General features: G+C 40.2%; 3 protein-coding genes across 6 annotated transcripts in view; all 3 read left to right on the forward strand.

Annotated features, from left to right (window-relative positions):
• The first annotated feature begins 13607 nt into the window (after window positions 1-13607).
• LOC116329418 (gamma-aminobutyric acid receptor subunit alpha-2) lies at window positions 13608-54930 on the forward strand. The gene is made up of 10 exons (XM_031751429.2): window positions 13608-13664; window positions 14131-14215; window positions 16206-16321; window positions 24028-24095; window positions 27112-27332; window positions 29042-29124; window positions 29868-30011; window positions 40003-40155; window positions 40705-40907; window positions 51713-54930. The coding sequence occupies exons 2-10, from the start codon at window positions 14145-14147 to the stop codon at window positions 52019-52021; spliced, it is 1368 nt and encodes a 455-aa protein (XP_031607289.2). The 5' UTR covers window positions 13608-13664; window positions 14131-14144; the 3' UTR covers window positions 52022-54930.
• A 4338-nt stretch (window positions 54931-59268) lies between these two features.
• guf1 (GTP binding elongation factor GUF1) lies at window positions 59269-73058 on the forward strand. 4 transcript variants are annotated; one of them, XM_031751445.2, is made up of 18 exons: window positions 59269-59403; window positions 59912-60117; window positions 60424-60535; window positions 61306-61454; window positions 62378-62458; window positions 62535-62612; window positions 62699-62782; window positions 62861-62925; window positions 63017-63220; window positions 65143-65282; window positions 65516-65639; window positions 67706-67838; window positions 68961-69104; window positions 69489-69622; window positions 69894-69995; window positions 72482-72601; window positions 72700-72736; window positions 72822-73058. In XM_031751445.2, the coding sequence occupies exons 2-18, from the start codon at window positions 59932-59934 to the stop codon at window positions 72954-72956; spliced, it is 2028 nt and encodes a 675-aa protein (XP_031607305.1). In that variant the 5' UTR covers window positions 59269-59403; window positions 59912-59931; the 3' UTR covers window positions 72957-73058. The 4 variants fall into 4 exon arrangements, with proteins under 4 accessions (XP_031607305.1, XP_031607306.1, XP_039471406.1 ...); XM_031751446.2 differs by having other exon boundaries at window positions 59269-59351; XM_039615472.1 differs by lacking the exon at window positions 59269-59403 and having other exon boundaries at window positions 59566-60117.
• A 4233-nt stretch (window positions 73059-77291) lies between these two features.
• pigg (phosphatidylinositol glycan anchor biosynthesis class G) overlaps window positions 77292-144179 on the forward strand; it is an 81908-nt gene continuing 15020 nt past the window's right edge. The window contains exons 1-10 of the mRNA XM_031751430.2: window positions 77292-77701; window positions 77802-78007; window positions 87745-87954; window positions 88420-88608; window positions 94790-94928; window positions 102936-103148; window positions 109701-109918; window positions 111630-111914; window positions 122643-123046; window positions 127007-127198. Of these exons, the coding sequence (XP_031607290.1) occupies window positions 77548-77701; window positions 77802-78007; window positions 87745-87954; window positions 88420-88608; window positions 94790-94928; window positions 102936-103148; window positions 109701-109918; window positions 111630-111914; window positions 122643-123046; window positions 127007-127198 (2210 nt within the window). The 5' untranslated portion in view covers window positions 77292-77547. The remainder of the gene's footprint in view (window positions 77702-77801; window positions 78008-87744; window positions 87955-88419; window positions 88609-94789; window positions 94929-102935; window positions 103149-109700; window positions 109919-111629; window positions 111915-122642; window positions 123047-127006; window positions 127199-144179) is intronic.

Below are 144179 nucleotides of genomic sequence, written 5' to 3' on the forward strand. Positions count from 1 at the left end.
GATTCTAATGGGAGAGATGTACTGATAGCATTTCACTGTGCTCAGCAGAAGCCACACTCTGAGAGTGGTTTGATTCCACCAGCCTAATCATTTATTTCATTTCATGAGCCACTCTGTAGAGATTTGCATAATAACAATGAAGGTCTGCCCTCCATGTTATTATTCTTATCACTCATCTGTCGTTGTAGATGAGAATCCTTCAAATCCTGTAGTCAAGGGGAGGCGGTGATTCAGGGTGGGCATCTCGGGTTGTTTGATGTAAATAGAAGACCTTTGCAACCGGAAAACAACTGACTGACTTCTTAAGTCCTGGATTTGGGTATATATCACAGGTTATTGGGTCAACCCTAAACTAATGCCACAAGTATGTCACCACATCAGTATCTCCATTCGTTGGATAGATTTCAACTACAGATTGTGCACTGACAGAAATGTGCGCTGTTTTGTTGGGTGCTGTGTTCATCACATGTGAAATCAGTGATTTGTATTCATCACGATCTTTTCTCATATTCCTTTGAGCACGCTGCTCATGCAGCCTGTGTTTCATTCGTAATAAGGTCTCACTTAACCCAGTTTCTGGACTACCACAGGCCAAGATAATTAACATGTAGGCCCTTGGTAGTTAATAGGATAATACATTCTCATTTGTATTATACTTTCTAGCACCCGTGCGAGTAATTTGGGCGGTTATTAATCTTCCCGGTGGAGAAGGACAGCATGATTCCAACTGTTTGGTGTGTCACAACACAGAAAATGAAAAAGCCTAAAAAGTCCACCTCTAATCTGCTGGTGCTGTATGCACTCATCGGTCTCAGTGATGTGGAACAAGGATTTCTAAATATTATTTATGGCAATACTCCATAACAGAAGTACCAATTACAGCAATATTTAGACCGTTATATAAGCCACAAACAAAAGCAATAATGCAAAAGCATAGAACAAGGCATATATTCTATACACTACCTTAACACGGCTTCCTGCTGCACCAAAGGACTCATAATTTTCTACAACGCCCTCCCATTGTGTAAGAATTTAGTCCTTTAATCAGTCAAGCTCATAATTAACGACTAACAGACCTTTATTGTGTTTATATTTGATCAAAATTTCAGTCGCACTGGATGAGATGAGTGAAACAGGCTTGTGAAACTGTGTATTGTGTAATAGTGAAGCCACCTTGAGTTTATCTAAATGGTGACAACGTACTGCGGTACTGTACATTACTGTACTCCAACTTGAAGTGTTTGTCATCCTGTCAGGTTGTTACAGTCAATATGCTGATAAAATATTTTTTGAACTAACGTTTCATTTACCAGTCCTTATGCAATGCACTGTTTTGGGCAAACACGATTAAACATGTTAGAGAAATACTCACTGCATGTTGCAGCTTTATTTGAGGAAGTGGCAGTGAAAGCGTGTCGCGTGTGTGATGCAGAAAGGAGACAAAGACCATAAAAAGTGTAAAAGTCACTTCTGTCCAAGGTTGATGCTTAGCCAAGGGAATGATTATACAGGTAGACTATTACAGGGTGCAACACATGCTAATAACCTGATTGCTGTCTTTTACCTCTGTCTGGTCTCCTCCAGCTCCCAGGGAAACATCTGGCTCTCAGGTCTATGTCTTCTCCAGTTTCTTAGTGATTCACAGGGAATAACAGACAGTGACTGAATTAAAACGAGAGAATAATTCAGTCAGGAAAAACCCTGTTATGTTTGTCAGGACTTAAAATAGAACCTAACCAATATACGATATTTAAGACTGATACCGAAATTTGTTGATTTAAACATTAGTTGATTTTTTTTCTTTCCAACACACAAAACATAAACAGGTTTCCATAACCCGCCCGACTCTCCTTGGAGCAGATAGTTGTTTTTTGTGGTGTTCCTAACTGACATGCTGACAACCAGGAAGTTGCTGTGCTCTCTGCTGGACAAACTACTTAGCATCAACCCTTGAAACACGGTTAAAGTGCATTTCTTCCTGTTATTCTTTGTTATTTTCCATTTATTGGCTGTTATATATCAGGAAACACCTAATACAGGCCGATAATATCGGCCCACCGATACATCCGTTGAGCTGTAGTGTGAAAACAGCCTTCTGCTTCACATGGAAAAACATTATGAGCAGGTACAAATTAAAATTTGCCTCCCAGGCACCTGAAATCTGAGAGGTTGCTTTTCCTCTCCTCGGCATGCTATGTATGTGGTCTATGGTAGCGTCTCTAACCCCATAAAATGTGATTAGGTTGAATGGCGATGTTTATCTTGGCCACTGTGTCCAAGACTGCAGGGCAACATGGAGGCTTCCACAAACTGCTTCTATGTATTTTTAATGGATCAATTTTAAGTTTATGAGAATGCATCACTTTGTTGGACTGTTGGTGGAAGGTGTAATGTACACACTAACCAGTGTATATTTATAAATACCATGTTCTTGTTCTCTGTTAAATAACAAAACAATGACTGACTGACTGACCGTACCTTTCAGAGTATTTTCTGAGCTAGACTACATTATAGATAAGATGCTAAGATGCTAGCTGCATTTAGCTAAAACATGCAGGCTAGATAGAGGGTAAAGTGATAAGCTTTAATGTAATTGTAGGTTTTAACTAAGGCTGGAAATGCATTCTTTTGATTAGCATTAGCATGAAAAACGCCACTAATTCTGCAGCCTTTCTCTGCTGTGCTAAGTAGCTGTTAACTTCATTTACAGACAACAGTTTCTTCTTCAGTCTGTTAATGGTGAATACTATGAGGTTTAATTTATTAAGCTCTGGCAGCATTGTCAACAAGTATTTTTTCCTTATTGAAAAAAGTAACAGCTCATAAAAAAGTGAATGCTGGTTACCTGTTACTGCTCACAGGCTTGTATTTGATAAAAGTCCAACATCAAAGATGCCTAAACTTACATGAGTTGCCACATATCCAGTAATCCACACATCTGTTGCCTTTGTGTCAGGTGGAAGCAACACACAAAATCCCTTAAAGATAAAGAACAAAACTGAAAATAGATTTGAAAAATGTCACCATAAGATGCAGAGAAAAAAAGACAAATCCTTCCATGTGTCCATGCTGGGAAAGCAGCAGCTGGTGAGTTGCTTTGCCAGGTTCATGTCACAGCCCTTGATATGCAAAGCTGATGACGACTGTTGACAAGACACCAAGAGAAACTGCATAATGAGAACACTTACTAACTTTATTATCATTCTCCTGTCAGATAACTAATGGCATTGTTAGATCCGAGGCATAAAAGAAACTGTAAATGTACTCTGAATGCTGAAACCCCCCCAAACAAAACAAAAAAACATTAAACCTATCTATAATTTTTTAATTACAGATAGTTAAATGTGATCTAACAGTCCAGGAAAGAGCTGGCACAGGATTTGAGAGATGCATCTGGCCCTCAGTTGACCCATCTCCTGTTTTCTGAAGCCCCATCAGAAATGGTCTGAGGTATGCCAAATTACACAAGAGCTGGAGTCAAAGCAGCTCTTATTGGGTGATAAATCCAAATTTGAAATTTTTGGCTCAAATTGCCAACAATATGTACAGAGGAGGCCAGGAGAGAGGTACAACAGTGAGTGTCTGCAGCCACCTGTAAGACACAGTCAATGTTGATGGAATTATGAATGCAGAAAAGAACTAAAACAGGAAACAAGCCTAAGAAATCCAGCAGCCAAACAGATCACGTGAAAATAAGCAGGAATACAAAAATTCAAACCCCAGCAGAGACTCAAACTCAGAAACTCTTACCAGAAACTAAATAGTACAAAATCCCAGCATCATGACTAAATGGGCTTGAAATGAATGAATGATGTTGCTCGGTATGTATTGGATATGTAAACCTGAAACAAAGTCAACTTTCTAAGATGAAAATCAGTGTTCTGTCTGCAGCTTGATCTGTTGCCTTAAGTAGCAAAAAACCCCTCTTGTTGACATGAAACAGCCTTTTTACAGCACGACTAAGCAAGTCCTAAAGAAACATTTTCATTTGTTTTAAGAAATGGCCAGAAAGGAAGTCTGAGGAGACACTTTGGTTTAGATTTTTCTCTTTAATTACTGACTTTGCAATTATGATGGGATGTGGATGGAATATTGGAGGTTTAACGAGTACAGCTGGACTGTAGCACCAAGCTGAGAGCCAATGCAGTACACCTCAGTACAGATGGAGTGGTACAGCAACAGAAACAGACATATACATGGGTCTCCAATGAAGGCATCTTTCTCTGTTTGTGGGGTCTCTTGATGGGGCTGCCATCATTTACTCCTAGATCCTTGGCTGCCACGATTAACCGCAGTCTTTTTATCCAGACCTGTTCTTCCACCCACTCGCTGTCAGATGCTCCAGCAGTAGCGGTGTTCTGGCTCTCATCTTCTTTCCTTTCTTGTGCCTTCCTGCACTCTGACCCAGATCTCTTGGTGCATGGGGCTTTTTATGTGTACAAGCCATCTGTTTTTAAGCTCATAGGATTCTAGTCTGTCTGCCTGGTTTCACTCAAGTGTCTTGAGTATAGCTTGGGTTGGGTTTATAAAGGTCCACCTCTGGGTGGGCTTGCTGACTTGCTGCTCATCAACAACCAGTATCTGCCAGACTGCCTGCCTCTCCAGATCGGTAAGCAGGCTCCTCTGTGGCTGTCCTGTGGTTTTGCACATTCTTTCTGCTAAACGTATTGTTTCCTGGCTTTAAGGCGCTTCAGATGCCTTCTCAGTGCAACTTAGCTGTTTCTGCTGAGCTGGTCGTATCCTTCCTGGCAATCCTCCCACAATTTTGGACGCTTGTCACTGACCTGCCAAGAAATAATGGATAATCTACACGGCACAGAAAACAACACGTACTGTCCACTTACCAGCACTCGTATCTCATGCAGCCACCTTCAGGTAGTCACACCAAATATACTCCTTCATTTCTTTTAGCTTCATACTATTTTAATACCTCAATATAAATCTATCCACCTACAGGTCCCACATGTAAAAACGTTCCTTTTTGTGTCTGTTTCTCCACTGTACTGTGAGGCTGGGATGTTCTTCGGCATGTGACAGTAGAAAGCAGGTGTGAGAGCCCACGCTTTATCTCTTTGCTGTTTGTACACCAGCTCAGCGGTTAAATTTAGCCGCGGTTAAAAAAAGACAATTACAGCAACTCCGGAGCTGAAGATGCAATATGACCAGCAAAACACAGAGGACCGCTGAATTGCACTCAGTTTAGTTTCCCTGGTAACCTCAGGGAAATTAGCAGCAGTGTGAGCAGAAAACTTGTGCCACGTAAATAACACTGTCAGGGTCATGAAGCTGGCCTTTTAATTTTTATAAGTTAAGCGTGGCTGTGATTCAGCTGCTGAATTATATAATAGAGAAGGGGAAAAAATCAGACCCACTGATACAGCATGAACTCATGCTGAACTTTTATTTGTCTCCATCTCTGGTTGTCTGGAGTTTGTTGCTGAGTTGTTTCTGCACCGCACATGTCAGTCAAACACCAAAGTGTGTTGAGGCCATCACATCCCCGCTCCTGCGTGTGATGCTTGTTTTTAAGGCTGCTCCTCTGTCCACTCATTCTGACTTTCCTTTCAGTGTTGTGGACTCTGCAAGTGCAATTATTATTATTTTTGACTAATCATAACCATTCATAAACCTGGTGATTTGTTCTCCTTTAGACTTCTTTTAATATGCCATTCCAACAGTAAAGATACTGACTCCTCACATGCACTTGTAATGAATAAAATCACCAGTGCCTGCATCCCATTTTGTTGTATTGTTGCAATGACCCTGTTGGCAGCAGAGAGGACTGAAATGCAACAGATGAAACAACACAATGTGAGCGTTTATGCTGTCTGATAAAGAATCGAAAAATATGCTAACCCCTAAAAGCAAACAAAAAGGTAGGCAGTGACAATCTGACAAAGAGAAAGGCTGTGGACATGGAGGGCAGGAAGTAGAACGAGACACAGGTGGAGACAATAAAGGCCGAGCAGACAATCACAAAGAAAGGAACCCAGACAGGCCAAAAAATAACAGACTGGATAGGAGGTAAGACAAAGACAGAAAATGAAGGCACAGGATTTTTTCAATTCAATTCAATTCAATTTTATTTATATATTTATATAATAACAGCTATGATTCGATGCAGAGAGGTCTATTAACACATAGTGAGTGAGAAAGGTGACTGGAAAGGAAAAACTCAGTGCATCATGGGAATCCCCGGCAGCCTACGTCTATTGCAGCATAACTAAGGGAGGATTCAGGGTCACCTGGTCCAGCCCTAACTATATGCTTTAGCAAAAAGGAAAGTTTGAAGCCTAATCTTAAAAGTAGAGATAGTGTCTGTCTCCTGAATCCAAACTGGAAGGTTGTTCCACTGAACCAGGAGCAGGATTTTGAATTCTGGTTTTGAATTCTGGATTTAACAGGAAGCCAATGAAGGGAAGCCAAAACAGGAGAAATCTGCTCTCTCTTTCTAGTCCCTGTCAGGACTCTTGCTGCAGCATTTTGGATTAACTGAAGGCTTTTCAGGGAATTTTTAGGACATCCTGATAATAAAGAATTACAGTAGTCCAGCCTGGAAGTAATAAATGCATGAACTAGTTTTTCAGCGTCACTCTGAGACAGGATATTTCTAATTTTAGAGATGTTGCGCAAATGGAAGAAAGCAGTCTTACATATTTGTTTAATATGTGCGTTGAAGGACATGTCCTGGTCAAAAATGACTCCAAGGTTCCTCACAGCATTACTGGAGGCCAAGGTAATGCCATCCAGAGTAAGAATCTGCTTAGATACCATATTTCTAAGATTTTCAGGGCCGAGTACAATAACCTCAGTTTTATCTGAATTAAGAAGCAGAAAGTTAGCGGTCATCCAGGTCTTTATGTCTTTAAGACATTCCTGCAGTTTAACTAATTGGTGTGTGTTACCTGGCTTCATGGATAGATAGAGCTGGGTGTCATCTGCATAGCAGTGAAAATATATACTATGTCTTCTAATGATGCTGCCTAAGGGAAGCATGTATAATGTAAACAGAATTGGTCCTAGCACTGAACCCTGTGGAACTCCATAATTGACCTCAGTGTGTGAAGAGGACTCTCCATTTACATGTACAAATTGGAGTCTATTAGATAGATATGATACAAACCACTGCAGTGCAGTACCTGTAATACCTACAGCATGTTCTAATCGCTCTAATAGGATATTATGGTCAACAGTATCAAACGCTGCACTGAGGTCTAGCAGGACAAGCACAGAGATGAGTCCACTGTCAGAGGCCATAAGAAGATCATTTGTAACCTTCACTAAAGCTGTTTCTGTGCTGTGATGAGCTCTGAAACCTGACTGAAACGCTTCAAATACAGGAGACTTAGAAGGAAAAATAAAGAACTAAATAAACAGGAAGTGGAAACAAGAAAGAACAATTACATACAGGGAAAGTCAAACAATCACTGGGAACACTAGGAAAAGTATGAAATCAACCCAGTAACCAAACACACTATACTGGAACCCAGGAAAAAGATTTTCACAACACATATTTGTGGAAGCCATGAATGAACAAAGTAGATTTCAGAGGATCTTAAGAAAGTTGTTGATGGTCACCAAAATGGAAAATGCTGCAAAACTCCATCAGTCCACAGATGGACAGATTATGCTACCTTACATCACTGTTACCCTCCTCAGGAGCGGCTAATCGCCCAAAATAGGCCTAATGGCTCTGACTGTGGTTGGTGCTGTTGGGTTTAAGACACAAGTGTATATATAATATATTTTTAGTTTTTACCACCAGTTTAATGATGTATTAGTAAAGACGCTCAGAGAATCATAGATCATACAAGGTGATGTGTTAACACAGTTTGAAAAGAAGAAAGCTCCACGATCTCCATGCTTTAAGTTTTGACTTCTTGTCCTCCTATACCAGTGCTGATGTATCAGGCGCATACTGCAGTGAGTACTTGTGCCTCAGCTTTAGTAGAGTGTTGCAGTGACATCACTGTGTGCGCACAACATGACCATTGTAGCGGGCAATTAAGCGAGAGGTGTGCGTCTGAGTTGTAACAGAGGAAACCAGAGTTAAAGGCCTGTCTCAGAGTGGCTGTTATTACTGTTCATGAGCCCCAGTCAGGACAATACTGTGAAACATTGGTTACAAAGATGAAGCCAGTGCAGCTTGTCAAGGATCAGGTCAGAAATGGTTTTAGTTGATGAGGCCAACGTAAAGTGTTTTGGTGTAAATGTCCAGTGTTCTGTTTGGCTAAAAACTAAAACCCTGCTTCAAGTGCAACAACCTTATCCCATCTGTGAAACATGGTGGTGGTAGAATCATGGTTTGGGTCTTATCTGCTGATTCTGTACAATGACAACTTGCTATCATTAATGGAATTTCTAATTGATATGAGGAATTTTGATATGAAAACATCTGGACATTTGTCCTTGATCTGAATCCCAAGGGACAGTGGGTATGAGGGCAACACCTCAACCCACACAAGCTCCTCTACCAAGGAATGGTGATAGGAGAATAAAGGTAAAGGTTTGGCCTTAAAGTGGTGGAATGGCCCGAAGAACACAATTCATGCAAAAACGTGAGTACTGAGGAAGTTACCTAGAAATGTTTAGCTGCAGTTATTGCTGCACAGTGACATCACATCAGACATTCAAAGGAAAGGTTCAGATACTTTTGCCCTTAACAGGTAAAATGATGAAAGTTGGTTGATGTTTAAGATCATTTGTCACCATTAATTTAAAAGGGTTCAAAAACTCCCAAGCACCTCTGTAATTATAGGATAATACCTGTTATTGGTGTTGCAGTATCGTGCGCTTTAAAAAGCTTTAAAAAGGCTTTTATCCACACCCAATACATCTCTTTGCATCTGTTTATTTTAATCACATCTGAAAACCCTCTAAGAGTCAGCTAATAAAAATAAATTTATGCTATTTGTGTGCGTGTGGGGAGCACAAGGAAAACAGAGGAGGTCTGGAATAATTTCAGGCAGCTTGGCAGCTCCATGAACCCAAAACCGAAAAAGGCCTGTGAACCTTTTTTCAGCCAGTGAGCAATTTGAATGAAAGAGCTGTCATCTTGGAATGGGCGATCCGTTTTGTTTTAGTGCATCCATCATTTGCACATGAATGAATAACAAAGCCACTGTTATTAGTTCCACCTATACTTCCCCCTCGGTTTGTTGTTTGCCCCTCTCTTAGCATTTTATAAGCAGATACAATAACATTACACCATAAATATTACAGTTTTAGTTGACACGTTGAATCTAGGTCACCAGCAGCAAGTCATGGATTGTAATTTAAGTCGACTGAGCCTTAAATTACACACAATGAACGACAATGAACATGAGAGCTGTGTGTCAGCCGGTTTGGTATTTTCATGAGTGTGTGTGTGTTTGGGGGGGGGGGGGGTTGACAAAGGATTTCCAAGGGTGACCTATCACTTTAAGAGTGTCAGAGCTCCTCCATGGACTCCTCATCTTTTTTCTCTCACAACATCTTTCTTCTGCCATGCATGGCTTGTTGCCGAGGTAACAGGCCCGAGAATGGTTTAGTATTTCCAGCATTGCCTAGTGAATCGACTCGTGCTGATATGCAACTGACAACAGCACAGTCGACGACAGGCTCAGGTATTTTCTTCCCAAAATGTCACTGGAGTCAACAGCCACCTGCTGTGCTGTGGTTCGCTCTCATGTGGGAATCATATGAAAAGCTGTGCGGTCTGATATCACGTTCAGCTGCCGTGTGTGTGATCACAAACGCAAGCAACACCGAGCTGCGTGCGGTGCTCTGACGGAGTAAAGCGTAAAATTCGATCCAGGTGATGGAGACATGTTTGCATGCTGCTCCAGTCACTTTCTCAGGCGTGAGTTCCTGGATCTCTCCAGCAGAGGACACTGTGTTTGTGTGTGTGTGTGTGTGGGGGGGGTTATATCTATACATGTGAGTCATATCTCCTCATATAGCTTTTGCAATTTATTCTAATGCATTTTACTTTTGGTTCTGCAGAAAGCAAATATCAAAGACTTGAAATTCTGATGGGAGATGCATCTGTAAGCATCTCATAGCTGCTCTGACCGAGGGGAGGGGGGCCCTCTTGTTAAAATGCTAAGCAGCAGAAGCATTTTTTTGTCACGTGTGTGTGTGTGTGTGTGTGTGTGTGTATGTTTGTGTGTGTGTGTGTGTGTGTGTGTGTGTGTGTGTGTGTGTGTGTGTGTGTGTGTGTGTGTGTGAGTGTGTGTGTGTTTTCTTATTGACCAGATCATCATTGAGCTATTTCCCCGCTGACTGAAACCACATGAGTCAATTCCTTTGCTTGTGTCAGACTGCATTTGCATTGCTCCGTTGGCATTCGTGCTGTTTACATGTAATCAGCGTACTGGAAGCAAGTAGCTTCTAACACAAAGGGTTAATAGGCAAGTCTGTGGTGCCAACGAAAGAACAGATTGGAGTTACTCACCCCTCCATTAATCATGCTAATGATGAAATACTTTGCATATCTAGTCTTTCCCCCATCACAGTATTACCAGCACAAAACTGGCTTCTAACATCATTATATAACACGCTGACTGAGGCGAATTTCAATGTTCACACGCGAGTGCCAACAAGACCCCATGCAACAGGTTAAATAATTGTTTTAATTAAACCTTTGCTGCTACTTTTAACCTGCGATTATTACCTTCCTCCACGTGGGCTTGATCAATATGCATTGTCACACCGAGTCCAATTGGGACACGCTCAGGACCGGCAGTGGGCTGGGTGATGCAACATCTTGCAATAAACATTGTGCTGTAAGAGTATGTAACCCAGCGGCTAGCAGCACAAGCAAAACCCAAGTTCAGATAAAAAAAAAAGAAGCATACGCACAGGCATGCACACAGATTTGATTAGAATAAAAAACAAGAATTTGTTTATTTTGTCCTTGACGCCCTCGATGGTCCTCGCTTCCTGTTTCCTTCCCTCTCACTTAAGTTGGACTTGACTAAGGGCCCAGGGGTCACCGTTACTGAGATGACCCACTTCATCGATCACATGACAAGAATTGATTAAAGGGGAGATCAATGGGACATCCTTCGAGTTTGAAGTATAGCAGAGGGAGTCTGCTTGATAATGGTCAGACCCCTGAGGACTCAGTGTGTGTGTGTGTGTGTGTGTGTGTGTGTGTGTGCTGCTTCTTAAATGAGAGTATGTGCTGGGTTATCACTCACCAGCTCTTGTTAATGGCCCTTTTTTTCCAACCTGTCTAAGCATCTGTCACTAATACCTAGTTCACACATACTGTTTATGCTGCAAAAACACAAACTTTGAGCTTCTGTGCCTGTGAAAATGCTTCTTATTAGGAATTTACAGACAATCTGAGTGCAAAGGATTCATAGCAGGATTAACCTTTTAGTTTATCACTTACACAGATAATACAGTAAAGCCTTTAATTACCTTCTCAGTTGTTCCCCTCTTTTCTTTACTGGTTTGCTTCTTGCGTTGGTCACGTTAAATTATTGTATTTTCAGGTAATTTTTTGTGTGATTTCTTTTTCTACAAAGGCTTCTTGCATTTAGAGGTAGTTATGCAAAAGAAAAAGAGTGTAGTGAGAAAATGCCTGCTACTTTCGCTGCAGCATGTGTGGTACTGAAAGAACAGCTCCCAAAGGCTGACGGTTGTAAAGGATGTTGTAAAAGTGTGAGATTCAGTGGTGGTTTTTATCTTCGTATGCTCGGTTAGTGAGCGTCTCACTTCAAGTGTGCTTGAGAAAAATTGAATGATTGATGAAAATTCTGGCAATTTTTGGGGGGTCACAAAACACAGTCACAGTCACAGACACACTCCTGCGTTAGCTTTATTTTTCCAATCCACAATTTGCCTCTTAAGCCAACTTTGTTCTCATTGGTTGCCCCTCCTAAACAGAAGGTTTGAACAGCAGGTGGGTGGGGCCTCTCACAGCCAGAGCTCACCAAGGATAACTGCTCTGAGTGACATAAAAGAGAGCTAGGAGTAGGAAAAAAAAATGGGAAACTGGGTGTTTAAAGCAGTCGGAAGTCTGAGATTTTGGCTCTCAAGGATGACACTGGCCAGGTTAAAATGAGCACCCACTGTATCAGGATACAATGATTGAGCTCCACAATAGGTAGAGTAAAGATACAGGCAGATATAGCTTTGATACCATATGCTATCACTCTCTATAATATAATACATCTGCCTGGCAGAAAGTCATCTGCCTGACAATAAGAATATATGTAATAATTTTTACTTATTTATTTATTTATTACAACATCTGCTGTAATAAAAGAATTACCCAGATGTAACATAAATAAAGTAGGTCTTATCTTTCTACATATGTCTTAAAATAAGGGATATTTTTTTTCTTTTTCTAGTCCTTTTTATATGCTTTGCTCCATTTCTCATCACTATGTCTTGTTTCCTCAACACCTGACGTGGGCCGATACTACCCAGTTGCTATATTACATCAAGCAGGTGTCCACCTGAGATGCGCTGCTCCATAATGCCTGAGGCAGACGGTGTCTGTCTTCAACAGGTTGTAAGTACCAGATCTATAAAGACAGGAGTCTACAGCTGATTGGACCAAAGCTGCAAACCGTACAAAGGTGCCCCCAAGACTATCCAACACATAGTAGCAGGCTGTAAGATTTAAGCTGGAACTGCTGGAACTGAGAGACACAACCAAGTGGCTGAGACAGTACACAGGAACATCTGTGCCATATGTGGACTAGAAGTCCCCAAGTCCCGATGGGAGACACCATCAAAGGTGGATGAGAACAACAGGGCAAAGGTCCCGTGGGACTTCAAGTTCCAGACAGACAAGCAGCTGCTCGCCAACCAACCAGACATAGTGGTAGCTGAAAAAGAGCAGTTGTGCTAGATGTAGCATTACCAATGGATAGTAACATCAGGAAGATAAAACAGACAAGTACCAGAGTACCAGGGGCTGAAAGAACTACTGGAGCACATGTGGAAAGTCCAGACTGGTCCCAGGAACACACACACACTACTATAGCACGTTCACCAAAAATATGCACCTCAGATAAAATGATCAACTAGATAAAGATTTTTTTTAAAAGCAAAAATGCATTTTCAATAACAAGAATTCCACGAAGCTGCACTCATAATCACCGCCGTGTATTTGACTGTGAGTGGAGACAGCATCCTCACATTCCAAGGTCTAGGCTGCAGGAAGGAGGCTCAGTGCATACCAAACCGCCTTTAGGACCCAGCGTGTCTCCTTCACAGCCTTTGTAGTTTTTGTGTGGAGATGAGGGAGACTGAGATGTGCTTCTTGCTTATCACGATTCACATCGAGGCTCTACCAGCTGAGGAGGATGCTGAACAAGGCAATTTGAAGCCCGGATCAGCTCTCACTGCTGCTGGTTTACATTTCACTTCATTTCATTAATTTTTATTTATTTATTTATTTATCAGAGCCCTTTCCTCTCACTGGCAGTATTTTCTATTTAGCCATTTTATTCTTTGGTATTAAATCCTGGGACACTGAAAGTATTTCGGGCGCATTCCTGCTGCTGGCTGGGACTATGATTTATCGGCGCTTGCAGCTTGGCTCTCATGACAGACTCGCGCTCACTGGGTCTCGTTCAGACGGAAGAGAGCGGTGAATTGTCTTTAACTTTCTTGAGCATCTTCGACGAATTCAGCTGCAGCGGGTACTTTTTGCACTTGAGGTGAGTCGCCTTGCATTCGCCCTCACGCACAAAACAAACGCTTATTTTCATACTGTCATTCAGGCTCGGAGAAGAACGCGTGGGAGAGAAGATGCATCCCTCTAACCCTCTTCCACGTTTCATCTAATCACATTTTGATTATTTCCGCATTTTTTTAATCGACTGCATTATCAAGAAATGCTTCAAATCGGTGTATCATATTTTTGGTAACAGTAATGTTCAGTGAGTGAAGGAGTGGGACGCGTCAGTGAATACTAATTACTGTCAGTTGCCCCTCCACCCTCCCTCTCCACTTGTGTTTATTATTTATTTATTTTTAATTGATTTACGGCGCTCTGAAGGGAATCCCCGGAAATCAGTGTCATAAAATCCGACTGTATGGACCACATACAGGCTGTAAATCCACTGGAATGTCAAGCCTGTTAATGCGAGGCTCCATTCATTGCAGCGGCTGTCCTGTGTGTAGGTGTGGACGCAGCCATGTGGAGCAGAGAGAGCGCTCCTTTACTCCTCATCTGCCTGCTGGCCCTCACAGCCCTCTGGAAAACCAGGTGAGTGTTTTCAATGGGAGACCCCTTGAAGCGAAGATATGCTATAAGCCAAGAATCACACACTTTGTCTCAGGGGGACAGCTCTGCTTATCTCATGGGTTTTTGTTTGTTTTTGGTTTTTTATAAGTAAAAGGCTGATATGATTTGGATTGTATTTGCGTAATCCTTTGTTATTTCTTATGATTGGGCTAAACAATGCACAGTTTGTGTGGTTACTAACTTCCATTTACAAATTCCCATAGACATCAATGTTTTGAGCTTTCAGCAGAATCCAACAAATAAATGCATAAATAAATAAATGGCTTTAAATCTCTCCTGTATGCTCTGCGCCCTGCAGCTGTGTGAGGACGCCTCACATTAGACGCTCAGGTGTGAAGGTGTGTTTTTGATATTGGCCAGAGTGACAGATCAGGTCAGTCAGGCGCTTACAAAGAGGCAGCCAGCGTCAGGAGCAGGAGGGGCGATTCAAATAAGGCCACGGATTTCCCCTCCAGGCTTCAGGATGCCACAGATACACTGATACTGAAAACTGGACTTCATCATCTATCTCATCAGCGCCTTTATGCTTTGCAAACATTTTTCCACATCGAGACTGCAGATAGTAGGACTAACAGGGGTGAACAACAAATCGTTTGGATACATCAGCTGTTACATTTTAGCTAATTATTGTTATTGTGTTGTTTTGTGCCAAGACAACTTGGACATCTCTCATTGTGAAACACTCTTTAAAATTCATTTATCTCTATTTTTAAATTCTGATTTTAACCAGCCAAAATGAGTGTGACACGAGTAAATGTAAACATCTTTAGCACTCTGTGAGGCCAGTATGGATGTTTGAGCAATTTAATCTGTCATTTTACTTTGATTTCTCGTTGCAGGGTCCTGATTTTATTGATATGCTGTGGTTTGATTGTCACACCACGGTGGCTTATTGGAAAGACTAAAACTGAGTCATTTGCTTCAGGATGTGCTTCAGTCTCCCCCCCCCCTACCTCGTTTCATTAAGTGGGAGATGCTGCTGCATTGTAGAACTGTACTGTTAGCTGTTGTCCCCAGTTTACATATCAAATATATATCAGTATACATCAATATAAACATGTATCAAATATCAAACACTGCACTGTATGTAAGGCCCAGTAGTGATTGTGTATCTAGTGAGGTACGCTAGCAGGATGTTGTTAGCACAACATCTCTACAATCACCTATGTTTCAGGCTAAATTTGATAGTTTTATTTAGTTAAGCTAAACTAGCAAGCTAATCAGACTGCTAGCAAGATAATGTTAGCACGTGTACAATCATCTGTGTTTATTGCTCGCTTTAATAATTTTATTTAAACTAATGGTTCAGTTAGTTGGTGTAGGTCCACCCCCCCCCCAAAAAAAAACAAAAAAGAAAAACAGCATTTTGGTATACTCATATGATTGTGTTTCTTATGGCTTTAATACACAACCTAGTACCATACTTGAAAATAACAAATCAAATATTTATATCCTATTTTGGCCTGTAACATAAATATGAAGGCTACATTAATCTAATGCTTTCAGTGAAGCTAATTAAAGGATTGTGGTTCAAACAGGAAAAAGAGCTAGAGATGAAAAAAAAATGATTAATATTGTTTATACTTTCCCAGCAAGTGCCTAAAGTAAAATATGGCCATAACCTGAGGCTGTTATACCAGAGCTGTTGACAGTGGTGATTAAGTAGAGCTTTAATGTGGGACATTAACTGAATTTATTTACCATGAATCTCTGCTGTGATTTGCATAGTCAGTTGTGTTTTGACTCCCAGATCAGATGGCTGGAACTGGGTCATCCATGTGCATGAGAAACATGGTTACGTGTATATCTGTGTTGGTATGCAGTCTCTGCCAGCTACAATAAGCACTCCTGTGCTTTTCATAAATCAAGCTGCTGAGAAGAACTGAATCTAAAATGTAATCAGAGTACTGCTGAAGTGTCCACTTGTTGTTTTCATGTCTCTGCTTACTAGATTGGTGAATGCAGATGCCACATCTGATTCCTTTAAAAACAACATCACTCTGTTCACACGCATCCTGGACAGCCTGCTGGATGGGTATGACAACCGTCTACGGCCTGGTCTTGGGGGTAAGCAGAAGATGTGCAGACGTACAGTTTATACAATCTAAATGAACAAACGCTGTTACGAAACCGCACGTGTGTCTTTTTTGTTAACGGCTGACGGCTCATTTGAAGTGAGAACATTTCATTTAACATCAGCTTTTCTAGTACTGATAACCTTTGGCAGCAATCCCCTCAAGAATAAACTGACAAACACACTCTGTGCACAAAACATTTAGATTATATAATACTTCCCTCCACTTCCTGGAAAGTAACAGCAGCCAAAGTGGCCACATTTAACCCCACAGAGAGTTTTACTCTTGCTTGACTTTTTATGGAAAAACCAAAGTGAGAATATTTGTGTAAAACATAAGAAAAGACATTGTGTGTGTGGATAATGACACTGTGCAGCTGGTTTGTGCTGTCTTAGTGTTTTGTAGCTGCACTACACAGTAGGAAGGTGGCTTGAATTACATGGTATGGTTACATGTATAAACGGCTGATGTTCTCAGATGAGTAAATTAAAAAGTGTTAAAAATAAAATATTTAGATCAGAATATGTACACTTTTGGTGTATGCTCTGATGCTGGGCCATTAAAAAGAGCTTCCTGAGAGCTCCCTTAAATGTTTGATAAATTTAAATTTTTAAAAGCATAACAGGCTTTTGGTATTTTTTGCTTCACACTTTCTGCAGAAGGCAGCGTTTGGATTTTGTTGTTTGAAGAATCACATCGCCTCACGCACGCAGCAGCGCTCCGCTCGTCATCCTCACATCTCCCGTTATCCTCCATGTTTGGGCATTTCCAGCTGGCCCCTCACCCCAAAGCTGAGCTCCTCCCTCAGGATTTGGTGCCATTTGAAATTCAAATTCCTGGGGCCATCAGCCCAGCCCAGGAGCCACCATATGTGGAACAGACCTCCTTTAGCTTGGCAGCACTCAGCCTATTCAACTGGCCCTACAGTAATAGTCCTGCCAGCTTATTTACTGTGCAGAAAAAGCCCCAATGTATGAAGAAAGCTCAGGTATCTAGAAAATGCAGAAATATTGAATGTATCTTTGTGTTTTTGATATTTCACAAAGGCTCGATACACCAAAACAGACTGATAGGATCCCGCCAGTAAAACGCAAGTCACCTTAGCTGATGCTTTTGGACCAACAGCTAGCACCGAACAAGTGTCTGTGTAACACACAGACTCAGCGATCTGACGTAAAACATTTAAATAAAACATTAGAGCATAAATCAGAAACTTTTGAAGTGTGTTCCTCTACAGGAGCACAAGCCTCGCAACACTCACAGTGTAGTAGCACACTGTACCCATTAATGTACGGAGGAAACAAACCTTGCTACAGAAATGACATCAGATGTTTTCCACACGGCAGACACATTAGATCTGTATGTCTCATCTGTGTGTGTGCGTTGGGGAAACACGCCATGTTAACGCTCCACTGGACTTTGGCTTATGACATATTTATAACAACTGAAAAAGAGCCTCCTCACAGCTGCACGAGCATGCTCACTCATACATACAGTAAACTCAGGGTCAAAGGGTGAGTGTCTTTGACGGTTCTCATGGTCTAAGTATCAGCATTCACAAAGAAAGAGAGAAAAAGAGAAAAGCAGCGTGAATGCCAGTGGAGTCATTTATGTAGAGGCTAATTACACATGCAGAACATAGTATAAAATCTATTTTCTCCCTGTAGCGGTTTAAATGTTTCACTATCCTCCATCATTAAAGATGTTTGGAACAGTTGCAAGTGTGGACATAACAGGGACACAATGCAAATCAATGAATAACTACAGCCTAGGTATAGGCAGTCTCCCCTCAGGTATAGGTGAAGTACAGTTTGTAGCAATGATCATATGATAAAGATTGGGAAGATGAACCCACGTTTCCCTTTGTGGGGTTTCAGGGGAGAAGATAAAAGCAGCTACAATTTCTTTAACCATGAGTGAATGGCTGTGTGGGTTTAGGCTGCGAATATTTCCAGAATTTACTTAAAACAAGTTTACTTAAATCAGGCTTTCACGTGCATAACTGTGTATTTTCTCTGGTATAGATAATGTAACTAGACCGTGGACTAAATTGTAATCCTAGCTGCTTTAATCTGACATTTATTTTTCATACTTGTCATCTGTTTCAAGTGCTCTTTTGAAAATGCAGTATTTTTTTTCCTGACACTTTCACTGAAGTCGAGCCAGGCTGCAGAAAGTGAACAGAGAACGCACAGTTGCTCCTCATCGTCATTAGTGTGACTGTGAGGAAGCTCACTTCTGTTCATATTCACACTTCTGCCACTAATTTGCTTTTCACCCCCTCCGAAAATGTATCACCTATCTATGACTTCATGCTCAGAGCTATAGCTTATGCTATCAGAGACAGTCACATGTCAAAAGGTTTTTATTGTCTAAAATCGAACATTTCTCATTTACTGGGAAGTAACCATAGGCAACAACAAAAAGTCCTTTGATGTTTGGGACCAGTGTTTTTACTGGAGATGACAGAATTCCAGCGCCCTCAGTCCTGACTGGTGATTAGCCGCTCAGCCCCACACGTTTCATTATAAACCAGTCCATTTCATGTGTGTGTAACACGAGCACGACACATTAACATGTTGTAAGCGTGGAAGAGCTTTCACTATTAAATCTCAAAGGATCATCAAGAAAATGTTTGCAACGATAAACCTAATCATGGAAACTTTAAACGAGCTAAAAGTAGCTAAAGCTAAAGGTACCCAGAGCTCAGAGCCATCCACAGGCGAGCGGCCTTGGTTTGAGCAATCAAAGCAGTTAAAAGGGCAAAAAAAGTTAATGTCCTGTTATCAGGTGATATCCTTTTACAAATATATTTGCAAAAGATGTAAGTACCTGGGATTTGTCTGGTAATGTAAAATATTTCAGATAAGGGTGGGGTAAAGGTGCAGGAGCCAAGTTTTGGGTTGTTATCTTATGCGTGCTGCTACGGGTCAACTTTTGTGTTTTTCGGTAAGGTGTGTTTATGTGAATGTATTTAAGGTAGACACACGTCATTAGCAGCAGGTGTGTTGTTGTTCAGTTTGCGACTGCTGTGCTGTTATGATATGGTGTTGGATAAAGAGAACTGTTGACAAAAAATGTGACTGATGGAAGAGAAATACAGATAAAAAACAAACAAGATAAGCACGGCTGGAGTTATTGGACTGTAACAAGTTTAACAAGTTCATTCATACCAGTGACATCGCGTCACCCGCGCCAACAAACACCTCAGTGGCTTCAAGCGTAGGCTAAACCGCTACGATAGTATTTAAGCATTTGTACTCCAGAGCATTTAATTTTCAGTTTTTTCAGCGAGAGCGTGTAACTCACTGCAGTCGGTGATGTTTTTATTACGAAAATAATATTTTGCATTAAAGAAAAGCTGATTTTTGTTTGTACGTGGTGTCAGTTACAGTTCTTAGAAAGAAAAATGGAGTCAGTAAAATCAGTTTCTGCAGGACACAAAAAAAAATCAGAAATCGCAATTTCCAGGAAAACTGTGCATCTAAAGTTATCATTAATGAGAATGAAATGAAAATAGGGGCAAAAACTTGAATTGGAAATTAAACATTGTGTATTCACAAACTTACTAAAATGAAATAATATACAGGAAATGTTCTAGGTTTTAGTCCTTCTTTAAAATTTGACGTTATGACCTGAGATGTTTTGAGTTTGTCATACCTACTCTGAGCTTTTACATCTCACCCCTGAAGAATACTGCTACACAGTAAGACTAAAACTAATAAAAAACTAAACTGAAACCAAACATTTCCAAACAACAAAAGCCAGACAAGTAAACCCCGTCTGGAAACGAACTGAAAGTGAAAATGATCCGAAAGAAAAATCTGAATTGAATAAAAAATATCAAGCTATAAAAACTGAACTGATATAATCACGTCTTGCGTCTTCTAATTGGACTCTGATTTTTAAATGATGACAATGCCAAGGTTTCTGCTGCTTTGTGCTAAAATGTCAAAAACTGCACAGAGCAAATACTTCACCAGCATTATTCACATCAGCTGCTACAGGCGTCGACGTGTGAAGAGGGTTAACTGACCTTCCTTCCTCACCTGTGTGACGGAGTAATCTGAATGAGGAACATTGCAGTTTTTACACAATGCTAATTTATGAGCTGCTCCTAAAAATTTCAGCGCTTTGTTCATTCAAGTCAAATCTGTTCCCTCTAACAGTCTGTCATTTTGCTGCTTCTCTTCATCGCCATTGAAACTGGCAAGAGTTAAGTTGACATTTGGATGGTTGCACAGTGGAATGCACAGTCTCTAACACAGGCAGGTTGTGTCTTACTGATTAAACATGGTTCAGCAGGCCCATCTGTACCAAATGATTCAGATTATATGAAAGCACGTGTTTGTGACTGTTGCTGAATAAATGAACTTTAGGTATTGTCCTTGCTCCCTTAAATAAAATATCCTAATGTCCTCGGGCATTAAATGCACTCTTGATATTTTTAAATAGTAAGCACGTATTTCCCCTGAAGGCAGTGCTTTTCTAGGTTTGCTACTAAAATAAATAAATAAAAAAGCTAGTTTTGCTTTTGAATTTGTCCCACTGGTACAATGCAAATGGAGCGCAGCTACCATTTGGTGATGGATTTGGTTTTTTACAGACCTGTGTTAGTTTATTCTTGAGGGGCTTTTGATACTGGTTTGTGATTTCTTTGTGTGTGTGTGAGAGTGAGTGTGTGTAGTCGTAGCAAAAATCCTTTACTTTACTTGATTAAATAGTTTTCTAAATCAGACATGATAAATGACATTGGGCCTGCATTTGCATATAAAATGTGTTCAAGACAAGAGACAAGAGGGTGTTTTTTCTAATTTTCAAGCACCCTCTGCAAAGTACGGCCAATACAAAAACACAATTACAATGAATAATAATAAAACCCTCAAAAAACAAATCCTGATCACTAATGTTAAAGCTGTAGCCTCCCGAAATCCTCCCGAAAAACATAAAATAAATGGCATCTTTAGGCAAACTGGTTCTTTGCTAAGTTTTCTGTTATGTGCAGACACGACACAAGTTCATCCCTTACATTTTTATGAATAAATGACTGATAGGTCAATGTGAAGTGGCTTAACAAACAAAAACTATCATCTGACAGTGGTCAGCTACAAGGACTGGACTGAAAATAAGAAGAAAAAGCAGCCAGTATCAATGTCATTGGCTCAAGACTAATTAAAAAAAATTACACAAAAGTATCTTCAGAACCAAAATATGAAGAAAAAAGGGCACAAGAACTTTGCACAGTACTGTGTGCCAAAAGCATCAGCTTTAATAGTAAATGTCAGGTGGCAAAATCATCCCTCATGAAATTTCCCAGTCTTTCTGTTCATCTTGTGTCATGGTGGCTCCTGTTAGTAATTCTCAATTGTACAATACTTTTAATATTACGTAGCAGGCTCAGTAAATGGTATAGAGATGAAACATTCACTCATCACAACACATGACCAGCACACTAGGATTATACAGTATATATAGTGTCACAGCCATTGAGAGGCTCAGTATATTACAGTGCATTAAGCCCTTATGCTAAAATGCACCATTCTCTGTCACAAGAGGAAGTAATACAGAACATTTTTACTGAGGCACAAATGTATTTAAAATTATAAATCAAACGAATGAAGCTCTCTGTGGTAGAGTAAAAGAACAGATGAATCTCAGTCTGCCTTATTTACATTCCATAGCCTGGTTTACATGAATAAATGCACCCAGTGGCATGTCTAGCTAAATAGATTGAACCTATTACACCACAGCCTGCCGCTGCCTCTGATTTACGTTATCTTATAAGCAGGTGAACGCTGGTAATATTTTATATTAAGCCTGTGATTTATAGAGTAGTTTGGCTGCTTGAATGTTATCAAAACGCTGACTGGCTTCCACCGATACTCAAATGTAGGTGGAAGAAAACATGTTTATTAGGAGAAACATTTGACCATTTTTAATGCTTATTACTATGGGAGACACCACATACCTGCAGGGGAATGAAATGTGGGTGACACCCTGATTGGTAATGTGTAATTAAAGACAAAACAGTCAACAGTCAAACTGTAAACTTCTGACACTGTTATCAGCTATTTCTATGATATGTCTCAGAGGGATTGTGGATGGCAGCTCACCTTGCCATGCATGAGAGAGCTTTACTTAAAGTGAAGTATTTTTTAGGTGGTATGTAAGATGCTTTTCGCTGTGTAGAAGAGAGCGTAGTATGAAACATGGAAACTTTTTGAATTGACCAAGCACAGGAGTTTTATCTTCAGTAAATATTTCAAAGAGCCGGAGTGTAGAGAGAGCGAATGGAGCTGATGCAGCAGCGCTGATGCAGTTACACATTGTCACTGGAAGGGGAAACATGCGAGGCCTTGCTTTTCCATAGCTGTGAACATTTAGGTCAAATTTGAACTTACATGTTGCTTTGATTCAATACATGTAATCTAACAGAGGTTGGACGAGCTTTTCAAAGGTCACGTGTACAGTTGTGTGATGAAGAAAGCACACCTTCTTACAGTTAAAGGAGTTACATATCAGGACATAACAAAAAAAATCAGAATCAACAATAAAACCATGTTATTGTCTATGTAACATGAACGAGGCCAACATGCAGAAGCAATGTCTGAAAAACGAACAACACCTCGAGATTCAAGTCATCATTTTCCACGTGACTTTATCGGTCGCTCACATCATTGTGGAGGAATTTGGACCCGGATCTTTACAATGCTGCTTCACTTCAGCTTTGCAGGCGTTTGTTCATCCACAGCTTCTTTAAGCTTTTACCATTTCAAAGCATTGCAGCACCTGGATTATTTTCTTCTTCAGCCATTCTGCTATAGATTTGCTGTGTGCTGATTTGATTGTCATGTTGCATGACCCAGTTTGGCCCCATATTTGACTCTAGACTATTTTTCCTTATGCTCGACTCATAAGGCACAGTACATGGTGCTGTCCATTATGGCCAAACAGCTCCACTTTGGTCTAATCTGTTCAAAGGAGATTGTTCCAGAGGTCATGTGGTTTGTTCAGATCCATGCTGCCATGTTTGTTTTTGGAGAGAGGAGGCTTTCTACCAACGACTCTTCCAAACAAGCCACACTTGTTTAATATTTTCTGATCATGAATTTTAACATTTAATATGAACAAATAAACAGTTGCAAGGTTTAATATGTCATGATTGATGCTCATTAGAGTTTGCTGAATTTTAAGCTCTTATGTCCTGATAGATAAAACTTTGACAGTAGGTGAGGTGATCTTGCGCACATTATAGTTCCGTCTGTATGGTAATGATGACAAATAACTTCCTGAAACTACATCACACAAATAGAAATAATAACAATTGTAATAGTAATTGCTTTTAAAATGTGATAAGAGCAGCAGCAGTATTCCATGTAGCTCGGAGAAGGACTTACTTGATGAAGTTCTGATAAAGTATAAGATCTTTGTGCATGTGGCATTAGGACTCCAGCCCAGAAATGACTCCACTTATCCCAGCGAGGTAATTACTGATTATAGATACACTGATAAACTGAGTAGCTATTCCTGAAAATGAAAGAAAAAAAGATCAAAACTTTTGTTTAATACTCTGCAAATCACCTCGAGCTTCGAGGATACGTGGCAAACTTTTTGATCAGTACTAAAAATGAAAGAAAGTTCAGCGTAAATTCGCTTCTTTTGTGTCTTGATGTCTTTAACAGTTTTTCTCTGATCCAGACAGGGTAACTGAGGTGAAAACAAACATCTATGTTACCAGCTTTGGACCAGTTTCAGACACGGACATGGTGAGTGCAGCGTACGGACGTTTATTCACTCTGCTTACTGTCATTTCTCTCACAGCCTGCTCGTGCTTCAAGAAGAAACAGTTCTTCTTTTAATTTCACTTTCATTATGTCTTCCCCTCACATACAAACACACACAAACACACACAAACACATACAAACACATACAAACACACACAAACACACACAAACACATACAAACACATACAAACACACACAAACACACACAAACACATACAAACACACACAAACACACACAAACACATACAAACACATACAAACACACACAAACACATACAAACACATACAAACACATACAAACACTACAGTACTGAAGTAGGAAGAGTATTCCTCACTGTGTCACGATGTCTATTCATCTGACAATTTTCATCTCATAAATTATTGAAAGTCTTCTTGTTATTCAAGTCACTGCTTTGTTTATCCTGGGCTTTCCTGTTTCTCATTCTGAAACACGCGCCCACCTTCGCATCATATCATCAGCCTCCCTTCAATTGCTAAAGGCTCATTTTTCCAAGTGATTAATTCATCAATTCAGCAGTTAAGTTTAATGCAATGGTCTCTGAAAAACATGTGAACAAGACGGCTCTCGGCCAAACATAAACCAGCACTTATAGAGAGTGGGACAAAGGCACCGAATAATAAATCTTTGAGGCTAAAATTTATTTAAATTTATTTATTTATTTAAAATCATATGGCAAAAATCCCAGATCCAAATCACCGCCCACATCTCATCAGCTAATTGGCCCAGAGGGTGATCTGTCGGCCAAATTATTTCTGATGTCTCCTTTTAAAAACATCTTGAACATAAACAGATGGACAGACAGACAAACAGCTCAAAGGAAAATTTCCTTTCCTTCAGTTTCATTGGCTGAGGCCGTCACTGATGACCTCGCTTATAACCCAAGGAGGAAGTCACTGCTAAAATCATCCCTTATATTCAGGTTTGGAAACATATTACTTAGTTTAAAATATATTATTTATCCCAGGCTCTGCTGTGAGATATAGGCCTCATAAAAAATGAGAAACAGGATGAAATATTCTCATCTGATCTGTCTCCTTTATTCAGATACTCTAGAGCAATTCAGACGATTGCTGAGGTGGCCACATATACGATTTATATAAGGTCCACCGAAAGGAAGAAAAATAATAAGATGAAAAATTAAAAAAATGAAGAGTATTTACTTTAGGGGACTTAGTCACAAAAATGAGCAATCTATATTTACTATACAAATGAAATACAGATACAGTCAGATAGCATAAGGCTGCCAGCCCTGCATTTGAAGTGTACCTCTTATTCTCATTCACATAGTCAAAAAGCAGAAAAAATAGTAAACACAGAGACGTCACATTACAGTTATTTACTGGCTTTTCCTGACAAGTGATAAACCTGGAAATTCAGTTTGTTATTTGCTTAATAAATAACAGTTTCTAAAATATTTATATTTTATTGTGTCTGTCTAACAGTTGGACTCCAACTGTTTGGAGACAGGTTGTCTCTCCCCAGGAGACCTGTGCAATTTCTTTGCAATTAAAAGTGGTTGACAGTTCAAACATGTGTTGCACAAATAACCTCTCAGTGACCAGTCTGTTGCCTCAACCACTTGAAATCAGTCTTTGACACCAAAAAAATTCACCAGGCAACCACAAATGTTTCCTTGTTGCAAGATAGTTGTCCTACTTTTGCTCTAGTGTGATTGAGCCACCATCACTACGTAAGACAGCCTAGTTCACTTGCTTACTGTGACCATTAACGGCTTTTATCATGTCGAAATGTAGAAAGAAAATTGACATGAAGAAAAAAAATTATACTGGGTTCTATTGAGAAATCATCCAGAAATGGAAATTCAGCTGATGTCACTGAGAGCCAGAAAAAAAAATGTGTGAAAATGAGTATTTTTGATCAGTCTAAAGTCTGAGCTTTTTTCCTCACTGGCATTTCAAACAATGACCTCATCGTTTTTAAACTTCAGCCATGTTTGGTATGAGAATTCTCTTCATATCTTATGAACAAAAAAGTTTTTAAAAAGGAAAACAACCAAAAAAGCTCTTATTTTGTAAACCAGCTCCATTTTAGCTCCCAGCAAAAAGGAGTAACATTGTATTCTTGTCATGGATTAATGCATAGTGCTTACTTTGAGACATCACAGTGGTATATGTAGGAGTTACCCAAAATAAACCAGTGTGCACAAACATCAAAATGAAGGACCACGCTTCCCAGTCTGATGCTGAGGTGGATGAATGTGTTTTTAATAATTTAGAAGGATGCAGAAAGTTTTAGAAGGAAGCTCAAAGAAAACATTTACAGTTAGCCTAAACGTATGCGTCGTAAGAACAGCTTACTGACCTAATTTATGCTCCGTCTTTCAACAACCACACTTTTCACATTCAGACATCTTTTAATGACTTTTGCTGTAACTTTACTAAAATGAGACCTGAACTAAAATACTAAAGCAGGCCGTTTCAGAGACCGAGCTGCTATACCATAAAATCCACCGTTTCAATGTCCCGACATCTAAAGGTCACAGGCTTTGCAACTATGACGAGTAAAAAGGGAAAAAAAGTATCTCTTTCTGCTTCTCACCCTCACTTGCTGTGTGTGAATCACACAGACACGAACATTCACACGTATACACATTTCACGGTGGACTGATTTCTGCCCTAAATCCTTGCTTGTGTGTGGTGTCTTTTGACAACACAGTATTGCAGGTTAAGGGGGTCGTGTTGGCCTCAGAGTCAGCTTAGGAAAACAGCAACTGAGTAAGCTGTGAAGGAACAGGGCGAGTGTGGGCCTCACCTTCATGGAGACCCGCTATTTGGAAACAGGGAAAGCCCTACAGAGCTGGCAGGTGAAGTTAGTTGTGATGAACTGCCCATCAGTGCACAGTTTAGCATTTTTGGAGTGGGAATGAGCCTTGTTTTAATACATGGGGAACCTAAGTCATAAGAGAAGTAATAATATAGTGAGATTAATTCACGAACGTATCTCATCTTTTCTCAGGAGTACACCATAGATGTTTTCTTCCGGCAAAGCTGGAAGGACGAGAGGTTGAAATTCCATGGGCCAATGAATATTTTGCCCCTGAACAACCTGATGGCGAGTAAGATTTGGACCCCGGACACCTTCTTTCACAACGGGAAAAAGTCCGTGGCACATAACATGACCATGCCTAATAAACTGCTGAGGATCAAAGATGACGGGACACTGCTGTACACCATGAGGTAACTCAAGGCACAGAAGCAAAAAGACAGAAACAGTGAGAATCGCTTGGATAATATACGTTTGCTGTCTAACTGAGGGTTAGTTAGAAACACTGATTACATCTATAAGGCAAACATGAAGCTCTTGCTAGCAATGTGTTAGCTTATGTTTACACGTAATGTCACATCATCACTGGAACCTGAAAGACTAAACGAGGCATTTCTCTGCTGCCCAGCACTGGATTTAAATACACGTCTTTAACTCTGCCACAAGCTCAACAGCCACAGCTGCTTCCAGTCAATCCATCCTTCTGCAGAGTCAGTTCAGACTGGCTCAGGTTGGATTTGGAGAAGTAAGACAAAAAATGATGATGGAAATAGACTTAGATGTGAATTGTTTAATTTTTCACCACAGCCACAGAAACTCGACTCCAGTGACCCTGAAACTAAAAACCAGTGGGTCATTGTTAAATGGATAGGTAATGTTAGTGCCCCCCCCCTTCCCACACAAAAATACGGATAACTACATTTTCATCATGGTCCCAATATAAAGGGAAGCTTTTACACTTATACTACCTGTATGTTTATAAATCAAACATGTTATAAAGTGTTTATTACATCTAAAGAGCCCACAGTTAGCTGTTTTCCCTCTCATGTCACTTCCCCTTTCTCCAGGAAGCTGCATGACAACGTTAACTATAAGAAGGGCTTGTTTGAGACATGAACCCGGGAACTCTCAAAGCCAGGCTGCTGGATACAGCTTCATATTTGCCTAAGAGACACGAGAGTCCACAAACTTTCCTAAAATAGAGAGAAAGAAAAAGAGAAATGACTTGGATGGAACGCTTTTCTTGCTAAAGCAAGCGTGAATACAGCAGCAACACAGAATCCCATTTGTTCACATGTATTTTTCATGCCTCCTGTTTCTCGCATTCAATGCTATGCTTGAATGCTATTTCAAAAAAGTCAATGGAAACATAAAATTTTGTAATAATATTAATTATAATAACTTGCTTAACAAATTTAGACCACTTGTCAGAAAAACATTAAATCTGTTTTAGAAAAAACAAAAATTACTGAGTTCATTGCAGGAGATTCATGTTTTTTACCTAAATTTGTGCCGGCACACTCGACTCTGAGAAGTGACATTCAAACAGTAAAAGTAATTTTTCTGTTTAGAAACACAAACATCTGTAATTTGGCATCTCAGTAAAACTAATAATGTGCTTTATTATTTTTTCTGCTTTTTTGTAAAATAGCCAAGTTGAAGATTCGTGGATAACAATAAGAATTAGAGCACTGAAAACATTATTTTGTATAAACAGCCTGTCCTGGTAGATTAACCATTATACATTAAAAAATGATTTTTGGTAATTACCGGTATTGTTAATTTCGGCAGCTGTGGCATAAACCTTACATTGGTCTGATACATTTGTAAGCACTGTGTATTTTTGCAGTGGTTGGATATTGTCTTAAACAGCACACAGCTATGCGCATTCTTAGCACAGAGCTAACCTACAGTGTCACCATCTCTGCTGGTCTCTGCAGCACTTCGTTTGTTTTGCTCCGCTGATTACAGTTAAGATGAATTATTCTTGTTTCAAGGCATTACAGATGGGAAGTGTCTTGAATAGTGCATGAGGCTTGTGAGTCTATTTTTCTTTCTATCTGTGCTGTATACTTTTCATGCATTTGCAAAGTCTCCTCCATTTTCTGTGAATTGGATGCAGGTTAACTGTGCATGCAGAGTGCCCAATGCATCTGGAGGATTTCCCCATGGACTCTCATTCCTGTCCACTAAAATTTGGCAGCTGTGAGTAACTCTGATGATGATAGTGCCTGAGGGAACTCAAAAGTAAAATGCTGCTTTGTTTCTTTTTTTGTTTTTTCTTTCCTTCCTTCTTCTCACTGGTCCTTTGGCGAGAGAGGAGCCTCAGGAACAAGTGAAGCTAGAATGCATGGCTCAGTTTTTTGGCAGTGGCACAAACAACACTACGGATAGAGCACTAATTGGAAAAGTCACTGGGAAAAATGGGGAAACCAATGCTAAGCTCATCCAAATATTTTTGTTGGGTATTTAATTCTGCTAATGCTTCTTCACATTTGGATGGAATTTTTTGCTTTAAGCTGTTTCAAGATGTTGCTTTAAAAGCAATAATTATCCTAACTCAGTGGGTCATGTCTGAAATGCCTTGATGTCCTGTCTTCTTTATGTGGTGATCGACAGTATTTCACATGCTACTGTGCAACATGACTGACAGAATATTTCAATTCCTGAATGTACTGAAGTAAAAATGTTCCCCTGTTTCATTAGACATCCTCAGCTCAGCAGACACACTCTCATATCCCATATTCAGTAAATTCTGTAGCTGACTGAAAAGGGCAAATGTCACTGATATCTTGTTGGTGTTTCACAAGTGACATCGTCAAGCAGTGAGGGGCTTTGTTTCTCTCAGCAGTATCATTTAAACACAATGTAAAAGGTGGCTTTTCATGTGGATTTTTGAAAAATGTATCAGTTTACCTCCCATGGGTCTACCCTCTTCCTCTTTTCAGATGCCTACACAATCTCAGAGGTGACTTACGCTTGGACTCGCAATGCTTCCGAGTCTGTTGTAGTGGAAGGAGAAAGCTCTCGGCTGAACCAGTACGACCTGCTTGGGCAAACGGTCGGACAAGAAACTATCAAATCCAGTACAGGTAAGAGTCTGTCAAAGCCTGTTGGGAGTTAAATCCACCTCTTGATCCTTTTTTCTTCTCCTCACTGACTTCATCCACAGACATTTTCTGACATTTTCAAATACTAGAGAATAATGAACATTTGCCAGATTGGTTCCAGCTCGTATGCAGCAAAAAAAGTGAGTATTTCTATTACACCCTTTGGTGACTAAACACTAAACACTGAAGCCGTAAGAATCTGTTGTATGCCTTCCACTGCATCCACTTTGTGGAGTCAGCAACCTGAATATCTTTCTCACTTCCAAAGTGTTTTAGTGTGAAAATCAAACTGAACTGTGATTTTGTGCTTGTTTGGGAGGATGCGGAGATTGTCCACCTCCTACATGTTGCAGGAGGCGGCCGTAAGCCCGCTGTGACACGCTTTGCTAAGTTTTGTCTTTATATTACTCACTTTATTTGGCTTGGAAAATGCAGAGAGATCTTTGCTCTGGCTTTTGCATGGAAATCATTTGACATAACAGGGATTTGGTCTTTTCTACTGCACTGGTCTATATTTTGTTATTGTGTGTTTATCCTGGTTTGGAGACCCAAAAGCTGCATGGCAGGTGAGCTGATACAGTGACGAGCCTTTTTACTTGTTTGGAGAACAAAGACTGGCCATTTATTTGGGTGGATTTTTTTACATTTACCAGTAAAAAAATAAGACATGCTGATGCATTACTAGAAGCAACGAAATATAAGTAGCTTGCTTACTAGGTTTGATAAGGAGGCATTTGACTCTTCATGAGACATTGACTAGTGATTTAAATGCAGACAGAATAGTAATCTTTGCATCCTGGTCTATCTTGAGCAACAAATGAGTGAATGTCAGCATGAAAACGATCACTAAGCTGACTGAACAACAGTTAAAATGGATTTAGAGCAACAGATTGTCATATTTTACTAGACCCTCGGACAAATCCTTGAAACATCAGCACTGAGTAGCAAAAGCATGGCTGATCATCAACATCAGTATTTACTACGAGGGTGACTTGAACTGAAATCTCAGACTGAGCTGCTATTTGTGGCACCTCTGGAGAAATGTTATGCTTGCAGTTTGTTGTCTTTGCACAGCTGACACAGAGGAGCAGACACACTCTTATACATGACTTATCTTAACCTGCCATCATTCACTTAAGGAATCACAAGTTAGAACTTGTGATGCACTAGGCTGTAAAACATGTTATAGAAACAGTGAATCTGATGTTAATTTCACTGAATGGATCAGGATTTTCCTCCCATCTCCTATCTGGAGATCTGCAGAGATGGAACGCGCCACATATGGCGCCTCCACAGGAAATGGAAGAAGAAGGCTCAAGTTCATCATCAAAGTAGACTGTAGTGGACTACTTAATTTTTAATCTATTTAGTTGACAGCATGTTGTGTTGTTGCACTTTGAGATGATTTCAGATGAAATTTTTAAGTTGCCACGCCTGACTGAATGATTCTTTCTACAAAGGGGATTTAGATCCTTCATTAAAATAACAGTTAATGTTTTGCATTGTTAGGTTTGATTGCATCCGTTATGTCCACAACAGGAAAACTAAGACTAAAAATAAGCAAAATATAAAATATATTCTAAATGAGTTGTTCTGTGTTTTAGTTATGAACCTACTTGGATAAAGTTCTTGCTCATTTTATAAATACATTCACTAATGTATGCTTGTCTGCTCTAATGTTATTGGCTTTACCATGATGCTTGCATACTATATCATTTATACAGGGTATACGGCTAACTAGCTTAACATTACTACTGTATTTAAAAGACAGACCTGGATTTTTTGGAAAACAAGCCAGGGGTAACAGCTGTGCTTGTAAAAACTCTGTAGATGAGCCCACTCCCCAGCTGACCTCAGAAAACACTTTTCTGGTGAGTTTTTTGTCTCAATTGCTGATTTCAGGTCTTATTTTTAGAAGCATGTTGCTGATTTTGTGGTTATGGTCCCATTAACCACTAAATAGATGGTAAACTTCTGTTTAGCAAAACTTCCAAGGACAAGAAGTATTCCATGCTACATCATTCTGTATGGTTTTAGGTTGTAAAAAAAATAATTTTTAGTTGGTCTGAGAGGTGTGTGCTCAGGTGAGTTAGGATGGACACTGACCAATCAGAGATAAACCTCCCCCATCTGTACGAATCAATTGGCTAACCCTCAAAAAGCCCATCAAAACATAAATAGACAATAGAGAGCCCTTATATTCAAACTTTATGTCTGATACTGATATTGGTGATTTGAAAAACTGATATATTGGCCAATTTTTTCTTCTTTCAGACACGCAACTATGCATCATCTACACACGTAACATGCTTGAAGTGTTTTTGTAAATTCTGAAAACAGTTCTCTTGTTACACTCTTTTCCTCCTTGATTATATGTAGAATACAAGGACTAAATAGATGTTTTTCATTCTGGTCTTAAAGTTTGAGCTGGGTTTTTAAAGCACAGTGAAACATGTTGTCTTGAAGCTTTGCTGGCTATACACAGAAATAGAAATATGCACTATCCGAGGCAATCGGTTGTCAAGTTAAATTATTTTAAAAAATTGTTCTAACAAGCATATCGTTGACAAAGTTCAGAAAAAAAACAACCAAATCCATACCAAAAAACAGAGTAAGAGATAATGAGGATTAAAAATAGAAGCAATACACTTCTACATACGCCAACACAGATGCCAAGAAACAAGATCGGAACTTGTGTGTGTGTGAAGATGAAAGCAACACCATCACTGTCCAAGATGTAGGAAACACATAGATGTAACTTGAAAGATTAGATCAAAAAAGCTGGTTGTAAGATGTGGTGACTAAACATGCCGCGAGTCTGAATTTAAATACCGAGGCAGCATGAGGCTACCAGGCTTCTTCTAAAAGGATGAGAGGATGATGGCAGCTGTTTTCCTTCAAATGCTGGAAGCGACAGAAATCTGACTTTGCGATGGCAGATGATGTGATGCAATAAGCAAATCACTGATAAAGGGTATGTAATGCACTGTAAGTTAGTGAGACGAATGATATGTTCTTGTCTTGGTTTTGTGAGGATTGTGTTCACATAAAGACAAGAAAAATGTTACATTTACCTTTATTTACAAGATCTGCTTTATATTTCCTTTTTATATCCTTATTATATTATTGTAACATCACATTTGATTCTATCATAAACTATAATGCAAAATAAAAATGGAAATCTGAATTGTTTGGGGAAAATGGCCCCCTGTTGGTAAAGCTGCCTGCTGTAGCAATACCGTGTAGCAGAATGAAATTCACAGCATAGTGATAAGTAACATGCAGGAACCATTGCAAGTAATCCCCCAACAGTTATTAATTTAGAAATAAATACCCCCCAGGGTGCCTACAAACAGAGCAGAACCAAAGCAGGTGGAGGCTGGGTGGAGTGGAGCAGCAGTAACATCGACAAGCATAAATAGGCCACCTGATCGGTGCAGTGAGATGTGATGGGGTGGATGTGGTTGGTTAGCTGTTGTAGCAGAGTGGGAGCACTGTGGTATGGGGAGTTAACACAGTGCTGTTTATCACAGAACAAACAGCAGCAGTCATGTAATAATAATAACAACAATAATGATAAAAATAATGACGATGTCGGGGGTAAGAATGATTGAAGCAGAGCCTGGAGGATGACAAAACAGACCTGACAGATGAACCAACTTCAGTGGACACTCAATTTATTATGGTGCATGTTGTCATGGTGACAATGGATGTTGCCATGGTCGCATAAGCATAAACTAATCAAAAAGTACCTATATAGCACTATTCCAAACACAAGTCACAAAGGGCTTAACAAGCAACGTTTAAAGAAAAGTGAGAAAAGTATAATAAAAGTAAAAAATAGATGCTTAAGAAGTGATGGACTGGCTTTATTATAGCATCTTCTCATCTCACTAACTGATTTTTTTCACTGATTTATAAATTATACATAATTTTAAAGTTAGTCTCATCTGGTACTAATTTTATTTCTATAATAAATCTAGAGAAATACAAGTGCAATGTTGTCCCCCCAAAATACAGTGGCATAAATGTAAAAAGTGAAATTTGCCGTCAAATTTAATGTTGCATAGTTACAAAGACATGTCCTTTATGGCACTGGCAAGATAGAAAAGTCTTGATTAGCCTTAAAGGCTACTTTACACCTAAAACAATAAGTTTACCCAACCAATTAGAATTACTGAATGTACTTTCTGCAGCATTTCACAGAGCAGCATCTGTGGTGTAGGTCAAGTAAATTGCAGAGGATGAGAGATCTGAAAGCATCCAGTATACTCTGTGTCGCTGAGTGACAGCACTGATCTAATTTTAGTAATGCTACTTCTGAGGAAAACCTGACAGAAGAAACCTTTCTGGATATGCAGCTCTTGCAAGATGATGATAGAAGTCACGGTGATTATAGTGGTGAGAATGGGAAAGTAGGCTGTAATTGCTGGAAGACTGACGTTGTGCCCCCCACCCCACCATCTTTTAAATCTGTATTGTTTGTACATGGACTGATTGATTCTGGCTATTTAAAGATAAAGTATTGTCAGTTTGGATTAATCAGTTTAAAGAACGCTGAAACTTCCTTTGAAAATGTATCAGCCCTAGCAGGGGCTAAATTAGCTAAAAAGGGGGAAAAGCACTGTTTTGAACCTCTCAGGGAAGAAAGTGAGATCAGAGTGGAAATGTGAATAATGCCTGGGATGGATTATCACAAATGTAAAGAATGAGTTACATTTGATGATCAGGCAAGAGTTTGAGAAATTTGCTCCTGTGGAGGATACTGACCTGAGGGTTATTGCCTGCAGACTTTAAAGGTACACATAAGGCAAGAGTGGGTGGTTTACAAAGCTTTGCTGTGGAGTTGGATGTCTTTTGTATGTGCCTGAGCGTGGAGAGTGAGTCCCCCTTTTCTCACAAGATGTTCTACTTTTTTCATTTCTGGAACTTTTTTCATGCTGGAGCTTCGATGTATTTCAGGATAGAGTAGGTGAAAGTACTGAAGAAAAAAACCCACAAGATCTAAACCTGTGTTCTTGTATCAAAGTCTAAGACCATATTTACTGAAATATGTTTGATCATTCTGCTTTTAATAGAACTAAAAAAGGACTAGTTTTTTCTTTCTTTCTTTCTTTTTTAATTAGTCAGCTGTGAATTTAAATACAGGCTGAAATTATAGCTACAATGTTGGGTTTTAGTTTGAAGTTACACCGGAGAATGAATATGTGCATGCTACTGCATCCCTGAGTGTTCCACCAATGTTCCCTTTGGGTATCAATTACCAGTACACAGTATTTCCCCAGTGAAATCCCCTATCAAGGGAATCCCGTCTGCAGTTTTATTATGTAAGAATACCCTTTCATGGACTAAATTCTCCTATATAGGTTAAATGGTGTTTGATGCCTTGGTGGAAGGCAGAATGGCTGCCAGTGGCTGTTTCTCTTGTTTAGCTAGTCACTCCACATTATCTGATTGGCTGACTTTAAATTAATCATTCATTACTAGTGTGTCAGTGTGTGGTGTAGTGTACTTGCAAACTAGGTCATTTGGCACGAACTAATGCACTCTCTGGCTTTACAGGGACGGACATCTTGCATAAGCCTGTGAACATACCAAGACACTGTTAGAAGAATCTCACAATTCAAAATATATGTTTGTTGTCTCAGAAACATCTTTTTGTTGAATGCATTATTCATGAATATCCATGCCTGAACAGAGCTGAATGTAGTGATGCTTTACTTCACACACAGTGTGGATTGTACTACTAAAGGACAGCTTAGCTAAAGTGTTTTTTCTTGTTTGTTAAAATGCCTAAAATGCTTCCCCCTTCCCCCACACATGCAGCCTGTTAAAAATAGCATTCATTTAGAGTTGTTTCTGTACATTTAGCAAATCACATACTCTTAGCTCTTAAGGGTCTCCTGGGGGGTACTTCTGGCTCTTTAGCTGCTAAATACTCCACTATATTCATTAGCAAGTTGCTAACTTCATCATTTTGTTGGTTTGTTGCTGGGCAGCTTTTAGTTTATTTTGGCTTTTCTGCTGATACTAGCTGCAGGCGTACAGCTGTCAAAAACCCTCTACTAAATCAGTAGCATTGTGAGACGCCTTATAACTCACTAGTTAGAGCATGCATCCCACGTACAGAGGCTCATACATTAATGTGGCATGCTTAGGTTTTGATTTACTGTACTACCCCGTTCCCTCATCACGCCTCCCCGTGGTATCTGTAACTGCTGCTGTTGAATAAAGAAAAACAAAGAGTAAAACTATGGCTTTTAAAAAGTGTTAGTTTTGAGGCTCAGCATATTTTATTTTGGCATGTGACCATATTTGGAGAACAAAATAGAGCAGACATATTAGTAGCTAATGCTGGCTGTCTAGCTTAGCTAGGTAGTCAAAAGCTGTGTCCCAAAACGTAGGCCGCATCCTTCGGAGGACCCGGCCTTCGCGGTCTACGTGGGCCGGGTCCTTCGAAGACCGAGAAGGCCGGAAGTGCGAGGCTGTGAAATTGGACGGTCTAGCCTTCAGATTTGCGTCACCGCTGTGTCGGTGGAGTTTAATAAACTTGGCCGTCTGCTCCTTGCTATTTAAAATATAACAGGACACTGGCGTAAATTCTCGACCGTCTCACACTTCTGTTTAATCAGTTTTCTGTTTGACGTTTATTCAGCTGTGTGAAAATCCCGGAGGAACCCACCCGATGGATTAATAAAGGTTTATTTAATCTAATAATCTAATAACTTTGATCTCAGCCAACCCGATTTACTCACGAACAAATAAAACACAGAAAAAAGCCAAACAATAACATTTTTAAGTTATCTGAGTGACTTATATATCATGTTTAACCTGAGTAGCGAAAGACCGCGGGGGTCTGAAAACGATGAAGCCGGGAGTCCGCTGCTCTCGCCGGCTCGAGTGACCATTGAACCCCCCGGCTAGCTATCGAGCGGGTGGGTAAAGACGTCTCCGAAAATGTCGGCGCACTTTTGCAAATATGCGATGTCTTGATAAACCAAGCAGATATTTGAAGTTTACACAATTTCTCGCCTGAAAATGTGTTAAAGTTTATTTCGTGACCCAGAAAGATTGGTAAGAGTAATTTTAAAACTTAGTAGCGGCCGCCATTGTTGGAAACTGAAATTGGCTGGGCCGCACTATGAATTCTGGGATATGGTGGGCCACGAAGGACACACCCGACCCATCCTTCAAATTCGGGGAAATGAAGGACGCATTTGTCGGCCGCATTTGAAGGAGTCGACAAATTGGGACAGCCTTCGTCGCCTGGTTGTGACGTAATTGGCCTTCAAATGCGGCCTCCAGAGGATGCAGCCGACGTTTTGGGACACAGCTAATGGGACACTAATAATGCTAGGGATCCTCCTGAAGGCAAAAAATTCCCATCATTGTGTGACTCCTCTTGTTGTAAAAAGCTTCCAAGTTATATGAAAGTGTATGGCCTCGTTGCTGACCCCTTTAATGAATTTTCTGTTGACTTCATGAGTTCAGTCTCTGTATTCAGGTCATACTGACAGGAATTTGATTTTATGTGGTACACGGCGCTCAAAAATCTGTCAAAAAACATTTTAGTATGACTTTGGTAAGCTACGAAGCCGCACCGCTTGATGGATTGTCAGAGATATTAAGTAGTCAGGAGCCTCGTGGAGTAATCTGGGTCCAAAACTCTGTCAGCTTCAGGTCCCAAAGTCAAACGAACACTGCGGCATCACTGAGAGTTAAAAACTGTCTAAATTCTTTCATCTTTAATAAAATGATCAGTGTTGCTGCTTTACCAGGTGTAACAATTAAGTTTAACATCCAGGCATCCATGAAAACAGAATTTATTACATTTAACAAAGTTAGAAGTTAGCAGGAAGTTAGCTCGCTAGCTTCCACCTAAACATGATATAGCATGTTCTGACTGAGAGATTTCTGAAACATTCAAACGTACAGCTCTGCTATCACTTCTGACATAAATGAGGACAGAAAACTAAACAGCAGTGACGTTTGTAGGGTTACTGAAGTTGGGCTAGCTGGTATATAATGATGTGCAGAATTGGAGGAAGCAAGAGGAATGAGTTGAGTAAAGTTGTTTCGCTTAATTTTCGCTTAATGCGCCTTATAATCCGGTGCGCCTTATGGTTCGACAAATACAGTAGGCTAATTTTAAGGTTATTATTAGAGTCAGAAAAGGGAGAATATCCAGGATATGCTCACTGGGTAAAAATATGTCAGTCAGAAGTATTTAGCCAACAATGTACTGTTTCTGTACATTGTGTAATTTCATGGTAATTTTGCAGAAAAACAAACAATATTTCTCATTACTCATTTCTTACATGGATTTTTTTTTTAAATTTACGCTGCACCTACAGTTTAATTATTTCTTTATTTCCTGTAAAAACATCATTTGCTATCCCTTTATTCTAATGTACTTATCTAATTGTAGGTAACTATAATTACATCTTGTAACAAAAAAATACTGAAATTCCATTCAGTTACAGGGGAATTACAACCTTAGTCGTGGGCCGAATTATAAAATGTTATCAAAATATTATCCTTGCCTGGAAAACCATTCAGTCTGACCAACATGACAGGAACTAGGATGTGTACAAAAATAATCAATGTATAGCATCAGTTGTTCGAATAGTAATTCTATAGCATTTCCAAATAACACATATTCCTTCAGTTTCCTTTGTATTGCACGTTCCCAGAGACTGAGGTGTTCTCATCCATTTAGAAGGGAACCTTGTTTCCTACACTTGTTTCGTGCTTCAGTGGGCAACATGACAGGATTACTATCTTCATGCTATAATTGTCTTCCCTCTAAGTGAAGCGATCACAGTCTTTTCCAGAGAAGACTCATCAGCATCCATATCCTTGCTTGTATATCCCCTTCCCCCATTCCACAACACAAGCACCGGGACCGGCATGCAAATTAAATTACAGAAGATACAGTGCTCCATAGAGAGTACTGACAGTGCACTCGATTCCTCCAAATTCCTGTGCTAGTATGTATGACTGTGTCAGAGAAAGAATAAGTCTTCACGTAACTGCTAGGAACACAAGCAGTACAGCTACAGTGCAATTAAAGAAAGAGAGGGAATATTACAAAAAAACATCTTTTGGGATTATTCTGTGGAACTGACTTCCCTTCTACCCCCTCCTTCCCACTGCTGAAAAAGACTTTCCTCTTGCCAAGTGGCAGCGTATATCAAGGCCTTCATTTCAAAATCATAGCAAATGAGCTATGTTTCTCTGTTCTGTTGCCATTGGTAACACATCTTTTTCTTCCCATGTCTAATCTTGGCTTCTCTTTGAGATATCTTCTGTTTGGAAAGACTGCCTGATACTGCAGCACTGGCACGGCTTCACCGCCTTGTCAGCTATTAGGCTTTGCTCGGTGGCCGGGGACTCTTACTGCCTACTTTTGCATGTATTGATGGATTATTACTGTATATCCACTGTGCACTGCTGACAGTTGGAGCAGCCTAACCTATGTTTAATACTGCTTTGTTGTCTTAAAGCTTGAGATATAAATATAATATTTTAACAATGTGAATCACATAAATATACAGGCATAGGAAGGCTTGGGTTAGCACTTGCATAGCTAAATTGGAGTAAGAAGATATTGTTTCCAGTTGTGTGGGTTAAAACACTTGACACACTCAGTCATCATGGCCCTCACTCTCATTTTACTAGTTTTACACTGATAGATATATAGATTAAAGAATAGTGTTTTCATTATGAATAATAACCCAATTACCAAAGTAACAGATAAAAGTCGCTTTACTTACCTTTCTTCAACATTCTTATGATCAGCAAGTCATCTTGACTATGTCTAGATGCCTAAATGCACCAAGTTGAATGAGGAGTTGAACCGATGTGCTTAAAAAGTGGCCAGTAAGAGTATATGTTTAATGGCAAGAAACCAGAGTGAATCAAGAAGCTGAATTATTTGCATCATGTAATTAAACCTGATTCTGGTCTGCAGGTGAATATACAGTGATGACGGCTGAATTCCATCTGAAGAGGAAGATCGGCTACTTTGTTATCCAGACTTACCTCCCATGCATCATGACAGTCATCCTTTCCCAAGTGTCTTTCTGGCTGAATAGAGAATCAGTGCCAGCTAGGACTGTGTTTGGTAAGCATATATGACATATACGATGATTGTTAGTACCAGTGTAATTTGAGCTGACTGTTATAGATGCTGGATTTTATGCGTATGCTGCAATGGCAGTAAGACCTTCCCCTAGTTTTGTCAAAAAGTAACATTGTAAGCTTGAAGGATGAATATAGGGAATTGTTGGAAGTAGGTGGGAAATTGTGTGCAAAAGAAAATGGGATAAAGAGATGGGGGGGGGCAGTTCTTACAGGCCTCACTGCTTTTAAAGCCAGTTGGCTACGCTACTGCTTGACCTGACTGTAAGCCAAGTGAAAGTAATATTAGTGACTCAGCACTGGTTAGCTCACAGAAAGAAAGAAAAACATACCAAATCTCCTGAGCTCCAGAAGGAATATTAAAAGTTATACGAAACAAGAAAAAATAAAATCATATTCTTTTCATATGCCTCACTTAGTTCCCCTGCTTCATTACAGTATTGTGTAGCAGAATGTGTATGACAGACAAAAAAACCTTAATAAACATTGCCAGAGCTCATCTTATTGGCTATCTGCTTTTGTGCATTTCCAGGTGTAACTACAGTTCTCACAATGACAACTTTGAGTATCAGCGCAAGGAACTCCCTGCCTAAGGTCGCCTACGCCACTGCCATGGACTGGTTCATCGCCGTGTGCTACGCCTTCGTCTTCTCCGCTTTGATTGAATTTGCCACTGTCAATTACTTCACAAAGCGCGGCTGGGCTTGGGATGGAAAGAGCGTGGTGACTGACAAGGTAATGAAGAAGAAAGCGCATCCTCTGACAGGCTCCGCCTTCAAAGAGAATTCATTAGCATTGTACTGTATGCTGAAGAAGGCAGTGCTCAGAGAGCTCAGAGAGCTTTGAAGGCATATTTGGAAGCAAAGGGAAACAGCAGTAATGGCCTCTTTAACCTTCCAAGAGTGGAGCCAGAGTGCTGCAGCTACTGAGAACTAATTATAAAATCACTCATTCTGTGGCTCAGCATATCGATAAAGAATATGTGCAATCAGGTGTTCATCCCCCCTGGTGCTAATAGGTGCCAAACTCAGCCTAGGAAAGGTGAATCCCATCAATGGTCAGGTATTGTGTAATTCTTTTGACATGCTTTAATCACAAAGAGCCCTTTCACGTACACTTTGGTCCAACATGAAGCCCTCAGTCATTCCACAAAATCAGCTTTTTCCCCTTTATAGCATTTAGTCGAGCAAAGCCATACATTACAATCCCTATATCAACGGGGGGGCAGAAATGTTTTAAGAACATAAAGTGATAAGGGATTTAAATTTGTAAAAGTCTGGATGTGACAAATGTGGCTTACCTCCACAGAAATAATAGGAACAGGCAAAAATAGCTGGTTAGTATTCTGAGCAGTGTGTCTGATTCTTTAAAATTCAGTCTGTCGAGTACAGGCGCTATTAGTCATGAGACGATGGGTCTGTGTGTTTTCCTTTTCTTTCGGCTGCTTCCTTCAGGGGTCAACGGATCATCTGCCTCCATCTCACTCTGTCCCTCACATACTCTGTCCATCCACTGTCACACCAACCCTCTGCATGCTCTCCATGAACTTCTTCCTTGCAGCCTGAACTGTTATTTCTCATCGTGTCCTTGCTGGTCACTCCCAGGATCTTAACATCTTCAACTCTGTCACCTGCATTTTGGCCCCCCGTCTTTTTGTCAGTGCCACTGTCTTCAAACCATACATTAGGGCGGTCCTCACTACAGTTCCCCAGAGGTTGAATGTGCAACCCCTTTAACCTTTGGGCAACCATTTTTGATTGCATGGGTCACCTGGTGGGAGGCTATCTGTCTCCAGCCAATCATCATCTGATTCAGACTGACTGCAGTCGCTCTTAGACAGATTGGTGAAGGTTTGTAAGTAATTGCTGTCTAATTTATAATTGCAGACAGATTGACAAAATGTTGCAATCAATCTGAGTTTGTCTGCACCAATTAGTAAAACTCATCTGCAATGCCTTTCTTTGTATCTGTTGCCATCTACATACATAGAAATTCACATTAAACTGAAATTCACATCAACTACTTACATTTAGAGTCCAGGAAACTACTGAATGTAAGTAGTTAATATTAATTTTTTATCACAGATTGCATGTAACTACCAACTTGAACTCCTTTTTTTTTTTTTTTTTTTTTTTTTTTTTTGTCTGTCCCATTTGGTTCTTAAGCCGTCAGAATTGTTGTCTGAAGACCAACAAGGATACCAAATGGATTTATTTTGCCAAATGGATCATCATGGCATTGCCGTATTGGTCCATTTGATCAAACTTTGTTGTTATTATTTATTTTATTTTCAGTTGTTACAGATGGGACAGACATGACTGGGGGATAGGAAAGGGAGAAAGAAAGAGAGGAAGGAAAAGAAAAACAGAAGGAAAAAGGGACAGTGAGAAAGGGCACTTACAAAGACAAAGAGAAAGAAAAAAAAAAAAAAAAAAATCTCCTGGATCACCTGTTGAGAGAAAAAGAAGAGAAGACAAGCAAAAAAACCAAACAAAAACAAAGCAACATACTAAACACAACACCATCACGTTAATCTAGCTGAGTGTGAACAGCAGTAAATACTAAATATTGAAAGTTGTTGTGCAGCACGCAGGACAGACAGCGCACAATGTGCTTTGAAGTAGCAGCTAAGAAAGGTGTAGTTTATGTCTCACGAACAGTGAACACCCGTGTGCACACCTGTGTGGATCAACGCTTTGTATACAAAAGGTTTTCCCATGTAACGGTCTGCTAGAGGGTGTGGAGGCCCATAGCCCCGTCCCCAGGGCATGAAGCAGGCATGGAGGAGATCCAGGCTCCAGACATCCAGAGGACCCAGAGTGCGAGAGCCCAAGGAGTACCACCGGAGGGGCATCCGTGCCACCTTCCTGGGAAGGGCTGAGGAGATCCCCAGACGAGGGGGTCACCCAGTAGCCACAGAGCAGAAGCCAGAGGGGCTGCACCGGCGTGCCCGCCGGCTCTGCCGGCAGCCAGCTGTGCCAGAGTGAACCGAGTTGCAGGCCCGAGGCCGGAGGCCGAGGGCCCCTTTGCCCGGAAGAGGCCTGACCGAGCGACAGGCATCGGGCCCCGCCAAGTAGCCACCGGGAGTGAGCGGTGCATACCTGAGCGCAGAGCCCCGGACACCAAGAACCACCAATGCACCAACCCCTGAGGGCATCAGTTACCAGCAGGGAGTGTGGTGAGGGAGATAGGCCTCCACACTTGGAGGGCCTGGGAGTACCCAGGAGGTGGAGTCTAAGACCCGACCTGACATATAGACACAGACAAACAGGCACACACAGACATAAACATGCTTTCCCACCCTCATGCACACATATACAAACACTCAGCACTCACCCAACGTAGGGATAGACATACATAGACATGTACACACAATCATACTCCCCAAACATACTCTATGCCCTGGGTCCAGGTACCCTCGCCCCCAGAGGGGGAAACGGCACCCAGACCCAAGAGATGTGACCCTTTCCCCGGGGTGAAGGCAAGCAGACCGCCCCAGGCTCCGCAGCAGCAGGGATGCCAATCGGACAGCCAACACCTCCTCCCAGCCCCCGCCCGATGGCTAGTAGAGAACGGGGTGTGTGAAGACCCCATACCTCCCTCCTCCCGCTCATGTGTAGTGTTGCTGCGTGTTGTTCTAAAGTGCATTTAAAACAAGGGAGGGCATGGTGCTGCTGCCAGAGAGCAGCAGGTGTTAGCACGGCCCTCCCGAGAACCCTCAATGTCTACATGGATTTAAAATTGAGAGGTGGGCACCGGCGCCAGAGGTAGGGTTGAATACACAGACCGTCCTCTGGGCGCCGTTAACGTGATCACCCTCAAGGCCCTATATATATATATATATATATATATATGTGTGTGTGTGTGTGTGTGTGAGAGTGTGAATAATGTGGATGTCTAAGTTGTGAAATAAAATTGAGGCACAGGTGGCCAGAAGGGGACAGAGGGGGGGGAATGCCTCCCTGCACCCTGGTGACACACCCGCACCCCAAGGCCCTACCTGTGTGGGTGGGTGTGGTGGAGCGGGAAGAGGGAGGCAGCCGGGATGGGGAGGAAAAGAAGGAGGGCAAGATGCCCCTCCTTAGGGCCAGCTCCCCGGCTGACCCCAGTAGGCACCCCCGTCCCCTAGTACCCACCAAGGCAAGGGAGCCCAGGCCCATCCCGATCGGGGCCCACGGCAGCAGCACCGCTAAGCCCCACAGGACCTGGGGAAGCCCACCCCACCCCACCGCAGAGGAAACTATACCCACCCCAACATTCAATCATCTCCAGACTACACAAGACAACAGACACCCAGGTTAGGTTTATTCTCCACCTCTCCTGTGTCTCTCCCCCACCTGCAGAGTGGACTTCTGCAAGGATGGAACAACCTCCCTGCCAGTTGAAGAGTCCCCCAGTTAGGTCGATGCACCAGAGGCACCCTGCGCCAGGGCTGAGCCCCCGTGCACCCACCGGCCCACAACCTCGGCGACACACCGACGAGGACCGAAGCCCCCAAGGCCCAGCCAGAGCCCCATCACGGAGACGAAGCACCCCCGAACCCCAAGCCCCCGCCTGCCCCGGATCCACTCAGGGGCAGCCAGGCTACCAGGCCAGTAACCTCGTCCGCCAGTGCAGATCATCCCCAGCCCCGCTGCACGCAGCCACGAGGAGAACACCCTCTAAGAGCGACCAGAGCCACTCACCAGGTTATGACCACAACCCCGGGTTGTGCCCTCCAGGATAACGTCTCTAGGGGTTCTCCTGGCGCCCTAAGCCCATCCCAACCTCCACATCAACCACAATAGCGAAGGCAGGACCAAACCATGACCCCCAACCCCACTAGGTGATGAAGCCGATCAAAGGAGCCCAAAGGGATTGATCAAATGTGGTGGCAGAGGCTGTATCAAGACTAATGTGATCTATTAGATGGTTTTATATTGATTAGAATTAAGATTATTTTTATTTTCCAGTTAAGGAGGACCGTTTTCTTGGCAATGCATAGGGCTGTAAAAACAATGTGGGCTGTGTTTATTTCTGCAGTGACCTCATCCAAGTTGCTCAGCAAGCACACTAAAGGGAGGCTGGAATGTTACATTTCAGACACTTTGATAAGTCTTCACATATCTCACGCCAAAACTTCTGCACTGGTGGACAGAACCAAAGGGCGTGGATGTAATTGTCTGGTGTATTGCCTTGACAGTGTGAGCAGTTGTTGGAAGATGTAAAGCCCATCTTGAACATCCGATGACCTGTATAGTGCACTCTATGTAGTATTTTGTATTGTATTAATTGCAGACTGGGATTTTAATCAATTTAAAGGTTTTTAAGCATACCTGAGACCAGAAGTTTTGGTCTAAGCTTACTGATAAATCTGCTTCCCACTTTGCAATAGGAAGGGATATTGATTCATCTATTTTAGAAAGTGTTCTGTATATTTTAGATAATAATTTGGGGATTTAAGAGTAAGAAAGTGTACCGCACTTGGTGGTGTTTGTAATTCAGCTTGACTGAGGTTAAATCTCTTTTTTACTATGGATTTAATTTGTTGATATTCTAAAATCTTTTCTTGTTGATCCCATATTGTGTAACTAGTCTGTCAAATGGAATAAATTCTGTTCCTCTAATATATGTTCTAAGTATTTAATTCCTTTACAACTCCATTCTGGAAAATTAATCATATTATTGTTTTGTAATATATCAGGGTTATTCCAGATAGGTGTACGTTTGCATGGGATTAATGAAGACTCAGTCAGCTTCAGAAACTCCCACCATGCTGTCAGAGAAGAGCTGATGTTGATGCTTTTAAAGCATTCATGTCTTTTGATGTTTGAGCTGATAAATAGTAGGTCTGAAATTTCTAGATTATTACATAGTGCCTGTTCTACATCTAGCCAGGGCTCATCTAAGAAGCTGTGTTTAAACCATCTAGAGATGAACTGAAGCCTGTTGGCTAAAAATAGTGATTAAAGTTAGGCAGATCTAATCCTCCTTTATCCTTGGTCCTTTGTAATGTTTTTAAGCTGATACGTGGGGTTTGTCTTTCCAAAGGAATTTAGAAATACATGAGTCTAGAGATCTGAACCAATCTTGTGATGGCTTATTTGGGATCATTGAAAACAAATAGTTTATTTTTGGCAAGACCATCATTTTTATAGCGGCAACCCTTCCCATGAGTGATATGGGTAAAGATTTCCATCTAGCCAGATCGCTTTCTACTGTCTTTAAAAGCGGGATGTGGTTTAATTTAGTTAATTCTGAAAGCTTAGGAGAGACATTAATACCTAAATATTTTATATTTCCAGATTGCAGTGGTGTAGGAGAAGAATTATGGAAGGAGCAATTAATCGGAAGAACTGTAGATTTTGACCAGTTGATTGAATAATCTGAGACTCTTGAAAAAGAATTTATCAATGCAATCACCCCAGAGATATTGGTTTGTGAGTTTTGGAGAAAAAGTAACACATCATCTGCATAAAGGCTGATTTTATGTTCTACATTCTTGCATTTTATGCCCTTAATTACTGAATTCTGTCTAATTGCTGCTGCTAGTGGCTCAATAAAAATTGCAAACAGTGAAGGGAGAGTGGGCATCCCTGCCTGGTGCCCCTCAGGAGACAGAAGCTGGAGGATGTTTGATCATTTGTTCTGACACAAGCTGTTGGGGAATTATATAATATTTTTAACCAGTTTATGAAAGAGGTTCCAAAACCAAATTTGTGTAAAGTTGCAAATAGAAATTTCCAGTTAACTCTGTCAAACGCTTTTTCTGCATCAAGAGACAATATTATGGTTTCAATGTTTTTGCTGCATGAGTAGTCTGTTAAATTAAGTAATCTACGTGTATTTGTTGATGAGTGCCTACCTTTTATGAAGCCAGTTTGGTCAGGATGAATTAAGAGGGGGTTATTTTCTCTAATCTCTTTGAGAGAGCTTTGCAGATTATTTTAAGGTCTACATTTATAAGGGATATTGGACGATAGCTTGAGGGATATACAGGGTCTTTGCCTGGTTTTAGTAAGAGACTGATATTTGCAGAGTTCATATTTGGTGGTAGTCTGCCATTTTCTTTGATTTCCTACAACATTCTGTGAAAAACTGGTGCTAGAATCGTCCAGAATTCTTTGTAGAATTCTGCAGGAAAGCCGCCTGGACCTGGAGCCTTATTATTGGGCATACTTATCAGGGCTTCCTGGAGTTCACCTGGCATCAGTGGTGAATCCAGTGCCATTGCTTGGGTGTCTAATAATTTTGGAAGAGTTATGTTGTCCAGAAACTGATCAATTTCGTTTTTAGATGGGTTTATTTGTGGTGTATATAAAGTTTCATAGAAATCCCTAAAAATTTTGTTTATTTTTTTAAGATCATATATTGTATTCCCAGATAAATCTTTAACAGCACATATAGTTGTTTTTTCTTTATTGATTTTTAACTGGTTAGCAAGAAATTGTCCGGTTTGTTACCGTGTTCATAATTTTGCAGGCGAAGTCTTTGTACTAAGAATTTAGTCTTTTATTAATAATTTCATTTAATTCTAGTTTTGTTTTATGTAAATTGTTTAATATTTCTTGATCTTGGTGTGATACATAGGCTTTTTCTAAGGATTTGATGTTTTTTCCAGTTCTTGAATATTTTTGTTTTCTTCTTTCTTCTTATGTGATGAGAAAGAGATTATTTTACCTCTCATCACAGCTTTCCCTGCTTCCCAGAGGACAGATGCTGATGTTCCAGGAATGTCATTAAAGTCTAAATATGAAGTCCATTCTTTTTAAAGTATTTGATAAACTCTTCATCTCTTGAGCAGCGATGTATTAAATCTCCAGTTTTTACTTGGTGTGGTATTATTCTTCTGCATTAGTGTTAAAGATACAGGAGCATGATCGCTGACAGCTATAGGATGAATCTCAGTGTCTGAAATGTCACTCAGCAGTGAGCTGCTGACCAAAAAAAAAAAAATCCAGACGAGTAGGAGTGATGAACATGTGAGAAGAAAGAATATTCCTTACTGTTAGGGTGGAGGGAGCGCCATGCATCGCAAAGGCCAAAGTCGCTCATATACTGTTTGATTATATTTGTGGACTGCCAATTACGCTGAGTTCCTGTTGTATTTAGCCTATCCATTTCTTCATTTAGTCCCAGGTTGAGGTCTCCCCAAGAACAATTGTGCAATCTAAGTGTTCGGAGAGTGCACTAAAAAAACGTGGAAGAATGAGGGTCATCAACATTCGGACCATATATACTTACAATACCTAGCTTTTGGTTAAGTATAGATAGTTTGACTATTAGGAATCTGCCCTCTGGATCTATAACTGTATCGAGTACTGTGAAATTAATATTTTTATGTATTAGAATTGCTACTCCTCTTTGTCTAGAATTATAACAGGCTGAGAACACATTAGGAAACTCAGGTGTATAAAGTTTATTCAGACCTGTGACAGGCATGTGGGTTTCTTGTAATAAAACGTCTGCCTGTAGTTTTTAAGTTGGTTAAGTATTTTTAACCTTTTTTCCCTAGAGCCAGCTCCATGCACATTCCATGAGACAAACCTTAGCGTGCCCATAGTTGTGTGTTTGTGGCTAATGACATATGCTGTGTGTCTTGCTTAGACGGGTGAGGAAAATGGAAACACATCATTTTTTTTTTTTTTTTTTTTTTTTGTAAATAGAGAAGAAAATGCGCAGCGTGAAGCTCCATAGGTCTGACTATGTGTGTGTGCATAATAACTAAAATGAGCAAATGTGTGCGTGTGTGTCCTATATCTGTGTGCACTGTGTGGCTGTTGTAAATGTGTTGCCTTTAAACGCATGTGTGTGCGTGATCGTGCAGAGTGAGCATGTAGAAATAGACAGTGTCCTTTGTGGATGGATAGGGAAACAGGTGATCGACATAGTGAAAGAAAAGAGAAGCAAGGAAACCAAAGAGCAAGGTGAGCGACAAGAGAGAGAGAGAGAGGGAAAAGAAATAAGAACGGAAACATTCCAATTAAAGCATTGGCGGAGAGGACGGTAACGTTATACTAAATTAGCAAACTGATATTACATAGTTAAGCAAAAGTTAATACAAGAGAGTGTGAGTGAAGAGAATAGCGCAGCGGATTCTTATCTGGTGTGCGGTCAATACAGCCATGGAGTGATGCGGGGTCGCGGTAGAGCTGTCCGTCCACGTAGAGCCGGTCCACGGCGATGACAGCCCGGAGCCTTTCTGAATAAAACTACGTCGGACTGGGAACAGGACCCTGCGTCGTTCCAGGATCTCTCTGGGGAACTGGTCGTTCACGCTGAAGTCCGTTCCTTTCAGCTCTCTGCCGCGACTCTTCACCTGCTCCTTCTGCTTAAAGTGGCCGAATTTGGCCACAATAGGACGCGGTCTCCCGCTTCCTGTCTTCGAGCCCCGATGCGATGCACTCTTTCAAACCCTATGTTTTTCACCGTGTCCTCCGGCAGCTTCAGGTGGATTTTAATGAAGCTTCTCACGGTCGTTTCCGGGTCCTCTCCGCAGACTCTGGAATACCAGAAAACACAAGATTATCTCTCATGCTACGGGCTTGTAAATCCATAACGGTCTCTTTTATTTTTTTATTTTCTAAGTTTAATTGGGTCACATTTTCGGTTAGAGATTTGACCGAGTCCCGTAGCGTGGCGTTTTCTGCAGCAAGTGTTTCCACCTGCTTCTGGCTGAACTCCAGGGATTCTTTTAGAGATTGAAATTCCCGGTGTAAGATCTCCACCAGGGACAGCCTCGCATCAAAACTGGACAATCGCTTATCGATTGACTCCAGGATGTCGACGATATCTTTGCCGGCAGGCGATGTTGTGCCGGGGGAGTCTGCCGGGCGATATCTTTTAGATGATGGCGTCTCAGTTTTGGCCGGGGAAGACATGCTCTGGGCCTTCTTCATTACTAAATCTTCGAAGCACCGGTCGATGTATTCTTGGAGAGCGTCTAAACTCTCCTCGTTGTTCTCCAGGGTGTTAGAGATGATAGGGCAGATGTTGTTAGTTATATGACAGTTGGTTAGTTTATTTGACAATACTGAAGATTAAAGAAACTTTGTTAAATTCTAGGCTACCATTCGTTTGTTTTGTTTTTTTCCGCCAAATCTCCGGCGTCTGACGTCACCTACAACATGGGTCCTTACCTTACCGCCGTCCGAATAAGGATATCTAAATGCCTATAAGGATATCTAAATGCCTTATAAGGATATCTAAATGCCAACCAACTTGAACTCCTAAAGTCGCAAACTAACAGCAGACTGACTCCATCTTATTGCTGTCTTGATGTGCCTTTTAAGTGTCTTTTAAGATGGGAACTGAGTGCGAGTGGTTGTGGGTCTGGTCCCCATTTTTGAAATAGCCATTTAAAAGCCAAGAGGCTCACAAAATCACAGCACACAGTCACAGTAATTTTGCTTGTGCCGCTGACTCCAACCATTGTTTTCCCTAAGGCAGGGGTCGGCAATCTTCAACATCTAAAGAGCCATTTTAGCCCCTCCTACCAAACAGGAGAAAAAGAGCCACACACGTGGACAGACAGACAGATGCCAGATGTAATGTTAGGGGGGGGGGGTTTCCCATAAAGCTCCATTTAGTTTTTGCAGGAGCCACAGCTAGGTGCTGACCCCTGCCTAGGGTGAAAATGACATAAAGTACCATTAATCCACTCGTCTCATTTAACTACATAGTGACTTGCCCTTCAGCAGAGCACTTAACCCTCAAACTACCACAGAAAAGTCTCGATCTGTCTAAGAGTACAAACTCTGATAAACATGTTGTACGACATTACATTATATCAAGGGTGGAAGCAAAATCCAGGGATCAAAATTAGGTATAAACATTTATCCAGACATTTTTTATTTATTTTTTTTTGGGAAATGAAAGCAAATCGTGCATAAAATCATCTCAACGTAATGAGAAAACAAAAACAGAGAGGACGTGTTCTGGACAGTGAGAAAGCACAAAATCTCAACAGAAATGATACCTTCATGCAAACAAAGAGAAAGATAAAAAGTACTTGATTGTCTTAGTTAAACAATTAATTACCACAGGAGTGGTAATTAGAGTTGCTGGCTCATAAAAGTGCAGGCTTATCTTATATAGCGCGACGGGTAGCATAAAAAGACAACAAAAGGCATTTTTTTCTGGAGCTGCTTAATGAAACCATCATTTCCTTTAACCTCAAAGGGAGAATGCAGATTATCAGAGGGCTAGGTTTGAAGAAAAGTCATTAAAATGCAGTGAAAGAAATCCTTCATCATTCATTTGAAATTGCAACTGTAATGTAATTTTCCTGTCTCCTCATAAAGTTTTAATTTTCACCACGAGGTGGGATATAAGACAGGTGATGGAAGGCAGCATTTAGACCTCCTGTTCATGTATAAGTCTGCCACAAACTGAACATCCCTGGATAGAATAAAAGTGGCCTTCATTCTGACTTTGCAAAATGTGCTCGATCCATTACCGGAGTCTTTCCGCTCTCTTTATGTAAATGCATTTTGAAATTCAGGGGCAGATGGTGACAAGTAAAGCTGCCTTTCCAGGTAATCCTTTTGGTCTCTCAACAGAAGAAAGAGAGAGCCTCCATCGTCAAGAAGAATAACGCCTACGCTGTAGCGGTAGCCAACTACGCGCCTAATGTGACCAAGGATTCCAGCACTCTTCCCACCATCGCCAAAGGCGGAGCGATGGACCCAAACAAGCCCAAAGCGGATGGCAAGGCCCAAGAAAGCAAGAAGACCTTCAACAGTGTCAGCAAAATTGACAGGTTGTCACGGATTTTGTTTCCTGTTCTCTTTGGCATCTTCAACCTCGTCTACTGGGCAACCTACTTAAACAAAGAACCTGTTATACCAAATATGGTCCCCTCTGTTTAAGAGACCAGTTTTGATAGCTTCTTGTCTGGGGTCTAAGTAATGAATCAAATACCTCCAGCAACTATGTACACAAACCTTTGCAGAGTGAAGCCCTGGACTGCAGTGTGACCCTCTATCTTCGCCTGTTTTCTACACTGTCTGCAGCACTTTTAAGAGCCCGGCTTTTTGTAAATGTGTATGTATATTTATATTTATGGTTTAATGGTGACATATATTGTATGATGACTCCAATTAGAGTGCATATTTCTTTCAAAGTATGTTTCCAGTTTCAGTACGTGGCTGCTGTACATACAGATCCAATGAAGAGTAAACACATAATCACTAAGAATCACGTTTGATTTCGGATCACTTCTCAGTGTGTTGAATTCTGCTGTAATGCCCACTTTCTTGATATAACAGTATATATTTTTGTCTCGAGTGAAAGGGACTGACTATTGTTTGATTTCTTTCTTCATATAAGAGTCCTTCGACTCTTTTTCTTTATTTCCAAGCCAATGCAAAAACACACTTGTATAGTACTGTTACAGTTTAAAGCTTGTTTTATTATCTTTGACTACAGGTATGGGGCTTCAATTAAAAAAAAAGAAAGAAAGAAAAAAAAATCCCCCAAATTATCGAAACACTCCCAGATCCTGAAAAGGTGTGAAAATAAATAGATATGAAATGAGAATGTGTGGTTCTGCCAGCTCGATGTACCATTTGGGATTACAGGACAATATCGCCAAAGAAACAAACGAAATACTATAAAAAAGACATATTTCCCAAAGGTTGTGCATGTGTAATAAATGTGTAAAAAATGGGAAAATTTCAGAACTAGCTATACCTCAGAAAAAATAATTTATGTACAACAACAGCAGAGAAACTGATTAGTTTTAAATCTCCAAAGGGGAACAGAAGAATTTAAAATTACCCATAAAAATGATTTCCTCTGGCCATCAGGGTGCGCAGATGACCCCACAAAAATAAAACAGAGCGGACAGAAGTGTTGCTTTAAGTGGTATTTATGCTTCTGTGTTAAATATACGCTGTTGTTACGTTGTAACAGCAAACCTTTTATGACCTTACGCCTGATGTGGACCTAGCTAGAACTGCTATTACATGTTGTGTTAATGCAGCCTGCTACAACTATTCTTGGCCTGTTCGGTAGCATTGCTTCTTCTGTGCCATGTCTTCTTTTCGACTCTAATCGGCTCAAGAACGTCCACCGCGAACTAGTGTTCTGGCAACAAAACTGCAGAGTAACGCAGGCACCCTGCCACATGTGTAAATGCTGGCAATGACAAACACGTGAATTGTACTTCTGCGTTAGATCCACAAGGAACACTGGAGAAATCCAGAGTTTCCACAAACGTTTTGCAAGATCCTGAGAAACACTTTTCCCCTGCATTTATCATTCTTCCATTAGTACCCGTGAAGCTCTCCAGAACACTGCAGCCGGTTGCTAATGAATGTAACCAAGGCCACCAGGTCAGGGTACGCCTTGCCACGAGTGTTTTCCCTTGCACTAAGAACTCTCTTCAGATGTCTCTCTCTTAAATAAAGCTCTGATTTAATGATGTCACAGTTTAGCCCAAACTCAAAATAAAACTATGAATCTCTCCCATGAGAGTCTGTCTTCCATCGCTATGGTTGTTTTGAAGGACTCTGTACTGGCCTGGAAGTGCATGGATGTAAATAAAAACTTCTTCTGGATTTTGCAAAGCTTTTGTGGGATCTTGCAAAAGTAACTTGGGATGTCGCAAAAGTACCCCCACCCCCCCCAGTGTCCCTTGTGAGGCTCCGCAACATTGTAACTTACGCCATATTTGGAACCCCGTTTTAACCCTACACGGCAATCCAAGAGATGTAACTACACGTTGGACTGATGCATAACGCAATGATGTGACTGGCTTGGAAGGTTGCACAGTAGGGATAAAAGGAGTTTCCAGTTACTACGGAAGTTAGGACGTAGATTTCCCGTGGAAGTTTAAATCATGCTTTAGGTGTAGACTCTGCAGAGATTCAACACAGAAGTATAAATCTATAATGCTAGCAAACACTTTGCCTATTTACACACCAGCAGAAACTAAACAACATGAACATTCGTTTTTAAAAATGTAAGTTGGATGTTTACTCACCTTTTTGCTCTACTTTAGTCTCTTCTGAGTCCTTCCATTAAAAAAATATATATATATGAGATGTCAGTTATAGGCAGGAGACTGTTTCACAGAAACACCAACAAGCTAATACCAGAGTATTTATTTATTCACGCCTTTATTACTTTACTTTTAGTTTAGTACATCTATTTATAATCAGGGGTAAAATCGGAATAATTTCATGGGTTTATTGCTCTTGTATAATACAAATGCTTAGGAAAGTATCTTGGTGGTGGTTAAAATCCTGCAAAAATGTCCTTTGATCTATGAACAGTAAGAGGATGCTGAACTCCAAGAATGAGAAAAATGTATTGTTAAACCTTTTTTGCACGAGATATGATTGCTTTCCATCTCTGTCATGATTACTGTATATTGTATGAGAAAAGTCATGTTCAGCCCCATATCAGCAGTCATACATGATGCTCTAAGGTGTAAGTTTTTCCATGACGTGATATACTTTTTCTTCACATGGGTATTTTAACTTAATTTCTCTTGATTTGTTTGTTGAAACAAACTTTGCATGGAGACAAAATCTATGATTTTTATGATTTATTTTCATTATGTCGTTGGCTATCATTCATATTTCTCCAACATCCTGACAGAGTCTTAAACATTCCAGATAAAGGGATTGTTCACCAGGTGGATGCTTGATTCAGTGCACTTTTTAATAAAACACATTATTTCAGTTCTTTATATCTGGTTTTTGTCCTGACTTTGGAGACAAGAACATAAATGAACAGAATGAACTGCATAGCTGCTTATTTTTCTTTTTAACTGTAAAGAGCTTAGTGAAGAAAGACACTGAAGATGGCTACTTTTGTTAGTCCTTTAAGTTCCAACCTTTAAGTTTACTGATGTACAAATGTTCAATTTATTTTTGTGCTGTTATATAAGTTCTGGGTACTTTTAATCACTGCGTTGGTGAGTTTTAAACTTGCTATTTAACCTCCTAGGACCTGGCATCCACATATGTGGACATCACATTTTGGCTTGTCTAGACCAAAATACAAAATTTGGCTCTACGAGGGCCTGATATCCACTTACGAGGAAATTATCCTGCCACTGTTCTATCGAAATTTAAAGCCAATGTCCTCATATGTTGATCTCATTTTTCTCAGAAACAAAAAGCGGGTAAAAAAATTTATAAATCTGGTAATTCTTTGTTTTCACATTCATCAGGTCCCAATCAGCCCAAATAGCAAAGAGAAATTAAAAATGCATGCTATGAAAGAGTTCGGGTCTTAGGAGGTTAAAGAGCTAAAATTAACAGTGGATTGTAAAACGCCTTCACAAGTTTCGAACCACCATATATAGTTAACTCCTTTAACAGTCATGTTAAAGTTTTCACAGGACTCTATTTAGTACTGCAAAAAGTTAAGTATACTGCTTCCATGGTAAGTAGCAGCCAGGTGCTGCTAATTGAATGCACAATGAACAATCTTCTTTGGAAAAACAATAATGCACAGCACCACAATTAGCAAAAATGTTGATGTATATTGAGTTGACTATGAGCTCCTCTATACCAAAGTGTTCTAGAGTCACATGTGAGGCCATCTGTCTCACAGCTGAGGCTTTGCCCAAATAAGGTCATACAACATGCAAATGATCCCAAGCAACATCGATCTGAGTGAAACCCAGTGGTGGGACCTTTAGAGAAACTCAATGAACTAAGCAACATTGTAAAAAAGAATGGGCCAAAATTCTGCCTATAAAACGCTGCTTTTTAAACACTATTTTTACATTGTGTACATTTGTGGCCATTAAAGTTTTGATCTTTCTGAATCAGTAATGATGTTTATCCAATCTTTAAGTGATGACATGATGAATCCTGCTTCTGGGTCCAAACTACTCTGAGTTTATTAAGGCTGTTGTGTTTTTAACATGTTTTAATGCTTTGTATCTTGTTCTGTTAATCTCGACAAGCCCCTAAAAACAGTCAGTGATCCCTGTCGGCCTCTCTCGGTTTTTATCACCACTGTTCATTTTAAAGCTCAGTTTTTAAAACCTTCCGATGTAACTACCGCCCAGCCCATGCAGCAGTATATTAATGACTAACCTCGTATTGTGGATGGATTATCTCAGTTGTTCTCCTGACTGAAGTTTGGTCCGTTTACAGCATCCTGCCATGCAACTGCATTTGTCCCTAACCATCGGGAACCCTTAAGTTAGCGTTCATCCTCCAGCTTCACTGTGTTTATATTATGCTAACCATAGCTGTATAGCTAGCCACCACATAGCACATCATTATATACCAGCTAGCCCAACTAAAGTAAAACTTCAAATGTGACTACTGTTTAGTTTTCTGTCTTCATTTATGTTGGAAGTGATAGCAGAGCTGAACATTTAAATTTTTTCAGAAATCTCTCAGTCAGAACATGATATATCATGTTTAGGTGGAAACTAGCGAGCTAACTTCCTGCTAACTTCTAACTCCGTTAAATTTAATAAATTCTGTTTTCATGGATGCCTGGATGTTAAACTTAATTGTTACGCCTGGCAGAGCAGCAACGCTGCTCATTTTTATTAAAAATAAAAGAATTTAGACAGTTTTTACCTCTCAGTGATGCCGCAGTGTTCGTTTGACTTTGGGACCTGAAGCGGAGTTTGGACCCAGAAACAGCTAATGACGTCAGACTTAAAGACTGGATTGGGAGATGAGGATGGAGTTATTAGCTAACATTAACTGGCTTGGTTACCATGGTGCATCCAAATAATGTATGGGTGGATCACACAGACACAAAAACCTGCTATTGGTGGTATATATCACTCAAAAAAAAACAACCCACTAGAATTTCCCTCACCAAAACTGGAGGACAGACCTCTTGATGTTCTATTAGTACAATGAGCCGCACAACAATCAAACAAATTATGTCAGATAATTGCATTAAAGTGCTCTAAATGGCAGACACCACTGGTTAAAAAGATCCAGTTCACTGAATCAGCTCAGAGTGAATTTGCTGAGGTTACAACTAAGAGACAGCTGCCTGTAACCCACCTGGCAGCCAGAGCATTCCTGCGCATTATAATCCACTTCAATGCTTAATATAATTTAAACAAGTGAAGGAAAGCAGGAAATTAAATTATAGACCAGAGACTAAAACTCACCAGGTTTTCTGTAGCAGGTTATAAACATGTTTATTTCTGCTGTTACACTGGGGCTTCGTAACATCTAGTCTAATGGGACTGACTCAGCCTCAGGTTCTCATTCAAAGAACTAGTTTTCTTGCCACATTGGCTTCATTTCTCCATCTCCGAGGTCACCGTTTTTCATGCTTTCATAGGGAAACAATGTATTTTACAAAGTGTTTATTTCATATTTCTGACCTAATAGAAAGTCGGATTTTGTCTTTCTATATCTTTTCAGTGAAGCTAGTTAACATGTCAGCATTGGGAATTGCTATATAAACAAATAACAGGGGTTGTAAGATATCATTTAGGTGTATCCTTTAAAGCACAGATTCTTAAATCCATTCAAGTTCGATGGTATTTGAAATAAATCTGAAATGTGTTATATTAGTTTTTTGAGAACAGCTCTCAACTGTAGCTCAATTCACAACAGCTCTGTAGGCTCCTGGGACCACGAGTGATGCAACTCGGCCCTTCCTCAGTAGAAGAGGATTTGTTGTCAACCAGTGCTCCTCGGCTGACAGGAACTATCATTATGAGCGTGTTGGTAAAACCCACAAAAAGCCCTGTGGCGGTGAGCTGTTAATGCAAAGCTCGCTGAAGTTTCATTTTTCAATCCACACTGTGAGTGAGCCATGGTCTGACAGAAATCAGTGCTGACGGACGTGAGGTAGCTGGTTGGACAGTACAGTAGAGCTGCTTGCATAGTTGTCAAAAAAATGAGAAATCTTTGCAATTAATGTTTTTGTAAACATCAGATTGACGCATTTGAAGCAATTTCACAAAAAAGCCTAACAACCTAATGCAAGCTACTTGTTTTGAACTATTTTGATCTTCACTTCTTGAAACAATGTGAAGTTTCAGCTGGTTTCCATGAAACAAACCCAACGTCTGAAAGCAGGTTCGCTTAATTACAAGAAATGAAATCCTGGAAATTTGTCTAAATACTAACAGAACAGGTGAGAAATGGAAGGAGCTATAATTTTATTTCACTACATCCATTTTACACAAAAAAACTAAAAATGGTGTAACAAGGCTAAAAGATTCATGTGAGTGGAAAGTAATCAGTGCACATGAAGGTCCTCCTTTCTGTCTTCTTGGAATACAGGAAGCTCACTGGGATTTTTCTGGTGGAAAAATCCAGCCAGATAACATAATGGTTCAATTCAGTTCAGTTTTATTTATAAAAGTAGGCTCCTAAATCCTTGTCTCCTGAATTCTAATGGTTCAGTACCCAGAGAGGTTTTCTACTCTTTCAAATGTAACCTGAAGAACACACGAAAAACATTATTACAGGTCATAAACATGTCAAGTTTCTTTTTAATCTCTCAGCGTGTTCCAATTCTGTTGTTTAACTGAGCAAACATAGTAGCTGCACTTGTATTTCTGCAGTTAAGCACTGCTCACGTAGACAAATGCTTCTGCAAAAAAAGTTCTAATAGTGGGAAAAAAGAGGTTATTTGATGCAACAAGTGTATAATAGCCATTAACATCGTCTGTGTTGGGTGACCAGAAGAGTGGTGCCTTTGACCCCCATGTTTCCCCCCCATGACTGCACCCCTGGTTTTACACTAGTTTTATACTGTACTTGTTACGTCACATTAAAGTTTTAACACTGCAAAGAATTACACGTGCACGATGTCTTGCATACCAACAGACAGTCCTGTTTCTGAGATTTATGACCGGGCGCACAGACAGGCATCATTTTTTATTATGCGGGACAAACGAGGCAGAAGCGCCTTTGATGAATGAGGCGCTGTCTTTGAAACGGATGAATGCAACACGTTACATTTAAAAGCCTGCCATTTGTTATCCAAAGCAAAACAGCTTTCAATCAAACGCGTCGCCCAGTTTAAAAGTCTCACGTTTTGAAAAGGGGAAAAATGATTGCATGACAGGCAGGAGCGGGGACTAGCAGAGGCTTATTATCTGTGCTGGCACAAAGAAGAGAGGCATAATCTATTCTTGCGCGAGAGGCAGTTTCGTTGTCATAGCAACTGATATCCATTTTTATCCTTCATCTGACAGCCTGAGTGGGCGGGACTTCCACCTGTCAGTTATTTTCAAAGGTATTTTTATGCGGTGATAATTGACCCCTGGACGCTTTCGAAGGTTTCAAACGTGAGTGTAAAAATATTATTGCAGCATTAATCACTATGGACACTGCTGTATAATATTTAGAAAAGCATTAGCCTGACCTGGGGTCGTGTTAGCATTTTTTTTTTATATCCCTTCACATGAACAGCAGCAGTCTAGCTAGCTTTATCGACATTAGAGTCATCTCGGCAGATTAGAAGGGAAGTGCGCTAACCTTTGCTGAGTGTACATTTGAATTAAAGAGATGTTTTTGCTTTCTGTGCTGGACTAAACGAAAACGGAAGTTATTGTAAGGCTTCCTCTTGTTGTGTTGCTCCTCTCTTGATAAACGAACAACATTTCCCAGAAGTCCTTGCCGCTGACCTGTCACCCAAAATGTCAGCCCTCTGAAAGCAAATGCGCCGGGGCTATTATGATTACAGTGCTCTTTCTTTTAAATTTTCGTTTATATATATAAATTCGTATATTTAATTGTATCGTGGGAACATTACATCATTATTATTTCTCCTCCCTGTCTTCTTCATGCCGTGAGGCTACAAGCGGAACCGAAACATGTCGTTTTCTATGGTGAAACGGTGCTGTGGGACGCCCCTGTTTAGACGTGTGCTGCAGTTTAAAATGTGCAGAAGGAAGAGTCAAGACTCTAATGTGACCTACACAGTGTTCAGACACCGCTGGATGAAAGCACTGCCTGTGCTATGCAGCAGCTCCAGGAGGCTAAGCACCCAGTCCGACAAGGTATAATAAACTGCAGGGACTTGGTACTGTCAGTGTGAACTAGATACAATAAACATCGATAATGACAGTATTAATAATAAGCAGGTACACTGTTGTTACAGTTTGGAAAGGATTCTGAGAGTACAGCCAAGAAGCTGCACTGTCATAAAGTTGTTGCCTCCATTAGTAGCTCTGTTTGTCGCCACCAGAGAACCATAAGCTGCAGTTACTGAACCAAGTGTGCAGTATGGCTTTAGGTGGAGTACCGTAATACAGCTGTTCACTGCCTGTCAGTAGTCAGCACACTTCTGCTGTTTTGCTTTTAAGGATGCTGTGGACCTCTCCAAATTCCCTGTGGACAGAATCAGGAACTTCTGCATCATTGCCCATATTGATCACGGGAAAAGCACCTTGGCTGACAGACTGCTGGAAATGACCGGTATGTTTGCTCTCCACACTCTACACTGACAGCTTTTCACCTTTTTGCCTTTTTCATTTTTTAGCAAATCCAAATTAATCATAATTTATTTTTATTTTTTTAAAAGGCCAGGAGGTAGAAGTTAATGACACAAACTTGTAATATTGCTCCTGTCGACAGTGCTCCATGTGTGAAACTCCACAGTGTCCTCTAGTTAAGGGTAAAAGTAACAAAGAAACAAATGTGAGGCAAAGAGCAGGGTTGTGTGATGCAATGTGACATATGTTTCTGATGCTAAGAGGCGGTCTGAAATTTGAGAAATAAACGCATCCAAAAACAGGAGAAACTTGGAATTGAATGTGTGAGGACAAATCAGTTGTATTTGACTTTGGTTTCATTTCAGCATAACTAGATTAAGGACTGAGGAGAGCGTGACTTGATGGCTTTCTATAATTGTCAAAGTGTTGTAGGCTGTTTTCAGCTGCTGCCTAGTCTGGAGTTCACTGGGGATGAGCCCATACATCACTACTACCCTTTTTCAGCCACACACTTCATTTGAGACTCACGTGTACTCTGTGACTTCAGTTCATATTCTTCCCTGGGACATTATGTCAATATGTGGTATGAGTGATCTAAAGTACGACCCCTGGTCACCCTACTCCTGCTGCTGGAGGCCCGATAGCACCTCTCACACACGTCTGGAAGCACCCGTCAGCAGTTCACATTTTTTGGTGTCGCATATGTTGAAACTAATTCATGTCATTTTCACTGATGGTGTGACTGACAAACAGGTGCTATAGCGAAGACGGAGAAAAACAAACAGGTGCTGGACAAGCTGCAGGTGGAGCGAGAGAGGGGGATAACCGTAAAGGCCCAGACAGCGTCTTTGTTTTACAACCACGAGGGGCAGCAGTACCTCCTGAACCTCATCGACACCCCGGTAAGGAGAGGTGTGCGTTGGTATAGTAAGTAGCAAGTTCAGTAGAACCGGGCTTTGTTGCGTTAACTGGCCCTACAAACCTAAAACCCCCGTCACAGATGACAGGTGTCACAGTGGCAGTTATCAGCTTTCTTTGTTATCTCAGACTTTCTGCTTCAGGCTCTCTGTGTGCTCACAGAGCTGTTGCATGCATCGTTTCACTCTCTTTTTCCACAAAATCAATAGAGTTACACCCTTCTCCATTCAGAGACATTATCAGAGGAACAGGTGCTGCAGATCTATAATGAGCATTCAAATAAAACACTGTTGCTGCAAGTATGATGAAAGTAAAGCTGAGAAAAGTTGTTAACCAATCATCACTTCACTTAGTGGCGAAAAAAAATAATATTTAGTATAATATATTTACTTTAGCGCTTCCTGATAGTCGATGTGACATTTGTCACCAGGTCAAAGTGAAGTTTATCTTATCGATTGAAAAGGTATTCTTGGTGATAAATAGCTTACAGACTGATCAATGTTCAAGTCTGAGCTCATTCGTTGCAAATCTATATGTGTAAAAGAGCCTCTGCAGCATTGGGACCAAGAATAAAAACATTTATAGATTTTCTGCATCACCAACTGAATACATGCAAATTCGCATAACAATGTGACACACACAGTTTGCACTGCTGTAATTTTAGAGAATGGCTTCCTCCGTCTCTGTTAGCTCAAAGGTTTGCATGTATGAAATATATTCCTTCAGCAGAGGACATGTTGAACTCTTTAAGAGCACGTCCACATAGTTACAGATATACTGTTGAAACTGCACTTCTTTGTCTTATATTAAAATCAAAATGAGCTGTATGTGGCCCAAAGATGAGTTTGCGATCCCCGGTCTAACATGTGATTTTTGTTCAAGCTGTGCATGTGTATCTTCTCCTCAGGGTCACGTCGACTTCAGCTACGAAGTGTCTCGCTCGATTTCTGCTTGCCAGGGTGTCCTGTTGATCGTTGATGCCAATCAGGTAGTAAAATATGCTTTCTTTGTCATGTGCTTGCTGCATAACTGTGAAGATTTTAATGTTTTGCTGTCGTGTGAAGGGCATTCAGGCACAAACGGTTGCTAACTTCTACCTGGCATTTGAAGCTCAGCTGACAATCATTCCTGTCATCAATAAGGTATGATCTGACCTTCCACTGTTTGGGTTTGTTACACGCTATCGTTATAGTCGAACACATGTTTGATTCTGGTGCGTCTCCTTCAGATTGATTTGAAAAATGCTGATCCAGAGCGGGTGGAGTCACAGATTGAAAAGGTGTTTGATATTCCACGCGAAGAATGCATCAGGGTGAGCACTTGCTGCAAAAGCTGCTCTTTACTTCGCTTTGAGTCACTTTTCTGAGAAACGTCTCCGTATGTTCTTCAGATTTCAGCTAAACTTGGAACAAATGTTGAGAAGGTGCTCCAAGCTGTCGTAAACAGGATTCCACCGTAAGAAGGCTCCGCTGGTTTTACTCCTTATCTGAAAAATGATTGATATAAAACAAAAACCCAAACGTAAAATGTTACTTCTTTTTCACAGGCCCATAGCAAGCACTGAAGACCCATTTAAAGCCTTAGTGTTTGACTCCAATTTTGACCACTACAGAGGAGTCGTGGCCAACATTGCCGTGTTTGGAGGTCGGGTCAAAAAAGGGGACAAGATCGTGTCGGCACATCTCGGAAAAGCCTACGAGGTCAACGAGCTGGGCCTTCTCCGGCCAGATGAGCACCCAACGCAGAAGCTGTACGTTCTGTTAATCCTCCACTCATTTTTCCCATTTCTTTTCATTTCCACTAAAACTGGCTTTAGGGTTTATCTCAAGATCTCTGCTACAGTCAGTGATCGTAACTTTTTACATAAATAAAAACTAAACTACTTTCAGCAAATTTATATGAAAAAGAGTTTCCAACTCAAGGGATGAAAACTTACCAGATTACCTGATTTAAGTTTGGCTGCTGTCCCCTTAAAGGTGGTCTTTAATCACGTAGCTCACGATTGTTTTAAGAGTTCCTGATTGATCCTGTTCTGACCGCTTTCACTTGATCAGCTGACGTGTGCTGAATCAACTCCTACACTGTGAGAAAACAGTGACCCGTCATCCTCGGTTTCAGAACGATGAAGCTCTAGGGAGCCCAGTCTGGTGAGTAGTGCTGGAGGTGAGGAAAGATGGTGAGGACGGAGGTGAAGATTTTATACTTGAGAGTGTGAGCTTTAAAGAACATTTCAGGTTGATTCCTGACTCGATGTGCCGCCTTCAGTATTTTTCACGTGCACACGTTTGACAGTGATAATTGTCAGCAGGAAGGAGTCAATTTGACCCTGACGTTGATGTTTACCCTCTCTGTGAGTTTGCAGCCCATGGGGAAACAGCAGATGTGCATATGGACATGGTCAGAACAGAACCTCCAAAGAACAATCAAAATACAGCAGGAGCCCTGGAATGTTTATGCCATAGACTGTATATAAAAGATGGACCTACTCATTAATTGGTTAGTAAAACCTACAGCTGAGCATTTCCACTGTTGCCATCTTGATGTTTTTGAGCGATGGGCAGGTCTGATCGAGGGACACTGCACAGCAGTATGGCAACGACATGTCAACAGCATGGTAGAGCACACTCTGCTTTATGCTCCTACTGGACATTAATGACAATTCTGTTGTATTCAGTATGACTTGGCAGTAACATTTGATACTTTAAACCAGTGGTCCCAACCTTTTTTGCGCCACAGACCGGTTTAATGTCAGAGAATATTTTCACGGACCGGCCTTAAAGGTGTGGCGGATAAATACAACAAAATAAAATGATATGACCAAAACAAAAACTGTGGTATTTTGTAAATATAATAAAAAAACGTGAATTCACTGTGTAATTGTGTAACTTTATTAGCAGCGTCCTCCTGAAATGCGCCAACAACATTGAGAGTAACATCCTCCTCTCTGCCCCTTAATGCTCTCTGGTCGTTATGGCAACGCGTAAATATTTCTTTCAAAATAAGACACACAACTACAACACGGGAAAAGACCCAGGGGAACCGAGTTAACGATAAAAACCCTGAAAACCATCAATTTCACACCTGAACCTCAACTCTCGCGGCTCGGTACCAAACGACTCACGGACCAGTACCGGTCCGTGGCCCGGGGGTTGGGGACCGCTGCTCTAAACCCAGCATGAACGTGTTTACTGGAAGTCTTGGAGCTTGGAAGTAGACTTCTTTTTAAAACCACAAAATTCACCGCGCTACACAAAACACACTTCTTCTTGGCTTTACTGTTAAGACATGAAGGCTGTGTCCATCTTTTATCTACAGGTTATGCTCACAGCACTTTACAATGAGATGACCTTATGTGGGATATCAACCAAATTTAAAAGGTTAAACTGGGTAAATTCTTATTTATTATTTTATGGTGGGAGTCGGCAAACATTTTGATCACACCATATCATTATTTTTTGTATGCTTTCTCTGATTTCTCAGAGACTATCTTTGACAATAATTACTGTTATTTTATTTTATCAATTACTTGAACTATTGAATATACAGACCAACATTTCCAAAACCACAGGTTAAGAAAAATCAGTTTCATTTACAGGCGTGCAGAGGTTTTTTGCAAAATAAAGACTGAAGGTTGTAAATTAGTGTTGCTTTCTGAGGTTAGCTTTTTTGTAGATTTGCAGGTCAGGTGGGTTACATCATAGCAGGGATGAAGGATGTGAAAGAGGCCCAGATCGGTGACACACTCTACCTACAGGAGCAGCCAGTTGAAGCTCTCCCAGGATTCAAACCTGCCAAAGCCATGGTCTTCGCTGGTAAGAAGTTTTTCTTTCTGTTTCAATGAAAAAATAAAAAAGATTAAGAACTTGAGCTAATGTAAACATTTCTACATAAACACTGTGAGATGGTAATAATGTGAAGCCTAGTCCTGAGTACTTCGAAAGAACTGGATAAAGATGAAACTCCTTAGGTGTACTTTGTGTTTCCACTGTGATGCAGGAGTCTTGTTTCCTGCTGATGTACACTCTCTATTTTTCCCGTCCCTCAGGCATGTATCCAATGGACCAGTCAGAATACACTGGCCTCCGCAGTGCCATTGAAAGACTGACCCTGAATGACTCGAGTGTCACAGTGCAAAGAGACAGCAGTCTGGCCCTGGGGGCAGGATGGAGGTTGGCATGAATGTTTTGAATTAGAATAAAAATGATACCCAGCCAAGGATTGGGCTGTTGGGTGTAATGTAGGGGTGAATGGAAACAAAGTGTTTGGGTAATTAAGACACTGAGGGGTGGACACACAAATGTTTAGTTCCCACTTACGGGATTTTAAGGAGGTTACTGTAAAAGTATTGAAAACATTCAAATTTCCCATTTACGTTATTGTTCAGCCATTTGGTACAGGGTGAAAGCACCTTTGGCAGCAGGCACCACTGAGAGCGTCACTGCTTTTTTGGAATGACCCCTACAAGCTTGGCACACTGCAGTTTTGGAAATATCTTCTATTTTTCTTGGCAGAGTCATTTAAGCTTAACCAGATTGGTTAGGTAGGTCAGTGCGCAGCCTTTGGTCTCTTGAGAGGTTCTCTACCAACTTTAGGTCCAGACTCTGGACTCTAGCTGGGCCACACCAGGACTGTTTTTCACGTTTTCTTGGCAGGCTGCGTGGGGTCATCATCTTCTTGAAATGTAAACCTTTGCCCCAGCCTGAGATCCTCCTGAGCACATGAGGTGACAGTCAGAGGCTGGTCTCCTCAACACATGCCACCGAGATGTGTGAGAGTGTGGCAGAGTAATCAATTTTAAACCAGAGGACTTTGATGGAGTTAAACTTTTCTTAGGGCGAACGACTGAAGTGTCTGCCAGTTACAGTGAAAGATACTGTTACTGATTCGCTTACAAAAGGGTGGTAAATGTGTTATAGGGTTACCTTGGTAACCAGAGACTGGAATGTCTGCTAGCAACTGACCATCAGCAACAACCGAGATTTATCTCAGATTACTCAGACTAGCTGGGCAGCCAGATACTCGAGGGCTGTTGGTGTGTCAAGATTTTTCTTTGAGAAGGTCAGAGGCTGCCACGCTCTTTGGGCAGCTTCATCTAATTTTTGTTTATCTTCCTCTGATCTGAGTCTTGACAGAGTTCTGTCTGTCATTCTGCCACGCACTGTCAACTCAAAGATACCACACTCCTCCATACTTAGATATGGAGGACTGTGTACACAAACACAGTCTGTGTTTGTGTACTTGGTCAAAAAGTTGTCTGTAGAATGCTGTTTGCCCTCAGTGGTCTCCATCTTGACTACATGAGGAGAAAGAGAGGGACACAGGATACATTAATGAAACAGACTGTGATGCTAATAGCTTGACAGCTTACTTTATTTTTTTTTCTAGATTGACGTTATTTAGTTGTGTTTTTTGGTGTTTATGTGTATTAAGTGATCATCTGTAATGCACAAGAATTTGGAATTACGTGTGCTCAGCAACACAACATGTTCAATTCAATTTAATGTAATCTTATTTATATAGCATCAAATCACAGTCAAAGTCAAAAGCAAGGTAAAGACTCTAAAATAATGCAGAGAACTCCCAACACAAGAAGACCCCCTATGAGCAAGCACTTGGTGACAGTGGGAAGGAAAAACTCCCTTTTAACAGGAAGAAACCTCCAGCAGAACCAGGCTCAGGGAGGGGCGGGGCCATCTGCTGTGGCAAAATGTGGCAGTTAGCATGACCGTCCCAAACAGTAAAATCCTCGTTTCCCATTAATGCCCAGCTTTCTGCTTGACAAAGTTTTTAAACGAAGTCTGAAAAAAAAAAAAGCAAAAGTTTACAAAAGCTGTTTTCTGCTTTGTCACTTTGGACTATTATGTGTTTTGATTGATGAGAAAATGAATGAGCTGAATCCAGTTTAATATTCTTTCATGAGTTTGTTCACAAACTTTAACAACAAATGATTAATCGGAGAAACATAACTTTCCTCAGGACATACTGGATGTTGCCAGATTACTCAGCCAAGTACGAGTCTGTTTATTATCTCAGGTCACATTATCAGTCCAGATGATGTACATTTGATTCTGTTCGTGGGCGTGATTTAGACAATCTAAATGTACAACACTGTGCTGGGATAGCAATGAGTCTTACTTACTGTTGAACTGTTTCCAAACGGCCTCTTTCTAATTAAAAGCCTGAATATCAATTATGAAGCTCAAGTGCACCTGTGGACCTTCCTGTCCCCCTGCAGACTTGGCTTCCTGGGTCTCCTCCATATGGAGGTGTTCAATCAGAGGCTGGAGCAGGAATACAATGCTTCTGTTATCGTGACTGCGCCCACCGTGCCCTACAAGGCTGTGCTCTCCTCAGCCAAACTCATCAAGGTAAGAGCCATTCCTCGCTCATATATCTTCTAGCCTTGCAGCAGAGCTTGGCTCACGCTGATTTCATCAAAAAGCAAGTTTCAGCTGACTTGGAAATTGATTATGGATGAAGGCTGTCTGGTGTCACTGGCTTGCTTCCTGTAAAATGATATAGTGTAGGAGCTACTTGATGGGAAATGGTGCAGAATGTTCTAACACTAATGGGAAAACACAAAGCATGCTGAAGTCCCTCTGTTACTTATCGTACACTCAGCTCTATAAATAGTTGGACCATTAAACGTTTTATTTTATTTTTTTGTAATATTGCCTCTCTGCATCATTTTAAATCAAACATTCACAGTGTGATTAAAGTTTAGACTTTAAGCTTTTATTTAAGGGGTTTAACAAAGATATTTTATTAACATTTTAGGATTCACAGCCATATTTATGCATAGTCTCTGATTTCCAGAGCCCCAGAAGTAACTGGACAAACTAACATAATTTTAAATATAATGATTTTTTTCTCAGATGAAAATCCTTTCCTCCCTTGGGATCCTCTGTTAGGCCTTTAATGCAGTCATATATGCCTCTGCTGATTGTTTCAGATCATGAGCTATTCTTTCCTTTTCTATACAAAGTGCTACAATTTAGTCTTGGTTTTATATCTCCACACTTTTTGTTTGTTTGTTTGTTTGTTTGTTTGTTTTCCAGTACTCTTTTAGATGTTTTCTGGCAAAGTCTAATCTGGCCTTCTTGTTTTTTAATGTAAATCCTCTGTATGTCCACTCATGAAGGCGTCACCTGATAATGTTATGTCTATCTGCTCGACTGTTCTTGAATTTGTTAGATGCTGTTAAGTTGTTTCTTACTAAGGAAATAACTCTGTGATCATTCACTTTAGTTGTCTTCCGTGGTCTTTCAGGGTGTTTGATGTTGTTTAGCTGCCCAGTTCACTCATTCACTTTAAGAATGTATCAGATCGTTGGTTCAAAGACAAAACAACGTGTAATGCTGGGAAACTTTCTTATCCCACTGTCAGTAAATCTTGTAATGATTTTCTGTTATTTTGTCACAAATGATTAAAACTCTCAGAAAATAGAAATAAATATGGTTTACAATGTTCAAACCTTCTTCTGCTTACAGGAACATGGCAGTGGGGAGATAACCATTGTGAATCCCGCTCAGTTCCCCGACAGATCGGTCGTGTCAGAGTATTTGGAGCCCATGGTCCTGGGGACCATTCTCACTCCAGATGTTTACACTGGCAAGATTATGACTCTGTGTTTGGTAAGAAGGAAATTGGAAAAATGCAGATGGAATTTAGAAAAAAACTTCTGCAGTTCAACCTGAATTTATTCTCAGTACAAGTTATTTTAGTTTTCTATTTTAACATTATAATATCGCTCTACTTTGTAAACATCTTATTTAAATTGTGGGAGAACAATTTTTTTTAACTCTTTACAAACTGGTCTGATGACAAAGAGGACCAATAATACTGTAAACTGCAGAATGAATTTTCGTCTGTGTTTATGAAAAACGTATTTTCCGATGAAACTTGACATTTTCAGGTGTTTTTGTCTCCATGCAGCCTTCCTCTGTTTCAGAAATAACCAATAAAGTTATAGTTGGTATATCAATAACATGTCAGACTAACGGTTTGTGTTCTTATAGAATCGCAGGGCGGTCCAGAAGAACATGGTGTACATAGATGACCAGCGTGTCATGATGAAATATCTCTTCCCTTTAAATGAAATTGTGGTGGATTTCTATGACCTCCTCAAATCACTCTCATCTGGATACGCCAGGTAAAGCCAGTGTTATGTAAATACACTGTGTAGTGGATTTTTATAGATTTTGTAGGTTTCATCTGCAGTATTTCGGTATTAAGAGTTATAGAAGGAAAGTGTAGATTATTGAAAGTATCCATTGTTACATTGTATCCAATGTTAAAAGTTTTAAAAAAAAGTTTCACACATTAGGTTATTAATTCATTTTAATTTTGATGTAAAATTATTTTCCATGCACTCTAATGGCGTAGCCTCTCCTGTGCACCTTATGTATTTTTATGTTGTGCAGCTTTGATTATGAGAATGCAGGTTACCAGGCTGCTGATTTGATAAAGATGGATATTCTGCTGAATGGACGCCCAGTAGAAGAGCTGACCACAGTTGTACACAGGTACATTTCAGATAATGCTTTGACGTAAAAATTGAGACTTTTGTGTTAATTTTCACTGAATAATTTACTTTTTTGGCCAGGACATGTGACTGGATGTTACTTAAGAGCACCTTGTTATTTATTTTTTTGGTCATATTCTTACCTTCATTGTTATTGTTACTGGCAAGGTTACAGTATATAGTCCTTCATTACTATAGTAATTACTCTTTGCCTGTGGAGCATGAAATGTATTCAGCACTATGGTTAACATTTAAGAAAAAAAGGCCTTTTGGCAGCTGCTGTTAACATGACTTTACACACTGGACAAGGACAAGAGTAACTTTACAGAAGAAAAGTGATGACGCTCAGCAAGATCTGTGTTTAATGTACTCAATAGCAAAGGCGGTACAGGAGCCAGCACAGACGTAGGTAATTGAAGGGCGCTACGCTTCGCCAACGATGGCTACTCTCAGACAATTTATACAGTAAGCCTTGGAGCTCAGCCGACTCGAGCGAAGCTTCGGTCTGTTCTATAAGGCCAACGCACCAATCACAGAGCAGAATGTCTTTTATTGGAGGCGTGTTCTCTACACCTTTTCAAGTGGAGAAGTCATTAACATATCTTACAGTTTGAAAACAGATGTATAGAAAATGTACGATCCAGTTTCTCCCAAAGAGATGGGTGATAAAGTTCATGCTTCATTTGAGAGGATGGAGCTAACTGACCCTAGTTCATTTTATCAAATCACGAGAAAACTGAAAGCTTTTTCATTTTTACATGGGCTTAACATATCTTATTAATAAACAAATAAGTAAATATATATTCTTAATAAGTATTTTTATCCAAGGAGCTTCTGAACTTCTTGAAGTTTCTTGAAGACGTTTCACCTCTCATCCGAGAAGCTTCTTCAGTTCTAAAGGTAATTGGTGGAGAGTCCCAGATTTTTAAACCCTACTGGGAGTGTCCTTAAGAGGGTCGTTGACCCACTATTGATCATCTGCCTAATCACATGACCCAGGGTGTGAAAACTGATGTGGACCACTATAAGGGTGAACCCATTGTGAGACCTTGCCCCACCCTATCATGTGACTTATGCAAGTGGGCGTTAAGGCGTCTAGGAAGGGATCTCAAAAGGGTTAGGGTGGGCCAGGCTCTCACAGTGGGTTCACCTGAAACCTTGGCTGATAGATGAAATGTCTTCAAGAGACTTCAAGAAGTCCAGTCGCTTTTCTTTTAAAGCTCCTTAGATAACCATGACCTGGATGACTGAGAACCTTCACAGACATTATATTTTTATATAATACTAATATAAAGCATAATTTTAAAACTTTGGACAGAGCTATGCAAGCTCTTTGGAGTATCTTCTTAGTAGCGCTGTTTTAAATTAGGCAAATATCACGTTTGATTGTTGTGTGAAAAAGGAAAAAAAAAAACAAGGTATGGACACATAACTGAAGCTTTTGAGTATGCATGCTTCCAGTTAGTGTTATTTACATGTTCAAAAACAGTCTGAAAGAGTTTGCACAACATAATTATTCTAAATAAGATAATTGTGTAAGAAAATAAATCAGACAAATGTTATGACTTTTAACTGTTTCCTTTCAATCGCTCAGCTGATGTCTGTCTCTGTGATGTGAGCTAAAGCATTCAGAAGTCTCTCCTTGCACCAGCACTGGTGTGTCAACAGAAAGCAGAAAACTTCACCTACTTCAAACAGCTTAGAGCCCAGACGATATCATCTGTTTGCTGATAAATTGGTATCTGCATTTATAACAACCTGTATAAGCAAAGTTAAAAAGTGAAGCGGAGATGGGAGAAACACCCTTCATTCATGTTAGGACTGTTGGTGTTACACAGTTTATACACCAGAGGGCACTCTGCAACTTCCCTGTCGGCAACATGTTTCTAAAGCCATAAAAACAACCAAACTTTAAATTGCGTTGTCATATTATCTTAGTAGGGACTCATAAATAACTACACATATCAACTGTTCAAAAAATCAGTTTGTTTTGTGAAAGAAAAAAATATCAGCTTCATATACTGGATTTTTAAATCACCAAATATTATATTGGTCAGGACAGTGTTTAGTGAAACTTCAAGTGTCAAACTGACTTTGGTGAAAATCCAGCTTTGCATTCTGCAGTGTTTAGGGGACAGACCCACCAATAATGCTGCTTTTTCCACAGTCTGTTTTTAAGCTAGTACTCTAGATTTAAGGACAAATGTTTAAATTTCAAAGTACCGTGAGTCCTCTGGCTTCAACCACGGTTTGATTTTGTGCTGACCTCCCAAACAGAACGCTTATTGATTAATTGTAAATGACACACGGGCATGTCAGTATTCACTACTGTATTTTAAGGTGACGTGGTGAGGGTAGTCGACTTTATGCTCCACTCTCATTTGCTTTTTCATCAGCTTTACCTGTCAGGGTGAAGCTGATATATGGGCACCCGTCAGTACTTTAACAGTTTTATGATTTGTTCTGATAAGTGTGTTTTCATTACAGGGAGCGTGCGTACAGTACAGGGAAAGCCATGTGTGAGCGACTAAAGGACTCCATCCCAAGGCAGATGTTTGAGATTGCCATACAGGCAGCTATTGGAAGTAAGGTCATTGCAAGAGAAACGTAAGTACAAGAGCTAAGATTTTGTTAAAATGATGTGTAGAAATCAAAAGTAAAGTACTGTATTTAATATGTGGTATGACCACACGTGCCTCTTCCAGAATAAAGGCGTATAGAAAAAACGTTCTCGCAAAATGTGTAAGTAAAGCTTGTTTTTTCTTTCTTCTTAGAAAAGTCCAAATATACCACTGATGCCTTAAAATCATTTTTTTTGTCTTGGTAGTATGGAGGTGACATTACACGGAAGATGAAGCTCCTGAAGAAACAGGCAGAAGGTAAAAAGAAGATGAGGCGTATCGGCAATGTGGAAGTTCCCAAAGATGCCTTTATTAGTGTTCTGAAGAGGAAAGAAAAATAGACTGTGACACTACGTATGAAACAACATGGAGCAGGTTTTTGTTATTGAAAGGCTCTGTTACGTTTTCTTTGAATAAAGTTCTGCAAACTGGAGTGAAAATGCTTATTTGTACATGTGTCACAAGTTATTGGCTCTTTTCTCTCAGACAGCACCAACATTACAAACCATTCTTTCATCATTACACCTTCATGTTCATGACCATTATAGTTATAACTTATAGTTATACTTGTAACATTTACATAAATGCAGTGAAACCAATCAGGAGAATGACTAGATGTTTGAAATGTCAAAACCCCACACTGGTTCAACAGGAAGTAAAACGAGGAGCTCACATAGTACAGTTCTGTACGACATCTACCTGCTATATTGTTCAGTATGCGCCCTGATCAAATTATAGAATTATATAGAAATGTAACTGGGAGCCGCAATGAGGAGGCCAAGCAGTTCAGCAGGGCACGGTCGCCATGGCAACTCAATTCAAGTATGTCAAAGGGACTTAGGGGAAAAATACACTTTTGCTTTCTGTTACACCTGAAAATGACGCATTATCTTTGGTGCCATCACGTACAGCAGTTACTAATGTTTTTTTGTTTTGTTTTTTTCAAGTATCACACAGTATCGAGGAAGGCACTGACACTCGTCGTTTTAAAGAAAAAAAACATATAGATGCCATTTCCATCCTTCATTATCCTAATGTGGAACTTCCCAGACTAGAAACTATCAGACTGCTTTCGCTGGCTGTTTGGCTTTAGTTAGTAGTAAATGCAGACAGCCACTGTCCTATTGTAGTCCTAGACGACACTTTTACGTGACAATGAAAATGCTTTGATAGCTGGGATCACTAATACTTCAGGAATGACACCTTTTCCAAAAAGGCAATGACTCAATTTTAAAATATTTTCTGGTATAACTAGATAAGTACTAGTTTTCACAGATTTGATTGGTAATAAACATCAGTGACTTTAACCACCTTCACTGTTTCTAAGCTTTAGTTAGAGAAAAAAACAAATCGTCCGCAATCATGAAATCACATTTCACAACTTTACTTGGCCAGAAAATTGTTCAGTAAATTGGTAGATTGGTAGAAGACATGAAGTAGTACCTCCACAATTATATAAGCATTCTGATTTTTAGAGTTACACGGTGAATAACATGATTGCTTGTCCTTCTTTTTAGATTTATGTAAATTATTTTTGTTTGACAGGATATTGTTTTGGTCATTGAAAGAATGGCTTTCATCAGATGTGTTAGGATTAGGATTCAACTTTATTGTCATTACACATGTATAAATACGGGTAATGAAATACAGTTTGCTGTACAGACGGGCAGATATACAGATGTACTATGAACAAATATACTGATGTGGTCTGACGCTGATGAAGCCTGATTGGACATTTTCATCAGTTAACAGTGCTTCAATACAAGCATAACTCAAATCAAACCATCTTTGTTTAGGAAAACAACCTGCACTTTAAATTTACCCCATGGTCCTATCAATATTATTTAGAACCTAGTCCTTCATACTTACTACGTCTTTATTTGTTGTTTTTTAGACCTTTTCAGATGAAAAAAAGGGAAGAAGTACAATTTATATTCCGCATCATTCATGCTGCGTTTCTAGGGGAAAACTAACTTCATTGTTGTCTATCCTGTTTTTCCAGTAGATGGCAGCAGGAGCTCAAGCACACCATAAAGTGGAAGTTAATTCCGTCCCCAGCTAATTTCCAATCAGGCTTCATCAGCGTCAGACCACATCAGTGTCACATTTAAATTGTGCAAAAAATTCAACACTGTCCCCAGCAGTTCATTTCCCCGATGAAAGTATCTCATTGCCTCTAAGTGCTGTCCTTTGTACTTAGGCAATGTAAGCAAATCCAATTCAGGGACCAGCTGGCATTTTGCTGCAGTAAAGAGGAGGAGGACAAACGCTCACAAAGTGTACTTCAGCGTGTGTAGTGGATTCAAGAGAGGAACACTTCTTATTAATCTGCGTGGACTGTTACCAGTGTTGGGACTAACGCGTTATTAAGTAACGCGTTACAGTAACTACGTTATTATTGTGGTAACGAGCACGGTAACTAGTTATTATGCCAAAACCAGGAACGCATTACTCGTTACTGGGATTTAGATAGCTCGTTACTCGTTACTGTGTGTGGTGGCTATCGCGGAGCTTCCACAGATTCAATAACATTAGCAAGTGGTGGAGGCCAGCAGGTGGATGAAGGAAAAGGGAGGCAAGAGGAGAGACCGAGCGGCACCGGTCCGCGTGTCAGGTGAACTGAACTTCAGGTAAGAAGTTATGACCTGCAGTCTATCTGGGTCAGATATAAACCAAGTTTAGGTGGAGTTTATTTTCGGTATGCTGACATTTTCGTATCTGCGTACTAGCTAGCATGACGGAGTTTCTATACAGCTGGGTGGGTGCTATGTTACTGATGTTGAACTTTATTTTGTTCATACGGTTAATTATTAGAGTTGCCAACCGTCCCGTAAAAAAACAGAATCGTCTGGTATTCAGAGAAAATATTACGCGTTTCGTACTGAGGTGAAAAGGAACACAGTTTGTCCCGGACTTCAGCTACAATGAAAAGACACAAAGCTGAAGCTGCACAGCTGCCTCTTCTTCTCTCATTCTCTCCTCTCCTGTTTCTACTTCAATCACGAAACTGATCAATGATCAGCTGATCGGCTTTTCTCTCTTGTTTATTTATCGCCCACTTTGCGCCAGAAAGAGGAAACCAGCGGATGTCGCGCTAAACAACAGCAGCACGTTTAAGCTTGATCAGCTGTTGTTAGAATTTATTTAATATTAATTGCTAGTATCAGCTGATGTTTGCTGGAGCCACAGCTGTAAAGCTGCTGGTCATGATATCGGTTTGGTTATCTGGTGAGAGGGAAACATGCAGATGAAACCAGGAGATGTCCTTACTGAATCATCAGAGCTGAACAGGTGATGGAGAAACAGGTTTACCTTTTAGGTGACATGAATGAGTTGAAGGAAGTTATGAACTGTTTCTGAGAGACAAATAACACCAGGATCCTTTTCTAAGTAGCTGACAGCTGGTAACTGTGCAGGGGCGGGTCTAGCAAAGTGTTGCCAGGGGGCAGGTAGGGCATTAACAGGAAAGGGGGGACAAGGAAATACTTTTCTTTATTATTCTCATTTAAAATGTCTCGCTTTAAAAAAAAAAAAAAATTATCTGAGTCTTACAACAAACAATTGATAGATTGATACATATATACCATCAGAACAGTGTACATCACTGTCACAACAGTGTTTGTTTTCATTCAAAGGCTTTATGATTTTTCTATAATGGTGGGCGGTCTCTAGTCAAAATGCCGGGACGATTGTTTTGTCCCAGTCCAGCTCTGTATGCAGCTCATCTGCAGTCTGGTGTTACCTACATCTTCCTATTCAGAAGGTAGAATCTCCCAAGTTCTGAGTACAATCAAAAGCACCACGACTGCAGTTTTTGTGTTGGATGTAAAAAGCAGGCTAGAATCATGGCGGCGGTCAACGACGGTCCAGGCGTGGGATTTCTCTCGCCATGTGCACATTATTTTTTCTTTCTATTGGTGCGTGGCACAGTGCACTTGTGGCATGTAAGCAAGATAGAAGACTGACAATCTTGCTGGGTATCCAGTTACGGAAGCAACACATTAACAAGAGAATTCTGAGTAAAACCAAAGTTACTTTCCCTAGTAACTAGTTACTTTGAAAGTAACGAGTAACTTGAAGTAACTGAGTTACTTTTTTAGAGAAGTAACTAGTAATGTAACTAAGTTACTAATTTAAAGTAACTTACCCAACACTGACTGTTACAGATTATAGGCTTGTTTTTCCTTCACATTTTGTCAGCATAGCAGGGAGAGCACATACGACTCTGACGGATGACTAATGAGCCCATTAATCAGGAACGTAGGGAATGAATGGCCATAGGTTTGCCAACAGGCAGTTTTTATGTGGCTGTCAGACAAGTAATAGCTTTCAACTGCTTCTGCTGTTGAGATGGAAGCTATTGAGAACAGTACTACAGTATAATTGCAAACATTCAGATGGAAAACTTTCGTTATAATTAAACAGAAAGTCATAATATATATAATGTGTGTGTGTGTGTGTGTGTGTGTGTGTGTGTGTGTATAAAACTGTAATATTCAATTCAATTTTAAAGTACCAAAACACATCAGCAGTTGCCTCGGGGTGCTTTATATAGTAAGGTGAAGACCTTACAATAACAGTGTCACTCTGACAAGCAAGCGTCGTAGGAAACGCGATTTGGTGTTGTTAGGCTCCAAGTCCCACCCGTAGTTTCATGCTATCAATGCGGAAGCAGCTATGAATGAACACAGTGCTAACTGCTGGTAGTGTTTTTATTGTATACACATATACACCACGCAACTACAGGTCATTGACACGTAGCTTTTTAATATTTTGATTCACAGCGCTTCCACCTGAAATGGGATACCATGACTTTTTCTGCTCTTTTTTATTTAAGTAAACAGAGTAGAGAGCGTTATATTGGTTGCTAGCTAGCAAGTTATCCCTGTAGCCTAACTTACTGTTTTCCTAAAGTGTCCGTCGGCCAACACCATGAAGGTCCGCTCGTCTGTTTTTGCCTCCTTTATTTTAATATTCGAAGTGATTGGCATTGCACTTTTCCTGCGGGGATTTTTCCCCGTACCTGTCAAGTCTTCTTTCTCATCCAAGAGCAAGCTGTCAGATCTGCCAGCCGAGCCGCTGACAGGTGAGTCCAGCCTCATCCACATCTGCTCACACTCCTCTCCTCTGCCTGTACTGTTGACTTAAATCTGTTAAAACTCATAAGCTTTCTTTTAACCTCACAGGAAGCGCTCCTAATTCATCGCGCCTCCCGCAGCCCCTGTTTAAAAGGGTGGTTATTATGTTAGTGGATGCCCTCCGAGAGGACTTTGTGTTTGGACCCAATGGTCGTATGTATATGCCCTACACAAGGCACGTGGTGGAAAGAGGCTCATCACACAGCTTTGTGGCCAAGGCGAGACCACCTACAGTAACTATGCCCAGGATCAAGGTAGGATGCCACTAGCATGATGTTGAAATGAGAGCTCACCCATCAAATCTGTCCACTGTCTGTCATCATGGCGTGTGTCTGTTAGAATTCTGGATTAGCGTTTGCTGTAGTGAGTCAACCACTTGGATCCAAACTATCAGCATTTCTCAAATCCTTTCCAACTCCACAAATAAATCTGCATCTCTGAAACTCTACATTAGCACTTTATTATGTAGTGAAAACATGCAACGGATGATGCCAGGAATATTCAGTTGTTCATACCTAACCTAACCTAACCTTGTAACATTATAGTTCTTCTTTAAATACACACGAATTTCTCTGCTTTCTCTATGGTGCTGAAGGCATGTAATATTTTCCATTGCAGGCATGAAACCCAGGCTCAGTGTTAATGCTCAGTTTACTGTCCATTTTGTCCGCTTTGCAACTCAAATGCAGATTTAAACAACATCCCTAAATCTCATCTGTTTTGGTGCTTTATAGAAATCTGTTGATTCACACTAACGAGAAAATTGGGCGTTTATGTGAACAGACAGTTAAAAAAAGTGCGAGAAATCAAGACAGGAAACATAATAAAACAGTATGGAGGAAGAATAAAATATAACACTTTAAAATGCTTGTGGATAGTATAAGTCTTGATTAAAAGAAAATAGCTAGACAATTGGAAGCGAGCAAAAACCATAGAAAACATAAATGTCTTCAAATCTTTCTGATAAATTCGGTGGATGGAGAGCATTTGATTGCGTACTATTACTCATAGTGAAACAATTGTTTGGCAATATCTAAGAGCTCAGATGAGAAAATCACTGCAATGAAAGAGAAAAAAAATCCAGATCTCCAGCATCCATGGAATAGTGCCAAGAAATTCTACAGTGTGTGACATCTAGCAATGATAGAAGTCATTTTTAATAAAAGATAAGAACATTTAATATATGATATGATACCTGATAATGGAATATATTTAAATCAAAAAGGTTAAAGCCTGCACCTTTCCATTTAGTATTTTGTCTTAAAAAATATTTTATTGTAATTCTGAACATTTTCTGGTTCATGCTGTTATAGGAAACTATAAATAATAACCAAAATGCAATAATAAAAGTTATTATTTTTATTCTTGTTATTATTATTAGTGGTAGCAGTAGTATTCATTTTAAAGACTTGTGTTTAAATTCCTAAGGAAGCCAGGCTTTCATTTGTTTACACACAGGATTCGCATTTGTTCCTAAAGTATGAACAAATTCAGGTATGAAAATGTTGATAAATGATGGATTTGTGTGTGAAATGCTCGTACGCATGATTTACGCACAGATTTGTGCGTATTCACTTTTGGTATTAATATCCTTAAGGGAGCGAATGGACTTAAGTTAGGAAAATTCCTTCAGCTTGAAAAAACAACTTAGCACCACCCATTAAGGTGGTGCTACATTTTTAACTTCTGTCTTATTTGCACTTAATTCAGATGAAATTCCTGGAGACAGCTAAGGATGGAACTTATGCAGGTTGACTACAATGATTAAACTACTATATTTGTTTTATGTTAGCATAACAGTGAAATGAGATATTGTGCTCATGAAAAATTTTGCCTAAAGTGAACATGTAAATAAACAAAAAAGCTCCTAAAGATGACTCCTGAGGTACACCACCAGTGATTGGGGTGGAGATGAAGAAAAGCTCCAAATCTTCACCCAAAAGGATCTTAATCACTGTTTTAGATATGGATGAACGTCTTGAGAAGGTTGATTCTGGTGCCAACCTGATTTATTAGGGCGGTTTAAAAGAGTTCTGTGATTGAGGTGTGCAAAGATCTGGTAATACAACAATATATACATAGTGCAATTACCCAAAAGCACCTTTAAGAATTGCAGATTCTTAATAATTTGATTGTAGACAAACGTGAAACTGGTGAAGACCAGGATTGTAATTTTGACTTGTACTGAGAAGGATTTAAATCATTCAGTCCATGATCAGAGGTGTTTAAGCTAGAAATGGCAGTACTTCTGTGAGCCCAGAATAAGCTTGTAAAAAGAACCTGTGAGGAACATTTTGAATTAGCCTCTAAGTTTTCAGCCCGTGTCTGAAAATAGGGTTAGATGGCTGAAAGCGTGAAAACATGGTGTGTTGTCACATTTGGATGATGTGTCATGTTGCTGAGAGTATTTTGGGAGCGGAGCCAGGAGGGAGTTGGAGTCATGTCATGTGCACCTTTCATGACAGTCTGCTGTGCTGTAACACGTTAACATCGCAGACAGACAGAGAGCACACCACCAATTAAAGCCTGCCTGGAGCCCTTACTGATACTTTTTAGGGAATATATCTGATATTGATATCATCAGCCAATAGCATTATATGTACATTTACAAAAGAGAGATGGAGTCATTGTTTATTAGTAAATCGCCCCTGCTCGTCTGTGATCGGTACTCAGCTACATGTGCTGCAAACAGGAGCTGTGTGACGGGCTAACCATTTCAAAATCTGCAATCGTATAAAAGGTGTTTATATTGGTGCAAAATGGACAACGTAAAAACCTTTACCTGTATGTTTGTGATAGGCCGCAGTCGACAGCTTGATATTTCAGTCAGGCGCTGTTGTCAGTGGTGTTGAAGAGATTTTGCAAAGGGAATGATTTTTGGGGAAAAAGAGCAGCCCTCTTTTGTCCATGGGTGTCGGGTAGTGCTGAGCTTGGGGGAAGGCATCTAACTGAAATTGTCAGGTGAAGCAGAATATGTGTGCCTGAGTGTCAGAGGGCAAAATTAAAAGCAGAGCCTGTGCCTTAGAGGAAGCGGTCTGCGGTAGGAGGATCGAGGATGTGCTGACAGCATCGAGTTGTTTTAACAGAAGGAGACTGCGATACAAACTCAGACCTGGAGAAACGTGCTGCTGAAGGTTCACAGTATGGACACAGTTCTCCTCTGTAGCGTCTGGCATGGGAGGCGTGAGAGTGCTGACTCGGCAATCTTCAGATTAGTGAGGGTGACAGAGAGCATGTGTTGGTTAGGCAGTGGACACGATGAGAGGTTGAGGCACAAAAAAGTAACTCTGGTGGGATACCAGTATGGAGAATGGAGGGTAGAGAAAGAGTCTTTTTTTTTAAAGTCAACATTTACATGTTCTGTATTTATTAAACATAAAGGGAAATACTTCAATTCTTTTTTTGTTTGGACTTTGATGATTGTGGCTTATAGCTCATTAAAATCAGGAATTCATTATCTCAGATTATTTTAGTATTGTAATCAATTTAGTAATCAATGAATGATTTATAATAAAGAAATGTCCAACTTCTCGAAAAGCAAGTTTATTTATACACTCGACACTGGTTGGGCCTCCGTTAACACAAACTATTGCATGGGTGTGTTATGACATGGAGGCTGAGGTGTTATTGAAGCACAGGTTGCTTTGATAAAAGTCTTCAGCTTGTCTGTATTTTTGGGTCGGGTGTTTCTCATCTCCTACTTTACAGTACTCAATGGATTCTCCGTGGGCTTCAGGTCAGATGAATTGGTTTGCCCATCAAGCTCAGTAATAACATGGTCGGCAAACTGTTTGGTCAGATGCTAAGTCCTGGTGGAAAAAGAAATCAGCATCTCTGTAAAGCTTGTCAGCAGACTGAAGCATGAAGTGCTCTACAATCTCCTGGTAGATGACTGTGCTGACTTTGGACTTGATAAAACACAGTGGACTAACCACCAGCAACACCAGCAGAGGACATGTCATCCCAAATCATCAAAGACTGCACAAGTTTCCACTGGACTTCAAAGACCATGGATTCTGTGCCTCTGCGCTCTTCACTCTAACACCTTGATTTCCAAATGAATGCAACATTTGCTTTTATCTGAAGGAGCACTTTGGACCACTGAACAGCACTCCAGTTTTTTTTCTTCTTAGAAGAAGTCAAGTCAGAAGTGGCTTCTTAGCCTAGGTAAGATACTTCTGATGTTGTAGACTAGATGACTAAACTAATGAAGTCATGGAGTACTTTTCTGTTAATTGAGTGGTTTGACACTAGGAATGTGGCGGTTGTAGTCCCTTTCCTGAAGACATCTGTGCATGTTGGCACTGAATGTCACCAGACTCAGTCCATTCATATGAAGTTCAAAATATTGACTAGTTCTCTTATGTACTTAAGAACTCAGTCCACAGTCTGTAAGTTCTTGAGTACTTATGGCCGGTCCTTGACAATCCTTTCGAGACTGCAGTCTGTAGTCTGTGGAATATTGGCCCACTCCTCTTGTCTTTCTGAATTTTAATTGACAGGATGTTGCACAGGCTGTTGTACAGGCTGTTGTACATGCCCATTAAAAAGTGTCCCAAATGTGCTCAAAGGGGGTCATGTGTAGCGAGTAGGCAGGCCATATAAGGACTGGGATTCAACTTCAAAGGGTTGTGTACAGATCCTTGTACTGTGGGGTTGAGCATCATCCTGCAACAACTTTAAGTGATAGTACATGACCCCACCCTATCCCCCACCCTGGGGATTCATCTTTGAAGAGAACACTTCCCTAACATGACAGCTGCCGTCAAAGGTGATCACTGGTGAGGACCATGAGCATGCAGAATAGCAGTTTCTGAGAGTTTTGCAGGAAATTCTCTGATTGTGCAAAAAAGCCATCCCGTTGGCTGGACCGCCATTTCCAGCTTCTGCCGAGCAAGAAGCTGGATGTGGCGGTCCCGGGTTGCTTTGGTTACATGGTTATGGTCGTGAAATAAACATTAACCTGACAAATCTGCACATTTTCCTGCAATCAGCATCCCAACTGCACCCTCCGTCTAAACCAGCATCATCTGTGGCCTTGTGCTCTGTGATAACACTGCAAAATGTAGAGCGACCTTTATTATTACCATCTGAAGACACAGCTGTGCAGCAACCACGCTATTAATTCAGCATCTTGATACACTCCACCTGTCAGGTGGATAGATTGTCTTGGCAAAAGGGAAGTGCAGATGACTAAAGTAATGAAGTCCTGGGTTTTTCTGTTAATTGAGTGATTGATGTTGGTGTTCTGCTGATCTGCTAATTCACATTCAGGGTTTTGAATGCTTTTACTCTATGTCTCTGTTGCCAGTTACATCTGCTAAGTAAAAATATACTTAGAGGTAGAAGTGAATTAAACAGAAAAAAGTAAACTTTCTGTAAATGTGTGAGAGAAAGGGGAACAACCCCCTGAAAAAACAAGCCGGTTGTGATGTTATGGAGCATGTCATTGGTGATGTGGAGGAAGGCTGACAGGATAGAGTGGAGCAAGATTGAGGTGGACTTGCTGGGAGACAGATGTTTCACCATAATCCCCGGATTTAGAGAAGGATGCGGTAGCGATGGGGAGAAAAGACAGCTTAGAAAAACAGTCCCGGATTTGAACCTTTTGAAAAAGATTTCTTGACAGGACCAGAGAGGGGGTGGGGCAGGCGGCCGTAGCAGGAGATCAATAAGAGTAAATTCGAAATTTAGATTTAGAAGCGCGTGTGTGAAGGGTTTACGTTGCAGCAGAGGTGTGTAGTATGGACACGGAGGAGACGGGAAAATTCAAGATGGCACGTCCTTCAGCTGCCCAGAAACATGCAAGTTTGATTTGTGGTTCATCTGCAGTCCTGCAGAAGGGCCACTTAATCACTTTTTAGAGAGCTTGGCTGTAACTCTAGATTCAAGGTAACTCACCTTACATTTTGGGCTTAATGTGGTGACTTCATTTTTCGACACAACTCTCCACAGTAACATCCTGAATGATTGGCATCTACCTTTCAAACTGGGCTTTTTCATCAAGGAGCCGATAGAAAACTAGAAAAACACAGCCTAGTGTAGTGGCATCTGCTGTCACCCTGCAGCCGGTGCGTCACACAAAAACAGGCATGTAGTCATTGCAGCCCAGAGGCACGCGTAGATTTGTTTGCGGTCACCACGCTGGTCAGTTTAACCTTGAAGTGATTCAGAAGTTCTGTTGGCCAAACAAAAAGTGCTCTGTTGCATCGTCGAGGCTTGATGACACACCAGTAGGTGGCATTACAGACCAACTGCCTATTACTGCCCACTATCACTGCATTGCACCCAATTAACTGCTATGACACAGCCAACTAACCTAAATCATAATCTCTCCGTGTCACAGCCATTAATTTACACACGACTACCTCCACAGTTTCTAATAATATAACAGTATATCTCCATGGAGATATATTGCATGGTTGACTTCAAGTCTGGTGCACAGTGAGGTTTTAGAGTCTTCCTTCCTTTGTGTGTTGTTTTATTTGTGGGAAACAAACTGTTAGTACGAAGGAAAACTCTACCATGGGGGTCATTTTTACAAAATTTGATGATCCCGAGTTTAGTTACTCATTCTTACCATTGCAAGCAGAGAAAATTAGTTTCCCTCCCCAGTCCTGCATTCACATGTGGCCGGCAGAGCCCCACTCTCCCACCGGCACAGCAGTCAGTGGACATTACTGAGATGCCGGACTTGGACAGTGAATTCAGTTAATCATAGCAGCAGTGACAGCAATGCGCTGTGGGTGTTTCAAAGGCTGGTATCTGCCGGGGTAGTAAGAACACAGAAAGGCATAATAGTTTTTTTGTTTTTTGTTTTAAACCTCCATAGGTTTTATCTGGTAATAAGACCTGAGAAATTCTGGATATTTTCAAGTTAATGGTAGAAAGTGTTCCTTTCAGGAGTCAAGAGAAAGTAAGCACTGAGGAGGAAACTGAAAAATCTTCTTCTAGGCTCGAGGACTCGGAATCGCAGCCCCCTTCCGTCTGCATTTTGGCACCTTGACAAGTTTTCATCACTATGCCAGAGAGTGTCTCTATACCCCACTGATATTGTATTTGACATTTAAGCAGTAGCATCGCAAGCCTAGACACATACTGTGGGACAGTAATTAGTACGTTGATGAATCACTGATTCATTCGGGCAGCTTCTCGATGCCGTTTTGGCATCCAGAAGGATTTTAAGATGTAGCCTAATTAAGCTGAACTTTTCTGCACAGCTTTCAAACTGATCTTTCTTTACTGTGCAATCATCTAGATACGCTTATGTCCCTTCATTTGTTCTTGCAAACAGTGTTATCATTTTTGCCCTTTTTTATGTCCAAGGCACTGTTTCCATTAGTCAGACTGTCTCTATTAATAGACTTGGGACCTTCCTGAGAGCGAACAAACTGAAAGAGACGCCTGCTTTTGAAGCAGAAAGCATCCATCTCTCCCCGAAACAAGCACCTGCGCTGGCAGAGGCAAAACAATCGCAAGGAAGGAAGTTGTGAATAATTGAGCTCAGGAACAGAGCTCAGAGGATGGGTTTCGGAATTTCAGCTTCATTTTCCAGCTGCGGCATCTTTTTGTTACACCTGTGAATAAACAGAAACAACTGAGAGGCTTCTGCTGTTAGTGGGTTACTTTGTACCAGAGTTTGTGTATTAGTTTGTCTTTTTTAAATAGGGAGACACAAATATTTTAAGAAGAATCTTATTTCTCTTAAAAAACATAAAAGATATTGGTATGCATAAGTGGCTGTTATTTACAAGGATGTGCAAAAGGCGTAAACCACTGTGACTTCTTTGTATTTTGCTTCCAAGGCTCCAGAATTCCTTGTAATTTTTTAAAGGTTGCAGTGAGTAGTAGTTCTTCAGGCTTTTTTAAGGTCTTTCAAAGTTTTGATCGTTTTCTTGGGGGGACATTGGCTGCTTTTCACTCATTCTTAGTCCAGTCCCTATCCCTGACAATTTTCAGAAGAATCTTTTGTTTTTAAAACCACTTAACGATATGACTTTCAAATGCTATTTAAGTAATATGAAAAACTCCAGCAAAGACCTGACACAGAGAACCTGAGAGATTCATCTGGCCCCTTAATCGATCCGTCACCTGTTCATTGAAGCCTCATCAGAAATGGTCTCAGTGGAAGGTTGTCAGTCAAGAAGTCATTCGTAAGGAAGGGAAATTACTTAAGAACTGGTGTGAAAATTGGTGGCAATGGGACTGATGGAGTGATGAACCCAATTGTGAAAATTTTGTTTCAAAATTGTCATTATAATCTAAAACAGTACAGCATCTATAGAACACAGTGGAGGCTCAGTCATGGTTTGGAGCTGCCTTTTAACCAGTAGTGCTGGGGATGTTGGTGAATTTCGCTTATTTTAATTATGAATTATTAATGCAGGAAAGTCTGGTCAGATTTTCATCCACCATGCAATTCCATGTGGAAAGCATCCGATTGGCAACAGCTTAATTTTTCATCATGACAATAATCCCAGCACACTGTCACTGTCAATGTGTATCCAAGTATACCTGGATAGAAAAACACACAGTCATGGATTGGCCTCCTCAGCCAACATCCAAAGAAGAGCTTTCAATGTCCCTCGAGAAGCCTGGAGAACTATTCCTGAAGACTACTTTTAGTCAGAAAGCTCACTAAGAGAGTTTAGACTTTGTTGAAGAATAAAGGTGGTCATAACCAAATATGGATTTTCAGCCTTGTTAGTATTTCTCAGACTTTGTTTTTGCCTTATATACTGTGTGTCCATGTATGTTTGCAAACGTTTCAATAGAAACATTGCACTACTGCAATATTAAGAATATTAAGACTTTTGCACAGTTGTTTCAAATGCAATTTTGGACCGAATGAATGTTACAGAATAGTGAAATAGGCTTTAAACCAGAAGTGTTGTGGTTACCAATGAAGATGAAGATGAACAAAATAAAATAAAGAATATGCTAACAGAAAAAAATCATGAAACACCAAATTATTAGTCTAAACCTCTGTGTCAGCATTGGCATAGAAATTCACATCTGGTTTCTGTATTCAAAATGTGAAAGCTTGAATCTTGTGACATTGATGCATGATACTTGATGCATTTCTACCCCCATTTTTTGAAGTGTGACATCTTTAGTTTGTTTTCCTGTGAAGAAGCCATAGAATTGCGATAGAGAAGTGGCACCTATACAGTGATATAGCATAAATTGCTGAAAATGTCTTGTAAGCAAAAAAAAAACCCTAAAAAGACTGAACAAAATACCCAGATGTGGACTCACCTGATCAGGGTTGATCAGATGAATACATAAACACAATAAGGGATGATGCTTTAAGAATAGATGACAGTGAATTTTCTGGCCCTGGACCCCTTGACAGCTCCCTCTGGCTTTTCTCATATAATAAATCCTGGTCACTACTCATTTTAGTCTGGATTTTTGAGTGTCCCCGAGGATCCAGAGCTGTGCTCCAGGCAGCACATGGAGGGGGGGTGTTAAATAACAATGTCTCCTGCCATCATCTACAATCTCTTGCCTACTTCGCTGCATAAAGACAAGGCCTTTGTACTTTCCCCCTCGACGATGCACCAAGCTTTTTCCTGGTTTCCAAAATAGGCTGTGTTATAGTTGTCAGTCAAATGGAGGCCGATGTTGTTTTATTTCAGATTCCATGATGAAATCGGTAGAAACTATACTTCATAAATATCATGTGTCTACCTGATTCAGCTTTCACTTTCCATTTGTGGTAGCAAGATTGGTTTGGTGATGTGGGAATTGGTTTAATTTCTAATGTTAGATCAGTGTAGTAGCCATTTAAATTAATGGGAATTTGACTGTTTTTTTAACCTTAATAATAAAATTAATTAATGAATGTATACATTTTTTTAACCAATCCCTGTACTGCAGCACAAATCCTAATTAGTGGGGTTAATATGATGAAACTGTAAGGTTGTATAACACCATTAAAAGACAATTATTGTTCAAAGGACAATGACAAAAACATATTCCTCCCCAGGCTCTTACCACTGGCAGTATCCCAGGCTTCATTGATGTGGTAATGAACCTAAATTCTCCTGCACTGTTGGAAGACAACCTCATTTGGCAGGCCAAAACTGCAGGGAAGAGGATGGTCTTCTACGGGGATGACACCTGGGTGCGCCTTTTCCCAAAACACTTCATGGAATATGACGGCACAACTTCCTTTTTCGTGTCTGACTACACTGAGGTATGTGTGAGTTGAGCCGTTGGGGTTTGCTTGTAAAAGTCATGTAATGTAATTTTCTGCTAATATGAAAAAAAAGAATGAAAGCACCTGGTTGCTGATGTGGTACATGGATTTTAGAAATGATACATAAAAATGATCCAAGTCATACGAAGGATAAAGGGAGCTGATCAGCCAGCATCACATCAAAACTGCTCATCTATTAGCTCCATATGCCTTAGCGGCAATGTTCTGTGGGACTGTTTGCAATCTGTTCTTGTTTATACTAGGATTTTGGTGGTTCTGAGCTCATTACCTGATAGGAGGGATGTTTACTTATCAAGGGTACCACAGGTTTGGGTAAATTTTCCTCTCAGCTCAGATTTAATGAGGATAGTCTTTGTATGGAGATGAATTTTGAATAAAATAAGCCTAAATTAAATATGACTTAAATCTTGTATCTAAAGACGTGCGTCACCTTCTTTCCAGGTTGACAACAATGTAACCCGTCACTTGGACAGCACCTTAAAGAGAGATGACTGGGACATTTTAATCCTCCACTACCTAGGCCTGGACCACATTGGTCATATCAGTGGACCGTATAGCTCACTCATCCAACCCAAACTGATGGAGATGGACGACATCCTGAAGAAGATCCATAGTGCTCTCATTTCAAAGGTAAATTATTTTCTTAATTTCTACTCTTATGTGCATCATTTGCATTCTCTGTTATAGAAGAATTCCTTTTTGTTTCTGTTGGGAAATCTTTCTTTTGTGAGACCTCATTATTTTTATCCCAAGGCCCCTAATTGTAGCTAACTAGCAATATTTACCAACTAGTTTCAACCCGAGTCTTTAGAGAGATGCATGGATTCTAAATGAAACAAAGGTAGTCAGGAACTGGCAACATCTTTAGAATTCAGGAGAATACCTCCAAGACTTTGTAATAGTCAACATTCTCCACCTTGGGAAGAGCACCGGATGACAAAGTTGACGTCAAATTGATCTCACATCTGCTGTTTTGCCGATGGTGTACCTCTCGACTGCCATCACTGCTGGGTTGCAGACACGGTCGTGGCAGTTTTTACCACCATCAGTACAGAACCTCAGAGATTATACAGAGGGAGATGTGTAATGGACTGGTTCTTATATAGCGCTTTTCTACTCTGACTGAGCAAAGCGCTTTATACAACTCGTGCATTCACCCAGTCATACCTAAGGTTTTTTAGTGCTTCTATCTAACATTCACTTGCATTCACACTCCGACGGATGCACCGGAGGGCAACATGGGGTTGGCGACCAATTTGGTTGCACATGCGACCTAATTTCTCAATGGTACGACTATAAAAAAAATCCTAGGTCTCAGCTGTTTGAGTAAAAAAAAAAAAAGTCTCTGCAACTCTGAGAGTCTCTGTGTGGTTAACAACAGATGCACATTATGCCTATATCATGGTCTAAACCAATCAGAGATAGTCAAGGGCGGGACCTCTCTGATTGGCCGTGGTCCAGATATTCCTGTAGTCCTACGCGTGTGTACGTTTAAAAGTGCAGGCAGATAGAAGAGGTGCGTCGCCTAGGCCCGGCAGAAGTAGATGTAGCTGTGGGTAATGAGAAAGATGAAAAGAATGATTGATAACTTTTTCGTTAAGTTAAGGCTTGATCCATCTGAAATTCATAGCCAGTGCTGTGACACTAAGCCATCAACCTCTCAGGTTATATCTAACACTGGTTCGGAGAAGACATCACATAATGAGCCACATACGATCGACTCCGAGTCAGAGCCCACTGAAAGTTAAAGGGGGAACCTGTATACATTTCAAAGCGAGTGGCTTGACCAATTTCCCTGGCTAAGATACAGTAAAGCTGACAAAATGATGCACTGCATTTACTGTCGTGAGTGTAGAAAAACCATGGCCAGCAATACTACATTTGTGACTGGTGCTAATATGTTTCGAATTGAAACGCTGAACAAGCACAATGTATCCAGAAAACACATTATATGCTGCGATAAATGCACTGACCAAGTGTCCTCTGTCCTCTAATTAAAAAAAATAAAAAAATGTGAAGATGTAAAACTGCGGTGTTAAGCAATGTGGTTAAAAAATTTGTGTGCACTTAAGAAAAAAAGTTAGGTACACCAGTGCAACCAAAAAGTTAATCCAGAGCCCTGGTCAACCGTTTAAAAAGATAAGACTTTAAAGAAATAATTTTTTAGGAAAATTATTTGGTTTTGACCTGTGGAACCCTTTCAGCCTCCTTCAGGCCATACATGACCCATAGACATGTAAAATCTCAAAAATTGGTTTGCCAAGCAAATAAAATGTGAGTCTTGTTGCTTTCTTCTAAAAACAACCAAAACATAACAAAAATAATGGACTCTGCAACACTCAAAAACATCTCAAAAACATGGGCAAAGTATTAATTAAGCAGTACTAAAGTACTTCAGCTCTGTTATTGCCTGTTAAATATCCCAGACAAGCCTCCAGTTGCCACAGATGGACTCAAGGTAAATAATAAGGAGGGAGTCTACAAAAAGATGTTTACATAAATTCAGTAGACCTTATTGAATACCTGAGGTAGTTTTTTGTGGCCTGGAAAGCCCAGTTGAAACAAGGCCAAGAAACTTATACGACTGTGTATAATGTGTAAGGGGTAGCTCATTTTGGCAAACCCTTGAAAAGATCCAACTCTGCATTTTCTGCAACCTTACGTGTATGTGCTTTGCATTTTACCTCCTTTCAGTCTTTTGTTTTGGGTCCAGGGTTTCATTGTTGGGTTCTGAGCATCATGGAGCATTAAGCTTCAAAAGAGACTGTTATTTTTCTTAGGAAGAGATGAGGGATGGAGTATTGGACTATCAGTGCTATTGCTGCTCATTGTTAATATAATTTGAGCCATTTTAAAGAGAGGTGAATGTAGGACAGACTTTTTTATTTTGCTCCCCATATTTTGTTTCAGTGCTTTGCCTTCAGATTTTCGTGTGAAGCTAATGGGACTGATGTGCTTTGTAAGACTGAACTGAAATTAGCTATTGCTTGTCAACATCTGTTTGTCTCTAATAAATTTATAGAGTAACTCTTTTTTATGGTTGTTTGAATCTAGTTAGTGTCATAATAAAGTAAAGACAGGAAAATATGCAAATATGAAGTAATGACTGGTTAATATATTAATATGATGCTATCAGTGATTTTTTTTTTAACACTACCAGTTTTTAGGTAGGCATTTAATTACACAGAGAATTTGCACTGTTTCCAGCATTTATTATGTTATCTGTTGCAGGAACCGCCAGAGATTTAATAAACTGTTAAGCTTTTGTTATCTTTAATTTTGCCTTTGATCAGTGTGCAGGTCTTGTGCCTTTGTTTTTTCCCCCTCCTTTCACATGGTCTGGCAGCTGTGCATGCATATTGTCTTTGCACCGTGTGTGTGTTGCTAATGGGCATTTTCTTGCTGTCATTCAGCTATGGAGCTTGTATTTAGATTGTCAAGTCATGTCTACATGAGAGTGCAACCTCCCTCTTCTTTCCCTTTGCTTTGGTATATTTGAAATGGCACTGAAAACAGAAGCCAAGTGCACATAACCCTTTAAGATTTCCTTCCTTTGGATAAGTTGATACAACATTTCACCAGATCCCAAAGTTGTTAATTCTGTCTTGTTAAAAACTGTCTGTCCAGGCTCATGGCGATATCTCTGTGCTGTGGGCAGCCTCACATGTGCTCCCAGTGAGCTCTTTGAATGAAACCTGTTTGAAAGTCTTGCTTCAGTCACATTAGTGGAAGCTGTGCCTGTTCTTTTTTCTTCTAGCAGCACTATGACCTAAATATAGACACAGCCCAGTGGGGTCCCGCAGGATATCTTAGAAGCTCCTACCAAACAACGTTTCCTCAATCAGCACATGCTTCTAATATATCCGGGTGTTTATGATACTGAGGTATCAGGATGTCTCACTGCACACGTAAGCTGGGTGTTATTTACTGCCGCCGCTCCTTGATGCTCTTAAAGGGACGGTGGTTCGAGATGGAGGTAGCCTCAGAGATCCGTTTTGAGGCTACCTCAAAATGAAGCGAGAGGCTTATTTAACTGAGTGCAAATTAGGGACAGAGAAATTCTTTACCTGCAGCACGGACTAACGTAACACACCATTAAAACATGATTGGAAAGCAGGACCTCCTGGTCATAAAGACCTCAGCAAGACCTTTGTGTTAATGGAGAGCTCATGGCCTCAATCTTCTCTTCTATATATTTCAAATGTTACGGGTTGGTTTCTACTTTTGCTGTTTAAAGTATAAAACTTTTTAAATATGACCTGCAGAACAAGCAAGTGATCTAAGGCCTGTCAGGGAGACAAGTGAAAAAAACATTTACACCTGGAAATAGTTTCATGTGTCTATTTCAGTTATCTTTATTAAGTTCAAACGGAAAGCTTGAATATTGTTGTTTTTACTGAGCTATATCGCTCCAGTCTTTCCTTTATCTGAAATCTACAGTTTACTGCTGGGGTTTCTTTTTCTGTTGTTATGATTGGACTAAAAAACCAAAATGCTTTTTATGGCTCTTTGTATGAACAGTTAGGTCATGAAGGTTTTGGACAGCCAGACAATTTTTGTGATATTTTAAGTTGTACACCACAACAGTGGATTTGAAATTGGATGTAAAGCAGTAAAGTGGATGTAACACAGTCAGTCAAGATGTGATTGATTTTTTTTTTAAGGGGTTTAACAAAAAAATTGTATAAACTGTTAAGGATTTATAATTTATTACTTATATGCAGTTTCCCATTTTCTTAAAACCTTAAAAGTAACTGGGCAGTTGACAGACAGCAGTTTCATGACCAGATGGTAAATGGTAAATGGCCTGTATTTGTATAGCGCTTTACTTAGTCCCTAAGGACCCCAAAGCGCTTTACACGTTCAGTCATCCACCCATTCACACACTGGTGATGGCAAGCTACATTGTAGCCACAGCCACCCTGGGGCGCACTGACAGAGGCGAGGCTGCCGGACACTGGCGCCACCGGGCCCTCTGACCACCACCAGTAGGCAACGGGTGAAGTGTCTTGCCCAAGGACACAACGACCGAGACTGTCTGAGCCGGGGCTCGAACCGGCAACCTTCCGATTACAAGACGAACTGCCAACTCTTGAGCCACGATCGCCAGATGAGACATAATACCTCATTTTGGCATCACAGAGATCTTCACTTCCTGTGTTTGACCTCCATAACATGTAGCCAGGTCAGAAACACTCTTGAGGAGGTAGTTGTATCATTGTTAGAGTCTAGTCAAGAGAAACAAGATGCAATCCACTGGTTACACCCAAAAACAAGACGGATTTATGAGAAAACATCTGAGAGAGTCGGCACAGTTCTGGAAAAAAACAAGAGTTTACCAGAACAATGGGAAAAGAAAATTATGGAGAAGGAAATAAACAGCTCATGCATCATCATTTAAACATATATGTAGGAATGGGCGTGTATGGCTGCCATAACGTGGAATCAAGGTACAATTTCTTTTTTCTTCTATGAGTTATTTAGTTGAGCTTTCCACCCACCTCCTAACAGCTAAAATACCCCTGGGCTGAGAATCACTGATTTACCAGATCAAAAAACATGATTTCAGAGTAAAGTGAAACTTTTTTTTCTCCCTGGCTTGCTCATGGAGAACACGAGCAAGTGTCTGATTCAGGACTGTGTATTGGCTTAAAAAAAGGTTTGTTATGAAGTGTGAAAAAACGTCTCCCAGAAGAGGTCCGCGTCATGCTTTCATCCAGGAGAAAACTGACTTCTCTTAAACAGAAAAGAGGCTCACTCAGCGTGTGGCTAGGTGGTTTTTAGTTTCTTTTCTTTTTTCCCCCCATCGTCCCTTGTGTCCAGTGCCATCCTATAACAAGCATCCAAGAGGTAAAATCTGGGGCAGAGGATAGTCTTTTGCTGCTGCTGTGCTGAGTAACTAATATAATTGTTCAGCAAAGCGCAAAGGCACAGTTCAGCGCAGGCTTTCCACCTGCAGCCTCGGCTCAGACCATTCTTCATGTTTTTATGTAACAGTCTGAGAGTATCAGAAAGTTCTCTCGTTCAATAGCTCCATCTACAAAAACACCAGCATTTTCTGCTCCTCTGCTCGGATACTCGTGTTATCCAACTCGTCTTGGCAGGGTTTATCCCAGCTATCTCATTAATGATTACTTTGTCTGTCTTTCAGGTTGTGTCTTGCTTAATGGATTACAATTTTCACTCTTAAATAATAAATGATGGCCTTTGATATTTTTTGTGTGTGTGTGATACAACATTAGAACTGAAGTGTCTTTTGGTAATATGTGGTACGATCTGGCTTTTGTTTTGTTAACATCTGCAGTCGTGCCTTTAAACCAGCCCCACTGCTATGACTCATAAGGCTTTCCCTGTTGAATTCATTGTCAATGGAAGACCCTTGTGAGTCTAGTTGAAAGGGAATTACTTAAGGAAGAAACCAAGCTTGATCAAAGTCTGTCATCCTCGACTTACGATTCACCCTCTGTGTTTATTTGTTTTCTGTGTGTTTTTTTTGAAGATGGTATGAAACGGCCTCAGTGTTTGTTATGGCTTTCTTTTTTACAAGTAATTATTTAATACCTTCCTTTTATGCTGCTGTCGAATGTCGCCATCGTAATAAAATGAAAAGATATCTGAAGAAGTAATCCATTAGCCCAGCAGCCATCATTTTAAGGAATTGTTGTTTTCCAAACTTGATGTATCGTTTTTATTTTGTTAGCTGACACAAGACACATTTAGCTCCAGGCTTGAATAAATCCCATTCAGAGCTTTAAAGTTTGCCTTCCATCTACAGTGGAGTGCCATTAACCTTCAGGTTTGCTTCTCTCAGGAAGTTGAGGGATCCTTGCCTTACCTGCTGGTGTTGTGTGGAGACCACGGCATGTCGGAGACCGGCAGCCACGGAGGCTCTTCGGAGCCGGAAGTCAGTACACCTTTGGTTCTCATAAGTCCAGCCTTCAAAAGAAAAGGTAACTGTTCTAGTGTTTAATGCTTAATTTTAATGTTTCCTTATTTTCTGTCATATGCACTAGGGCTGTTCGATATAACGATATATATCGGATGACGATATAAAAACGTCTATCGTTTCATTTTACGCTATCGTTTGTTTCGTGGTGTCGCAAAATAAACTGTTTACGGCAATATTTTTTCATTATTTTGATGGTCACTGTAGTGGCTATATTAATTTCCTAAAGTTCTCTCTTTCTCTTATGTTTAATATAACCACACTACAGACGGACAAGCGCTTGTTTTTATGCGTTGTCACAACGACGGTAAAAACACCTCGTGTCCGCTTGTTTATTTTCCACATAAACCTTTCACAATAAAGCTCAAGATCCTGTTGAGACTTTTCAAAATAAACTGAATCACGTGAAAGATGCAGAGTATTTACGGATGAGAAGCAAAAAGAGCCATCAGGTGCTAAAAATAAACCTTAGACTCAAACATTAGAACAGACTTTTCCCCGCAGCACGCTGTGTAATAAATACTCACAAAGAAAACGGCGGCCGTTACAACTTATGTCTAAAAATGTATCGTTCCATGCATCAGTTAAAACACTCGACTCCAGGTACGCGACGCCCAGCTGGAAACACTTCACGCAAGTCGAGCTGCCCAACATTCACAGAATTTACAGAAAATGTTACATTTTTGTGATTTATATCGTTATCGGACGATAGATGTCTTAATATCGGGATATGAGATTTTGGTCATATCGCACAGCCCTAATATGCACTCGCTTTTTAAGTCCATCTTAATAGTACCTGTTTGGACGTCATTTTGCTGCCTTATTTTGGTTCATATTGACATGCTGCTGCTGCACATCTGTCAGCTGCACATCCATAATCCAAATCTCCTGTTCCACTGCATCCCAGCAGTGTTTTGTTGGATTTTAGATGTGGTGATTGTGGGATGAACTCATTGTCATAGTCAAAAAACCAGTTGGAGATGATTTGAAGTTTGAGACATGGCACGTTATCCGGTCAGCAACAATAGTCAGGGAGGCTGTGATGTTTAAACGATGCTCAGTCGGTACGAAGGGGCCCAAAGTGTGCCAAGAAAATATCCTCCATACCATTACACCAGCAGCAGCATTGAAACAAGGCAGGAGGGATCCATGCTTTCATGTTGTTTGCTCTGCCATCTGAATGTCGCAGCAGAGATTGAAGAAACGCTGCCTGGTCAGAATCTCAATCTTCTGCTCCCCAGGTTTGATGGTCCTGTGCAAATTGTAGCCTCAGTTTCCAGTTCTTAGCTGAAAGGTGTGGTCTTCTGCTGCTTCTGAATTTGGAAGGCAAGGCTTAATATGTTCAGAGATGCTCTTCTGCACACCTTGGCTGTGACTAGTGGGTATTTGAGTTGCTGTTCTCTTCCTATCAGCTTGAAGCAGCCTCAGACCTCTGGCTTCAACGAGGCATTTTTACCCAGAGAACTGCTGCTCACTGGGCATTTTCTCTTTATATGTTTTGTACCTGCTCTATAAACCCTAGAGATAGCTGTGTAGCAAAATCCCTGCAGATCAGCACTTTCTGACCAGTTTCAAACCAGCCCGTCTGGCACCAACACAATGCTACATTCAGAGTTACTTAAAACACCTGTGACTGTGTGTATGTTTGTATTAAATATGGCTCAGGACATGTTCAAGTAATCCATATGAGCCAAATACTTCAGACTGTACTAAATGCTCAGTTTACATGGTTTTTTTTTTGTTCTGTAAAATACCTTGTAGTGGGTATATTCTGGCCACGGAAGCTCAGGCCTTCTCTTTACAAAGGGCAGCCAATCATAAGACAGTTGGCATAAAGGAAGGGTAACAGGAGCTAGAATGACTTATTCCACACAATGGATACATTCTAATTACTCAGTACTTCATACCGTAGACTGCAGAGAATTGGGATAAAAATCCAAATGAACTGTGAACAACCCAACAATGGTGCATTACCTTAGTGCAAACTTGCATTATGCCTTGCTAAAGCACCAAAAAAAGAAAGGAACTTGCAAAGGAGTGCACATGTGTCTCTAAGTATTGTCATTTTAGCGAATAATGTACTATAATAATGTAATAATAATAATAGTACACTGCTCAGATAATTAAAGGGATATTTTTTAAAATATCCCTTTAATTAATATATAAGTAGAGCATCAAGTCAGTTAAACCAGCGGTCCCCAATCTTTTTTGCGCCACGGACCAGTTTATGCCCAACAATATTTTCACGGACCGGCCTTTAAGGTGTCGCGGATGAATACAACAAAATAAAACTAGTACCGGCACCGAAAAAAAGAAGATTTATTCATAACACACGTGAAAAGACCCAGGAAAACCGAGTTAACGATAAAAACGATAACAAAATAATGCTGAAAACTGATAAAAACCCTGACAAACATACATTTCACACCTGAGCCTCAACTCTCGCGGCCCGGTACCAAACGACTCATGGACTGGTATCGGTCCGAGGCCCGGGGGTTGGGGACCGCTGAGTTAAACTTCTGTGATATTGATCTGGCCAGTAAGTAGCAGAGGGGGGGTGGTAATCAATTTCAACTGGTTTGATGTTCATGAAATTAACAACAGGCTCTCCAGAGTGAGCTGGTTTAAAACTTCAACAGTAGCAGCAGCCAGGAATCTGAGGTTTTGACCTTAGCAGGGTAATGCATGCAGTAAATGATGACAATTTGGGGAACTTGCAGGATGTTGTGAATAGATTAAATGTGGTCAAATCTGCTCGTGTCCAAGAATGGAAAATATGGATCTGGAAGTGATCAGAACAGGTCACGTTTAAAGGATGCAGGTGGCAGCAGACTTGCCATTAATTTGAAGAGCTTGTGTGATTTTTGTAATGTGTCTGCCAGCTGCTACAGCCTTTCTTGAGTTCTCACACATAACGTTTCATTAGTGTGAGGAACAGTGTCATTGCACACACAGGGTTATGAGCAGAACTTTATTTTGCAGCGATGAATGTGTTTAAGTGTGAAAGTACGGTTGTGATAATTGCTTCTTTCTCAGCCAAGTCTATTTTTGAAACCGTCTTGGCACTTACTTTTTTTAATTTAATTTTTTTATATGTGAACCATTCACCTTAATTAATCATTAACAGTTAGGTTGAGTTGCTACAGCGTGTGTAGTTTTGTTTGTACTTCATGCCTCCTGCTGGGCTCACAGTTTGACTCACTCTTTTCTTAACCACCAGAGGTTTTTGGTTTAAATATTAAACATGCAACAACCACAGAAGGTTGATGAAGTAAATCTCAAATTATGTGTTTTCTTCAATGAAATAAACTCTTCTTTTGATGAATTCATTCATTCAAGTTCATTCGGTGATCTCTATGCCAAACACGGAGTGGAAAATATTGTACCTTAAAGTTTTTCTAACGAACATAAAACAAAATCCAAACTGGTCTGAAACATTGAATATGTAAGTTTAAATGAGCACGATCAAAAAAGATCACAAGGTCTTTTGCTGTCAGTGTTTGTAGAGTGTTTGTGTCCTATTGAGACAATGTGATTGATGGTAGTTAAACTAAGCAGCAGCCTTCAGGGTCGAACAATGAAGCCAGTGTGCAAGTAGTGTGATGCCACCCATCAGAAGTTTGGATTTCAGTTTTGGTGAGTTACATTTTAGTATTTTTATTTCAAGTAGCCTTTTACCTGGAACCTATCAGCAGATATGTGTGTCTGTGTGTTTCACCCATATAGTTCATGGATGCCCCTCGCAAACCAATAATGTTAGCTTTAGTTGAGCAGTCTGAGCAGGATGGATGGATGGATTACTAGCAATCATGAAACCTCCCTATAGTTCCTTGATGTAGGGACATTTTTATTTTATTGTTTATTTATTTGAATCACTGAACTAAATTGAGGACACTGACGTCTATTTAAAGTTCTGTACCTTGATTGTTTTTTCTTTCTGTAGGCACAGACTTGTTACTCATTACCACTTTAGATATAAATATATTGATGCAAGTGTGTTCTATTTTAATGCATCAGTTAGTGCAATCAGTGGCCTTCATTAGCAGAACTTTATTTTGAACGTTGTGAGAATGATAGGTCATTAGCAGAGAGCTCATCTGTCTGTTGTTTTCATTAGAACATGCTGCGGACCATCAGACTTCAGTGCCACCTCACTACCTGAGCTTCACTTTTAAATCTGAATGCATCATTGAGAAAAAACCCTCTAACTGCAGATTGACAGCACATTTAATTGACGTTACTTGGGGCAAAGCTGCATTAATAAGACACTGTTGGTATCAGAAATCTTATGGTTATTGTTTACCTCTGTAATCGTCCTCCTCGGTTTTTGCTTAGAAAATGTATTTTGGTCGTTTGTATTTATCTTGGATTTTGACACAGAAAGAATGTTTTATTAAATTCTCCTGACAGTGGAAAGTTTCTGTTTGCTCAAATGAAATCTAGGTGGATTGGTGACTTTATAGGAAACTGGTCTGACAACTTTAAAAAAAGTGTACTGTGGAAACTTGGAGCCTGCATTGCAGATGGAGTGCATTATGAGAGGAGTTTCAGCAAAGGGGCCATCTTTTATCCAAAGAAATGTGCAAAAAATGTTTTTTTTATAGATTATCAGGAAGACACTTGGAGTTTTTTATTGTTGTTGTAATAACACATGATTAATAATGTGTTATTTCAGCAGATTATTGTCATACATTTAGGTCCATAGGTTTGTAGACAATGAGACCTTTTCTGTAATGTTGTACCATCATAGTGGATTTTAAATCAAACAATCAAGGTGTGATTGAAGGTCCGGCCTCCATCTTTAATTCAAGGAGTTTGACAACAGTTTACATGAAATTTGTAGCAATTACACACATTTCATTCAACGTCCCTATTTTCAGATGATCAAATGTGATTGGACAAACTAACATACTTTTAAATATATGGACTGTATTTAATACTGTAATGAAAATCCTTTGCAGTCAATGACTGTTTGTCTCTGGAACCCATGGACCAAATGCTGTGTCTCCTCCCTTGAGATGCTCTGGTAAGCTTTCACTACAGCTGCTTTTTTGTCGACCTCTGCCTTCAGTTTTATCACCTTCGCTCTCTGTAGGCCTCCTATTGAGAGCCTCAGGGAACAACTACCAAATCCAAGTTCAGCACTTGGAATCAACTCCAGGTCTTTTCTCTGCTTAATCTGGGATGAAATAACGAGTGAACAGGCCTCTCCTGGCAACTAATTTGGTGTCTTTTCCTATTACTTTAAAATGAAAAGGGCATCCTTTGTATACAAACAGCTGTAATTCAAGAAGTTGACTTAAGTCAAGTTCTTGATTGCTTGATTTAAAACCCACTGTGGTGGTGCACAGAGGAGCATTTACAATAATTATGTAAAACTTTTGGGCCTAACAGCATATCTCTGAATACATCATACACAGAGAATACATAAGTTGGTAACTTTGTCACTTCAAAACGCAAAACAACAACGGTGCAACCACGTCAGTAACTGAAGCAGCGATGTTGTGACGCACCGATGGACAAAAATAAGAAGAATCCTTAAGAGATAATGCAGTCATCTTGTGTGTGTGTTGTATTAAAAAGCCAACTGAAAATAGAAACTAACGCTAAATTGCTTTAGGTCTGCATTCTTTCTAATGTCGCGGCGGGGGGGGGGGCGACTACACTGGCTACCAGAAGAGGTCAAATTAAATAGAATTCAATGGGGAAATTACCCTCGACTCTCTTGTTTTATGACTTCAATAATTATTTTACTAATAATGTTAAGGTCTCAGTCAGTAGTTACAAATTTTGCTGAATACAATATGATGTTCATCTTGTAAATTGTGGTCCCATTAGGCTGCAACCACACAGGGAGCGACTGGATTGTCGCCCATCGCTGTGAAGCCGGCATTACAGACTCTGGTTGCCTAAACCTTTAATATATTTACTAGCAGGTTATATATCAGTCAGCAATACCCTGTGCTCTTATTGGTAGTTGCTTCAATCATCCCCTTAAAGTTGAATGAGATTTATCTTGGGATCCACCCACTTGGTGTCGGGTTTTTTAACCTCATAGTCACTTGAAGTCACTGAGTGTTGACTTTTTACCTCGGCACTGTGAATTGCTTCCAGCATGGATGCAGCTTTAGAGTCATAAAGGGACACAAAGCAGGATATTGTTTATTGCGGACCTACTTTGCGTCTGACCCTGTGAAAGTGCAGTGTCCATCATTTCCTTATTCCAATTTAATCCACCTATTGCTCCTCACATCCTGTTTCAAAAAGCTAGGATGGTGTTATGGCGTTCTTCATCTTTTATATACATTCTTTGAGCTGGATTTTTAAAAATATACTCAACCTTTGTGGTCATAAATGAAAGGACGTGATTGACACACACATTTGTTTTGGTTTGATGTGCTCGTGCTAAAACTGTGACCTCCAGAAGTTCTGAATGATCCCTCACTGTACCATTTCAGAAATGTATGAATGGTTATGGCTGTATTTTACATTAGCAAGGCAGATATTGGATTGCACATTGAATTTCCACCAGCTGCAGTTTTCTCAATTATGAATCAGCGTTCAGCTGCTGTAACCTTTAACTGAGTTATGACACATCTATTCTGTGGGAATGTGAATCGCTCTTTCTGTGCAAGTCAGAAATTACAGTGCAAACCAAGCAGGTACTGTTCTAAAGAGGTTTCACTGGACGTAACTGTATAGGCTTTTACTTACTGCTTGTCAGAGAACAAAAACCAACATTGTAAAATTATAATGTGCGGTTTTAGACACAGTTAATGTGGGATTAACATTTGATAAGATGAATTAATTTTTTCCAGCGGGTTTGAAAAGAACTCGCCTTTGAGAAGAAGACTCTATCAACTTTGCTCATTGGTGTACTTGCACCAGCTAAAACCATAACTGGCATTACTTTTTTTGGGGGGGACATTTATCGCTAGCTAGCAGATTTAGATATCCTTGATAGCTTTGTGGCATTATCCCAAATAGCTATGAGCTTAATACAGTAAAGCCCGTGTCTTGTTGCAAATCCATCTCCTTTTAATATGAAATGGATGATTCCCGGGCTTATTTCATTGTGTCCAATTACAAAATTAGATCATAGCTGTGGGGTTTGTCTCATGCTTCAGTATGTGGCTCTCCCATTTCCCCACACATGTGATTTGCTTTGTTCAGTTTTGAATATATCACACACCAGTTTAGTTCATTAATGTAACCTGAAAACTTCACTCCAATGACAATCTGGGTAAATACTCCCACTCTCTGTTTGTACACTTGAAAGCTCTGGATAGGAAGCCAAGTATCAACTTAAAAGTGTCTGACAAGCTTCAAGAAATGACAACCACCAATCACATAATAATGATATTTTTTCTTTCCATTTGTTCATTTTATTGTTTCTGATGTAGGCTTCTGTTTATAGTGATCCACAAACAGTCAAAGTAAAAATTGTCCGTTTTGACACATTTTGGCTTTTACTTTGAAGACATATCTTCAGTTTCAGTTTGCGTTATCCACTTACCTCATAGTTGGCAAGTATTTGCAGACACAAATCTAAAACCTCAGACAGCTGTTACCATCGGCTAGTAACCAAAGTTATTGTTTTGATTGGTGCAATTTTGGTGCATGTAATTGCCATCTTGACCTCTTTCAATCAGAAATTAATAGCAGACTGTCTTACCAGAATTTTATTGCATTCTTTACGCACCAAAGTCCCTTTAAAAAAGCAGCAAGTGGTTGCAGACTGGTCCCCATCTTCAAAGCAATCATTTGGAAGGCAGCAAGATCGCACAACTGCTGTTTCCCTTGGACGGCTGTAGCATAGCCAGATAATCGCAGATTCAGGTTGATAGATTGACAAAATGTGAAAGAGCAAAAAAATCACTGTGGGTAACAAATATTTTCAAAACAAAATCAAAATTGTTTGGGCCAAAAACATGCCAGTTATTATTTCACCATCAGCCATTGCACCAGCTGTGTCTTTTTTACTCTTTGCCCTTTTGCCCTGTCTTCTCAGCGGGAATGGAGAAACCAGGAGTGGTGGAGCAGGTTGACCTGACCCCAACCCTGGCCCTAGGCCTTGGCCTGCCCATATCTCAGAACAGTGTTGGCCGCGTGATCCAGAGTGTCTTGGAGGAAACCTCACTGCGAGACCAGCTGCGCTTCCTGCATCTCAATGGCCACCAGCTCAGCTGCTTGCTCAAAGACAGCATATCCGACTATGAGAAAGGTGGGTTGCAGATTCACTGTGTTCCTCCTCTGGACTCGTTAAAAGCCAAGACCTTGTTTGACAGGTACTCTCATCATTATGCTGTATTGTTTCCTGGCTGGTGATGGTGTCAGTAGCTACTTTTTTTTCATTGCACACAGCAGGGTGAGTATGCCAAATAATTTAAGGCATAGCTCATTCCAAAATTGAGATATGGAATTTTTACTTCACCTCATGTCAGTTAGAACTCTATTGAAGCTGGAACATCCATCAGTTCCCATCATTCCCTATTCTTCAGCCTTCTCCTAAACTATTAAAGTTAAGGGAGGCATACTTTAAATTTAAAAAAAAAAAAAAAATCCGGTTATTGTCATAATTCCACAAACTGAGTCATTTATAATGTCGCCTGCCACTTGCATTGAACCCATTCATTGCTTAAAGCTGCACATTTAAATATTCTGATGTTAACAGTGAGTAAGGATAATGTGAAAGGGGATGTTTCTAGTGACGGACTAATGGAGACCTTAACTGTCTTTATACATAATCACAGATTAAGAACTGAGCTAAAAGAAGAGTAAACACCAACATGAGTCTGCTAACTCTATTGCAAGTAGTAAAATAAGCTAATTTCAACAAGCTGTTGAGCTAACATATGTCAACTGATGCTCAGACTGTCATTATTGCATTTAAATTACAGTTTAATTTGCAGTCCGCTCAGTTTTGTGCGTATAACAGTTGTGACAGATGGTACAGACTTAAGATGGCTCAAAAGTGATTTTCTTTGAGTCTGTCTCTGTGTTTTGGCATCAAAGCGTCTTCTTAGATGGTTTAACCTGAAGCAGTTTGATTAAAATGAAGGCAGCATCGCATCATCTAACAAGCTCAAAAGATTCAACTTAATTAAGACTATAATCCTGAGCAAAAATGCAGACTTGATAATTTATATATTTCAACATGTGTCAGATGAAACTGAACCAATTCAAACAGGCAGTTTTACTAGGCGCTAATGGGCCTTAATGGTGTTTAGCAGATGTTAAGAAAATATTCCTCTTACAGTTAGAAAATCCACTAAATGTCTGTGATTACAGTGAGTTTTAAGTTTCTGGTTGTCAAAGATAAACCCCAGAATTTGCAGACAAAAGCTTTACAATGATATAAGAGTTTGAGACAAAAAAGGCACAAACTTTTGCCAAACATTAGATACAATTCAGTTGGTTGTCGTGGGAGTGTTTCCAACTCCCACAACTTAAAGTCTGTGGTCAGATCTTCAACATGCATTTGCACAGAGATGCAAATGCATGCGCATATCCACACATGGCTTTGCTCCCTACTTGCATCTCGGGGTCACACTGTTTGTCTGAGTTATCCATCTTTGAGTCTGTCCTCCACCCTTCTTGTCTGTCTCCCACTCTTTCTCTTGCCGTCTTTCACTTTCCGAAGCATTCGATACACCAATGGCAGCAATTACCGTCTGTCAGAAGTAATTTATCTTATCTTTTTAAAGTATACCAAAGAGGCAGAGATAGGACTACATGCATAATTTGACACATAGCATTTTCTGGTTTAGAAGTTGTTTTCCCTAAATGTTTTTGCTGACTAAGTTGTATTCTAAGCATGCTATCCTAGAGAAAATGTTGTGAGCAAAGGGGGGAAAAAGTCCAGAAAAGCATAACACATTTGAGATTCAGATGATGTGTTTACTTTTTTCATATTGGGAGTTGACTGGATGGAAGTTAATAGTACATCATACTGTTAACTTCCATGAACCTGAGTAACTAATGGTACAAATATAGCAGGTTCATAAAATTTGGGCAATAGCACTATTCTTCTGTTTTATTCGAAATGGTTCACAAAAGTACTGGATTAACTTAGTTTATTTTAAAATGCACTGTGATGTGTGAATGTTCACTTACCGTATTTTCTTCACTATAAGGCGCACTTAAAATCCTTTAATTTTCTAAAAAATCGACAGTGCTAATTATAATTCGGTGCACCTTATGTATGAATTCTGGTTGTGCTCACTGACCTCGAACCGATTTTATGTGGTACACAGCGCTCACAAATCTGTCACAAAATGCTTTAGTATGACTTTGGTAAGCTACGAAGCCGCACCGCTTGATGGATTGTTGGAGCATTACGGCTACCGTTGTAAGGAGCCTCGCGGAGTAATCTGGGTCCTAAACTCCGTCCGTTTCAGGTCCCAAAGTCAAACGAACACTGCAGCATCACTGAGAGTTAAAAACTGTCTAAATTCTTTCATCTTTAATAAAATGATCAGTGTTGCGGCTTTACCAGGTGTAACAATTAAGTTTAACATCCAGGCATCCATGAAAACAGAATTTATTACATTTAACGGAGTTAGAAGTTAGCAGGAAGTTAGCTTGCTAGCTTCCACTTAATCATGATATAGCATGTTCTGACTGAGAGATTTCTGAAAAAATTCAAACGTACAGCTCTGCTATCACTTCTGACATAAATGAAGACAGAAAACTAAACAGCAGTGACATTTGTAGGGTCACTGAAGTTGGGCTACCTGGTATATAATGATGTGCTACGTGATCGCTAGCGACACAGCCATGTTAGCATAGCATAAACACAGTGAAGCTGGAGGACCATGTCGGGCCCTGGTGCTGTCCAACTCTTCATACTGGAGACCCTTTCATATATATATATATATATATTATATATATATATATATATATATATATATATATATATATATATATATATATATATCAATCCAGCCTGGATTGATTACAAGAAGGCCTATGACTCAATGCCCCACAGCTGGATACTGGAATGCCTAGAATTGTACAAGATCAACAGGACCCTAAGAGCCTTCATCAGGAACTCAATGGGGATGTGGCGTACATCACTAGAGGCCAACTCCAAGCCCATAGCATAAGTCACCATCAAGTGCGGGATCTATCAAGGAGATGCTCTGTCCCCACTGCTGTTCTGCATAGGCCTGAACCCCCTCAGTGAGATCATTAACAAGACTGGCTACGGATACCGACTACTAAACGGAGCGGTTGTCAGCCACCTCCTGTACATGGATGACATCAAGCTGTATGCCAAGAGTGAACGAGACATCGATTCACTGATCCACACTACCAGGATATACAGCAATGACATTGGAATGTCGTTCGGACTGGAGAAGTGCAGTCGGATGGTAACAAAGAGAGGGAAGGTAGTCAGAACTGAGGGGATTGAACTACCAGAAGGCATCATTGCAGACATAGAGGACAGTTACAAGTACCTGGGGATCCCGCAGGCGAATGGGAACCGTGAAGAGGCCGCTAGGAAAGCTGCAACCACCAAGTACCTGCAGAGGGTCAGGCAAGTCCTGAGGAGTCAGCTGAACGGTAAGAACAAGATCCGGGCCATCAACACCTACGCCCTGCCCGTGATCAGGTACCCTGCTGGGGTAATAGGCTGGCCAAGGGAGGAGATAGAAGCCACTGACATAAAGACAAGAAAGCTCCTTACCATGCATGGAGGGTTTCACCCCAAGTCCAGCACCCTGAGGCTGTACGCTAAGTGGAAGGAAGGGGGCCGGGGACTGGTGAGTGTCAGCACCACAGTCCAGGATGAGACAAGAAACATCCAAGAATACATCACGAAGATGGCCCCAACTGACAGCGTGCTCAGTGAATACCTCAGGCAGCAGAAACCCAAGAAAGAGGAGGAAGGCGAGGAACCATCATGGAAGGACAGGTCCCTGCACGGTATGTACCACCGGCAGAGAGAGGAGGTGGCTGATATCCAGAAATCCTACCAGTGGCTGGACAAAGCTGGACTGAAAGACAGCACAGAGGCACTAATCATGGCAGCACAAGAACAAGCTCTGAGTACAAGATCCATAGAGGCTGGGGTCTATCACACCAGGCAAGACCCCAGGTGCAGGCTGTGTAAAGATGCCCCAGAGACAATCCAGCACATAACAGCAGGGTGCAAGATGCTAGCAGGCAAGGCATACATGGAACGCCATAACCAAGTGGCCGGCATAGTGTACAGGAACATCTGTGCCGAGTATAACCTGGAAGTCCCGAGGTCAAAATGGGAGATGCCCCCAAGGGTGATGGAGAATGACCGAGCTAAGATCAAACAGACGGACAAAATGGTGGTGGCTAACCAACCGGACATAGTGGTGGTAGACAAACAGGAGAAGACGGCCGTAGTGATCGATGTAGCGGTTCCGAATGACAGCAACATCAGGAAGAAGGAACACGAGAAGCTGGAGAAATACCAAGGGCTCAGAGAAGAGCTCGAGAGGATGTGGAGGGTGAAGGCAACGGTGGTCCCCGTGGTAATCGGAGCACTAGGTGCGGTGACTCCCAAGCTAGGCGAGTGGCTCCAGCAGATCCCGGGAACAACATCGGAGATCTCTGTCCAGAAGAGCGCAGTCCTGGGAACAGCTAAGATACTGCGCAGGACCCTCAAGCTCCCAGGCCTCTGGTAGAGGACCCGAGCTTGAAGGATAAACCGCTCGCAGGGGTGAGATGGGTGGGGTTTTTTTGTGTGTGTGTGTGTGTGTGTGTGTTGTTTAGCACCCTCTTTGTGAGCAATTTCAGCTGATGACAGCCAGTAACATCCAGTAAGCACTTTCTTTTTGGGGAGAGGGGAGTTCTAATGATCAGAGGTTTCCAGGGGTTGCCAACCAACCTCTAGGCCTGTGTAAACATTTAAACCTATTTATGTTATGATAACCCTTGTGTACTTTGTACACAAATGTCCATAAATGTACCCATGTACAAACAGATGTGGTGAAACAAAGCAAACTTCAACATGAAGTAAATGCAGCATTTTCAAAACAACTACTATTTCCTGTACCATAAAAAAACACTCAGCACTGGCAGCAGTTTTTCCACTTTATTTTGGTCCCTGGTTTCCATAGAGATGGGATGAAATGGAAATTATCTCAGCAGACCTACATTTGGATATGTTGCCTTTTTTTGTATTCGTCCACTTGGGTAATCATGAAGCTGTTATGCAAAAGGATGTAATAGTTGTCACTGCTGGGAAATTCGCCGGGGATGTTATTTTAAGTAGCATGCCTGTTGGACACTTGTTAGGGTCGAATCTTTACTGGGCGTGTGACGAGTTGCTTTGGAGAAATCAGCCTTCTGTCTGTGTCTGATTTCAGTATTCAATGAGGTTTCATCAGGAAGACAAAAAAGTAGCTCATTGGGAAAAAAAAAACACTTAGCCAGGATTTATAATGCCCGGCCACTCGCAGCTTCAGTCTGGTGCACTAGTTGAATATTTTATGATATTTTTTGGGGGGTTCTCTGTTTTTGCAGTCGCATTTCTTATACTTAAAGTAGACATAACCTGCAACTTTTTAAAGTTCAGCTGTGGCGATACAAACTTTAGAAACTCTCTCTGCCTCACTCTCTCTCTGTCTGCTTTGCTTCAATCTTCATATTGGTTTTTTTTGTTGTTTTTTTGTGTGTGTGTGTGTGTGTGTGTGCGCGTGTAACCTCAGGCGTCTTGCAGAGCCATTAACCAATCCCTGTACTTTTAGACAGATGAAACATGGCCAGGGTCATTGATATTGCATGATTCATGCCTGTGGCTTAAAGTTCTGATATTTCAACCAACCCTTCTGTCTGGCAAAGCCACAGCGACTATTTATCATCTCTGCCTATGCTGCTGAGATAGGTGATTGTTTTTAGTAGTCTGGGTGTGTGTGTGTGTGTTTCACTGAAGTATACCACAACTCAAAGCCTACGCGTTGCTTCGTCCTTGAACAGGCTGAAGTAAAATGAAAGGGAGCATAATTTCATCTGTAAACATGTGAATGAGTCACAGCTTGTCATAGTTAGCATCTTGATAAATTGTACATTGCTTTGCTCCAAACTAAATGGTTTTACCACAGGCGTATTGTTTTCAATTTAGCAAACGTTATTGACACAAGAACGCGGGAAAAAGAAAATGCTGAAATCTAATAGGTTTCTATTTCTGAAAAACAGAATTCAACATCAATGATTGATGAACTCATAAATAGTCTCATTTCTAAGAAAACAAGCAGTTGGAATATGTCTGCATTTTCTTTCGGCTAAATTACAACAGGGTAGGCAGCAATATGAAACCTTTTCTTCACATTTGTCATGGATCAGTTTGGGTTTTTAATGAGCTCGTAGTAAAAATACTCTGCAAGTTGTACCAGTATCAGCCACCTGTAGCTTAACATTGTAATTAATTAATATGTCAGCATATGGGGGAAAATTGCTCATTATTATGAGAAAATAATGCCCACAGTTGGCGAATGGTTTATCCTGTAACATTAAGAATATTTCATTTAGATTACAGAGATCCAGGCAGCAAAGTTTTTCTCCACTATATGAAGGCTAAAGAAAGTTTGTCCTGATTAATCACATGGCAGCAAACCAAGAAACTGTGTTAGAATTAAACTGTAGACCTGATGAAATTCCTCATAAACTGTTAACAAATCAGGTGCTATAAATGTCCTCCTCACTCCCTCCCTCCTGAAATTCAGATTGCAGTAGCTGGAGCATTGCAAATAATAGTGCATTAAAATGTTCTCCCTTCCACTTCTCTCCACTCCAGAGGTAGGGTTTGAGCAGTTTCGTGTGGCAGAAAAGGCTCACGGGAACTGGATGAAGCTTTACCTGGAAGGAAACACCTCCGAGGTGCTGACCAACGTGGGCAAAAAGGTCCTGAGGCAGTATCTGGAGGCCCTGGCTGCCATGAGTGCTGCTCTGAGCAAACAGCTGGGCAAGTATGACATGTACTCCATGATTGCAGGCATGGTGTTTGTCTTTCAGGTAAGGACCAGATCATCGTATTTTTTATCTGCACTCGTAATAGTTTGGTGTGCTGCTAATCAGTTTTAGAGTATGGGAGTGAGGTGCACGGCAACAAAAAGTAAAAACTAAACCCTCAGCAAGTGTCATGCTTTCTTTTTGATAGTGGAAATATTTGTGACAATGAAGCTGTCCTAACAAGACAGAGGAGAAAGTGCTGTCATAAGATAGATTTACTTTAGAGGGGGATCAGTTGTGTTTATCTTGTACTGGGCCTTGCTACAACCCATTAGTTTGTCCACTGTCTGTTTTGGCTCTTTTAGCTCCTCTTCCATTAAGGCCACTGACCCTTTAAGCCAGCTTTCTTCTGCCCCTCTCCAACAGAATATTTGACCATATTAGGGATATCCCCTTCTACTGATGTCAGTGATAGCCATGAAACCGTCTGAAATGAGTGTTTATAGCTGAGCTTTTAGCTCACACACGCTGAATTCTTTATTTTAGAGAGAAGAGACTTTCTCCTGGCAACAAGACCTACTCATTCAGTCTTTTTCTTATTGTACTGTTATGAACTTTAACATTTAACAGTTTGAGCTCTTGGGCTTTTTGCAGTTTCTCTGAACATTGCACAGTCTGATCTCCACGTGGGAATAATCTTTCTCACTGTAGAATGGTGTTTGGAAATGGCCTTATAACCCTTTGCAGATGGATGGAGAGCAACAGTTGCTTCTCTGAGACCACTGCTGTGGCTTTGCTGTTTGGCATTGTGTTAACACACATCTAAAAGCCCCAGACCATTAAACTGCCAAAACTTTATAGACGTGTTCACATTTACTGATGATCAGTTAATTAAATATTTTTGATTATCAGCACACGGCTGCTATTTACTCTTTTAAGGAAGCAGTAAGGATGCACTTAGTTTTTCACATACTGCTTCTAAATTTGGGCTCACTTTTGCTTAAATATATAATGACCCCTGTCCAGGGTGTACCGAGCCTCTCGCCCCATGACAGCTGGGATAGGCTACCCCCCTGCGACCCTGAATTAGATAAGCAGATGGATGGATGTAATGAAACAGTGTAATGAAACACTGTTCTCTGTATATTTTATATATTTTATTTTATTGTTTAATCTATTTAATTTGTAAAATATGTATACACACACGTAAAAAAACAAAAAAACAAAAACATATTTAGTATACACATCCAGTAATGCATACACTCTTATATTGTACATATATTTATTACACTCAGATTTAGCCATTCTTATATTTTGCTTGTTTTACGTTATTGTATTTTTGCACAACTCTGTTGCTTGTGAAGCTCACACACAAGAATTTCACTCGCATGTACTGTACCAGTGTACCTGCACATGTGACGTGACAATAAAAGTGATTTGATTTGATTTATCGTGTGCTGTTTTTCATCCGAGGTTGTATTTACCTAATTTTCAGACCTACTAGGGACCAGATGATTTTTAATCTGTCCTGATCTGTAAAACCTTTTTGGCACGACTGCATAAAAAATAAATAAATAAAAGAAAAGCGTCATAGGTCTGTTTCAATTAGAAAATCAGTTAAACGTGTATATGCATGCATTATGTTTGTTATTAAATTGCTCTTCACTGTTCACATAAATTGGGGAGGTTATAAAACTGGAGGTTACGATGATTGCATCAGATTTGTAAGAGACTTTTTCTCTCCTCTCTGTCTCCCTCTCTCCTGGCCTTTAAGCTCCTGTTGGTCTTACTGCTGGCTATGCCTGAAGCCCTCAGCGGTGCCGCAGCAGTGGACCTCCCCATCCTCTCGGCCCTGCTCTCCCTGCCTTTTTACCTCTTGTGCCTGCTTCTTGCCTCAGTGCACGTCTTGGTGTGCACATCTGCTGAGAGCTCCTGTTACTTCTGCAGCCTCTCCTGGGGTCTCGTGTTTACTGCCGTTGCCTTCTCCTCAGCAATGTTTTGTATTCTGGTCTCTATAGCAACACGAAGACTCCCCCTGGGTGCAAAGATTCATGGGAAGGTGAGTAAGTGCAGTGAAACACGGGTACATATTGTAACAGATGTTAGCCCTCAGAGATCCATACAGTGGATCCGCATGTAAAGCATGAATGCACAAGCTAACGTGCTAACCCATTCTGCTGCACTCTGATTGCTTTAAAGGGACACTGAGGATAAAAGACTGAATGTTAGTGAATCCATCTATCTCTCTAGAAACCTCGCTGCTTGTCAAACAGATTTGTGTTCTTGTATTTGAATTTTTCACTTCCTGTAGGTAGAGAAACGTTACCTAAGAGACTTTTGGAGTTTATTTCAGAGAAAACCTGCTAAATCTACTGGAGCGAATGGGGTTGCATGCTCTTGTCTGTTGTGCACTCACTTAGTGACTTAGTTTGCAGAGTCTTTAAGGATGCAGATTTAAATCATTTGAGTGCTTCTCAACAGTCTCAGAAAAAAGAAAAAAGTTTTAGTGTATTTTCACTTTGACAAGTAAAAAAAGATTCTGCAAAAAAGTGGCTTAAAAGAAGTGTTTGAGTTAGTGCCTCTTAGTCAATTTAAAACTGCGGGTAACAATTGTATGCTTCAGAGATTGTAAAGAGCTGCAATAATTACTCTTTGATTACTCTGCAGTATCGCACAAGAAAACAAGTGAGAAATAGTAGTGCATTTAAACAAATGATATTGTGTTGTTGTTGTGAGTCAGGCACTCAGAGTGACGGTGAGAGTTGCAGAAAGGCAACACAACAGTATTTTTGGACAAAGCAGTGATCACATAATCATGACTTCTGACATGCCAGAAGTTTGTGGTGTTAGTGTGTTTACCCTGTGTGTGAAACATTTCCATGCTACACAGAAATAATTATTCAAACTGAAACATTGTTGCAGCAGTATTGTTTACTTTGTCAGGTGGTGGGGTTTTATAGTTAGGTCCATTAGTTCTTGTACAGTGACACAATTTTTGTGGTCTGTGCACAACTGCAGTGGGATTTAAATTAACCAATCAAGATGCAATTAAAGTGCAGCTCTTCAACTTTAACTCAGGAAGTTTAACAAAAGTGTTCTATTAACTGTACAGGAATTATAGCCATGTTTATACACAGTGCCTATTTTCTGATAGTTCTTAAGTGTAACCAGAGGTTTGCACCCTGTTGTCTCCATTCACGAAGGCGTCTCTTGTGGACCTTGACAATGATGCAGCTACCTCTTTGAGCGTTCTTGAATTATTTTCATCTTCTGCGGTCTTTGAAGGTCCTCCTGCTCCTGAGCTGATGAGCTGGCCTTTTCAGGAATTGTTGATTTGACCTTTTTCCAGTTTTTTCATTTTTCAAATGGCTTTATGTGTTTGTTTGTTTTTAAATGGTTTTTCAGACTAATAATTGCCTCCTTCCCTTGCATCAACCTCTTTTGAACACAACTACCAAATACAGGTTCATTTGTACAACACTTGGAATCAACTCCAGTTTTCTTTGAATAATTTTTTATGGAATAATGAGGGAACGGGTCTCCACTTGACATAAAACTTTCATATAAAATCAGTTGTCGAAGTACTTATGAGCCTTTGAAAACGGGGCACTGTCTATAAAAACGTATGTTATTCCTCAACAGTAAATTCTGTACTTCTGTTAAAGCTTGTAAATGAAAACTCAAAATCTGATCTTCAAACACAACTTGATTTTTTGATTTTAAATCCACTGTGCTCATGTACAGAGGCAACATTACAAAAATGTCTCCAAAAACAGCATCTAGCTTGCTAACAAGTCTAAAAAGCACAGCTATACATAACATCATAAACATACAAAGCTTTCTAGAATATTACACAATCTGAAGTGCATTATATACCAACTGCCCTCCAGTAATTATTTAAAAGATGACAAAACAAATTAAAAACACTAATTTGATTCATGTACACATACAGGACCTGACTGCAGAATTCAATCCATATAATGTACAGTTGCTGCATATTATAACTTTTTAATTTTTGCCTCTTTATTGCCAAAAACTTGGCTCCGAGGGTGGGAAAGTGGAGCTGTTTCTGCATAATAAAGTTACGTTAAAAGAAAGTTACATTAGTATATAAATGTCTTATAAAATATTATATGAGTAGACGCATCAGTAGACTGTGGTTCTATTAGGTGAGTAGATGCCGTTTCTCAACATACTGTCCAGTTTATTGGAAGAAAAGTTGCTGACTGTGCCCATAAAACAGCGAACTCTGTAAATAAAACAGACACTAATACAATGGACAGATGGGGTGTCGGGTCTAATTAACAGTTAAAATAGTCAATTAGAAGATATGCACTGCCAGGATCCTTTAGGAGAATGACGTAAAAACATCACTCAGGTAGTTTAAAGACAGTCAGGATTTTTACTTGTTGTGAAACTAAATTGAAAATGAAGAAAACTAAAGACAGTCCATCATTTGGACTCTAACTACTGGTGCAGTTGGAAGATAAGTGGTGTATTTGTTAAGCCTTCATGATAACGCACTCTTGTCTGTGCTATCAAAGGTTTTGGGTAGTTTAAATTTGTTTCAGTAATTTCCTCTTTCCATCACTGCAATGTTAAATTGTCCTTCAACAAATTGAAGTAATTCCCAGCAATATGTTGAAGTAAGTTATCAATCATAGAAAGGTTGAAGTGGTTCTTCAGTGGAAAATGGAAGTGGAACCTTTGAGTCATAAGTGCTTGTTTAAAGGGCCTTAAAGGTAGCTTCCCTTTGCTGCTGCAACTCTTTGCTCATTATTAATTTATCCGTAAAGGTTACATCTCATTTGCCTTCTGGGAACTCTTGAGAAAGTGCTGATGTAGCAAAAAAAAAGCCAGAAGAATCCACTTGGGTCATTAGGCTGGGAGAGGAAATCAACTCTCCGACTCTACAGACTGGAGGATGTGGAGGATTTCATACGGTACGGGAGGTGTTTCTTCTCTGGCTCGAGTGACTGTGAAAAGACTGTTTTCTTTTGAGTCTTACAAATGTCATAGTGAACAAAAAAAACTGTGCTCATAGTTCAGTGATGATGATGACCTGTGATGACAAATGTGCTTTTGTACCAGCAGCAGATTTTTGTGAAATTACCAGACTTTGGTCAGAAAAATCAAACAGACAAACTGTTGCAGCTCAACTCATGTAGAAACAAAAATCTCAAAGAGCTCGTTTCAGCCACTGAACTGAAATTCTGCAGGATTCATGAAACACCCTACCTGCCAAGTACCTTGAAAGGCTATGTGAGCATGTGCCTGGTGCCCAGTGGAGAATGCACTTATAAAAGCAAAGCTTGATCACAACAAACACCAAAGCAGTGTCGTTTCTTTGGCTGCTAAAAGTCATTCATAAATCGAAAGTACTGCTGTATGTACAGCAAACTCAAAGTATTTAGAGGGTTTCAGAGTGGATGAAAACAAACACAAATATTTGCCGCTGATTATAACTGCAACTAATAATTAATTTCGTTCTTTTTTTATCCTGGAGGTATTTCCTTCTTAATTGAATTATTGTTGAGTTTATTAAATGCCAGTGAAAGGTGAACTTCCAACACAAAAACTCGAAGATGTGAGATTTGAAGCGATATGAAACAGAAAAAGTAACAAATCCCAAGACTTGAAGCTGAAAATAATTTGGCATTTAGCTTTGATAGATGACTTTGACTTTTCAGATCTTTTCAGGTTGTTATGTAATGGATTTTTTTTGTTTTTAAAAAGTCATATTAAAACAACTGCAGGGGGTGGAGCTAAAAGAGTAATCGAAGAGCAGTGCATGCTCATGCAGGATTGGCAGCAGACCATTTAAACGTTAACGAGGGGCATTCGCTCAAGTCACTTTGCTATTACAAAAAACCCCAAAACACTATGCACAATTACAAGCACACATGCACAGTACACGCTGAGAGAAATGTGGCCACAGCAACTTTCGTTTGATGAATTGGTGTAACTCATAGTTGAAGTGTATCAGTAGGATTCTGCTGAGGAGGCACAGTGATTACTGGGTGGGCCTGCTCCCCGAGGCCCATCAATAACGCCGACAATGGTCATATAATAACTTGTCAGTCACTCGATAGGCTCACCTTAAAGCATATCTTACTTTATCCTCCTCTTTGACTCTCACGGGGAACACAAAATGAGCATCATGTTATATTCAGTAAGAAGTCAAACTGGAATTTCAATTTCTAAAGACTAAAAAAAAAAGTGTTTACTGAAGTCATACATGAAGGGAGCTGGAGGGTCATTCACCCAACGACTTCGATAATAATCTGATATCATTTCAGCCACAAGAGTCGCTGCCTGCTCGCCATTAGAAAGAATCCAGGTTAAAGACCTGGAAGCTAAGTCAGTCTTTCATACACAGTATAATCAATGTCAGGTATTAAATCATTCTACAGATATATTGAAATGTTTAACTATTCATAGAACAACTGTATTGAGCTTCCATAATTTGGCTTCCTGTTGATGTTGGAATTGATTTTAAATGTTATTGATTCCTTTAAAAGCTACATATGGATTTAGTCCTGCTGCCACTCTAGGGTGTATATAAAAGTGCCGTTGTGTATCATGCCATGTTTTATTTCTCGTTCCAAAAGTGGTGATTAGGCGCTTACAATCATGGCCCATCTCCACAGCCAAGATCTTTTTAATAACCTGTGAGAGGAAATGCAATTAGTGGACTCCGTGTCCTCAAAGTCATGACTGACAAACTCATTTTGATACTGAGATTAAATAATAAAGCTGCTTTATTGTTACACTGTATTAGTATCAAAGGATGAAATTGATGAATTCCCAGGAAGGCCTGAATATTTTTCCGACAAGAGGAAATCTGCTCAAAATTACAAACTTTTGGACAGATTTCACACAAAAGTGTGTTTGAAGCTACTACCAGATGTAGCATGTAGTGCTGGAAAATGTGACAAATAATCCTAAGGCACAATGATGTTGTATACTTTCAGGAATCCATTTGGATCTAAGTGCAAAGCTGTGTCTGGTTAGACTTGACAAATAACTGCTTTGGGGAAACTTTCCAAAACATATATTCACTCTGTCCTCATTAGTTTCAGTGCAAGGTGGAAACGAAAAGAAAAACTTGCTGCTCCAGCAAAAATGTGATGAGAATTCCATTTAAGTGAGTTTTAATGACCCAAAGGTGAGGTCATTTTAAAAAAGTAGTTCTGTACAGGAGGTGTAAAGAAGTGTGAAATACCTGGAATCTGTATCTTGTTTTTGCATTCGCCTATCAAGTGATGACTCCCAGTTCGATCCCAGGACGAGACACTGATTCTTTCGGGGTTGCGTCAGGAAAAGCATCCGGCGTTTAAAAAAACCCCCCAAATCTGCCAACTTAGACATGCGGCGCTACCTGCTGTGGGAGACCCCTTGTGGGTAAGAGAACAGCCAAAAGTGGCTTATATTTTTCCAACAAGTAAAAAAAGGCTAAGAATCCCTTAATAAATGATTCAATTGAGTCTCTCATGACTTTTGTAAGGAGCTTACTCTAGTCTGTCACCAGCACGAGAGTTTAATATGATTTCTTATTATGCCTGAGTGGAAAAAGTCATATTTTAAATGGCAGAGCTCAGAAGTCAGTCTGAGTCAGTATTACCATTTCACAGCTGCATGATGGAAAGGCAGGTTCAGTGGTCAGCTGGCAGAATATGATAAATCAAACACACATACTGGACACATCGGTTTCACAGGAAAAGTGATGTTAAGTGGCATAGATGCAACAGTGGCATCAAAGACCCTCCAATAATTTTAGGCTAGAAAGACTAAAAGGTCATTTGCTACATCAGTAGCTGTGCTTTGTCATGAAAAGGCCTTTGGCAGGGCAGAGCAATATTCTACTTCAGCACATTAGGCTTCAGGTCAAGTCCTGATTTATGTTCTACTCTACATGGAGCCCTCAGCATGGTCAGAGAATATTTATGCATTATTTAGAATGATCTGCTCAAACCAATAGACAACCATATCATAGCTCAGTTCATGGTTCGCAGATTAATGTGAAGATGAAAAACCCTCATATGTTTGTTTAATGTAAGACCACACCTATAACCCTAGCATTAGTAAATAAAAACAGCCCTGTGAAGCTCTCTTAATTAAACTGGTTTCTTTTACATGTATAAACTAAAACGTCCCTTTTACAAGATATATGATGGTTGTTTCTCGACTAAATTTCCTGGACTCTCAGCAAAGAACATGATGGGAGTATAATTTCCTCCTAACACAGTAAGTGATGTGTAGACCAGCCAAAAGCACAGAAAACTAAGTCGGGATATAATTTACACTCACCCAGCAATTCATTAGGTTCACCTGTTCAGCTGTTTGTTAAGACAAAAATCTAACATGTCAAGACGACCAGCTACAGTTCAAGCAGCATTAGAATAAAGGTTAGTGCCAGACAGGCAGGTCTAAACTGCTGATCTAATGGGATTTTCCTGCGCAGGCGTCTCTAAGGTTTATAAAGAGTGGTCTGAGAAAGAGAAATTAGCGGTGAGCAGCAGAACTTTGGGGGAAAGTGCCTTGTTGATGTCAAAGGAAAATAGCTTTAACTGCTCTGAGTTGTCAAAAAGGCAACAGTAACAAATACTGACTTCTCTTTGCATCTCTGATGCACAACACATTGAAACTTTAAGTAAGTGGGCCACAGCAGAACACCACACTAGGTGCTACTCCTGTCAGCTAAGAACAGGAAAGTGAGGCTACAATTCATATAGGACCACCAAATCTAGAAAATTCTTAATGTTTATCTTGTATAGAAAAAGACAATGCACTGATCCTTGTTGTTTTCAACGGGTGATGTGCTTGGGAACAAAACTAAGATAAAATGAGTCCTGTCCTGCAAGTGTTATCTGAACCAAGTAGGATCGCAAAAGTCGTCTCCATTTTCTTTTGATATATTCTTTCTATATTCTATAAATATATATTGTAGGGAAATGACCCTTCAATATTACAGAGAAAACACCAATAGTCAGGTGACTATTGGTGACATCAAGCAGCCTTGGTGGGGAGGAAGAAAGAAAAGACTTAGGAGGGTGAAATCATCTGCCCTGACCTGCTGGTGACAAGAGCAGACAGAGAAGTCATGGCACATAGTTGCCCCTCCCATAAACCTGGTTCTGCCGCTGGTTTCCTTCTGTTTTTTCTTCTCACTGTCGCCAAGTCCTTGCTCAAAGGGGGTCATCTGATTGTTGGGGTTTTCTCTGTATAATTGTAGACTTTTGCAATATAGAGTTGAGTTCAGCCTAGGGTGTAGTAGGGACTAGTATTTCAACGGGTCCAGTCTCAACCCGTGTTTCAAAAATATCCAAGACTAGGATATGACTGAATGCATCAAAAGAAGCCGTTCTTTCTAATAATAGCTGAATAGCAGTTTTGCCTGGAAAGCGTTCATTCGAATGTCATTGAATGAACAGTGACTACCTCCTCCTCCACTCACAGTGGAGGAGGTGTTGAATACGTATGCCAGTGATACTTTTTATAATAACTTTTCTATAAACTGAAGTATCTCTTGAGTGTTTTGCTCTAGTTTTTCTGTTAAACCCGATGACTAACTTGAGTCATAAATGTGTCATCTGCTGTATTGCTAAGGCATGCAAGTTGTATACTCGAGGATTTAGTGAAATTGTATCTATCCTGCATCACTTGGTTATATTAGCCTGGGTAAATGTTGCTACTTGTTTTTGCTATTTTTTTTAAGTAATACTTTCATTAAGTATGTATGAAACCATGCCATGAACACAGATTAGTATGCAGCAGGCTTTTCCAATTTCACAATTTGCCAGCCACTGAAGGAAAGAGCAAGGAGCAGTGAAGCTGGAAAAATATATTACAGCTTCCTTTGGGATGTGACATGTTTTATCTCAAAAACAGGAGCTGTAGGCATAAAGGCCATCAGTCCTCTTCTCAGTAACGCATGGATGGCTTATAGTTTCGTACACAGAACAGATGAACAATCTCTACTTGACTTAAACTATGGGACTCGTAGAGAACTATATTTTGGGAGAGTTTAGGAACACGCTGGGTTTTTTAAATCTAGAAGATATTCGTAAAACCTGAAAAGAGCTTAATAAAAATGCAACCTGCTCTTAGTGCACTGTTAATATATGAAAATGTATTCACCCACGACTTTTATATCCAGAGTTAAGTAATGTTTTTCTCTTTCTGTGTATACATAACTGCCAGACCAAATATTTAATGACCCGGCATCTTGTTTAAAGAGGGATAGGTGTAAAGGTTGCAATAACAATAACCTGGTGTAAGGGGAAATTATTCTGCAACAGCCCGGTCCCACAGCGAAGCCACCACTGTAGCCTGGAGGTGCTGAATATATCATCTCAGCCTGTCTTTGTCATCAAGGTGAACACAGGCAAAGATGCATGTCTGTTGTTTGTTAGGCTAAAATATTGCTGCTGAGCTAAGAGGCTGGCTGAACTCAGCCTGAACTTAAGCTCAGTGAATAAAATCATTTGCATACAAGTGTTCGATTGGACAAACAGCAATCTTAAAAATGGGATTGAAGCATCCATAACAGACCGACCACAATTTATGAATGACAGCTCATGGTCACTGTCAGCAGTGCCAAGGCAGGAACTTGCTGCTGTACATCCAGTAGTGACATGTGATGGATGATCTGATGTTTGGCAGTAATATTTCTGTTCATCGTAACAGGAGTCTGAATGGTGTACCTTTTTAAATTTGAGTGTAAATAGCACATGCATCGGTTAACGCTTGTTCTCGTTTTGGTCTGCGTGAATATAGCAGGCATGATGGGTTTGAAATTGAACTGTTTTTATACCTCCCGCTGGTGACAGCTGTAGCTGGAGGCATTATTTTGTCCATAATGCTTTATGTCTTCTCCGTTTTTGAAGACGGTGTAGCTCTTTGAACGCCGTCAGAGATTTCTTCAAGTTAGGTAGAGACATTCCCTTGGATGAGCTAAGTTTGGGTGTGAAAGGCCAAGGTCAGCGTGACCCCATGACACCTTTAATGTATTTATTTGTTTTTATAATTCAGATTTTATTGAATTAGACATAAAAACATCAACGTAGAACAAGGCAGAACAATACACTGACATAAAGTGAGGTATATAAGTCAGTTTGTGCAATAAGTTGTTGGGAAATATTCATTTGGCGAACGTCCAGTACACACAAGTTATGTTTTCACTTTGGCTTTGGATTTGAAGTCACAGAAACTTTCCCATTGCTCTTAAGCCAGCTCATTTTCACAATTAAGCCATCCCAACATCTTCTCACAGACAGCAGTGTTCATCATCTGTTCAGTCCACAGTTTTAGCATCAGGGTTTGAGATTATTTCCAAATCACAAGAATCAGTCTGGCATGAGGCTCTGGACAAATCACACTTCAACCATTGGCCCATATATTCCAAAACATTTCTCCAATCAGGGAAAACTTTGGAACACTCCCATGCATGTACCTAAGTGCTTCTTTCTGCCTTACATTTCCAGCATAAAACACAGTTAATTAATTAATTAAACCCATTTTGTGTATTCAGTCCAATTCAGTTTTATTTGTACAGCGCCAAATCACAACAACAGTCACCTCAAGGAGCTTTATATTGTAAGGTAGACCCTACAATAATACATACAGAGAAAACCCAACAATCATATGACCCCCTATGAGCAAGCACTTTGGCGACAGTGGGAAGGAAAAACTCCCTTTTAACAGGAAGAAACCTCCGGCAGAACCAGGCTCAGGGAGGGGCGGGGCCATCTGCTGCGACCGGTTGGGGAGAGAGAAGGAAGACAGGATAAAGACATGCTGTGGAAGAGAGACAGAGATTAATAACAAGTGTGATTCAGCAGAGAGGTCTATTAACACATAGTAACTGAAAAAGAAATACTCAATGCATCATGGGTAATCTCAAAGGAGTATAGTAATACTGATTAATTATTACGACAGCCATTTTTAGGCATAACTCATGCCTAGCTCATGAATTCTCAGGAACACCTTGAGAATATTTGTTAAAATTCGGCACAAACATCTAATTGGACTTTAAGATCTGATGGTCATGGTCACGGTCATTGTAACCTCACAGCCTCAATTTAAGAGTCTGTATGCTAATTTTGACAGAATTCCCTACAAATGACGGAATAAATGAATGAGGTAAAGTCTTTTTTTCTTTATTTTTTAAACGAAGCGTCAAGTCGAAGCTTTCATTGTTATAAACTGCTACATGACTGGTAGAAGCACGAGGCAGTAATCCTAGTATTGTGAAGTGCATGAGTCATATAATGAGTGTCACGAGATGAGGTTTTCAGTATTGTGCCAAATTAGTGTGAATCACCCAAGCAGTAGTTTCATCCATCTAATTGTCCCACTGAGAATTGTGATCCCATCACTCTGGGGTGGGCGAGGTGAAAGTAGGTTGAGTATGTAGTCGGGCCTGTGTGGATGTAATAGCTCTTTCCTCTCTATCTAAATTGTGTCCAATGTAAATGATCCTAAATTTAACAGAATGAGGTGCTGAAATTAATACAGCTGTGGCTGAAAACCCAATAATCATCTCAGGTGTTGAATCTTTAACTAAATTGTTTTCATTTAATTCTAAATTGTCGTGTTTATCTGTTTGATTTATTAGTCACCTGTCTGAGAAAAAGATGGACAGATCAGGGCAGTGTGCCACTCTCTTGTCAGTAAATATGCCTTTCTTGCAGTGCAAGCAAACACATTGGGGCCTCTTTTATTTTTGATTTTATAGCCTGCTCTAAATCTCCTGGTTTTTATTCTCTTTTCTTCTCTTTCACAGTCTCCTCTGAGGAGCAGTGAAGTTGACTGGTCGCTGTCAGAGGTGGATGTTTTGCTGCTGGCCGGCACCGTCGGTCACACTCTCAGCTTGGCGGCCAGCAGTTTCGTAGAGGAAGAGCACCAAACCTGGTACTTTCTGCTCAACACGCTCTGCCTCACCGTGTTCCAGGATGTCTGCCGCAAGTACTTCAGAGAGAAGAGGGGCTCTGGAGATGACGAAGAGCACATCCTCCCTTCCAAAGACCGTCATCCCTCTGCTCACCCCAAAGCAGAGATTTTCTCAGAGAAGTGGTTAGCGTTAGCCACGCCACCATTCACTCTGCTCTGCTGCCGGCTACTGCGCTCCCTCAACCAAACTGGGGTGCAGTGGGCTCATATCCCTGACGTTGGGCATTGGCTCAACAGGTGGGTTTATTGATCTAATATTAACTTTGATAAATGCTTCAGTTTTAAGTAGTTTAAATATTTGAGTCACTATATTTTATTCATATCAAGAAAATGCAGGCAGTATTTGGAGAACGATATAAATAAACTGGTTTCACTGATGATTCATCACCTAATACCATATAGTAGTGGATTTACACTCACTGCCAAATTTGAACCCAAACATCTGAATGCTGCATCAGAAATCTAGACTCATCAGTCTTCTGTTGTCTAATTTTGGAGTTTCCTGTTGCTAGCTGACAGCAGTTACAGTTACTGCTTGTGCATTCAGAGATGCTCTTCTGCATACCTTGGTTGTAACAACTGGGTGTTTGAGTTAATGTTGCCTTCCTATCAGCGTGAAGCGGTCTGACCATTCTTCTCTGACTTTCATTTAAATGCTTAAATTGCCTAAATCCACAAGCTGCTACCATGTGACAGGCTGCTGGGAAGATATTTGCATTCCTGAGCAGTAGAACAGGTGTGTTTTATTAAGTGGTCAGTGATTGTTTCACAATTCCAGTGTGTCACTTTACCTGAACAAAAACCCAAAGGCACTCATAATTCCTCTTAGCAAGTGGTCAGTTGCTAGTAAATTAGCCAGCTACCTCCTGGATAGCAAGACAAGTGTTTTTATCTGCTAAATGCTAAACTATGTTTATTAAGTAGTCACTAACTCTCTCTGACGATTGGTTGGACAGATAGTGATCATTGTATTGCTGTGAAAGTCAACCAATGTTAAAAAAGGCAATAAAACAGTAAATAGTTGAGGAGGAATGTGGTGCGATTATAGTTCTATTACTGCAGTGATGCTTTTCTTGCACAGTCATATTTTCCATTGTTACAGAAACATTGATTCTAATTCTAATGCATGAAAGCTAGTAGTACTACCTAACTAACCATCACTGTTGGTTTGTGCACATTTATTGTTTAACTAGGCAGCAAAGCAAAGAGAGAGTGGCAACTGCAACAGCTTCTTGGTTGATTCAAGATTAGCTTGGCAGCATTTTTATTCCTAAGTCACTCCTCAAGGGAAAATCAGACGACTCTATGAATAGCAAAAGGATAGAGGGTTCTGTCTCTGATGTGTTTGTGTTAAGCAGTACAAAAGGGCCGGGTACAAAAAGCGATTACACCGAAGTTCAGAAGTTTATCTGAAATCTGTTACATGCATGCATAAATCCCTTCAAGTGTATTTGCTCTCTTTTACTCAAAGCAAAATTTACAGTGGTAAACTCATTGCTGATAAGGCTCTACAGCAAAATCTTCACTATGTTGTTTGTTCTGACAAGCAGTGTTGTATTGTTGATGTTGTAATGAACATTGGGGTGCTAGCAAAGCTGAGGACCATTAGTTCTGTGTCATGCTGTATGGTATATTTCTCTTTGTATGTGGTTATGTGGCAGCATGAAGGTGACAGGACATAACAGGAACTTATTTTCAACACAACTACAATTTAAAAAAAAAAAAACTACACTTGATGTTTTAGGACAAATCAAACAGAATTAAAAAAGAACAGGCATCTTTCACTGTTTAAGGATAGAAGTTCAACAGTCACATGGGGATACATTCACTGTAGAAAAGCAATCTGTCTGCAGACAGCATACTCAGTAGGCTAAAATGCAGTGCAGCGACAAGATTTTCAATCTCAATTTGTTTCTCCACCTACACACAAATGTAACAGATCAATGTAGCAAATTCATTGATGTTCTCTGGGGAAAGCCGTGATATAGGATATTGCTTACTGTAGTAGACGTAATGAAAGCAGTTGAGTGAACAATACATTTAGATTTCAATGCTAGATATAGACATCTAATGGAAGCTGTGTGGTGTTAACACACAGAGCAAGTCTTTTCTTCTGACACTAAAACATTTTTAATGTGTTTTTCTAGCTGAGAAGCTGATAGGACTACCCACTTAGCTTTTCTTTTTTTTTTAAAGATTCAAGAAGAGAAAATCGTCTTCAGATTGCCCAGACTGAAGGAAAACTGTGATTTCTCTGTAAAAACTGTGGCTTTTTCAGAGCCATTAATATTCTGACAGCAGTGCGAGGCAGGGGGATTATAGTTTGTTCTTTAACATTCATCACATTGTGGAACAGAGATGTGGATTCTGACCTTTTCCCTGTCCAGTGTTGCCCTTTCTTCCTACCTGCAGTGCCTGTTGCTTGGATAATGAGATCCAGGTAGCGTTATGCCTCATCTTGTCTCAAAGCATTCAACTTCCACTGCCAGTCTGATCCAGCTAATGGCTAAATACACGGCTTCAACTTTGATGTCTTACTATTTCCTATCGGTGCTCAGTGTGGCGTAATTACAGACTTTAATCCAGTGAACAATTGAGGGGCTGTGCCTCTTTAAAATTTAACCTGAAGCTAGAGGATTTGACTGACAGTATTTCATCTCATCAAAGTAAATGTTCACCTTCAGCCTTCAAATGAGAACCTGTAATGCTTTCTCTTCATGTGTTATTATATATACAGTTACACTGGTGAACCGTCGTATTAAAGACGGTCAGTTCACAACAATGAGGTGAGTGTATGTCCAAGTAATCCCTGAGAGCCAGGAGCTAAGGCTTCAAACTGCTTTAATCAGCTGGTCTAGCAATATTTTTTTCTACTCTTGGATTTGTCGGGTCAACTCAGGCACAAGTCTCTGGCTGTGAAGACAGAAGCCCCACCCACCCGTGGGTGGAGCGAGCTGTGAGGGGCAGCCAGTGAGAAGACATCTGGTTTTTCAAGAGTGTGGCCTTAAAAGGAAAGGAGAAAACAGCCTTTTTTAGACAGTAAATTAACTGATAGATGATAGGAATTCACAGTTCAGAATACTAAGGGTTATCCTGAAGTGTGTAATGCAAAACCGCTCTAGCTCTCTTACTGTAACAGCCTGTTTACTTGTCTGAACAAGAAAGGGCTAGCTCGTCTACAGGTTGTTCGAAACTCTGCAGCGAGGCTACTGACCCACTCGAACATGGGAGCTCATATAACTCCTGTTTTGAAGTCGCTACACCGGCTCCCAATCAGATTTAGGTTCCATTTTAAAATTCTAGTTTTAACCTTTAGAGCATTACAGGGACAGGCCCCTCCCTATACTGCTGATTTGATTCGTACACATACCTCCTCTCGTAGGTCATCGAATCAAAACCTTTTAGTGGTCCCCCACACTCGTTTTAGAAGTCGAGGGGACCGATCTTTCCAAGCTGTTGCACCCAGACTGTGGAATGCACTTCATCTATTTCTACGGTGTCTGGACTCTGTGGAGACCTTCAAAGAGCAGCTAAAGACATTTTTTATTTCAAAAAGCTTTTAATTAGACGGGTTTTTATGATGTATTTATGACTGTATTGTGTTTTCTTACCTTCTTGTAAAGCACTTTGTGACACATATCTGTGAAAGGTACTATATGAATAAACTTTACTTACTTACTACTTACTAGCAGAGACCAAAAATAATAATAATGAGCTGGAACTGAGCTGAATTCAGAGCTGTCCTGTGGTGCTCTGTAAAATCTACTTAGTTACAGTGAAGTGGTTGAATTGGTTTCTGTTCATAAGACATAACAATAATTCAAAAGTAAATATATTGAAATGCAAGAGTGCATGTTAATGTACTTCAATTAAAGAAAAACAACAACAAGATATAAACATCCAAGACTTTAGTGAAACTGCTCATTTAAATCTGTAATTCCTGGACAGGTTACATTTTTTTCATTTACATATATATATGTATATATATATAGAGAGAGAGATATATTGATATAGATATCTATAAACTGACCATAGATGTGGTTTGCCTTAAGCCACTACTTGGCCAACTGTAATACTTTGAGCATTTACTTTAAAAATATATAAACTTTAGTGTGAAAATTCAAAATCCCCTCATCATTTGAGTGCTTGGCACGTTTCTCAGCCCGTGACTGTTCTCTTCCATTTTCTCTCTTCTAGCTCTGAGCACAAGGTGGTCCTCTCCCTGCTGTCCGCTTTCTGTTTGGTTCTCATCTACTTCCTGGTTCAAAGACGGTGCTCGTGGGTCTCAAAGGTCGCCCTCGCCCTCGGGCTTTTGGGTGTGTATAGCTATCGGGCAGCTGTCGGCAACGTCCTGTTTCCCTGGCATCATTCTGGTCAAACTATGTCCAAGTAAGTAAGTCTTTGTGAACCATGAAACAGTGAGTTCATTCACCATAACAGCTGGCAAATTGCTGTCCCCTGGTATTGACTTGATTTAAAGTTCAGGAGTGCCAGGCTGTGCTGTGATGTAGATGAGCGTGAAGACTCTAGTGCTGCTCGTGTCGTCTGGGACAATCCCTTACTGTGGTGATGAACTGCAGTACAGTTTTTTTCCCTTTACATCTACCTACAGTAAATCTCCCTGACCTAGTGTAACGTCATGTCCTCACAGTTTTGACACTGTCTTAAATTAAATTAATTACACTAAAAGAGGCATCAAGCAATCTATAAATGCTGATTTAAATTGGCAGCCAGTGGGAACTGCAGAAGTATCGACAGGTCTTTTCTCCTTCAACACATCTCTGGCACGGCCGCATCACCACTCTCCCCTCATGTCATCTGTAACTTATGAATCTAAAGTATCACATTCACAACACAGCTACTTAATTAGAGTGGTGAGTACAGAAGAAATAGACTACCATGCAGAATATTGGAATCATTTTTGTAAGTAAATTTGCTTTTCATTTGGTTTGAAAATGAGTTTTTTAGCTGCCATGACTGAAATACAAATCCATGTGTTTGTCTCTATTCCTGAGCAGCAAAGAGCTGTGCAGGCCAGAAAGTGAGGTTCATATTTGTACTTTTGAGTATAATGTCTAAACAACTGTTGGATGGATTGCTATCATGTTGGATACACATTATTAATATTTACCACTCGTAATGACTTCGGATAGATAGCTTGATTTAAGACCAAAACCAATGACAGCCCAGCAGCCTCATTTATCTTTGTATCTCTGTTAAGTGCTAGTTAGCATCATTTTAAATGAATAACCTCACTGCATAGCCACAAGAGTGGAGCTGCTGTGAAAAATGATGTAAAAACAAAATTACTTTTATATCACTCAAACCATTGAAGTGGTTGACTTGAAGAAGGCGACCAGGTCGCCGCTAGAGGCCTTGAGCAAGAACGAGTTGTGTCAGCAGGGCTTCAGAATTTAAGATTGTCAATTCGTCTGTAACTATCTGGCCTTCAGATAGCTACAGTATGTGTTTAGTGGGTAACATGCAGACTTGTTTTTTTACCTTTTTACATTTTAAAATTTCATCTCAAAGTTTCGTCCAACTACATCGCTTTAGTGCAGCTAATGTTTCTAACTTTCAAAAGTACTTATAAAAGTATATGGACCATTGCTGGTCCATTGGAGTGAACAGAGATGACGTGGCTGTCTCTGGTCTCCGCTTGCAGCCAATTCTCATCACCAAAGCAACAGTAGCCATGCTTTCATATAGGAATATAACCACAATACAACCCTGTTGCCAACCAGTTGAATAGATTCCCCCTTTGCAAAAACACGTGCCACAGACTGAGATTGATTACAATGTGTTTGAAACTGTCTACATCTTTAAATTAGACTGCATTTATTTACAAACCTTCACCAATTGGTCTGAGAGTGATTGCAGCCAGGCCAAGTCACACTGTGATTGTTTGAAGACAGGCTGCTTACCACCAGGCAAGCTGTGCAGTCGCCTTTCAGTGCAAAGCAATCACCCAGAGGCTGAGGCTGTTGCACACTCTGTTGCTGAAAGAGGAAAAATTCCACTGAATCCTTTGGAGAAGAAGTCGCTGTCTTACTTTTACTCCAGTGTGACTGAGGATTTAGTGCACATGGCAGATCATAACATCTGTGAAGGCACCATTAATGCTGAAGCTGGCTTTACATACAGATTTTGGAGCCACATATGCTGCCATTCCAATATGTTTTTCAAGCAGGGTATTAATTGTTCCAGTGGGACTGTGTCCCAGTCCACATCGTGCCGTGGCATGGCTACGTATTTTTAAAAAGTGCAGATGTCAGGCAGCACAATGGTGATCCTCCCCCGTCTCACATTTTCAAAATGTGTTGCTAGCTTCCTGTTTAAGATGAAGATATATTTTTTGCAAAACAGAAAATGTCTCAGTTATGACATTTGTCATCTTGACTTTGTACAATTTTCAATTAAAAAACAGGAAAACAAAATCATGTTAATGGATTGGATTTCATATAGCGCTTTTCAAGGCACCCAAAGCGCTTTACAATGCCACTATTCATTCACTCTCACATTCACACACTGGTGGAGGCAAGCTACTGTTGTAGCCACAGCTGCCACTTTGCATGTTGATGCAAAGTGTAAGTAACTGCAGATCGAGAGATAGTTAAACCTGTGTTATGATCAGATGCCAGCAGGTGTAACTATAATTGTTACTTCATGACTATATTTTAAAGAAATCAAGCTTGCTGCCTCTTTCTAGTAGTAAAGAAAGCCTGAAAGCATAACATTCGAGTGGACGCGTGGAGAGCATTGTTTTCCTCGTCTTGGGGTCATGTTTGTTGACAAGTCAGCCAGCCACAGCTAACTGATTTGTGTATTGAGATTGGATCAAATTGCGTGCACAATTGTGATGACAACAGTAAGACTGGAGGCATTTTAACTGGCTCAACAGTGACAGGTTTTACAAGGATGATGCTTTTTTTCCGGCCTGTTGATTTTCTTATCTCAGATTTTTTTTTAAATGGTCCTCAGTCGTCCCTGCTGTCATTTAAAAACAAATCTTGAGAAGAGTTTTCATTTCTTAAGCCTGAAAATGTATTCAAGCCCTTCCAGTATACCTCTGAGGGTAAGACTCTTCCCTGCTAAGACCCTCAAGTCTTAATCAAGCAACCTAGATGCATAATAATCTTTTTCATTTAAAGAGCTGATGGTGCCAACTGCTCAGCATCCAGTGCATTTAGGAAATTTTGTGTGTCCTTGAACTCAACCTGAATTAAAAAAAATCATGTTAATGGTTCAGCTTTAAATGCATTAGTATTCTTGGAGACTGGAGCCTCTTTACACCGTGTATATATCTTATCCTTTAGCACAGTCCGTCTGTAATAGTTGTTGTTAGCATTGTCCGAAAAGAGAGGATTTTTGCACCTCCTAAGTGGTGTAATTTTTCATCCTGTAGCCAGTAGCTTGGCACAGAGTTACCTGCTACTAACCCCTGTCAGAAAATGATGAGTGTTCAGGGCTGCACACGGTTCTCCTGTCTAGTTTTCCTGACCTCCCTTCATCTACCACCAGTACCTGGCCTTCCCTAACCTTTTCTGTTCTCCTTGGCAGGCTCGCCTACCTGCTTGCCTAATTAAAATCTCAACCTCTCACCCTTAGCCAAACAAAGACACCTTACTAAAGCCATGCAGTGACTTGGGCTCCTTTTGACCGACTGTATAATTGACATGGCTGATGTTCGACCCAGTGCTTCAGTGTTTCTTTTCACACGCAGTGATCATGATTGTGCATCACCTCAAGTTTTTCTTTAGCTTTAGCTCTTCCTAGAGACTAACTTAAGTGTTGTTATTTTTGACGACAGCAGGTCGTGTAGCTCAGGTTCTGTGTTTTCATTGCTTGCTAAGGAAATTCTATTTTTGGCCAATTAAAATAGAACTTTGATTTTATCGTATTAAAGCTTCCAACATTTGAGACAAAATAATTTCCCATGGGTCTATATTTTGTTGTTTGGCCATTTTTAAACAGCCATCTAGTTAAAGCTATGGCAATTTTAGATAGATCTCTTTCTGAGATGAAAAATGCCCACCCCCCACCCATGCTGTAATGTGGATCTAAAAAGAAGCAGCTTTGTATAATGACCCTGTTTAAAGTCTGGTCTTCTCGGGTTACTCTTTCTGTGTGTTTTATCAGAGTAAAGCCCCCTGACAACTCCCCGGTTCCCTCCTCACCTCCCTTCGTGCCAACTGCCTAATTGCGCTGCTGCATCTTTCAAAATGGCTAATGGGGTTGAGAACAGCCAACGCTGCTCACTTTAAAGGGCTCAAAGACTCGCTTGGATTGATGTCACTGTGGATACAGTTTGTCTTTTTTCCTTCTCAGTTTTCCTCTCCCCCGCGCACACCCCTCCTTATGGCATCATCTCAAATGAACCTAAAAATAGAAAGCTAACAAAGTCAGGCGACAGGGCACGTATATACTCTGAATTATTTGTATTTATTTAGATATTGAGAGGTGGGTGATTACCGCTCCAGCACTGACAACACATAACTATAGACAGGAAGATGCAATTAAGGTAACAAAAGCGGAAGCGAATGAAATTTTTCTGAGCGAGCGTTCCAGCAGGAAGTAGCTGAACATCAAAGCAGCCGGCTGAGGTCCAAACCTGTCTGAGGCTGTATGCATCATAGCCAAAGTTTGTTTCAGTCCCCCCTCCACATTTATGGCACTTTTTTTATACTGAACACAAAGCCACTAGAAGCATTTACAATGTTTATGCTTCTGTTTGTGTGTGCGTGTGAGCGCGCGTGCTTCACACCTGCACAAAACATGACCCATTTTATCGTGTACTGCTTGATCTCGAAAGGGGGCTGTTGCGCAGTTTCCCAATTTAAAAATATTCATGCATACCGATCCCGCTTAAAAATGGAAATGTATTCAAACTCGTCTCAAAACACCTGTGAACCTCTGCCACACACACATGCATGCACGCACGCACACGCAGACAGGCACACACAGAATGCAGTTTTCAGTTTTATTACCCAGGAGGTAAAGTGTTTTATAACCCTGTTTCAAAGTCAATTCTGTGTTTACAATATATCAGTGGTAACATTTAGCAAATTATTGTCCTCCACTGACTGCCAGAGCCGTGTACGTAAAAACCGCTTTCTACTGTTTCAGCACAAACGGGATTGTTTAAAAGAAATAACACAAAGTAGAAGTTTAAATAAAGGGGGACATCAACACATGCTGCCAGAGAAGCAGGTATTGATCTAGTGGCTTGTTGCATAATTAGATGTTGTGTCTGTAACCATTGTTTTAAAGTCTTCTCCTCGGTCCCCGTGGCGTTTTAGCAGTCGCCACCGCGACAGGCTCAGCTTTATCCCGCAGAAAGTCCAGGGCTCAGACAAAGTGGGCAGGCCCTGCTCGCTCTCAGGCGTCTGCTTCAAAGCTTTTCCTCTGGCACTGAATCACTTGTTTTGGCTGATTTACTGTAAGTGTTAGCCTGATGCAGGTGATTGATGAAGGGGATCTACCAAACATGTTAAGGGGATTGGACATAGTCTTACCTTTTCTTATTCACTTGCTGGAGCGCCAGTGCTTGTTTCCAAGGTAACATGAAATCCAGGCAGCTCTGCAGCTTGACAAGCTACTATTTTCTGTCCACTGTTACTACTATTAACCTTTTTAAAAAAAAGGAGGCAGTATTTGGAGAACGATATTGATTGGATTGCACCTCCTCATCAAGCAATGTCAATGTTTCCCAAAGGATTTAACACCCCTAAAAAACATAGTTTCAAATTAGACATCTTTTCTTTCACTCACATTAAATATTCATTACTAAATATAGAACAATCAAAGTTAAAGGTTGGGGGGAAAAAACTCTGATAATATTATTGCTGAGGAGTTTAATACGGGGAGGTTTTGCTTCTTCAGGGCGAGGTCAGTGTGATTTGATCACATTTGAGTGACAGTGGCCTGGAAACATGAATAAATAATCCAATAAGAAGTCCTTTTGATTCAAATAAAGCATTTAACTGTTTTGGTGAATGGAGAATACAGAGCTGGATTCATGACAGTCAGCCTGCCACATTTTTCTTGTGTAACTGCTATAATTGTTCATTATAGGAAAGGGTTTTAATTCGTTAATCTCAGTTCACTGGATATAGAGAGGGGAGCATAGACTGTATGTAACAGATGGATGTAGCCATTGCTTTGAAATTTGCTAGTAAAGTTCTGCTTTGAAGCATCAAGCTGAGCATTTTATCTGTTATCATCAAAGGTTTTTTGTTTTGTTTTTGTTTTTTTTGTTTTTTTTACAGATTTTACAAACAAACAAACAAACATGGGCTAAATCTGACCAAAATCAATGGGCTTTGTTTGTTTATTGGCTAGTTACTTTTCATTCACAGTTGTGACACGTACTGCATTTCCTTTTTGACTCTAATCGAAACCATAATTTAGAAAAATAAACAATATGTTTTAATAAAGATGACCAGACTGGTCATAGAGCAAAGAAGCAGGAGAGTCATTTCCTGATGAGCTTTTATGCAATTTGACCTCATTTTTACAAAGTGATAATATTGCGTGTATTAGGTCAAATCCAACGCACAAACATGAAGTCTTCAGTTAGCAGTTGACGTGTAGTTTACTGCTAATTATGCCAAAATTTAATTCTGCATGGCTTACTCTTTGTGCTTGATGTTGGAATGAAATGACTGTGCCAGTTTTTTTTTTAGAAAACAGGGCAACTTTTGTAAATCACTCATAAAACTAACCACATGAGCGCTATTTAGGGGATTGCACTTACACGATATTTTGCCTTGTTTAGTAAATCTGGCCCACTGGGCAGAACTGATTGGGAAACTGAGGACACTGCACTCTCTCTCACAGCTAGTGACTATCAGTCACAGGGAACCACAGGGTACCTTGCTTTATCCTACTTTTTGACTAAATGGTGTCTTCATTTAAAAACATTAACACCATGTTGTTTTGTGTAAGACTTGAAACTAGCAGTTGAGGCCATAAACTCATGAAAATATTTACTGAGGTTATTGAAAAAAGGGAGCTGCTGGCCTTTATCCTGTTGATTTCTATACGGTGTGACTTCGTATTGCTACTACAGAAGTCGCCCCCTGCTGGACACTTGAAAGAATGCAGTTCTAAGATTTTCTACTCTGTCTTCTCTTTTTTTTTCCTGAAGCTAGAGCCATCTTTTATATACAGTCTATGGTAGATAGCAGTTGAGCCCCACCCCTTTAAGACCAGTGAGAAGAACAGATACTAAGACAAAAAATATTATTTTGAATGACTTGAAATAAACATTTCCAGTGAAGAATCTCTGAGAGAAACTGGTTTTGAGGAATATCTTTTAAAAATGATGTTGAAAAAAAATTAGATGTAATGTCTTTATGAAAGTAATGCCAAAGCAAATCTGTATGTTAGTAATGCAGTTTTTATCTCACCTGTCAAAACCAACTAGAATAAGGCAACAGTATTGCTCTATCTGCTCTAATAAATGCTTACTGGCCTATGAATGGCCATCTCCCTGTTTCTGGGAAGATTCAAGTGTTCATTATGTTTCCTGGTGTAGTTCTGAAATCCAAAAGTAATCTCTACAACAACAAAAAAAACCACCAGAAGTAACAAAATGCTCTCTTAGCATTGTTCTTTGTGATGAATGTCCTCCTCGGGAAGACGCAGCTGAACACAACTTTGGAATATTCTGTGTTATTGTTCTGTAATAAGACCAGGCTTCCTCTTCCAAGCTTTGTATTTGTTTAGTGGTCTGAGTTAATGCATGCCAGAAGGCGAATGGCAGACTTATATAAATGATTCACTACAAAATGACATTATATCTGAGGAGGATTGATAGCATGGATTGTCAATACTAATGACTTTACAATTTCACTGGCTATAATCTGGAACAAAAATTCTTCGACTGCAGTTCCAGGATCCTTTGCATGCATCCACCACCAAACAGCAACATGATAAACAGTGTTATTATCTCAATGATTCTATACTGCATCTCAAACTGTCCGTCAGACTGTTTCTATTATAAAACCAAGACTTTTTTCATATCTATTACAGACCACTGTAATTCGAGTGGACAAAAGGGATGAGAGAGCAGGGATATGAAGGGCTGCAGGAGTCCTGTTTACTGTTGCTGCACTTTGTGTTTTGGCTGCATGTCTTTACGTTTGGATGGAAATTGTGGATGGCATTATGCCTTCTGAGACACATGCCATGAGAGTTGGGAAAGTTGAAGAATCTGATGATTAAAATCAGCCTCATTCATGTCTTCAACCCCAAAACTGTGCATGACATGCTATAATCAGGGTACTCTTAAAATCACTGCAGACACTTTTTGAAGGGCCTGCAGTTAGGGAAATTATATAAACATTACATAGAGCCTTTATTGCTCAGACAACACGGACAGTTTGTGCATTCTGCCTTGAAAATGTCAGAGCAAACAAGATGCCTTTCAGTATTCAGACTTTCTCGTGCCTCTCGGCTCAGGAAGATGGTTATTGTTTCAGAGTGATGCGCAGAAAATTGGAAATAGGTTCAGTGATCTGTTGAAACAAGTGCAAACATACATAGAAAAGTTTTTTTTCCCAATTGTTAGAAATGTGAAACTTGATATTTTTAAGCACAGCCTGAACTTTATTGGACAAGTTTTCTTCCGATTTCTTTAAAAGGTCTTCAGGAATAGTTCTCCAGGCTTTTTGAAGGACATTCAAAGCTCTTCTTTGGATGTTTCTGCCTTTTGTTCTGTTCTCTGAAAAGATGATCCCACACTGCCTCAACAGTGTTGAGGTCTGGAATCTGGGGAGGCCAGTCCGTTCCATTGAGTGTTTTTCAATCCAGGTATGTTTTTACTGCATTGTCAGTGTGTCTGGGATCATTGTGATGCTGAAAAATGAAGCTGTTGCCAATCAGATGCTTTACAGATGGTATTGCGTCGTAGATCAAAATATAATCTGTAATTTTCTGCATTAATTAATTTTGACAAGATCTTCAACACCACAAGGTTGAAATGCAGCTCCAAACCATGACATACCCTCCACTGTGTTTTGTAGGTGACAGCTTTCCATCTCTCAGGTATTGCGTCAGGTTCTTGCTGGATTTTCCTGTTTCTCAGGGACATGACTTTCACATACTGTTCATCTGCTGTCGATAGTGATTTTTATGCCTGCCACGTCTTCTTTTGTCTTTCACTTGTTCGGTTTCCTCAAACTTTTTAAAGATACACACAGAACGTCAATAGCTCTTTGGAAATCTCATTGTTGGTGTAAAAATAATATTTAATGTCTGTCAAGCTGTGTTATCTTTGACATCATTTGGAAATTCGTTTAAAGAAATTGGAGCAAATGTGTTTTCATGACAGGCTGCAACTGTGGTACAAAGGTACAAGTGCCTAAAAATACAATTTAATGTTGTAGCACAACACTGGTTCATCCCTTGACTTACGCACCTTTTTCATCCTTGAATGATTTCCTAGGGCGTAGAAAAAGCATTCCTCTGAAAATGATCAGACATGAGAACTCGATTGAAAATGTCGAAGACCTACAAAAATCCTAAAGAACTATTGCTCAAGACTCCAAGTCTGGCCCCGTGTAAACTAAACCTAAAGAAATGAAGCGCTGCTCAAGACTTTTGTACGGTATTCTATACAATTAACAGAGTTTCTGCAAAGAATTTGGACTTTGTTATAAGAAACAAACACAACCTGAATAAGTGATAACAGCTGTTTCAAGTGTTTATTGAATACACTGAGTAATTGTTTGAGGTTGGGAAGGGAACAGGATGTTTATGTGAATGGTTTTCACAGGACTCACAGCGGAGCGGTGATGATTTGGGTTTGTTCTGCAGCCACAGGCTCTCGGCACCTTGCAGTCCACCATGAACATTGCATTGAAGCCATCTGTCCATCAGCCAAAGTAGCAAATCTACAACAGACTTGCTGAAAAACAAGAGAACTGAGTTGCTGCAGTGGTCCAGTCAAAGTCAACTGATTGAAATGCTGTGGCGAGAGACAGCTGTGCATCAATGAATGTCCACAATTCTCAGTGAAGTGAAGGGACATTGTAAAGGAGAGGGGCACCAAACTCGTCCACACTGCTGTTACAGGCTGATAGAAAACAATTACTTCAAGTAATTGTTACTAAAGGTGGTTCCCAAAACTGCTGAATCATTGGGTGTAATTAGTTTTCTACAGAACCGCTCAGAAACCTGTGCAAACACTCCTCTTCACATGACTGTACCTTTGTGTGGCGACTTCTCCAAAAGCTAGGTAGAATCACATATTCCAATTAAAGAGATGAGATTGAAAGCGTGGGTTGTGAAGATGCCTCTCCCTCTAAATAAAGGCATACAATGTCTTGCTACTGACAAAGTCTGCTCTTCTTTAGAAAGATTGATTGTGGAGAGCCGTGCCTTGAACACAGAAACTTTCACAGCACCACAGCAGGAGCATTAAGGAGCTAGAAGCTAGAACGAGAAACAAAAGGCTTTATGTAGACACGAGAGTCTATAATCAGAACACTTATAGATGAATAAACAAAAAAAGACCACCTCAAGTTGTGCAACACATGTGCTGCAATGTTCTGTAGCACAATGATGCAAAATTTAGCATTTCTGGTAAAAATGAACACCACTTTGTTTGAAATGCGGTTAAAAAAACACTGTACATCAGTATAAGATCTTATCTCAGCTTTAATGCATGCACTTGGAAGGTTACAGCGTAGTGTTAAAAAGCGTTTCCAGTTAGCTCACAAGTTACAACATAGATTTACTGCAGAATTCTACATCAGGCTTTAGAATAACCAGTTCAGTCTGCTGACCTTTTCTCAGTTGAGATGCTTAGCATGAGCTGAATAGTTCAGTCAACACCTCCCAGAGTTACTGGTGAACTGAAACAGTTTTGTGGGGAGGACTGGGCCAGAATTCCTCCTCATGGTTGTGCAGGTCTCCCCAAGCAGTCTCTGGGATCAAAGTTGTTGCTGCTAAAAGAGCTTCTGCCAATGTTCTGCACTGTTTGTTTAACATTAGTTTGGTCGCATCGTGTTTATCTACAATTTTGTGGCTTAAATGAAAATCAGGCCATATTTTCTAATCAGTTTAGAAATCCTGGTAATTCCAGAGGGCTCACAAAAATTTTCCTGCATCTGTACTTTAGAATGAAAGGTTTGTCATCCACGCTAGATGGTTATTATGCCAACCCGGCAGCTCACATCCATCCCTGTCCTCCTGTAAAATCAAATCCAGGCCAGGATTTTCCACTTTTCCTGTGCATAAAATAATGATGAATACAATGCCTGGCATATTGTTAAGGGAGTTGTGAATAATAAGGAATAGTGCTGTATGGGGCATATTACTCTGCTCCTTTCTTCTGTTGGAACAGGTTTCCATAAAACCTGATTAATAATACATGTCCAATACTTGCTCAGCTCCTTCAGGGTCAGCGATTATCCTGTCGTACTTTTGCGGCTTTGACTGCATCCTGCTGCAAAAGAAACGTTCGTTTACTGAGCGATTGCCTTGAAATGAAGACACCAGTGCTTGTCAGCAGGAGATTCTCTAAATGTGCAAAGAGCTTTTTGAGCTGCTGTTGCAGTTTGGAAATATCATCAGAAGCAAAAATGATGGATATTATTCTGATAATTATACAGCTGTTTGGAGGCGAATGGAGCTCATTCACAACAGCCATTTTGGCTTGTCAAAGAAAAATACAGATGATTTGATCATATTAATAAAGCTGCCTTTCAGCCTTAGAAGTTCCTGGTATTGTTAGCACAGCTTACTGGGAGACTTCATGGAACTGAGTCATGAATGTGTTTAATTCCACCTGTGCTTTTCAAGATATCTGATGTCAAAAAGGTCCAGAGGTGAGAATATTCAGGGCACCGTCATCCTAATGACTGTTAATCTTCACATGTTTGCAGAGAACAAAATTAAGTCTCAGTTTCCCTCTGGCTGTAACTGCTTTAATATTCAGTGGCTTTCTTAACTTCATTACCTCCTAATACTCTTGATTTCTCCTTCATCTATTATGAAATGGGTAGAAGAAAAAACAACTCACGTCACAGTTCTGTCCACTCTTTTGTTGCCTGTTTTTGTTTTATCGAGGCTAATTTACTTAGTCCTCGTTTTAGGGCAAATATTAATAAATGTAAGTTAATTAAAGAGCAGATGTGAGTGGGAAAATCTTTTCATTTAAGTCTCTCTGGATAAGAGAAAATGCTGAATGCCTGAAATGGAAATTAGACTAAATGTAATTGCCTTCATAATCGAAAGCACTTTTCCTTTAAAGCTTCAATTTGGGACTTTTTCAGTATATAAATTATTGATAGCTTGAAAAGGCTTTTTTTGTGGAGTAAGCCTTTTAGAAGAAGAAGAAGAAGAAGAAGAGCTTGTGGAAACCTGTTTTTAACCTTGCGGTAGCTTCAGACTTCAGATCCAGACTCACCGTCGTGCACCACAGGGCATGCATTGCTGGCTTCGTCTGCCTTTGAATCTCGCTGATCATGCTCGCGTTCAGGGGAACCTTATTTTTTTTTGTGAACTTAAAGAAGAGACCATCTAGAAAAAAAATGTTGGATGCAGATTTTCGCTTGAACGTTACAGAACTCTCAATGTGGTGTTTTCCTTTTGCTATATAAAAAGCACATACGCACAGCCCGTGCTTCACTTGGGTTGCCTCTGGTAAGCAGTGTGAGTTTGCACAGACTGTAGGTGTATTTGAAGTAACCATATATAGTGCCAGCAGTTCAAAATCTCACCCTTCATGATATGAGATGACTATAATATATTCATGTGACACACCAAAAGAAGCTGCACACTACATCCATTTGCCAAGACCATCAGATATAAGCCCTGCGGTCAGCCTCTGTGTTGTAAGAAAGAACAAACAGAAGCCTCAGACGTGGAGCTAATATGGTTTTCTTACCTGTTGAGAGTGCCTTGTGAGTGCCTCCTCAGATGTCTCAATAGTCATGCAGGGTGTCATTTTCTCCTCTCCCTGAGCAGCAGGACAAAAAAATCCCCCCCAAAATACTAAATGAACACCTACCAGAGCTGTATTTGAGACTTCAGTTGCTTTGTTAGTGATATATGTCCCTCGCTTACTTGGGGTTGGATCAGGTGAACGCTCCTTTAGTCATGCTGTAGGCTCAGGCCCCGGCTGAGGCAATGATCATTTCTCCTTCTTCTTCATCTTTTCGTGTGTGCTGCTACTGCATGTTGTGAACTTTTGCCTTCGCTCTCCTGTAGTTTACTTTTTGTTTTTAGTCCCTCTAAGCTCGTTTTTCTCTCTTCTGTTTTCCCTCCAACCAGTCGGGGCACATGGCTGACCCTCCCTGAGCCTGGTAGCAGGGTTTTCTTATATCTTAAGGTGACAACTTGCACATACTAGGGCTGTGCGATATGACCAAAATCTCATATCCCGATATTAAGACATCTATCGTCCGATAACGATATAAATCACAAAAATGTAACATTTTCTGTAAATTCTGTGAATGTTGGGCAGCTCGACTTGCGTGAAGTGTTTCCAGCTGGGCGCCGCGTACCTGGAGTCGAGTGTTTTAACTGATGCATGAAACGATACATTTTTAGACATAAGTTGTAACGGCCGCCGTTTTCTTTGTGAGTATTTATTACACAGCGTGCTGCGGGGAAAAGCCTGTTCTAACGTTTGAGTCTAAGGTTTATTTTTCAGCACCTGACGGCTCTTTTTTGCTTCTCATCCGTAAATACTCTGCATCTTTCACGTGATTCAGTTTATTTTGAAAAGTCTCAACAGGATCTTGAGCTTTATTGTGAAAGGTTTATGTGGAAAATAAACAAGCGGACACGAGGTGGTTTTACCGTCGTTGTTGCTAACGACAACGCATAAAAACAAGCGCTTGTCCTTCTGTAGTGTGGTTATATTAAACATAAGAGAAAGAGAGAACTTTAGGAAATTAATATAGCCACTACAGTGACCATCAAAATAATGAAAAAATATTGCCGTAAACAGTTTATTTTGCGACACCACGAAACAAACGATAGCGTAAAATGAAACGATAGACGTTTTTCTATCGTCATCCGATATATATCGTTATATCGAACAGCCCTAGCACATACTGTTCATCTATTATAGATAGGCTTTTAGGTTTGCCGTTTGTGTTTTTTTTTTCTCCTCAACTTTTGCAGTTTCCTCCGACTTTTTAAGGACACACTGCACACCGTGCTGGGATGTACCAGTTTTCAGGTCATAGCTCTTTGGAAATCGTCTTGTTGGTTCAAAAATACAATATTATGCCTGCCACACTGTGTTGTGTTTGGCATTATTCTGTGATTCAGCTTATAAGTAATAAGTAATGTCTTTCTGCAACAGGCTTCTAGTAACAAAGTGATTCTCTTAAAATCAGTTATTTGGTAAGTTGTCTGTTCACAGCACTAATTCATGTCTTGAGTCAGCTGCCTGTTTTATGCTTGAATGTTTTCAGTCAGTGTTAAGTGTATTAACAAACAAGCAAATTTTTAAAAAAAATTCTCTTAATGTCACTATTAAAAAAAGGCAAGAAATTCTGGATCATTGGAAGCAAAATAAAGAGAAATGATGTGTGGCTCAAAACTTTTCTACGCTACTGAAGGCGGATACAGTTTAGCCAAATTAAAGTTACTGGTGCAGCAAATTTGTTGTGTCCATGAACTCAGTTGTCGTACTTTGGTTCCGATGTTTGTTCATGTGACTCATACTTAAATAACCATGCGTACAATTATGTAACATCAGTACTTCAAGGTGGTGACCAAAACATTTGAACTTACTACTTAGTGAGCTCGCTGTTTAGCTCATATAAAACAATGGGTGGGTGGGTGAGTGTTCATGTGGACAGCCTGTGCTTCAGTGATATCTACCCCACTCATGCTGGTTTTATAGCACACTGCAGGGCAGGACTACCTACCCTACTAACCTTCTCATTGGTTTACAGCTCCACTACATTTCAACATGCTCAAAGCTCCCATTAGCCAGAGTAATTGAAAACACGTGTGGGTGTGAGTGACCTTAATGGAAAATGTGTTATGTGCTGGGAAATCTTTTTTTTGGTGGTGGTTTGTGATGGGATTGAATATATTTTTTTTTCTTCTTTTTTTTTGTCAGAATCGTTTATATCAATAAAGTTAGGCTAAAAATACTTCAATGATTCAATGAACAAGATAATGCACTAGTGATAATATTTAGCTTAGTTATCTGATAAATTGGCAGCTAAATGAATATTTATATATGTTGGATTTAGGTCAGGTGAGCATGGGGGCCAGTCAGTGGTATCAATTCCTTCATTCTCCAGTTACTGCCTGCAGACTCTCGCCAAATGAGTCGGGGCATTATCGTGCAGCAGGAGGAACCCAGGACCCATCGGACGGGCGTTAGGGTCTGTCAATGGGTCAAAGGATTTCTGACCTAATGGCAGTCAGGGTGTCGTTGCCTAGCCAGTAGAGGTCTGTGTGTCCCTCCATGGATAGGCCTCCCCAAACCAAACCTGACCTTCCACCAAACCTGTCATCCTGAACGATGTTACGGGCAGCTTAACATTCACCAAGGCTTCTCCAGACCCTTTCACATCTGTCACATGTGCTCAGGGTGAAAGTCACAGAGTGCCAGTGTTGCCTCTCCCACTTCTGTTGTTCTATGCCAAATGACAGTTGAGCTCCATAGTGCAGCGAGCACAGGGCCCACTAGAGGATGTCAGGCCCTCAGGCCGTCCTCAGAAAGTCTTTTTCTGATTATTTGGTCACAGATATTCACACAACTGATCTGCTGAAGGTCATTTTATAGTTGGCAGTGCTCATCCTGTTCCTCTTTACACAAGGGAGCAAATACTGGTCCTGCTGATGGTCCTGTCCAGCTCTGCTACACTAACTGTCTGTCTCCTGAACTATCCTTAATGCTGTGCTGGGAGACACAGCAAACTTTCTGGCAATGGGACGTATTGATGTGCCATCCTAGATGAGTTAGATTGCCTGTGCAACCTCTGTAGGGTCCAGGTATCACCTCATGCTACCAGTAGTGACACTAACCCTAGTTATATATCGAAAGATTAGTCTTTTTTTTTAAGTACAGCAAGATAAATTTTAGATTACAATTTTAGATTAAATTGTAATCGAATTGATTACATGTATAATTTCTCTTAGATTTCACTTAGGCTAGATAGATTAAACTCAACTTGAAGTGACACATTATATCTTTGCTGAGATGAAAAGATCCATTCATCCATTTATCTTCTTCTACTTTTCTAATTCAGGGTCGTGGTTGGGCTGGAGTCTATCTCAGCTGTCAGGAAGTACACTGTTTCTGCTTTAGCCATCCCTTCATTAATGATTTCATTTACCTGGAGCCTTATTTGTAAATATCTGAAGGAACCTTTTTAAGCCATAACTTCTTTTTTTAAGCTTCAGAGGTCTATAAATTTCCACTGTGTATGAAACAAGAATAGGCTGTGAGCACCTTACCAGTCCACGTTTCAAATGTGGTATCTGTCATGTTGGCCCTAATGTAGTGATGATTATATTTGAATGTTACGTTTTAAAATACACAGTTAAAACTGACTAAAACCCTCATTTCATAGACACAGAGTGCATCCAGTGATGACAATATTTTAAACAGAAGGAGGTTAGAGTGTGAGCTAAAAGTTATAATGAAACAATGTAAAGGAAAGATGTATTTATTTTTTTGTTAGGCTTAGGCTAGACTTCACTTAACTCAAGTTAAACAAAACAACTTATATCTTTGCCAAGATGAAAACTTCCATCCATTCATCTTCTTCCACTTATCCAATTCAGGGTTGCTGGAGCCAGTCCCAGCTGTCGTGGTGCGGGCGGTAGGGTGCGCCCTGGCCAGACCACCAGTCTGCCACAGGGCTACAGAGAGGAAGATAAAAACAGTGGCGTGGATCAAAATCAGATTAGAGAAGGAGGGAAGAAAGTGTGAAATCTTTCCATTTTAACGTATCATAATTAGCTACATGAAACGGGAAAACAGGAAGTTAATGCAGTGTAGTGTTTTGTTTTAGAAAGACTACACGATATGCTCGATGCTATATTTGATGTTGTGGCATCATACCCTTAGCAGAGTATAATTTTATGGATGTATAATCTAAGCTATGTACACTCTTGTGTTTTTGATTTTATTTTGTTGTAATGTATCTTCCCAAATAAGAAGGTAAAGTTAAAAAAACAAACACATGGAGTATTTACCTCCAGAACACAGGTGCAAGCCCAAAACAGCAAGAATGTAAGTTTACTGATGTTGCTCCATTTCACAAATCACGCATTTGTCTCGAGGAGCATTCTGCACAGCATATGGAGCCTCTATACTTCAACCCTTTGTTTGGACCGGGTGAATATCCTGGAGGCATTAATAGCTGGGCCAGAAAAACAG

This window comes from Oreochromis aureus, linkage group 2 (assembly GCF_013358895.1).
Source record: "Oreochromis aureus strain Israel breed Guangdong linkage group 2, ZZ_aureus, whole genome shotgun sequence".
In the NCBI taxonomy this organism is placed as follows: Eukaryota; Metazoa; Chordata; class Actinopteri; order Cichliformes; family Cichlidae; genus Oreochromis; species Oreochromis aureus.

What these genes read in the sequence shown, in the direction of transcription:
- LOC116329418 (XM_031751429.2), top strand. Translation starts at nt 14,145, where the DNA reads ATGTGGAGCAGAGAGAGCGCTCCTTTACTCCTCATCTGCCTGCTGGCC. An exon ending in AACTATCAAATCCAGTACAG is followed by an intron (nt 30,012 to 40,002) that starts GTAAGAGTCTGT and finishes TCTGGTCTGCAG; the next exon opens with GTGAATATACAGTGATGACG. An exon ending in GCCAGCTAGGACTGTGTTTG is followed by an intron (nt 40,156 to 40,704) that starts GTAAGCATATAT and finishes GTGCATTTCCAG; the next exon opens with GTGTAACTACAGTTCTCACA.
- guf1 (XM_031751445.2), top strand. Translation starts at nt 59,932, where the DNA reads ATGTCGTTTTCTATGGTGAAACGGTGCTGTGGGACGCCCCTGTTTAGA. An exon ending in CAAAGCCATGGTCTTCGCTG is followed by an intron (nt 65,283 to 65,515) that starts GTAAGAAGTTTT and finishes CCCGTCCCTCAG; the next exon opens with GCATGTATCCAATGGACCAG. An exon ending in GCCCTGGGGGCAGGATGGAG is followed by an intron (nt 65,640 to 67,705) that starts GTTGGCATGAAT and finishes GTCCCCCTGCAG; the next exon opens with ACTTGGCTTCCTGGGTCTCC.